Here is a 136,389-nt window from a genome sequence, read left to right on the forward strand (position 1 = left end):
GGTTGGTCGGTGATCACTTTGATCATATGGGCTTGAAAGTATGGCTGCAACTTTCGGGCCGTCTTGATAAGAGCGAGAGCTAGCTTCTCGATCGGGGAGTATCGCACCTCGGGCCCCCCGAGGATATGGCTGATGTAATGTACAGGTAGCTACACTGGTGGTACCTCCCGAACTAGCACTAAGCTGACGGCTTGTGCCGAGGTCGCCAAGTAGAGACCGAGGGTTTCGCCCGGCTTGGGCAAGGCGAGTCGGGGCAAGCGGGCGAGGCATGCCTTCAACTTTTCAAAGGCTTCCTCGCACTCCGAGGTCCAGGTAAAGTTGTCAGCCCATCATTGAGCGCTGCTAGCCTCCCAAGTTGCTGCACCTCTTTGGCCAAGCGGGGGGAGCGTATCTCGGTAACAGCCCGTACCTTTTCCGGGTTGGCGTCTATCCCTTGTTGGTGAATGACAAAGCTGAGGAACCTCCCTGAGCTAACCCCGAAGATGCACTTCGCAGGGTTCAGACGCATGTTGAACCGCCCGAGCATTTGGAATGTTTCCGCCAAGTCCGCCAGGTCGGCTAGGTGTGTTCTTGTGACCTTGCTCTTCACAATCATGTCGTCTACATACACCTCCATATTCCTCCCGAGCTGGTGTTTGAAAAGTTTGTCGACCATCCTTTGGTAAGTCGCCCCAGCGTTCTTTAGGCCGAAGGGCATCACCTTGTAACAATATGCCCCTCGGTTGGTGACGAAGGCAGTGTCTTCTTGGTCCGGGGTCGCCATCCGAATTTGGTTGTAGCCCGAGAATGCATCCATGAACATAAGGCGTTCATGACCCATGGTGGCGTCGACTAACTGGTCTATCCTAGGAGCGGATAGCAGTCCTTGGGGCATGCCCGGTTGAGATTGGTGTAATCAACATACATCCTCCAGCTTCCATTAGGTTTTTTAATGAGGACTACATTCGATAGCCACCGAGGGTATTTAACCTCAGTAATGAATCCGACCTTTATAAGGCGATCGACCTCGTCCCCGATCACCTTCTGTCGGTCAGGGGCGAACCTCCTTAGTCTTTATTTTATCGGTCGTGCCTCGGGGTCGATGTTGAGCCACCTCTGAGTTGATCCCGGGCATCTCCTCGGGGGACCACGTGAATATGACGACGTTCTTCCTTAGGAAGTCAATGAGGTGGAGTTGGTCCACTTCGGAGAGCGTGGCTCCGACCTTGATGGTCTGGTCGAGGCGGCTCCTCTTCAGAGGTACCTCAATGAGTGGCTCGGGAGGCTCCAGCGACATTTGTGGTACGGGTTCTTCCCGGGGATCGAGAACCGGAGTTGGGTGCGGCTTTCTTGGGAGAGTAACCGTGGCAAGGTAGTATCACTTTGACTCCCCTGGGTCACTTTGAGCCTCCTCGATTCCTGCAAAGGTCCGAAACTTGATGGTCCTATGATAGGTAGAGATCACCGCCTTTATCTTGTTGAGCGTTGGGCGGCCGAGGATGACGTTGTAGGCTGAGGGCAGGTCGACTACCATGAAGGTGATCATTATCGTCTTCGCCCTCACCTCCTCCCCAATGGTAATGGGGAGGACCGTGGTCCCGAGCGGGGAAACGGAGTCCCATGTGAATCCTGTGAGGGTTGACGTCATAGGTGCTAGTCATAGGTGCCCAGCAAGCCAATCACGTGAGTGATGGCACGTGTGACTTGATACATAATCTTTTTGCTTATTATATTTTGGCGTATATCACTTTATAACAATTGCATATATGCATATATATATTGTGATGTCCTTGGATTTGTGCAATGGGAATCGGATCGTGATGAGATCACGATAATGAGATCGATTCACCTTTAACATATATCCTAAATAATCCCGGTCATAGGTTACTCGAGAGGGACATCGTGATAACCGGATAGACTGGTGTGCTGTATACCCGTCCATATGATGGATGCAGCTGGTCTCATAGCTGCTCGTGTAGGGACACTAGGGATACAGTACAGGTGCTCATTGGAGAATGAGTTCACTGATTGATCCGCTTACGGAATGTTGGATGGTTGATGATGCCTTATTATCAGACAGCGATTCTGTAGTCCTAGTGGTGTATCTGGTCCTTAGACTTGAGACACCAAGGATGTCCTGTATGAGTGCTCCACTCTTTGATACCAGACTTATAGGTTTGGCTGTCCCCAGATCTAGTACAGCTGGTCATTGGGAGTGGTAGTCGACCTTACGAGGGCTATTGAGTGTCAATAGAGGATCATCCACTCTCGGCGTTATGAGAGGAATATCCTATGTGTTCTTGCTCAGACAAATCCCTGGCCAGGGTCATTCGGGTTGAGAGAGAAAGAGTTCTCCGGGAGAATCCGATTAGAGCGAGACTCGAGTAGAAACCGTATGGGTCTGACAGCACCATGCTCGATATACGGTCTCTGGGATATTAGATGGATGAGGGACTATAGGTACATGGTAACTGAGGACAGACAGGTCCAATGGGTTGGATTCCCCTGTATCGTCTGGGGAATACGGCGTAGTGGCCTAGTACGTCCGTAGTCGATGAGTCGAGTGAATTATTATAGAGATAATAATTCACTGAGTTAGAAGGAGTTCTGACAGGTATGACTCACGGCCAGCTCGATATTGGGCCTAGAGGGTCACACACATATGGTAGGCATTGCGATGAGTAGAGGTTCGGATATGAGATATCCGACGGACCCCTTGTCTTATTGGATGCAGATCCAATACCCACTAGGGAAGGACCCATTAGGGTTTGACATGGGATCTCTATAAATAGGAGGGATTCACAGCCTCATAGGCTAGAGTCTTTGCTTGCCTTTCCTATTCTCCTCTCCCTCTCCACCTCAGAGTAGGCCTGGAGTCTTGAGGAGCGTCGTCGCAACCCTACTGTGTGGATCACCGCTAGAGAGGAGGACGCTTGACCTCCTTCACCCTCTCCTTAGGATCTGCAAGGAAACAGGGATATACGATCTCCCTAGGTAACACAATCTCTATACACAGTTTTGTGTTTTGCGGATTTTTTGCGCACCAATCTTCGCACGACGACGAACATCTTTTTGGGAATCGGGGATTTTTGTTTTCTTGTTCTTCCGCTGCGCATATGATGTCGCCCCCTAATGATTTCCCAACAGTGGTATCAGAGCCAGGTTGTTCGTGCGAATGATTGGTTTTGAACTGCGTGTGTTGTGTTTAGGAAGAATATTGACGTCAAAATCGTTGACGCAAAAGCGAGAGAGGGCAGCAACAGTTGCTGCCCTCGATCTGCGTGCGTGCAGCGCAGCCGAAGGCGGGCAGCGCAGGGGCTGCGTCTGCAGCAGCCGGCCGGCGGCCTGCTTGCAGCAGGCTTGCTGCCGGCGGGGCTGGCAGCCCACGGGCAACGGCGCCTGCCGCCGCTGCTCTCGCGGGCGAAACCCCCCCCACAGGGGCGGCCTCCCGGCGGGACAGCACCGCCTGCGGAGGCAGCGACGCCCGAAGGGGGAGCCCACCTGCAACGGCAGCGCCGCCAACGGGAATGCCGCCTGCAAGCGAGGGCAGCGCCCTCGCCCCGCCGCACAGGCCGCCGCCAGCAGGGTGGCGGCGGCGGCAACGGCAGCAGTAAGAGAGCATTAGGGTTTTCTGGAAAAAAGACAGTTTTACCCCTTGAAATTTGAGAAATTCTAGTTTCTGTTTTTTATCCAAATTACGAAAATACCCTTAGGAATTGAGAAATTCCCTACATGTCCTTGATTTCAGAAAATATTAATTAATTAAAAGGTTTAGTTGATTATTATTTTTATTATTATCTAGTAGTCCTACATGATGATGATTATTTATACATGTGATGTATGATGTGTGGACGGATGATCATGGACCGTGTGATGTGTGTACTTGTGATTATTATTATTGAGGTCTGCGAACCTCCATTATATTTCTTGTTTATTGTCGGGTCTGCGTGCCTATGATTAAGTTGTAATCACATGAGGAGGCGCAACGGGAGCGTGGATGCGATAGCGGGACCCACGAGACGGACGATCGTGATGCATGGAGATGCATCAAGATGTCGACGAAACCGACGAGGACGAGATGGACGATCACAGGGCATGGAGATGCACCGTTGCACACATAGATCTTGATGTGAGTGATTAGGCCTACTGGCTCGGGCCTAATCATATAAGGTTGTGGTCCATGATCATCTGGTGTGATTGCTTATACACATACTAGATATGTATATATATTTGCATGCGATGTAGATATATATTAAATATGTATATGTGTGACATGTCATATTAGGAGACCAAATTATAGAAACATCTCTCGATAATATTAAGTCGGTAAACGTGAGGCAATTAGATTGACCCACGTGGCCTTCCATCGTTATGAGTAGGAACCGATTCCCGGTGTAGATTGAGTTGGTCGAGTCCCTCGAGACTCACCTATATCGCGATTCGCTATCTTGCTTACGATATAGAGATGTCACCGGTGACCTGAGGGCATGGTATGCTTGGTCGAGTCCCTCGAGGGTATATTATCAAATCAGACTCATCTTGTAACGAAGGTGTTGACTTAACCGAGCATCATGGTTGGTCGAGTCCCTCGAGGCCATGGTGATTCGGAGGCCGAACAGGACGGGAATCACAAGGAGTTGTGATCGGCAAGAGTTGCCTACCTTTTAGGCTTAGTGTGATTGGTCGAGTCCCTCGAGGTTACACTAAGATGCTGATTGGATCCTGATCCCCACTAGAAGTCTACCGGAGACTTCCGTTTTACGTGCTGAGGGTGTCGCGTGACTCGATAGTAAAATAGTGGGAGCATATTAAGATAGAAGTCCATATCTTGATAGTTTATTTCTTGCAAAATCTGCATGTTATTCATTTCTGCTACATCTTTATTTTCAGAAAATGTCGCTTTCAAATCCCTTACGTGGCATACTTGATGTCAACCGCCTCACTGGTCCAAATTATACGGATTGGTTCCGTAACTTGAGAATTGTTCTCACAGCGGAGAAAATCGTGTACGTCCTTGATACAGTGATGCCTACGCCCGAAGAAGGGGCAAGCGAGGATGAGATCGCTCGCTACGTGAAGTACATTGATGACTCCACTCTTGCTCAGTGCTATATGTTGGGCTCTATGACTCCAGAATTACAGAGACAACATGAAAAGATGGATGCCAGATCCATTCTCCTACATGTCCGTAAATTGTTTGAGGAACATGGAAGGACTCAACGATATGAGATATCCAAGAGCCTTTTCCGCGCTAGGATGACTGAGGGGACACCGGTTCAGAACCATGTCCTAAAGATGATTGAGTGGATAGAGAAACTCACAGGTCTAGGAATGGTCCTAGAGGATAACTTGTGTGTGGACATTGTGCTTCAGTCCCTACCAGATTCCTTTTCATAGTTCATAATGAATTTTAATATGAACAAGCTTGAGGTGACTCTCCCAGAGCTCCTCAATATGTTGAGGGAGGCAGAGAGTACTATTAAGAAAGAGAAGCCAGTTCTCTACACTGGTGAGACCAGAAAGAAAAGGAAAGCAGAAAGGTCCCTTAAGAAGGGAAAGGGCAAGGGCAAACAAGGTAAAGCAAAGGTTGCTAAGAAAGACCCAACAAAGGACAAAGGCCAGTGCTTCCACTGTGGTAAAGATGGGCACTGGAAGAGAAACTGCAAAGAGTACCTTGCAGAAAGGGCGAAACAAAAGCTTGATGAAGCTTCAGGTACATTCATGATCAGTCTCCATTTGTCAGACTCTTATGATAACACATGGTTATTGGATACCGGTAGTGCTTATCATATATGCAATTCGTTGCAGGTTCTGGCAAGGCCTAGGAGACTAGAGAGAGGCAAGATGGACCTCAAGATGGGTAATGGAGCAAAAGTTACTGTATTAGCTGTTGGCGAGGTCGCCCTACATCTGCCTAGTGGAGCTTTTATTGCATTAGATGCATGTTATTTTGTTCCTTCTATTATCAAAAACATTATCTCCATTTCATGTTTAACAGTTAGTGGATATAAATTTGTTTTTGAGAACAATGGTTGTTCGATATTATTAGATGATAAGATCATCACGAAAGGAACATTGCATAATGGTTTATTTATGTTAGACACTACTCCACATATCATGAATGTAAATGTGTCTAAAGAGGAAACGAGATGAGGTGAACAGTGCATACCTGTGGCATTGTAGGCTAGGTCACATCCATGAAAGAAGGATTCAAAAGTTGCTAAATAATGGATATCTAGATCCATTCGACTATGTGTCTTATGCAACTTATGAGCCTTGTATTCGTGGAAAATTGACCAACTCTCCATTTAGTGGAACTGGAGAGAGAGCCACTGAGTTGTTGGAACTCATACATAATGATGTATGTGGATCCATGTCAACTCATGCCATTGGAGGTTACTCCTACTTCATTACATTTACTGATGATTTCTCAAGGTATGGATATGTGTACTTAATGAAGTACAAGTCCGAGGCCTTTGAGAAATTCAGAGAGTATAAGAATGAGGTGGAGAACCAGACTGGAAAGAGTATCAAAACTCTTCGATCAAATCGAGGAGGTGAATACTTAAGTACAGAGTTTACTCAGTTCCTCAAGGACCATGGGATATTATCCCAATGGACACCTCCTTACACACCTCAGCTCAATGGTGTCTCTAAAAGGAGAAATCGTACGTTATTAGATATGGTACGATCCATGATGAGTTTCGCTGACCTACCCATCTTATTCTAGGGATATGCCCTAGAGACCGTAGCTTACCTTCTGAACAGAGTTCCAACTAAGTCGGTAGTGTCTACACCATATGAGATATGGAAAGGGAAGAAGCCTGATCTTAAGGTTGTTAAGATTTGGGGCTGCCCAGCCCACGTTAAAAGACACAACCCCGATAAGTTAGAATCAAGGACAGAGCGATGCATATTTGTGGGATACCCCAAGGAAACTTGTGGGTATTATTTCCATCATCTCGAGGACCAAAAGGTCTTTGTAGCTAAGAGAGCAGTGTTCCTTGAGAAGGAACACATTCTTGGCGGAGACAGTGGGAGAATGATAGAGTTGAGCGAAGTTAGAGAACCAAGCTCAAGTACCACTCTACAGCCCGAGTCTGTTCAGGTACCTAATACACAAGTTTCAACTTTACGCAGGTCTGATAGAGTATCTCATCCTCCTGAGAGATATGTGGGACATATTAGAGGAGAGGATGCTGAGGATATTGATCCTCAGACCTACGAGGAGGCTATTATGAGTATAGACTCCGGGAAGTGGCAAGAAGCCATAAATTCTGAGATGGATTCTATGTACTCCAATAAGGTTTGGAACCTAGTTGATGCGCCCGAAGGTATTGTACCCATCGGTTGCAAATGGATCTTTAAGAAAAAGATCGGAGTAGATGGAAAGGTAGAGACCTATAAAACAAGGCTAGTGGCTAAAGGGTATCGTCAAAGGCAAGGTGTTGACTACGACGAAACCTTCTCACCCGTAGCAATGCTAAAATCCATCAGAATTCTATTGGCTTTTGCAGCACACTATAATTATGAGATCTGGCAGATGGATGTGAAAACCGCATTCCTCAATGGGAACCTCGAGGAGGAGGTGTATATGATGCAACCTGAGGGATTCGTGTCCAAGAACTGCCCAGATAAGGTGTGTAGGTTGCTTAAATCCATTTATGGACTAAAGCAAGCTTCCCGAAGTTGGAACATAAGATTTGATGAGGCAATCAGATCTTATGACTTCGTTAAGGACGAAGATGAGCCTTGTGTATACAGAAAGGTAAGTGGGAGCGCTATCACCTTTTTGGTGTTATATGTGGATGACATCCTCATCATTGGGAATGACGTAGGAATGCTATCCACTGTAAAGACTTGGTTGTCTAAACACTTCTCCATAAAGGACTTAGGGGAAGCATCCTATATCTTAGGGATTAGAATCTATAGAGATAGATCCAAGAGGATGCTTAGCTTGTCCCAGTCCAGGTACATAGAAACCATTGTCAAAATGTTTGGCATTGAAAATTCTAAGAAAGGGCGAACATGGATATGATACCTTATGCCTCAGCAATATGGTATATCATGTATGTCATGCTATGTACTAGGCTTGATATAGCGCATGCTCTGAGTGTCATGAGCAGGTATCAGGCGGATCCAGGCTTGGAGCACTGGAAAGCAGTAAAGTGTATCCTTAAGTAGGACTAAGGATCTTTTACTAGTATATGGAGGTAATAGCCTTAAGGTTGAAGACTTCACTGACTCAAGTTTTCAGTCTGATGTCGATGATAGCAAGTCGAATTCAGGGTATGTGTACACCTTGAATGGAGGAGCAGTGTGCTGGAAGAGTTCCAAACAAAATACCACTGCTGACTCGACCACAGAGGCGGAGTACATTGCTGCATTAGATGCAGCAAAGGAGGGAGTCTGGATGAAGAAGTTCATCACATATTTGGGAGTCGTGCCGAGTAACGAGGAGCCGACTTCCTTATATTGCGACAACTACGGGGCGATTACTCAAATAAGGGAACCCGGGTCTCATCAGAAGTGTTCTGAGGAGGTTCCAACTTATCAGAGAGATCGTAACCCGAGGAGATGTAGTAGTGGAAAGAGTTCCATCCGAAGATAACATTGCAGATCCACTGACAAAGCCGTTGTCTCAGATTGTCTATGAGCGTCACAGGATTCTGATGGGGATCAGACACATAGGTGATTGACTTTAGGTCAAGTGGGAGATTACTAGTCATAGGTGCCCAGCAAGTCAATCACGTGAGTGATGGCACGTGTGACTTGATACATAATCTTTTTGCTTATTATATTTTGGCGTATATCACTTTATAACAATTGCATATATGCATATATATATTGTGATGTCCTTGGATTTGTGCAATGGGAATCGGATCGTGATGAGATCACGATAATGAGATCGATTCACCTTTAACACATATCCTAAATAATCCCGGTCATAGGTTACTCGAGAGGGACATCGTGATAACCGGATAGACTGGTGTGCTGTATACCCGTCCATATGATGGATGCAGCTAGTCTCATAGCTGCTCGTGTAGGGACACTAGGGATACAGTACAGGTGCTCATTGGAGAATGAGTTCACTGATTGATCCGCTTACGGAATGCTGGATGGTTGATGATGCCTTATTGTCAGACAGCGATTCCGTAGTCCTAGTGGTGTATCTGGTCCTTAGACTTGAGACACCAAGGATGTCCTGTATAAGTGCTCCACTCTTTGATACCAGACTTATAGGTTTGGCTGTCCCCAGATCTAGTACAGTTGGTCATTGGGAGTGGTAGTCGACCTTACGAGGGCTATTGAGTGTCAATAAAGGATCATCCACTCTCGGCGTCATGAGAGGAATATCCTATGTGTTCTTGCTCAGACAAATCCCTAGCTAGGGTCATTCGGGTTGAGAGAGAAAGAGTTCTCCAAGAGAATCTGATTAGAGCGAGACTCGAGTAGAAACCGTATGGGTCTGATAGCACCATGCTCGATATACGGTCTCTGGGATATTAGATGGATGAGGGACTATAGGTACATGGTAACTGAGGACAGACAGGTCCAATGGATTGGATTCCCCTGTATCGTCTGGGGACTACGGCGTAGTGGCCTAGTACGTCCGTAGTCGATGAGTCGAGTGAATTATTACAGAGATAATAATTCACTGAGTTAGAAGGAGTTCTGACAGGTATGACTCACGGCCAGCTCGATATTGGGCCTAGAGGGTCACACACATATGGTAGGCATTGCGATGAGTAGAGGTTCGGATATGAGATATCCGACGGACCCCTTGTCTTATTGGATGCAGATCCAATACCCACTAGGGAAGGACCCATTAGGGTTTGACACGGGATCTCTATAAATAGGAGGGATTCACATCCTCATAGGCTAGAGTCTTTGCTTGCCTTTCCTATTCTCCTCTCCCTCTCCACCTCAGAGTAGGCCTGGAGTCTTGAGGAGCGTCGTCGTAACCCTACTGTGTGGATCACCGCTAGAGAGGAGGACGCTTGACCTCCTTCACCCTCTCCTTAGGATCTGCAAGGAAACAGGGATATACGATCTCCCTAGGTAACACAATCTCTATACGCAGTTTTGTGTTTTGCGGATTTTTTGCGCACCAATCTTCGCACGACGACGAACATCTTTTTGGGAATCGGGGATTTTTGTTTTCTTGTTCTTCCGCTGCGCATATGATGTCGCCCCCCAATGATTTCCCAACAATAGGGGTAAGGTCTCCCTTGGTCAAGCCGAGCTTCTCGAAGGCGTCGAAGTAAAGAAGAACGTTGACGGAGCTCCCGGTGTCAACCATCAACCTCTTAACTCGGGCATTGGCGATCTGGATGGAGATCACCAGAGTGTTGTCATGGTGGGAGCACTCGGCCTCCCCGGCCCCGAAGGTGATTTCGGGCTCAAGCTCAGGCCAGGGACGTTTCTCGACAGTGCTGCGGGCGTAGGCCTTTCTCGCTGTAGAGCTGCTGCCACTAGCCGTTGGTCCCTCGGAGATGACGTCGATTTGTCTCTCGACGGGTCCCTTGGGGCGTGGAGTCACCTCCGGGGATTTGAGGTAATGTCCGAGGTGGCCTCTTCGGATCAACGCCTCTATTTGATTCTGGAGGTCACGATAGTCCTTCGTGTTGTCATGACTGTAGCCCCGATGGAACCTGCAATATTTAGACCGATCTTTGTGAGTGGCCTTCATAGGGCGAGGTTGTTGCAAGAGACCTGTCTCCTTGATTTGGATGAAGATCTCGGTGTGGGATGTATTTAGGGGGAGAGGCGGGGGCCTCGGGAGCGGTAGCTCTTGCCGGCCGAGCCCGCGGCGGGGTGTCGCCAAGGCTGCTTAGGTCATTCCCCGGGATAGTTCCGCCATTGGCCTCTTGCCTTCCACACGCCTCCCCGCCACCAGCACCTTGGCGGCGATGTACTGGTTGGCGCATTGCAGCATTTCGGAGATGGTCGTTGGCGGCTTGTCGATCAGCGACCAGAAGAACCTCGAAGGCTTCAAACCCATTAGAAAGGCCTGCAAGATTAGAGAGGGGTGAACGTCCGGAAACCCCCAGATCTTGGTGGCAAAACGTGCCACGGACTGAGAGACCGGCTCATCCTCGTGTTGGGATAGTACGAGCAGGATGGTCATGGAAGGCTTGGGTCGCGTGCTGACGAGGAAGTTTTGCTCGAACTCCCCGGCAAGCTGGTCGAAGGATGAGACTGAGGATTGACGTAGCCGGCTGAACCACGTTCGTGTCAGCCCCCTCAGAGTGGTTGGAAATGCCTGGCATATCAATGCATCAAAGGTGCCGTAGAGGGCCATTTGGGCTCGGAATGCGAAGACGTGCTCCATGGGATTGGAGTTGCCATCATATGTCTCCAATGTTGGCAGCCTGAAGTTGAGGGGTACTGGCTTGTCCTATACTTCCTGAGTGAAAGGGGACCTGCCCGAGCTGCCTTCACTGGACTCATTCCGTGATTTTCGAAACTCGCACTGGAACGCGTCCAAGCGTTGGTTGACACGGGACAGTTGGGCCCTAAGTGAGTTGCCCGCCGAGTCGGGCGATATGGTGTCAGGCTCAAGATAAGGTAGCGCGGCATAGCAAGGTGTGGGTATGTTCTGCCCGGGAGGACCTCTCGGGTCCATCGCTTGCTCACGGGCTTCTCCGATCCCGACTTGCTCCCCGCTCGGGAGCTGTCGGGTCGGGTCAGTAAGGGGCATCGCTAGCCACATGATTTGGGGAATAATTGGAGTGAGCGTCTGCATCATGCTTGCCATGGCCTGCACTTGCTTGGTTAGGCTAAGGAATGCCTCGGGTGTCACAACCGAGGTCCTTATGGTGAGCCCTAGGGGCGACAATCTCGGGTTATTGAACAGATGCCAGTAGCGATCTAGCGTCGAAGCCGGGATCCCCTCGTCTCCGAGGGCGGGGAGGGCCTGACTTTCTGACTCGACGGAAGGGAGGTCGGTTGGTAGTCCCCTCTTGGGGAGAACTCCTGTCGGCTGCTCCTGCGACATGGCCCTCCTTTTAGCGCTAAAATGTTAGTGAACAAAAGTACCGTGGCTGATGAGTTAGCACGGTTAGGTTTGCTGATCGATATCGGGAGCTTCTTGCGGGGTGAGTAGGATGATGAGGTGGTCATGCCCTCGAGAAGGAATGTTGGCTGACGTTGATCGGGATCCGGGCCGGCTCACTACTCTCCTTTGTGCGATGGTAGGAGCCTCCTGGGTCGAGACGTTCGCCGGTTGGGAGTGACCGTTTTGGAGTAACTCGGACAAGAGTCGGGCTAGCGGGGTCGACTAGGCCCTTGTGAGAGGATGTTGATCCGAGTTTCTCGGTTTGCCGACTCGGGCGCTGTTTGTGGTGGAATGCGTCTCTCCGACTCCGGGATGAATGGCAGCGCGTCCTTATGTACTGGATGGCAATTCCCGGATTGAGGCATTCGCTGCTCGGGGTGTCCGCCTTCCTGCAAAATGGCCTTCGTCGGGTGCTTCCCGACTTTGGCCCCTCCGACGAGTAAGTCAGTGGAGTATTTGATATTTAGTTTTTTCTCTCCCCTTGGTCGGGCGTCGGTCGGGGTTTTTGTACTATTGTGTGAGGATTGGTTGCGCATAGGTTCGATGTGGTCGTTGACCCTTGTGGGATGTGATGGCTTTTCTGACGAGTTAGCGTCTTGGGGGATGCTTGAGCGACGTCAGACGATACCGCCCCGAGCCCTCGGGACAATCGTGTCGCATAGTATCTTGGTACGGAACCTGGCTTGACATGCGTCATGGGGTTCCGATGACGTGCGGCATTGGATTCTAATATTAGTTGGGACATGACGTGTGACATCGATGATGACTCATCTGCGGGCCACTATATTCATTTGATAAACTCAAGTCAACTACCGTTTGAACGATACATAATTATCGATTTAAGTTTCAACATATTAATTTTCGAGTTTGACAAGAATACATGTTGTACATCATTAACTTTGTAGGTATGTATGTATACACATATGTATAATTACAACATGTAATATATAAAATTTTATAATGACTAATTTAAGTCATTCTAGTTAGGGTGAACATACTACATTAAATACACTAAAAAATAAATTTAAACTATGTCAAGATACCAATGCAACCTAAAAACTTTAACTTGTAGGTTACAAGTTAAACCTATTATATATAACCTAATTCTTTTAATGATATTTTTTTTCATATATATATATGTATGTATATATATATATATATGTATGTATATATATATATATATATATATATATATATATATATATATGTATGTATATATGTATGTTATCGTAATTAAATTCCTGATAATTTTTATTAATAAAAAAAAGAAACTATACATTAGTTACAAACACCGAATCCAAGTAGTCCTCGTAACGCGTACAACATCCAAAATCTCTGTTGACGAAACATCATCGTATGCATGCATCAATGGATCTAATAAAATTCATTTATCGCTCTATTTCCTTCGTATGCATCGTATCGTATGATTACTGCTGAAGTGGGTGGCCAAAACTGATGTCACACTTTATTCCCTCTCACTATCTAAAGAAGACATTCGCATTACAGAAAACTTAACATGAGGTCAGTCAGATTCTAAAACATAAAAAAGGAAATTACCGTTGACTAAGTTCAGAATAAACCTAAAGATTTAAAACGTCCCATGAGGTCGGAATTCCGCAGCCCCCTTCGGTACGGTATGGCTGGCTGGCTGGCTACTGCCTCGGAGCAGATCAATTCCTTAGGGTACCTGCAACCAAACGTACGGCCAAAATAATTTACATCGATTGTTTGTTTGGTGATCATATCCACTACCAGTTCGTTAGTTAATTTTGATCCACCCATGCCAACAATAATTGACCTCAGCAAACAGATTCCATATTCCACCTTTTTCAATAAAGGCAAATAAAACCTTCCCTTGGATGGATGTGAAACAAACCGTCATTTCCGGCCTGCCATTCCAATGACGATACCGCTCTTAGATTATTATTATTATTATTATTATTATTATTATTATTATTATTATTATTATTATTATTATTATTATTATTATTATTATATTCTTTTTAAAATTATTATATATATATATATATATATATATATATATAGGAGTCCCCAAGTCATATCTTCCGTCAGGGTTCATCGGCACCCGGCGCACGACTTGTAAAGCACGCGTGTCGTTCACAGTTTGTACCCAATGGCAGAAGCTGACGCCACCCCTCCCACCCAAAGCCTTGAACCTCTCTCGGCCTCTGCTGCCGCTGCGACACAAGCTCTGGACCCTGTGATGGAGGGGGAGATGAAGGCAGCGGCGGGGGCGCGGGCGACGCCGTGGTCGCGGCTGAGCTGCGACCTCGTCGAGCTCATCTTTTCCTACCTGCCACTACGGTCGGTCGTGGTTGCCGGAGCCGTCTGTAGGCAGTGGCGCGCCTTGGTCTCGGACCCCGGCTTCGCCGCTGGCGCCGCAGCGTACCGTCGGAGGAGGCCCTGGTTCTTCCTCTACGGCCAGAACAACGTCGTCCTCAGCAAGAACCAGGCGTTCGGCTTCGACCCGGACGACGGTGAGTGGATCGCCCTCCCGTCGTCGCCCTCCGCCCTCCACGTGGACTGCTTCGCTGGCGCCGGCGGGTTCTTCTTCGCCACCACCTCCTCCACCCGCTTCTGCTACGCGCCGCTCCTCCGCGGGCCCTGGCGCGAGACCTCCCCGCTCTTCTTCTCCCGCTGCAACCCCCTCGTCGGCGTCTTCTTCGCCGCCGGAGGCCACCGGCGGTTCGTCGTCGTCGGGGGAGCGCGATTCATCGGTGGGCTTGTTGACATCGAGGACCCCCTCGCCGTGGAGATCTACGACCTGGAGACCGACTCGTGGGAGCTCTGCCCCCCTCTCCCGCCGGAGTTCCGCATCGGAAACTCGTCGCAGTGGCTCTCCGCGGCGCTCCTGGGTGGCCGCTTCTTCTTCGTGTTCGGAATCTACTCCTGCTCCATCGCGGCCTTCGATCTAAGTCGCCGCGCCTGGACGGGAGTCCGGGTCCTGCGGCCGCCGGGGGTGCTCTTCTCCTTCCTCCTCGCTTGCGGCGACAGGCTCATCCTCGCCGGGCTCTGCAACACCCCCGTGGGGCCCCCCTGTTTCGCCCTGTGGGCCGTCGACCACTGCTCCATGGACTTCGCGGAGATCGGCGTGATGCCAAGGGACCTCCTTTCGTGCCTCTTCGACACCGACGACGACGACAACAAGTTCGCCAGCCTCAAGTGCGTCGGCCTCGACGGCCTCGTCTATGTATTCAACGAAGACCACCACAAGGCCTACCCGGCCTGCGTCTGCGAGATCTCCGACGGCTCCGCCGCGAAGCGTGCCGACTCCACCTCGGGGCTGAACCTGAGCTGTTCTTGGAGAAAGGTGCCACCTTTACCTGGTCCCGTGGATCGATTCCACAAGGTGATAGCTTTCAGCTCCCCTGTTCCGGCAGACTCTGTGCTCGGCGGCGGTGTGGATAGAGAGCCGTGACGCTTCATACGCAGGTTGTTTGGGATAGTTCTCTGTTGTCGTCTCTCTCAAAGCAGCAGGATTGTTCTGTGTCGATGGATAATCTTGCTGTAGTCTCGAGCAATTCCAGTTGTTGATTGGAAGTGTGATTTCTGCGGTCGTCTGCTCCGACGGGATTGTAACCGATCGATAGTTCCTTTTGGAACAGATAAGATGTCTATTTCACATACATACCGATGTTGCTACTGAGTAGTTCAAAGAATGGGGTGGCAGAGACTTACGTCTTCCTTGCACGAATCTTGTCATCTTCCATGGCATCTACTATTCCTCTTCTCCTCCTTTGCTCGAGTCCATCAGACTCCGCCGCGATTTCTTTTTTTATCGCTTGTCTATGGAGAAAGCTTAAAGCTTTGCAACCGCTCATAATCGTCAATCCAAAAAATGTATCCGTCTGAAATCCTCCATATGTCTGATTCTGACATGTTCCATTGGGAATGCATCCATCCCCTGAGCAAAAAGCATTCGAGCAGCAGCAGAAGGTAAATCAATGGCCGTGTACATCGATCACCAGAGTCGGCATCCTTCTTCCATGCCGGTACGGGCAGCAGTCGAGATGCAGGGTAAAGATGAGTTGACCTGCCTTGCCATTCTTCCAGATAAATCCATCCTCATCGTGTCACTTCCCATCGTCCGTATGATCTTTGGAGATGGAAAGTAACTTCTACCCTCTCGCATTAAAACTCGGATATGTTCTCACGTCAGATGGTGGATTACTGCCAACCATGTGATTCAGCATCCAACTGTGCGCTTTGACTGCAAATTCTACCATCGAATGGTCCAAGAAACATTACTCTGTAGATGGAAACTGGCAACCGGCCATGTCGCTGGCATATAAAGCACAACCTTCTTGACTGCTGGCAACCACCAGCAAAGAGCTGCAAGAGCAAATATCAAGAAGATGAAGCTTGATAGTGGCGAAAATGAAGAAACCTGCGAGTCCCAATGCCTCCTTCAAACTTACAAGTCAACTGAGAACCCGCAGCAGATGGTGATCCCATGTACGTATGTAATACCTGAGGAGATGAATCCGTGCATAACATTCTTACTTGATGAAAGCCGTGGAACTGTAGCACATCATGCAGCGCAAATGTCTTCTATCAGTTATGGGCTTGCAGTGGTCCTCGGTTCTTTGTGAACCATACACAAAGAACAAGATAAGGCTGTGGCTCTGATACGAGAGAGACGTCGATCATGTGCATCCACAAGGAATCTGGGCCCTTCGCCACCTCCGTTCCCAGCTCATCTCCTGCCGAGCCAATCTGTAACAGAGCAGCAATGAGAACAATTGTGACAGCACAACCTCTCGCTGTAGTCTTCTGCATCGTGGCAACTCCATCCTGTGCAGGTATCAGAAATCAGCGGCACCAGATGCTGCAACAATGGTACCATTGCTTTGTGCCAGTGACTAGGCAGATTCCACGGCAAATCTCAGACTCATAACTCGTAAGAGCCGTCCACGTCCTGCTTAATGATATTTTCAGAAATGAATGGTTTAGAAAGCAGCATCAGCTATTTATTATGGAAGTAACAGTTCTGAATCAGCAATTAATATATATATATATATATATATATAAAGTTGAATTCTAGAAGAAATAGTGTTCATGGCTGCCTTGTTTTGTTCTAGACATTTGAAGTGGAGCCAAGAAAACATTATTAGAACCTAATTCAAACAATGTAGCTGAGATTTATTTACACATGATTGCATGACACTCGCTTCCAGCTTCTGTCCAATATACAATTATTTGAAGTAGAAAGAGCAACAGTTGCATGCAATCATGTCTCTGATCTTTTCCTGGAACTTGGGTCAACTTGTGGAAGTTCTTATCAAGCATAGATGGCTTGAACTCTTAGAAACATCTTGAAGAACAGCAACACAGCTAGTTCGGTAAGAGAGAGAAGAGGAAGAGAGACGATTGAAAATAAAGCAAACACAAGACTTCAACACAGCCAAGAAGCTGCAAAGAAATGAGAACTACACAAGAATGGTGTTGCCGACCATCTCGAGTACTCTGGGGTTTGAGTGAAAACAAGAAACAACAAGTATAGATTCCAAGGATTAAATCATCTGTAAAGAGAATAAACTCCACAACTAAGTGATAATAGGAAGTTCAAAGTTTCTAATTTTATGTCTAGGCATGGGCATGGGCATGAACCATATATAATGACTCCTGTAGCACAAGAATGAGCCAAATGCAATAAAGAACTATATCCTTTCCTATTTCCAGAACTATACTTGGGAACAAATAACAATACATGAAAATATAAAGAAAACATAAATTTTAGACATCCTAGTGGTTAATTCATTTTTGCAAATATGACAGATGTCATGTTTAAGTATCTTTGTATGTCGTTCAATCAGCGGATGAGTTGTGGTTAGGGGTGAAATGCCACTCGAACCCAGAGCTAGCTGGTTCTCCCCGAAATGCGTTGAGGCGCAGCAGTTGACTGGACATCTAGGGGTAAAGCACTGTTTCGGTGCGGGCCGCGAGAGCGGTACCAAATCGAGGCAAACTCTGAATACTAGATATGACCCAAAAATAAGAGGGATCAAGGTCGGCCAGTGAGACGATAGGGGATAAGCAAACCTAAATTTTAGCCTCTGGGCTACCAATGCTTTTGACTTCCCAGTTTTTTTTTTTTGGATCCTCAATGATGAATTCATCTCTTTCATTGTTGAAATTTCTTGTAATCCACCTGCAAGATTGACCCACCAATAATTGGCAAGGGCATTATCATCCTCGAGACACAGACCTTTCTGCATATTTCATAGATATCATAAATATAAGAACAGGTAAAGGTAGAGAGCTTTACTTTGGAATTTGCGCATGCCGAGGAGGGGAATGATGCACCGTCCAAGCGCCACACTGCTGCTTCTGAAGTGTGACGGTAACAATGAGGACGAGGAGATTAGGATAAAATGGCAGTGGAATAATAATGACCATTTTAATCTTCAGATCATCCCTTACAATAAATAGAAACATTTAAATCACTCCGTATCACCAGGTGGTAGAGCCAGAAAAGAACAATAGAGACAATAATACTATGCCGAATTTGATCTTTTTCTCGTATGACAAACGACATGGGGATCAATAAATCAACAAATTATCTGTACACGTAAAAAGGACACCATGACATGACCTCAGGCACCCATAATCACAACAGTTACAGGGGGGGGAAACACTTGTCGCCCGTGCTTCCAACACGACCACAGATTTCTCGGAATTCCTACCCAATCTGGTTTTCCGGTGGAGTTGAAGACCAGGTGGAACCCGTCTACTAACATGGCGATGCATCAGAGTTCAACCTCGTGCAGGTCGTCGTCCCCCAGGGAACTACCATTCCGCTGCAGGGATGAGCTGCTGAATGCACCAGCTTGTGTGGTGGTGGTGCTGCCCATGGGATTCATCCCAGTCATCTTTTGATTGACTGATTCTGGGTAACCACCACTCCAAGATGCTGCTCTCGTTCTGGACAAGGGACCATTGCCAGTCCATGATGCTGCTGCAGACCCTTTGTTTCCAACAGGGGCTGCTATGTGATCCATGCTTGGGAACCGTTGCATGGATGATGAAGATGGTGATGGCGATGAAAAGGATGCTCCTCTGATCACTGATTTAGGTGGTTCTTCACCAGTGGAGACATCTTGGTTGTTCTTCCCTGCTGCATCAGTTTCCCGTTCGTCCACTGTTGCAGGTGTGTTGGGCACAAAAAATTTTGCTCCAACCAGTGGCTTCACAGATGGAACTGCAGGTGACTGGAAAGTGTTTGTCAAAGAGCCACCGCCCTTGTTGAATGTATCAACATATCTGAAAGGTGACAATGGAATATTAACATCCCTGCAAACCAGATTTATATTGAGAAGAAAGACCAATGGTAAATGATGAGAAGGTCTACCTTGAACGAACTCCCATTCTACCACGAGCAGAAAACTGGTTTTGACTGGGTGGAATGGGTGGAATTCCAGAATTATGTTCCAATGGAACTGAAGGTGTTGTCACTGGCCCCAACTTATCTGTGTGGCTTTCACGCTGGAAAGCATCTTTGATGTTGTTCTCGCTCTTAAAAGCATTACTTGCATTGTAATCAGGCATACCATTCTGAAATGGTATTGTTGTTGGAGGTGGTGGTATGGCAGGTTCCTCAGCAGGAGGATCAGCACCTTCCTCCACCCATCTCTTAAGTTTTTCATCATAATAGAACTTGTTGCTTTCACCCAGTTTTGCCTTCGCATTACCAGGAACATGATATATATATATATATATATATATGTAAGTAAAATAGGGAGGATGTAGGGGTTGAGAAACCTAAAAGTTGCACAAACCAATTATGTCAGACAGTACCTGGCGATGCGACCTTGACACCCACCCCATGGTCTTCTGAAGAAGTTGTGAGCCAATACGTCCAAAGCGTGACCCACCAGATACTGTTGCTTTGCTTTGTGCACCATCTGAGCTTGAATCCTTCCATAATATTTTGTTGAAGTCAGTAAACAACCATAAAGGTTTTCTTTTTCTCATAAACTCAAAATTCACTGAATCTATATAGCTCATCGTGGTCGATGGAAAAAGCAAAATGAAAAAAGATAAAAGAGAACCAAAATATGGTAAACAAGTTGAACTGGATGAATTCAAATTTTATCTAAAAGAAGAGAAAAATCCACCTGCTTTGGGCTTCGACCAAAATCAGGCTCTGAAACGCTTCTGTTGTGCCTACTCTTTCTACTATTATCACCAGTCCACTCAGAAATGGTTTCTCCTGATGTTGATGGAACTAAAGAGGACATGGCCATTGTAGATTGACTATTTGCCACTCTTGGGAAAATAGTGTGGGTTTCTTTATCAGTAACACTCCTCTGAGGCATCGGCGGCAGAGGTGCTGGTGGTGCACCAATCATGCGATGAATGGATCTGTCAAAGGAGGTGAACAATTTTCCAACTAGATTTGCAGGAGCCAAGCTTGTACCATAGCCACCCTGGATAAATACAGTCGAAAAAGATCAGAACACTTCAAGAGTCTATGCAGCAATGATACAAGACAATCATAGGCACCTCCTACTGAATTACCTGCTGGTGGGCACGCAGTCTCTCCTCAAGGGATGATAACATTGATCTCCACATTTCAACCTCAGAAGTACGACCAGAGTTCTTCAGCAACTTTGAAGATGCTTGACAGTACCTATATTAGATCTGATATATAAGTCAAGAGACAGGGCAAAAACAATTAGAAAGAAAACTCTACTGCTCACTTCAGCGAATCTGAGATCTTCCCCACTTCAGCCAGCATGTGGGCATAAATTAGCTTGTATGGCTGGAAAGGCAGTAGGATGAACTGAGAATTTCCAAGCACCTTTGAATATTCATATAGCTCTGTTCGCTGTACAGAGTTTGCACAAAATCAGCTTTGGTTGGCTTTTCAACATATATAGGCCTTGAGCACCAAGATTTTCCAAAACAAAGAACAAATAATGTTGACATTTAAGTCAACAAAAATGTCTTTCATCAAAAGGTTATAAAAGAAATTGATGACAACTATCTACAGGTGAATCTATTTTCCCATTCTTCAACTATATGCTTTCTTTTTAGCTTCAAATGATTTGAAGATTCATCATCACTACAAAATCAAAAGTCGATTCCACCACATCAAAAGTGCAATATTCACTAGTAAAAGACACAAAGCGGAAACTCCTTTGATTAACAAAGGCAAAAACATTAAAAGATTGATCCCAATTCCTTTAAAACCACTGTAAGTGATCTTTAAATGAAAGTGAGCAACATCCTAGCAAGGCTTGCAGCCAAAACAATAAGAACCAGAATATAACAGAGGGAACCACAATATAATAAACAAGAAGATGGGCATTTGAAAGCATCTAATGTGTTTTCCCTATGTACATGTCACGTGGTGATATTGTATGCAGCACCACTTCCAAAATATAAACTAAAACAACAGCAAACAGTGAAAACACATGAAATTTTTTATACAATCGTATAATTTTGTATCAAGAGTTTGAAAGATCATATACTTGTTCCCTTGATGATTTTACCACAAGTGGAAAAAATATAAACAAACTACTGTGGGGTCTTTGAATATGTCTCTAGTAGGCAGGGCAATAGGTAGGCATCCACATGCAGAAGTACGCAAGTATACAAACAAATGCAACCGGACAAGGTTGGACAATCATCACACAGAAACACAAATGTGTCAGCCAACATGTTTCAACAGAATAAGCACACATCCATGCTTGAGTATATGCATGTTGTTGACTCGTAGGATTATCTACATGGGAAAAAAACATGACAACTATTCAACGGACGCCACAGTAAGGTTGCTTCATGATTGAGTTCAGATGGCCAAAATATTCTTTCCGCAAGCATGGGCCTTCCGCTGGACTGCCCTCTTTTAGAGGGTGGGCCTTGGCACAACTTTATGATGGCTTCAATTTGACCTAAGCATCAAGCAGGTTTTTATGTCAATAGTAAAAGACATCTGACACCACAAGCCTGTAATGACATAAAAAGGTAATCATAAAAACCTGCTTGTTAATGACATAAAAAGGTTTTTATGTCAATAGTAAAAGACATAAACTATTGACAATAGTAGTTGATCTTCTTACTATTGACATAAAAACCTGCTTGTTAATCAAAAGTCTGGATTTTTGATCTTCTTACTATTGACATAAAAACCTGCTTGTTAATCAGAAATATTTTGGATCCCGCTTCCCGCCGGTTTCTTATGGGACAATCTTGGCACTTTCTAAATTGTACAGTGATAAAAGCCCCGTACATGGGGCTGTCTTTATGATAACTAATCAACATATTAGAACAACTTAACGGACAAAAGCCTGTAATATTTTTTTAGCACAGCAGTTGGAAGGAGCATTCTCAAAATGTGACCCTATTCATATTTCAGAACAAACAGATACAAAATCAAAACCAGCAAGCAACTAAAATGACAACTAACTTTTTTATCAATATCTTTCTGAATTTGTAAAGCAACTCTAACCAACAAAACAAGATCAATAATTAGCGTAAAAATTCTGTTATGTTAACATAAAAGGTGTCAAATTAAAGGACAAAACCTGAATAGAATCAGGTGTGGCATATGTTCTGGGATATTTCCAGTGGTCCGCACCAATAAGACAGAGTCTTGCACTGTCAGAATATGGCTCAATATTGGCTTCAGCAATCAAGTAGCATGTGTGTGCAGCAATTATCTGCAGAATATGACATAGAGACAATGTAGCATAAAGTATAACAAGGAAAATAACATAAATGATAAGGTAAAAGGATGAATACAACACAAAGTGTCAAAAAAACCTCTTCTCTCTCTTTCCATAGGCAATCTCCAAGATGAGTCATTACAAGTTCATCATCCTTTGTTCTGTTTGCAGTTATAATGGCCAAATTCTCTTCCCACTCATCCAACATCCCACTGGCGTGGATCTGCCAGTCATTAGAAAAGGCAAATAAGCCTATAAGTATGAGGCACATACTAAAGATTAGATTCCAGAAGAACCATGAACTGAGTTTCTAGAACTAGTAAGTTAATGATGTCAGACGAGCATGATGGGATTCTGGCAGTATTTTTTTTCTAGAATTAGTAATATGGTGAGGAAAGAGAATAATATTGGGACCCAGTTTGATTTCTAGATGTCATGCTTTGGTGTTTGATCTCACATTTATCGAATGCATTGATGATTGAAACACACCATTGGATGATGACTACCGAACTCACTCTATAATAAATCACTCATAGGGATGAAAGCCTTAAACCTCACACAATGTTAAAAAGAGAAATTTCATTCGTCTTGTGATGTTCTAAACTTTGACCATTACATTTCTTATAGACCCTGAAATATGACAATTTATTATATTTGCAGAAGAACATCTTTCATATAGATTTATCAAGCCCGCGGCCTAAATTAGTAAAATTATATCGAGACAGACAAATGAAAATGTTTCCACAACTCGAACTCTGGTCATATAATGCACAGAGCAAACTTATCAAATACACCAAAGCCCACCCTCTACTCCACAAGTAACTATCAATTGTTTTGTAACTTAAAATAGAAAATAACAAATGTACTATTCCAAAGCGGCAGAATTAACAGGTGCCCTTTCCTACATCAACAGACATTAGCCTTCAGAAAGACTAATAGAAATATAAATGAAAAAGACAACCTCATACATTGAGCACAAGGGATGAGTAACTGAGAACATCCAACTGAAAGTCTAATTAACAAGTGATTATATAGAAGCAACTAGCACGTGTTTAAATCACCTCTGCAGAAATTGATTATCTAGAAGTATCGAGTGTTTAAATCACCTCTGCAGGCTGTTTAGATGAAGCTATGTTGTCCATAGAGAATATATCTGCAGGTTGCCCAGCAATAAGTAGGCACAGTGTTCGTAAAGGTGATCCAAATCTAAACTGATGGCGTGCCATCTTCTTCACCGTGTCAACATAAAACTGTACTCAAAGTAATGAAAGACATATCAGAGCTAGTGAAGAATCAACCAGTTCTAATCAATCAAATGAATTGTCGATCCTGTAATAGTCTATGACCACATCAAAATCATCCAAATGTTTTTGTAACTGCATAAATAAGCAAAAAGTTGCACGAACCTTGTCGCCGAGCTGTGCAGCAAGAACAAGTGCAGGACCCCACAACTGACCTTCCTGTGCACATTGGAGAGCCTCTTTCCTTCTACCAGAAACAAGAAGGCTTTGTACCTTGGCAGCAATAGCCTGAAATAACCGCCACACAGTATAGACATCTAAAGGCCATTCATCAGTCTATTTGTGTTAAGCTTAGATGATTGAAAATACCTGTAGTTGTCCTTCTGATGGAATATTATTCAAACAATGAGTATACCAACCATATTCTCCTAAAGGAGCATTGATCTCTTTAGATGAAGCGAACAGCTTAGTTACTGCCATTTCTGGGCCATTTACATCCTGCCAAGAGAAAAATACTATCAAAATCAAAAGGACACATGCTAAAAATTAAGCAGTCCAAGAGCAAAGTTAATGTATGTTTGACCCTAAAGATCAAGTAGTCTTTTTCTGAAGCTACTATTTACTTTTTAAACACCAAGATGAACAATGGCAAGGTTAGCAGCTGTGTTTGCTAGTTTCAATGTGTTAACATACTTTTTGATCATAAGCTTGATTAGAAGTGACTCCTGTGGTGGAAATAAAGACCTCAAAACAGTTAACCTTGGAAGTTAGCCATCAGGGGATAACTCACTCAAAAAATTAGGCAAGCAGTACCAAAGAATCTGGAGATACTGACTTAAACCACTAAGAACATAACTACCCAAGGCTGTATCCATTAGCCCACTCCAAGGAATATGCATATTATGAGACAAGAATCTCATAATTTTTTTCAAGCATCATATAACTTGTGGAAAGCTTTCTATTTTTTTTCATATTAGAAATATTAAGAGGAATGGTGTATTTACCTGACCAGGGTTATCCAATTTCGCCTCAGCTTATAGAAACAAATGGGCCATCGAATATTTATTCAAGATAGAACTAGACTTGCAAAGATCAGCAATAGTACCCACTATTATAGCACCATAAAGACTGCAATTGTATGCCAGTAGAGCCTTAATCTGCAAATGCTACCCCTCACACATGACAGGTTTCCTGAATAAATTTTTCATATATTTAATACATCTTACAAGAAGACAACAAAGAAACCTAAGTCGGTGACCAAAGATGGTCTTGCTTCAAATTGACTCACAAGAAGACAACAAAGAAAATTAAAATCTCCTCAAAAATCTCCTCCAGAAATCTTTATTATGGATATAAATGCTTATCCATCCTAAATATAAATGCTCCCATTATTTGATTTCCTCCAATTATTTGATTTCTGGTCATATTTTCTTTCAAGTCTCTTGATCCAAAAAATTTCATTGGTAATTTAGCTAGTCTTCAAATATATATTGGTAACATGTCATCCATATCAACATTCAAACAATTCTGATCTTTAACTACTGACAACTTATTAAAAGCTATATATAATTGCAAGATTCACCATATCCAAATTCAATGAGTTCAAACAGAATATAGTTAGTGCCTACGGAGAAAAATAATAATAATAAGGTTTATAGTTGAATAAATAAATGGAGTCTAGTAAGTTATCACAAGTCAAGTTCCCTCGAATATAAGATGTTCAAAACAAACCATCAAAGAATCAAAATGGTAAGACCTACAGGTATATATGCAAGTTCCATAAGAGGTTCTGAATCTTATAAACTTAAACTTTATTTATAACCTAAAGAGAATGATCCCTTTGAAAAGCAATTCAATGCTCCTTTATGTTATAGCCACCATCACCACCATCACACCACCATGATTATAACCCTCAAACCAACACCGCCTTCAGATATGGTTATCATTTGCCACAATCTCATCCTATTTAGTGAACAGATACATGCTATAGTAAATGTCGCACAAGATTTGCAATACTTTGAGATTGTGACTCAACAAGACAATGGGGAAAAAAAAATCTAAGGATGTGGGAACAGCCTGTGAACCAAGATTACTAAGGTATGAAAAAAGAGTAGTTGCATTATTTGAGAATAGCAAGTCCAATAACAGCCAGATACAGTAATATGAAATCCCAAGGTTAAGAGACTTCAGCACATGTTCATAACATTAAACAGGAAAGTAAAGTGTTAGCAGGTAAAATATTTCAGACAAGGACTGTAAAGAATTAAAAGTTAGAAAACTGCAACAAGCAAAAAGAACATAGAAATAGTTAGTTACTATGAAACAAATGTTATAAAACCTCTAATGATGGGTCAGATCCAAAAGGAGATCGGAGTTTTCCATAATGTTGCAATGATATTTTGAGCAATGAAAGAAGCAGCTTCAAAAGTTTTCCTTTCTGAAACTCCATGACAGGAGACTCGTAGCTCAAGATTCTCTCATCTATCCATTTGTTTATTTCCTTTGTAGCAGCACTCCCACCAACAAGTGGACCAGGAAAACTTTGACGACACAGGGAACGGAAGTAATCCAAGACACTGCCAGAAACAGTGCTAGATGCATCAACTTTGTTCATCACAACTTCCGATAAGCTAAGGATTGAGATTGCACCATCAACAGTTCCCTTACAGATGAAAGCCAATTTTAGTCGCGAAACAATTGAAATACAACCAAAACAAGATGTCAAGTACTCTCTTTGTTAAAATAAAGTTAGAAAATTTTGAACCCACCTGGCTTCCATAGTCCAAAATTGTTCCAGAAGTGCTGGAATTTTTCATGACTATGAGTTTTCCACCAAATCCAAAACTAACCAAAGCATGTACAGGACGCCCAGCTGATGATCTTCCTTCATGAGAAACGTAAGAGAACTGAGTATAAGAAGCATTTGTATCTTGATACAAATGCTGAGAGTAGTCAACTGAGTTCTGAATCTGATTGCCTGTGTAGCTGCTGGATAAATTATCGTGTGCATTTGGGGCCATCTTTTGATGATTCATCTGATACATGCTTTCCCCCTGGATAGAGTTCTGAGGCCTAATGGTGTCATTATTGCTCCCAAAATTATGACTCACAACAGGTTGAAATGTCCTGAAACCTACATTTTGATCTGTATAACTTCCACCGGGGATGGTTGAACTGTAAAAGCTCCCTATCTGCTGGTTTCCAGATAAAACTCCAGACTGCCTACTTTCGTCCATTTGTTCAGCCTGGAGCATGTTCTTCTGAGCATAGCTATTTGTTGTATGATTCCAACACTCTCCAGACACTTGGCCGGCTAGGACACCATCAGTGCTTTGTTCAGATTGGCCAACATCATCACATATGTGGTAGTTCCCTTTGGAGTAGTCAGCCAAAGCACCCACCTCATTCTGAGCTACAGTTGGCACCATCTCTTTAGTCTGAGTGTATGACTCAACAGTGTACCACTGTTGGGTGTTTGTGTCATAGTACCATCCTGGATATTGAGGATCAAATATCATATTAGGTGGGTAATCCATGCTACCCTGATAACCAAGATTCCAACTAGAAGTAGTATTTAATGTACTTTCCTCTGCTATGGTCTCCAAGACTGATGGTGAAGTCTGCTGCAAAAATAACACATCTGAACTCCCCAAATTGGAATCCAAATCAGCATCTTGAGCACTGTCCATGAAATCCCCCTGTGAATTCACAATAGCCGTTTCATAGCTATTTAACTGTGTATTTGTGGTTGCATCATAACCACCCAGTTGATACCACTGCCCAGTGGTTGCATCATACTTCCAACCAGGGTAGAGACTTTCCCAGTATTGTGCATCAACTCCATCCCAATTCTGCTCAGTGGCTGAACCAACAAGTTGCACACCCTGGTCATTTGAGGAATCTGTATATGGTTCGATATTTGCATTTTGGTTTTCTAGAGGAACAAAATTAAGGTCAGCATCAGATTTCAGTTTATCAGCCAATGAATCAGCATTCTGAGCAAAGAAATCAGAAGAGGTTTCCAACCCAGCATTGTCAAACTGCTGTGAGCCAACACTGAATGCACTCCACTGGACCTCCTTTACACTTGTTCCCTTTGATCCATCGTTCTTACCAGTTGACAAACCTTGTGGTTCAATCCCAACAGTGCGCATAGATGAACTTTCTAATGGGACTACCTGATCCACAGAAGATATAGAAGGCATGCTGTGCTTTGAGACCAAAACACCCCTATCTGAAAACTCAGACGACTCTAATGACCCACTTTGCTGCTGACCATTTGATTCAGAAATCAATCCAGCATTGTCGGGATCCTCCAGTGAGGTACCAACATCATCAAGGCTGAGGTTAGATAAATCTCTAGCAATTTTTTCGGAATGAGGAGTGGATCCCTCCACTCCAAAATCATCATCCACGAGCTTATCAAAGAAATCCTCATCGGTTTGGTCTTCCACCTGGAGAGGAGACGGAGATCCCATTCGATCACCAACAAAGCGACTCTATCGATACAAAATTCGCCTTCTTTCCCCAAAGGCAAGAACTGCAAAATTTTCTTAATCCACCAGGTGACCTACCTAATAATGGCCAAACCCTCCTTGCGAGATCAAAATTACAAAAGATCCAGCGGCCCAAGCTCGTAATCTCAGCTTAAACTCGACCAAGATTATCCAAAACCCTAGCAGATCTCTAACCTTATCCACAGATTATGGGTCCTCGCTGGGAAAACAGAGTCGCGGGAAGCCGCAGATACAAGGATCCGGGGATTCTTCCGATATATGCCTATCTGAAACTAAACAAAGATGCAAACGAAGGCAAGCTCGCGGGGATTCCGACAGGGAAGATGAATCGATCTCTAGAAATTAGGACTTACGGAACGGACCACTAGACCCGAAGAGCAGACGAGGATCGGAGCGATCAGAGAGGAGGGGGAACCTTCGCTTGCGATCCAGCTAACATGTCACCACCTTCCTTGAAACCTTCGCGTTTTCTTCCCTCTTTTTTTTTCCCTTATTTTTCTTCCTCTTTTTCACCCTAATTTTCGGTTTTTCCCCCTCGTTTTAAGTTGGATCACTTGAAACGGGAACCGAAAAATGGGAAACGGGAACTGAAGCGCCAGACGGGGGTCTTATCTCTAAATTGTCAGTCACAGCCAGGAGAAACGCTAAGCGCACTCGTGCGCCCGTGCAGAACTACTACACGCTTTCTGAACCACTCGTCAGGTGGGCCCTGCAATTCTAAGAAACTTGACGACGCGGGCTAATTTGTCCGGCGTCCGCACGCCAGCCGTCGGGTGGGGCCGGACCGAAGTGACGTTATCGTACACTCAATCAGGCGGACTCTCTTGCTGTGTTGGCCGTGGAGGATTGCATTTCCGGTTTCTTTCTTCATGAGATCAGGTGACTCACATCCCATCTCTTTCCCTTTTGTCTTCTCCGACAGCTCAACATTTTCGATTGGGGATGGTCTTGATCACGTGTCCTCGCCCGAGTGATGTGTCCTCCCTCACTCCTCACTGACATCTCACTCTTGTGATCGATTCGTTTGATCGCTGATGGTGCGCTGTATTGCACGTTCGCATGTGCCATTTACGTCACGAAATTAAGCACGCCGTGTCACGGAGAACAAAAGAGTCATGCATCCATGTGCCATGCAAGTCACGGAAGCCTGACGTGTCATAGACAAGTCACGAGTTAAGACAGAGTTGGTGTGATGCATCCCTGCACGCCAACGATTCAAGTGGTGCATCCACCATGCATGACCGTTTCGTCTAAGAAAAGGGGCACCTGCATGTGCGTGCTTACTACCAAGTAATAGTATGCGACCACAGTGAATCTTACTTGTCTCGCACACAAAGCTTGCATACAAGCGATTTAGCTAAACGTTACGTAACATTTGCTGAGCTCGCGTTGCAGTCAGGCCTCACATTACGCAACAGGTGTCGTTGGAATGTTCTCTGTTCTTAGCGGCACGGCCACCATCCTCGTGTTACTCCGCCAGTCGGCCCTTGTTGGCTGCATGCATGCATGCATGCATGCCTTCCGTCTGTTTCGTGTGCCCCCACGTTACACTCTTACTATTGTGTCGGATATTTATCCTTTTTATATGTCCTCTGGCCTTGACATGTCGAAATATTGGAGGAAGCTTGTCATGCATTGTGTCGCAGAGACAAACTAATCGGAGACCAACAGATTTTATATACCGCGGCGCGTGCGACCAGCTTGTCGACCAATGGGAAACTCTCGTTCCCTGGCCGGTGACTCAGCCGACACGGCGTGAGACGGACGCTTGAACCGGTGAAGCCACTGATATCACGATCGCGACCGTCAGATGCCCGCAGAAGATCACGGCCGTCGATCTCGGATCTGACGTACGTCTGGGGACCACCACTGAGAACGAGGCGGGTGGCCCTCCGTTCCGGGAGGTCCAGTTGGCGTGCGACCAGTTCCCGGTGCGGAGAACGTGGACGAGTCCGGTCACCGCGCACCAGCGCACTAACTTATCGCCGCCCTTGCCTGCGAAAGATTCTCGGTTGCTGCAGTGAACGAACGGCCTTAACAAGCCAATCGAACGATCCGCAGATTAAAGTGATTCGTTCTTTTAATTCCATGCTAAATATCACGAAGCTTAGTAGAGCATCGCGAGACAAATAGTAGAGCATTTATTGCAGAATTACCAGGACAATCTAGCTTTATTTTATCTGGATGACCTTTTCTGGTTCGGTAAGGCGAAAATGTATTCACTAAACTCCACGAACCGGTGAGCAGAACCCCGCTGCATGTTTATCTCACATCAGAGCATCTCGCCGGAGAAAAACAGCTCATCCGTGCGGCACTCGCCTCGAACACCCGAGTGGCGGTTTCCGAGGAGGCCTGGGGTCCACACCTGTTCCTCAGGTAGCTGAGCGGGTACGAAGAATGCCGTTACAAGCATAGCCGAAACCGACTCGTTTGGCGCAAATGATAGCGCTGTGAGAATGGAGGTCGCGCGAGTCCAAAACAGAGGCGCAAATGGAAGGGAGATTATAAGGGAAGAAACAAAAGTGTCATAATGAGGGACAACAGATGCAGCAAGTGGAGGAAAGAAGAGGAAAGAAGACTAGATAGCTAACAACAGCTGGAAGCATCGCTCTTCCTCTTCCTTCAGCCTCGCACGCTGCTGATCCCACTTCCGGTTCTTCTGTTCTTCTTCGTCAGTGACAGAGAAACCAGCTTTTCTTCAAAGATTGGCCTTTAACTCACATAATTACAGTACAAAGAAGTAGAACAAAGAAGGAAGTTCTTTTTACATTCTTTTCCTCACTCTATGATTCATATCATTCGACTCTAACTGATGACCCAAATCCGACTCGCACAGAACACAATGAAAAATCGATAAGGATGAGGCTCGGATTGCGTTTTCTTCCAGTCTAACCACTGAAAGATTAGATTTTTCGTTATTTATAGCGTCTCCTCTGGATAATTTACCTCGAATTGCCTCCAAAATGGCGTCTTTGAGAAAGGGGATCACTTTGACGCGAACTCCGTTGCGACGGAGAGCGCCGAGAGTTCCGCCTCCTCCTCCAACTGAGCTGGCAGGTTGAGATCTATGAAACCGTCGTTGACCGCGAAGGGATAGTGCGGCGGTGGCGGCGGCGGCGGCGGCAGCGGCTGCGGCTGCGGCGCAGGGCGAGCAGGGGTGGTGGTGGAAAAATGGGATCTTTTGTGCCCGCCGAGAGCCTGGCCGGAGGAGAAGACCCTGTAGCAGTATGGGCACTCGAATACCTTGGGATCGCGATCGGCGGCATTGGCATCAGAGGGATCCTTGCCGCGGTTTCGGATCCCGGCGATCGGAAAGCATTCTACCCCCACCCTCTTGTGGCTCGCGCGGTGGCCGCCGAGAGCTTGATACGATCGGAAGTATTTCTTGCACGTACCGCACTGGTACCTCGTCCTCTTCCGCCACGATCTAGCGGTGGCCTGCGGCTGCGTCTCCTCCTCCTCCTCCTCGTAATAGAGTTCGTCCTCTTCGTCCTCGTTGGCGTTGTCACAGCCGTTGGATTGGCGTCCTTCTGCTTCGCACCTGGACCAGGCGTCGCGGGAGAGCAGCATGAGGCAGCGGGCGACGTCCTCGTCGGGGGATGCGTCAGAGACGGAGCTGAGTGGCTCGGCGTCGGCGGACGGATCCTCTCGGCGGCGAGGGCGGGTGAGCCGCCGTCGGAAGGACGACTCCGTGTCGCTCTCTCCGTCCTGGACGACAGGAAAAGCTCCGCTGCCGGCTCCCTTCGCTGTGGCGATGGAAGAGGAGAACTCCGGATCGACAAGGCCGGATCTTCTCCTGGATTTCTCGCGGAGGCCGTAAGTCGTCGCCGGCGCCACACTGTCCTCATCCGCCGCCGGGAAGGAGGACGAGGATGCGCACGGCGAAGGGAGGTGCTGCTGGGCCTTCATGGGACGAGGGGCAGGGGCGACGTGGGAGCGCATGTGGCCGCCGAGGGCGCGGCCATTGGAGAAGCGGCGGTGGCAGAGCTTGCATCTGTGCCTCTCCATGGCTTCAGAACTGGGATCTTTGGTTCTCCAAGCCTCGGAGCTTGCACTCTCTGCTACTGTTCCATCACTTCTCGTCTTCTCCTCTCCAGCTTTAATTCGGTTTCAGGAACTAAAGAAAGAAAGAGGGCAGTGACAGTCGTCATTCCTCTCACTCTAATTCCAACAAGAGAGAGAGAGAGAGCGAGAGCGAGAGCGAGAGAGGAGGTACAGATGGCGATCACAAGGTTAATAGTCCAAAAGGAAGGCAATTAACCGAAGCCATAAAGGAGCAGATACTGTATCGACTAATGACATTAGTACTCAGTCCGAGGCTCCATTTAATTTTGGACCGGGCCAAAAAATTAAGATGCCGGTCCGTTTTCGATCTTTCGACCTCTCTCTCAGGACTTTTGTTTTAGACCGGCCCAACAAGTAAGAATCCGGTCCGGTTCGCCTTCTTTTGGCATCTGTCGCTCGCTCGATCGCGCCGCGCCCGGGTTCGGTGACACTTCTGGTCGCTTTGTTTCCCCTCGTTTCCTGCGAAATAGGCATGGCGGCGATCGCCGACTCTGGCAGCGGCTCCGACACCGCGATTGCGAGATCGCCAGCGAAGGGAGCGGGTGGCCTAGCCGGGGAGACGCGGTGGGTCGAGGACGCCCTCCGTGGAGCTGAGGATCTCAAGCAAACGGTCACCGCCGCCGCTGAATCCGCCTTCCAGGCCGCTGGATCCTCCGCTGAGGATCTCAAGAGATCCGTCACCGCTGCCGCAGACTCGGCTTTCCAGTCCGTCGGCTCCGTCCTGTCGCGGATCGTCTCGGACTCGTCGGAAAGCCTCGAGGAAGCCAAAGTACGTCTAGGTTATCCACCATTTGTGCCTCCTTTTCCTTCCGGTCTGCTTCTTCTTCATTGATGTTGAATCCGCGAATTTTAGGTTAAGATAGCATGGGCAAAGGATCACTATGCGGCTGCCGAAGAAGTGGCACTGGCAAAGATGAAAGGCGTGATTTTATCCCGTCCTACTGCTTATCTTTTTACGTTTCTACTATGAGTTGTGATGTTTGTATAGGTTCCCCTGTTATTGTTTACAGACGGGATTGTCGATGCGGCACTACATCCAGCCTTGTCTTGTGGAATTGCTGCTGGCTTGGGACTTGTCCTTTTAAAAGGTAGGTTTTGATCTTTTCGATCTAGATTTTATGTCCCTTTTATGATAGTGCTATTGATTTATGGACAATGGCAGTATTAGAATATATGGTGTTGCTTGACCATGAATAAGTGAAATGGAGAAAATTTATCGCCATTTCCTTCATAAATTATCTTTCTCCATTTTTTTTTGCAATAATTGAGAAATACTTGAGGACTAGATATGTTTTGGAATCACGCTAGCACATGGTGATTTTTTTTTTAATGCTGATTTGAATCAAGACTAACACGTCTTCTCGTCGTTCCAATTTCTAGGACCTAGACGTTTTCTGATCCGCAATACTAGGCGTATTTTTGTGAGCGAAGAGGTTGGTTGCTCTGTTATGTTTATTTCACACTTAATAGCTGCATTTACCCTTTTGCATTACATTCTATTAAAATCTTTCATAAGCTTTGTTAGAAAAGTTTCTTTTGCTTGGCCTTAAATTTTGTGTTCTTTGCAAATGTTATAAAAGCGGCAGTTGATTGCTTGACAATTTCCATTATGACGGAACAAATTCAAATAATTGATTAAACGTTTGGCTCATGGAACTACAAGAGTTACTCAAAGTCAATTGCTAAGCTGTATTTTTTACACTGGCATTCAAGTGCATATGAAGGGCATATCACTCATGATGGTTTATTCATGCATTATTGATAACCTGCTAGTTCAAGCACAAACTAAGGGCCATCCTAGGGCATCGGACTTCTGCTGATATGTTGTTTAAGGAGGATAAAGTGTGTTTCATGAATTGAACATGTGATGAATGAAATTGGGGCAAACTTACTGTGATAGCAAGGTTCACCAATTTAATTACTTAAATGGCTGTCTTAGGAATCTTTATCATTCAACTCTTCTTGGTTGTTTGCCAAGATATTTTCTATGCAGGAGCTTTTACTGCATTGAGATTTCTGTAGACACAAACATCAGTTGGTGCTTTTTGAGGAGTCCTTAAGGCGAGCTATTTATTGTTCATTTTCTAAAGAAAAAAACTCCTTGATATAGTTGGATTCTTTTGTGCCACTCTCTGAATGGATGCTTAGCTGCTTGAAATAAGATGGAAGAAAATTAATTGATGAAGTATGTCTGCTTCACGCCCCTATTGTCTCCTCTATGATTTTCTTCTTGTCTCATTCTTTCTGTATCTTTTTTGTTGTATTTATACTATTTATTTCTTTGCAAAAGTATACCTTTGCTGTTCCTTATTAATGTTCAATTTCCCCTAAACTAACTGGAGGAGGCAACCCTTTGGTCACATGTAATCCTTTCAGCAATTAGGTTGTACCAACATGGTATTTTTACTGGGTGGGATAATAGATAAGAATTTGAAGGAAATAGAATTCTGAAGTGCATTATCCTTCTAGGAAATTAATGAAAACCAATTATATATGTAGTTTGCGATGTGTTGCATTAAAGTAACATTAACACTTGTCATATTATAAAGATTCAACATTCTTTCATCTTGGAGCTCCTTGGAAAAGCACCAGATAAATTTTTGTTTTCAACAAAACATCTGATCAAGTTATGTCCAGCTGCATTTAACATTTGATAGTGCTAGTGACTTCATGATTGCAAAATTGTTGTACAGGCTTAGCATAAAAAAGATGTGTACAACTTACTTTTAAAGCATGTTTTGTACTTCCATTTCTATAATTTAGTTTGATGTATGCTATAAATGGATGAAAGTATGATATAATTCCCCAAAAAGTAGATTTTTATATAGTCTTTGCTCTCAAATGTTTAAGTCAAAGTTGTTTGGTTTTTTTTAGTCTATGCTCTCCAGTGCTCAAGTCAAAGTTAAGGAGCTGCAGCAATCAGTAAATCTTGTGACGAACGAAAGCAAGAAGTTGGAGGTGATTTCTCTTGCACAGCTTGTTGTGACAGGCTCTCTATTTAGCCAATTGGAGCCTCAAAGCCTGCCTTTTTCATTTTCATAAGCATACAAGTAATGAGAATTGATGTTTCAGAAATTTGTTCCTATTTAGGATCGGTTCTTCTGGTAGACTTCTGCACTGTTCGATCATAATTTTGCTTTAAATCTTATAGTGGATATATAAATGCTTTCAGATGAAATGCCTGTTTCCAATCAGTTTTGTTGGATACATTTGCACTGATTCACTGAGCATTTCGAGTTAATAGTTGGGATGTTTCTTCAAAATCATTTTTTAGTGTACATCAAAATGTTTGTTGTCACTGTCATTGTTATTATATAATTTGGTTTAATTGTGTGTTAAATTGTATTAAATAGATTTTAAGGGTTCAAATTGTAGAAGTTCATGTTTTTTATTCCTCACTTTGCAAATGTTAGGTTTGGCTCTGATGAACCCACCTTAACACATTTGGAAATGGCCATATGTCTCCACCTTGCACTAGGATTAGTGCAACCTGTTATAGCATGGAAGAGGTAGACATGTGAGTGCTTAAGAGGAAGTACGTCCTCCTGTCTCCTGCTGATGTCCGCCCGCATCCTCTGTGTTGCTTAAACTCCTTCAAGAGCAGATTCTTCATTTGGTGGGCTATATAGACTATATAGGAAGACTCTCTTCAGCTAAAAGAACTAGCTTGGCATTTCCATTTTTATCCCTTAAGATAATTATGCATACATTATTCTCATTCTTGGCTTGCCTCTTCTCCACTCTCAATGTGCCCCATCTACCTCCTAAGGTTCTTTTTTGTTGGTTCTTATTGATATGCAAATAATGACCCTTTGAAAAATCTCAGTGGGGCTTACTTTTCATGGCATTGTGTTGGAATATTTAGAAAGAAGGAACAAAAACTTTCTTCCTAGTGCTCTTGTGTTTTCCTCTGCCGGCCCCCCTTCTTTCCTTTTCACTCTTCCTTGCCAACTTTTCTTAAAAATGGTTCTATAATTTGGTTGATTTCATCCCATAATGAAATAGAGTAGGCAGGCACAACATAAAAGGTACACACATATCATTGGTATATACTTCCAGAAACTACATATTTGAACTTTCATTTATTTTCTTGTAGTTGCATTCTTAGCAATTACGCTTGTTGTCAAAATTGCAAAAAGTTGCATCATATCTGATAGTGATATGCCGTGGTTCTCTGTACCAGTAGGTTCTTGGCACTTTATCCTGAACTGATTATTATTTCATGTTATTGACTGGGTGATAAACACTATTTACAACAAATTGTTGTTTATGTACACATAATCTGAATGACTGTGGTACTTTTATGCTTTGAAATGAGTCAGTCATGAAGATATACTTAGCATTCAATAAACGGACTGGACAATTTTTTCTGCTGCTACTTTGGGTTGGCCCGATAACACCTGTAATTAATATAAATTTTTGAGCTAACATGAAATGCTAGTGATTTCAGTCTGGAGTGGTTTCCCAATGTGATTCTCATATTTTTTTTTTTTGAAATAATTTGAAATTGGAACATTTGAGATTCATAAACTGAACATTCTGTTCCTCATTCAGGATAGGGCTACACGAGCGGTAGAGGATATGAAGAGAGGGCAGAAGAGACTTATGTAAGGCATACAGTTTCTGCCAAGGTTGCTGATTTTCAATTGCATCACTTCTTTTTTCTTTTTGGTTTAATTTATGGTTATTCTTTGGCAGAGAGGAAGGACATCAAATTCAAAACCAATTAAACTTTGCTGCTGGTATCGAAAGACAAATCATGTGTAAGTGATTCTTATCTTTGCCTCGAGTGGTCAGTCGATTGAACCAACATAACTCTTTACCTATGTACTGATACAAGTTGGCTTCTTGTTTCATCAGCCCTGAAAGGTCGCCTTAATGAACTTCCCAAGGCAGATGCTTCTCGGTACCAGTCACAGGTTTGTACTAACGATATAACCTTGTGGTTCTTCAAGTAGTTATTGAATTGTTTTAGAAAACTTCAACTTGCATTCTACACCGAGTTCTATCACTCATCAAGTTTGAGAAGTTTACATGAGAGAGGTGATTCATGCAGCCAACTTTGGTCGGTCCAATTAAGTGTTTTCTAATACACTGTTGTAAGATCATGGTGTCAGTCATAGGGAGTCATTCTTATGGGAGTGGCAATCTAAGGTTACATAACTGGGTTAAAAGTTTTCTGGAATAATAAATACCACACCAAGTGCCAGGTGAGATGAACATAGAGATTTTGGCATAAAACACAATTTCACATGCTAGTATAAATTTAATGAAACAAAATTGGACTTTGACATGTACTCTCTGGATCTAGAGAATGGAAGTGCACTGCACACTTATAGACTATTAATAAGCTAAATTTATACATTGACATAAATCGGATTTCTGCAACGGTAACACCGAACACCTTATGACCAACCTTTATTTGAACACCAAAACAGTTGTGCTTGAGTTCCTGTTGAATGTTTCTGATGAGAACTACTTGTATTCTGCATGTAGGTTTCCACCGTTTCTTCTCAGATCAAGCAAGAAAAGAAGGCTCTTAATGGTGCCCTATCGAGGATCATCAATCATGGAATACCCATGTGACGTTCCTCTCTCTCCATTTCAATTTTGTTTTTTTAATGTATACGAGTGATTTCTTGCACTTCTATTACTACAAGCTGTAGGGGAAAATAATGCTAACTTGTTTCCTTGGAATATGCCATGGCTTACATGCAGCATGATTTGATTTAATTTTTTTTTTCCTTTTGAATATTGGTAAAACCATATTTGAATATGTGTTAAATAAGATTAGTCTTCATCGAGGGCATAGCGAAGCCTATCATGAGTTATTTTGTCACCATGACTGCATTATAGACATCTTAGAGATGACCTAAACAGGTGGTGATGATGATGATCGAGGGAAAATGCAACAGTTAGCCAAAATAAAATTAATCATATAATACGAGAATGCTGACTTGATGTTTGTATCCTCTGAGATATTATGGCAGAACATATTGATGTTAGTCCACTAACTCTCTTTTATAGTCTATTTCGTTCCTAATTGCTTCTCGTTAGAAAAATATTTTGTGTAATAAGAAAAATATTCGAAGAATATTTTTCAGGTTTTGCTTACACGATGGAATCGTTGATTAAGACTTTTTTTTGTTATCATCTTCTGATAATGTAATTATCAATATTCTCATATCACATATCAAACTAATTTTTATTGTAGAATATGCTCTTTACCAATGATAATTTTTATTGATAAACATTTTTGTTTTGCTATTTACAAACTAATTTTAAGAATTTTTAATATTTCTAACATATTTCTTTATAAAATGAATGGAAATGTCCTCAACTTTCTTCCTATTCTTCTTCTCATGTAAAATGATTGGAAAAAGAGGTGAAATATATTTTGAATGTTTATGTAACAGTTTGAAAGATATCATTTTATAGGTCAATCCGTACTAACCTCTAAATGAAATATGAAAGTATTATTTAGTAAAATCATATTTTATAAAAAAAAGAAAGAAAGAAAAGGTTGTCAATAGCAATCTCCTAACCTAATAATAGATTAGATTCTAAATCTTGAGAAAAGAAGTGCATTTATCCCTCCCTATACATCCTTTGATGTGCATAAAATACATTCACTTGAGCAACAATCGGATGTTATTGGATACAGATGATCGATCGAGGAGGATTCGAAGGGAATGGTAGAATAAGATGATATGCAGCACCTAAATGACATTTATTTGATGAGATTTCAAACCCTTAATGTTTGGTAAGCGGATCTTATATATCATCACCATCATCAAATGAATATTCTAATTATAAAAATAATACCCAATAATGACTAAATTTGATGTACCTACTTACTACAAAGGATTACAATAATGGCTTTGGATCAATGTTCTAAACCAACAAACTTGTCCATGTCAAGACCCTCCCTAATCTTCAGCCTGGCTGGACATGTGGTGGGATCGAGTCATATAAATTATGTTGGCATCACCTCGATCTGGTTACTTTTATGTCAAATATGAACTAGCATTAGCATATCTGTCGGAATCTAAGCTTAATAATAATACCAATGAGCTAATAATAATTGCAGAAGAAACAAGCTTTTGGTCCCCAACCTACTTAACTGCAGATATCCCAAAACATGGGTGACCATACGAACCACTCACGCTGCTCTGCTTCTACCAACACACACAGAGGAAGAATCTACCCTCAGATTTCCGCAACCAAGATTAATATGCAGTCACTGACAGAATACGATTAGTTTCCCTACCGAAAAGAATTAAGAGAGAGAGAGAGAGAGAGAGGGCTGTGGATGCGTGTTTGGATTCCCTTCCACCCAACCAAGCAGCACAGCAACCTTCGTTGCACTGCACGTCAATGGCAACTCTGGGATGTGTACAGGATAACGAATCCATTACCCACCACACAGAATCGAGAGAAGAGGGCGTCCCATTTCCGTCCAAGTTTCCGACAACTGCATACGGACGTGTGTATATCCATCTCGCTTACTCCACCACAAGAAAACCCTTTCTCCATCACATGCTACAGTCTGCAACACCTACCAAGCCATCAGCCCAATACAAAACCGTGCATGCCTGGAGCAGCAGCAGCTGTCCGCACTAGCTATACTGCGTGTTTTGGATCCACATTGCAGGTGAGGCCCACGTCCATCTCATGGCACCGATGACAGGCTTCAATCATCCCCGATATAGGACAAAGAGTCGCCTGCCATGATCCAGTGAACGCGTTTGTTCTTGTTCCACACGATAGAGGAAATCAAAGAAGGAAATGATACAGTACACCTATAATTTCCGCTTGATAGGTCGAATATACAAGCATGGTTTATTGGATTCAACTACTAGAACTAATCTATACGACCTGATTGGATGTGAGCCCAGAGGGAGGATGTGGAGGAGAGAGGAGGAGGAGGAGAGCGCATCACATGTCTGCAACTTTAGGATTGGAGGCGTTGGAAGAAGACGCTGGAATCATGCAGCTCGTCCTCGTCTTGATCGAGCGGAAGCCTTGGTCTGCAGAGGTTTTCTTGGCCTTGGCCTTGGCCTTCCCCCCCTTCTTCTTCTTCTTCTTCTTCTTCATCTTCTTCTTCTTCTTCGTACTGTTCCCCACCGCCACCGCCACCGCCACCCCCACCCTGGTCGTCGTCATCTTCTTCTTCTCCATCATCGTGCTCCGGATGAGACACGAGAGAGCCCTTCGCAGCAGTAGCCTGATCGCTCTCGTCGCCTTTGCTGCTGAAATCGAATCCTAAAGTGGCCATATCAGAGAACTTGAAGCTGTGGCCATCGTTAGGTGCCATGATCGCGTCGAGTAGATCGGAGTTGTCTTTCCGTCGGTCATCACTGCCTCGAGAAGCAATGGCGGTGGCTACATCTGCATTAGGGGAAGAGGTGGAAGGATTAGGCGTGTGGTTGTGAGACTTGGAGTAGAGTTGGTCCAGCTGGTGGAAGTAAGGGCAGGTCTTGGAGTGCTGCGGCCGCTTCTTCCCTCTTTCTTTCGTCTTCCGGAAGTACTTGTTGATGTTCTCCCACTTCTCCTTGCACCGCTTGGCGCTCCGGTGGTAGCCCATCGTCGCCATCGCCGCGCTAACCTCCTCCCACAGTGGCCCCTTCAGCCCCGGCTCCTGGAACCTCGACTCGAGCCCGCTTCGGACGCGGATCAGTGCCTGGACCTCCGGTTTCGGCCATCGACGTGTACTCGGAAACACCTTGTTGCTATCTGGATCGCCATTGTTGAAGGTGTCGGAGCACGGCTCAATTTGGCGGTTGTCGGTGTCGGTGGTGTTGTCCTCCTTGTTGGCGTCGTCGGCGTCGGGTGTGAGAGATGGGAATTGGAGCTTGGAAGGGAGATTCAGGCTCTCACCGGTGATCTTCTCGATGAAGGAGATGATCGCGGCCTCGCGGGAGGAGGCGAGAGCCCGCTCTTGCGCTCTCGCTGCAGCCTCACGGCTGGACTTCGCCGCCTCCTGCTTCCTCCGCGCGTCCTCGCGGCTGGTCCTCTCCTTCTCTCTCCTCTCCATCACCTCCAAGAACTTCCCGTGGAGGCCCTCCTGGTGGTCCATGAGCTGCTTCACAAGGCTCTCGAAGAAGGTGGCCACCGAGCTCAGCTGTCGCTGCCACCGCTTCCTCCTCCGCCTCCCGTTTCCCTTAGAGAACTCCTGGGCCGTTGCCTCTTCTCCTGCCGACGTCTCCGATCCGCCGACGCGATCGGCCGCAGGCAGTCCCAGGGGAGCCGTTGGGGTGACATGCAAGAGAGGGGTCTCATCGCCGGTGAGAGCAGAGCCTGAGCCAGTCCTATTGGTACCACCACCGCGGTTCGTGCTGCTGCCTCCGGGCTTGCAGATAGCTTCGAGTTCGCTGAAAATCTTGTAGTTGCTGCTGCCACCGCCGCCGGCGACTTGCACATGATCGGATCCGGCTACCTCTTTGCTCTTCTTGGTGTAGCGGCCATTTGAGGCGGCGTGCTCCTCGTCCTTGCATCTCTTGTTGTTCCTGCTGATGTAGTCTATATCCAGTGGCCTCCTGCAGTGGTTCAAACACGAGTCGAGTTAGAGCAGCAGAACATCCAAGAACTGTAAAGAGACTCGAATCCAAATGATATGATGAAGACTTTTTAGTTGCTCTTTTAGTCTTCTTTTCTGGAAAGATCAAGACTCATGAGCATTAGCACATGAAACATATTTGAAGATAGATTGCATGCATTAGTGGGAATACTAGACAAAAATCTATTTCGGATCTTGTTGCAGACACACATGAAACAAAATCGAAGCTAAGATTGCATGGATTAGTGGGAATACTTGACAAAAATCTACTTCAGATCTCGTTGCAGATTCTAGGTGCATGTCAATGATTACCATGACAGCTCTTTGATGGCAGACTCATCATCTTCTCTCTGCCAGTGGTGGAGGCGACTCTCCGACGCATCATCTCCTTGCAAAATGCCGTCATCGTCATTCATCCCCTGTGGGCTGCCGCCACCGCTGCTCTCGTTCACCGCCAGCTTAAAGCTCATGGAGGCCGACAAGAACGACGGCCCTCCGCCGCCGCTGCTACCGGGGATGATTCGTGTTGGCGAGGGGGAGGTCTCGGGAGCCGACTCCTGGTCGAGGCCGAGGTGGTGCTGCGGAATGAACCTCCTGGGTTCAAGATAGTGTTGCTGAGGGTGGAAGAGCTGGAACGGGTGGGTGGTCTGATGGAAGAGCTGCTGGGTGATGGGGATGGAGTGGAAGTGGGAGAAGTGGGGAGGCAGCGGCGGCGGCGGCAGGGGTTGCGGGTGGTGAGGTTGAGGGAGGGGATGGTACTTGAGGGGGTGAAGGGCCGCGGAGTGGATGTTGGTGGGGGTGGCCGCGGCCGCCCCAGCTGCTGCTGCAGGGTTTGGGTTCGCCGTAGACATGGAGAAGAGGGAAGAGCCGCAGCTATCCACCATGAATTGTTGGATCTCAGACACTCCTCCATATCCCGACTGCATCTTCTCTCTCTTCTTGTCGGTCCTCTGTCTCCAAGTCTTGCTTTGCTTCTGTGAGTCAATAGGGAACGCTTCTCCTTTTGTCGCTGCGATAGAAGTGGAAGGAGACCTTCAAGATCCGCTCCCCCTTCTCTACCTCTCTCAATTGAACGCTTCTCCTTTTGTCGCTGCGATAGTAGCGGAAGGAAACCTTCAAGATCCGCTTCCCCTTCTCTACCTCTCTTTTAATTCCGCTGCCGAGTCTACGAGACCGAGAAGGTCACAGATGGGAAGGTTAAACAAATGGTACAGGGGTGACGCCAGCTAGGAGAAAAACGATGAGCATCTCGTTCCAGGCGGCATGAATCCCACACGCGCCATACACGTGCGAAAGGACACTGCCGTGAATTATGTGCTTTGCTTTCCGGGGCATCCACGTGTATATATATATATATATATATATATATATATATATATATATATATATATATATATATATATATATATATATATATATATACCTTCATTTTTTGTCATCTACGCGGAGAAGACATGTGCTACTTGCATGGAATGGAGATGTACAGTATGTGCATGGGAACATATCGTCATCATCACATGTGGATAATAATAAAGAGAAAGCTGGATGTCAGATCAAAGGCGGTATCGATGGGTGGCCAACACAAGCAAGACTAACTTGTTACGTCAATCGTGATCTATTTCCCTATTTGACAGACAGAATTCATGTGCCAGAGTTTGATCACAATATAACTCGAATTTTAAGTCTTTCGAGCTCGTCCCCGTCGATGTTAGAAGAAACATTTCGGGAATGGATCGGTGAGAGGGCAAGTCACGGAAACAAATGGACCAGGTACAATACACGGGTGGATGATGACCTGCGTGGCAATTGGTTGACGATGATACGGTAGACGGAGGAGCCTACGAAAAGACGAGAATTGGGGAGACCAAATGATGACCAGATATATTAAGAAGCCGTGGCGCAGGGGATGAGCCACGCGTTAGCAAGCCATGCGGGCCACGAAGAAGCGGTGAGGACTGCGGAAACAGGAGAAAATAGAATATTCTACCTACACGCTGAAAGGAGTGATGGGGGAAGAAAATGATGTGATGTGAGATGTAGGTGAAAAATAATTGAGATATTTTTGGAAGAAAGAAATTGTTTTCGAGAGCAATTTGATATTTAACGTGATGATCGATAATTTGATATTCTTCGCAGAAGGAACAAAACATACTTATCACATCAGGAAGGACCTTCTTGAACTAAAGCCACCTATCTTATCCTCCACTAAAGACCATGCATCATTTAGGTTTTAAATGTTGAGTTTAAACATATCAAATAGAAAAAGGAGGCAACTTTTTGATTCAACAAACACAACACTGATGAAGCCTCTACACAAGACCATCGCCTAAAGGAATCCAAGGAAAGCATCATATCTTTTTGGCATGTTGAGTCAGGCAACCAGCCCCTAATCAAATCATGTCTTTGTGTCAGAAGCATTTTGCATGCATGCAATGCACGTGCACGGATTCATCGAGTAGAGTAGCCCACGGAAGAACAAGGTTGGTGGGGTGTCAGTCTAGGGTTTCGCAAGGTCTTGTGTACAGGGCAGTTGTGAACTAGCAACATGCAAAAGAAAAAGTTAACCAAGGGAAATGACACCATCAAACTGCAACTTGGTGTTGCATTTGTTCCTTGAACAGTGATGCCACGTAATACTAGGTCATTTGTCTTGTAGGGATACCCTTTTCGATAACCTTAAGTATTAATACATGTAGTCCTTGCAGGTGTCTTGGTAGCAAACTTCCTAAGCCATAGGAGTAATACAGAAGCAAACAAGAGACATGACTATCGAGCTAATTAATCTGCAGGTACAGTCCTTGGAGTTTGCTCGTCTCCTATGTACTGCACGAGGCACAGGCAGAGAGGACGGGAGGTACTACTAATTTTGCCCTCTAAACGTGCAAATTCCCACTTGGCCAGTGAAGATAGGCTACCAAGAACTATGTGCTTCAACTCTTCAATGTTCTTTGAACTCTGAGTTGCAGTTCTTCAAACATTACAGGTGGGGAAGTGTTGGCAAACACTTGCAAATCTATCATCAGGTGGCGATCAAGATTACTGCATATGCCAGGCAATTAAATCGTAGTTGCAGAAACCAAAGCATGTTGGTGTGCAAGAATCTCATGCACGACAAGGCCCCAGCTGCGACAGCAGCAAGAGTTCGTGTCCATGTTTTGCACTCCCTCCATCCCTCTGTCCATCCATGGGCACGTCACGGGCCAGCAAAACAAAAGAACAAAACCTACAAGGAGAGAGAGAGAGAGAGAGGGTTGCAATGACGGTGAGGGAGAGGGAGGTGGGGAGAAGAAGCCAACGATGGCCCCCCATCGAGAGAGAGAGAGAGAGAGTGAGGGTTGCAATGACGGTGGGGGAGAAGAAGCCAACGATGGCCCCCCATCTCGTCCTCTCTCTCTGACTCGCACATGAGGAGGACGGGCACAGAAAAGGAATGGGGACACACCTGTCAAGTCCTGCGTGCTCCTGTCGTCTGATCTCGAATGTGGTTAGATCCCAACCACGAGCATCTCCTCGCCCACCACCGTAACTGTCGGCTGTGGCGTTACTTCCTTTTGCAGCAATTGGCGCTCGTCTCCCTCCGCGTCCGCGCGTGTGCGCGCACGAGCCTGCGCATTAATCTCTTCGCTGAAACTGCGTTCCTGTCGAGGCAATGTTATCATATATCCTCGAGTTGATCATTTTAGAGAGAGAGAGAGAGAGAGAGAGAGAGAAAAAATATTGTTGTTGTTAATGATCTGATAAATGCTAACGAAGCACATACGGTCGAATATTCCGTGCCGGAGTCTCGTCAACACTGACCTTCTATGAGCCAAAGTAAGATAAAAAAAGACCAGTTTCTTGGGACCAAAATTGCAGAGGATTGCAGCATTTGTCACTTCAAACAAAACAGGTCTTATGATTCTCATCAAAAGAATATCCTTCAGATCTGGCAGTCCAAATAATTTCCCGACATCCAACATTATTAGTTATTATCCAATCTGTCATTTTAATTTTTTTTCCAAAAAACAAAAAGGTTTATATTACTTAACAGTATATTAGAACGTTCGTCACGCTCCTAGCAGTACAAAATAGAATTTAATTCAGAGACTAATCACACATCCACGATGGACGAGTTCTGTTGTTTTTGGTATATATTGTAGGCCAGTGATCACTTCTGTTTATAGGAAAATTATACAAGACACAAAATAGAGACCTGATATTTTTCACTTAACTTCTTGAATAATGCAAGACAAAGTTGATCTATAATCGTATTTGTACCCAAGTCTTTTCAATCGGTGAAAAAGATTTACCTCTAATAAAGAAAGATAACAGGGTTTAAGGTGTAATGGTCTTATCAAGAATGTTCACTCGATGCATGTAACTTGAAGAGGATACTAGTCCAGCTTCCACATTAACCTTGATGAAGGGCTTGCAACAAGTCTTCCGGCTAGTCAACAACAGAAAAGCAGGACACCTGTTGGAACGTTCAGCTTCCGCTCTAAAATTTGTTTCTCTTAATAACAGGGTTGTGCAACATGGATGACAAAGCAGAAAAGCTCTGCCAAGATGATCATAAGGTTGACTATCCATGCGGTAGCTACATAAAATCCACCAAAAGAAAAGGAACAGTTCGCGATGTAATGTCTATGAGATCTCTTTTCTTTGGCAGATAAAACCTTCTTCAGCAACAGAGAATTGGAGGTTGATTCATGTGCATTACTTAAAAGCTAATGGGGCCAACAGCAACGATCATTGTGTGAGGTCTGAGTTAATTGTAGCAGTGGAGAGGATCCGAAACAGGCCGGTGACACTGAATGTCAGGAAGAAAACGAGGAACACGACAGGTAAGGAATACAACACAACATGGGGCTGCTGCGTTTTCTTCCAACCCCCACATGTCCTCTAATGTGTTTCCCATGGGTCGCATGGAGGGAGGATTGCACCAGTATATTATGATGATGATGATGACGACCATGGCTAGGGTTGACATGCAGACGACACAGCGACGGGTGGACCGATGGGCAACGCGCAAGACGACAGTCACCAGGACCGCCCGCGGTCGACCCGTTGCTGTCAACACCCAATGGGGAGCCGTACGACGCGCCATGGCCAACAGCCGCATTGATTTCTCCATTAAGAGCCAAAAACTACTGCTGCAGCGGCTGCTGCACCTGCTCCCTTCTCTAGCTATTGTCCAGATACATGCATACTTGATCCTTTCTTGGAGTTATCTTCTGGGGATATGGGGTGAAGGACTGGAGAGGTCTCGGCTCGGCCCTTGCGTCGTTGCCACTATCAATTCTCCTTGCCCTAGCATTCATTGCGTGGCCCATCAGCACATTCATGTGGGACGATGACCGGGACAGCATATCGTGCTGTTGGCGGGGGAGGCATATGGCTGGTTTCCTGCCACCTCCCATACGCAGACCAGCCTTCGGTGACAAATATTTGATTATGAGAAAATGGACGTCTTAGTGTGAAGTGATATCGGATGATCTCATAATCATCCATCTGGCAGTGTAGGACCAGCATGTGTGGCTTAACAGTCTACCGATAAATTGAATTAAATAAAAAAGACTTCTGATTAACGGGTGCAAAGTTTCTGTCCCTATATAGAACTTTGTTCGTAGCTTTCAGGATTTCTTTTTCTTGTTTCTTCTCAAAGAAGATTTGGACCCAACTCTACCGACCAAAAATGGATTCAGTCGCTAATCACTTACGATGCCGCTCTTATAGCTTCAATCACGCATCTTATGGCATGGCTTTTTCTCTCTCAACTACTTATGACCAGACTTTTCACCAATCAACCAATCTTCACTCCTGAGGCAAACTCTTAAAAGGCTGGTTCATGACTTCTAATAAAGAAACATGTCATAGACTACAATCTTATACTTGACTTCATATTCATAAGCCTAGCAACTTATAGTTTTATGTGTGTTGCTGATTGGGTTCATCTAGAATCCGGATCGGACATGAAGAATTATAGGATCCAAATGGGGATGGATCCCAGTAAGAAAGTTTTGGGTTAGGTATCATTTCAGACAGATATCGGATTTACACGTCATCCGATTTATGCTCTAACCCGATAGTTTACTGGATCCAAATAATAGTAAATTTGATGACATCCATACTAGCCATGTTTTCAGATTCTTGGGCTCAATCGGCACCCCTAAAAGTGTGGCATGTGGCAGACCAAGGATTCTTAATGTTGTGCAAGCTTACTGTTGATTGATTATATTCCGCAACTATATTCAAGGATAAATATGATAAGCACAACAAAATAAAAAGGATAAATATGATATTATGACAGATAATAGATCATTTATTTAGGATGAAGAAATGCTAATAACAAGAACTCATGCAGATGACTTCCTGACAACAAAATCATGCTGCAAGTAAGAGAACGTTATTTTGCTTAGAATGAGAAAACAGTATGAGAGACCGGGTAAAAAGCACCTACTCAGAAGCATTAGATCTGTGAAAGTTATGAGACTGCTGAGTTGTAGAGTCGCACTTACATGAAGGTCCAATGTGGCTTACCGTTTGCCTCTCCAATGAACCTTGCTGCTCTTCTCCATCTTACTTCCTGGAGTAGTATCACTGCATTCAGTCAGATGCCAATCAAAGGTGAAAAGATTGCTCAAGAAGTAGCATGAAGATCTACAAGGAGACTTTAGTTGAAAATGAAGGTACCATTAAATGTAATCAGCCTGTACAATCTTCTTTGCTATATATTTTCCCAAGAAATCAAATCCATGACAGTACAGAGCTTCAATTTCTGCACGATGGCCCCTCTCAACCATCAGTGACAACTCAGCCTGGTACCTCTCCTGCAAATGTAAAATACTTGTCAATCTTTCCCACAACACTATAAAAATTTGGTAGCTAGTAAACCTTATTTATTACTAGATCAATTGGCTATTATCCTCTTTTTCTGGAGGCAATACACGAGGGCATGTTTATGGAAAGTAGTTGAAGTAGCAGCATAAAACCTCAATAGTCTAATATCAATGGAAAAAAAAATAGTTTCCACAATCCTAAGAGCTGAGAATCAAGGATGGAGCTCAATACTATCTCAACTAAAATTCACTTAACCGGACTCCTACGCTGTTGACTGCCCACACTCTGACTTAACTACCAAAATATCTCTCTGGAGATAATATCCTTCATGTTACATGTTGAGATTACATGAAAATTTTGCCGTATGACTTGAATAGCTCTTTGAGATAATCTTATCAAGTTGGTACTATGCGATTCATAAATAATCACATGATGTACTTGCAAAAGTAAATAATATCTGCTATCAAGGAGATTTCCAGTGGATAGGTAAATGTCAGAGGTATTTCAGTAAAATAGCTCTCCAATTGGCGAAGTCAAAAAATTTAAGGCTAATCTATAATGTTGATCCATAGCCAAATGTCTTTTGGGGTTTAAAGTTTTCAATCTATCTACTTTAGTTTTTCGCTAATTTCTTTATGCATGGCAAAATTAACCATGAACAATGCATTTCTTTTACCTCCCGTCTCCAAGTTATGAATCATTTTTCTGTATTTAGGCATTTTTACATTGCATATGGCCATCTAATACAAATTATTATACAGAATATGACCAAATTTCATAAAACTGGCAAATTAATCTTGCATACCTGCAACAACTTGGAAGACATTAGGCTTTTAGCTGTTTTTATCTCATGTGGCTTCAACTGCATCATCACTTGTTGAGGTATAATCTGCAGATCATCTGCTCGCAGTCCAAGCCATTTAACATTGCAAGCTGTAATTGTAATCAGATAGACACATTTTATTAACTAATGTCTGCATACTCTCCAGCATGAGTTGTTAAAAGAAGTACCATATCTGTATGACTCTAAACCAGTAGTTATGCTTCCAAACTTGTAGGTACATAGTATTGCCAATCCAGCTGGGTTCCTGCAAAAACTTTGCAATTAAATACACATGAGTAAATAATCTAAAGAATGACATAATAAGAGGACTTAGAAGGATCCACCAATCCATTAAAGCCAAGATTGTCATGTCTGGAAAAGTCTGGCTTATCCGATGCAGTAAAAACCTGTTTAGAGATAAAATTAGTCATAAAGAATCAACCAGATTATTAGTGTCAACATTGTGATGGCAACAAAAGACTTACAAGACACTAGAAACAAAATGTCTGACATTTTGCATGGACCTTGATTTTGCATTTAGTTCCAGTATAAAGAAGGTCAACTAGCAAGGTACAAATAAAAGTATCTAACAGGAACTTCTATAAGGCTGCTTTCACTCTTATGATGTCCCTCTCTGTTTTCCAGAGATGATTAAAAGCTTCTGCTCCCAAGGTCAGCAATAGTCAGGATGGCTTAGGCAGACTTGTTTTGTAACTTGTATATAGTGTGTCCACCACTGTTAAACATGGGTTAAACTTCCTGTTTGTAACACTGATCTAGCAAAAATTCAACTGTATGAGACAAGAAAGGGTAAAAAAAAAAGAAAAAATAATAGCTAATTTAATATGTGCATAATACAATAGACTAAATGGTCACAAGGACTAATTATTAATTAGAAACAGTATGTCATAATGCGGCCTGATAGGATAACTAACCTATTAACTTCATTGAGACTAAACCATTAGTCCAAAATGCTTAACAAAAGTTAATAGTAATACACCCATCGAACCCTTATAACTCAATCTTAGTTTTCGTCCACTTCCGATCAGTGATTTAAAAAGCTTAGACGCCAAATGACACTAAGGTCCGAAAATGCCTGAGGCACTAGGCGTTCGCTCAAGCAAAGCGAGGCGCTCTGAAATATTAACATATAAAAATATGAAAAATAATTAATATAGAGATTAGCAATGCTAAAATTTAAATAGGGATTATTATATGATAATAATATTTAACAATCTACTGTTAACAATAGTTAGAGGAGAGAAAAGAGTCATTGATGGTGGAAAGTAGGGAAGGAGAGGGCAACAAGAACTTTCAGATGACGGTGGTAGCGACGGAGGAAGTTGCGGATGGTAACAGCAATGACGACGAAGGAAGCTACGAACGACAACAATAGGGATGAATAAAGCTTCAAACGATGATAGCAACGATGGTGGAAGTTGTGGATTGACACGGGAGTGTCTAATTTGCTACAATCTGTTCATATGGACCATGTTGATAATATGATATATTTTTTTTCAGCCAATAATATTGCCACATAATCTTCAACTCAGCCTACTCAGATAAGACAGCTCATCAGCATATTCCCTGTACAAAGGAATACATTAATGGAGTTGGTTGGCAGCTGTAAAGCTGTATCATGGTGCTTTTCTTCATGGCTAAGGAATACATTAATGGAGTTGGTTGGCAGCTGTAAAGCACTTAATCTCGAAATTCCCTATGCATGAAGGGTTGTTTCATACACTAGTATTTATTTTGGGGTTTAGGTCTTAGAAAGGACTTTAGAAAACTGAGGATATTGGCAGAAGCTCTCTTGGAGTGCTCTTTTGAACTCTGTATCTCTTGGATGTGTCCTTGAGTGGTGAGTCTTTTGCTTTCAGTTCTGTATCCTTGTTTATTATCATTAGGGTGGTGATCTTCTGTATCCCTTTTGATTTTTAAACTTGGTGGTGAGCTATATTTCGTTTTACCGAAGTTTCTTCAAGAGTTTGTTCCTTGCCTTCTGTGACATTTTCTATCTGAACAACTGTTCTATTGGTGTTCTTTCGAAATCTATTCTGCATTTTTACCCTCCCCGGTATCAGTTTGGTATCAGAGCTAAATGCTAGAAATCATGGCAAGGCGGAATGGAAAAGATGTAGTTGGTGAAGGTAGCGACCACGAAGATGAAGCTGAGTCGTTGAGGCTGCAGCTACAAAAATTACTGCATAGCCTACAAAAATAAAATAAAATAATCGACGAACTTCAAAATAGATATAACCAACATGAAAATGACGATCGAGAATTTACTTCTGATGATGATACACCTCTTCCAAGGGAGTCGAGAAGATGTCGAAGAAGAAATGGAGTCCAAGATGAGTGGCAGAATAAATATAACCCCAGATTAGATATTCCAGAATTTGAAGGTAAAATAGATGTTGATGACTTTATCGATTGGCTTAATACAGTAGAAAGAATTTTCGATTTTTATGAACCACCAGAACAAAAGAAGGTCAAACTTGTGGCACTCAAACTCAGGTGGAATGCATCTTTTTGGTGGGAAAATCTGAAGAAACAAAGAGAACGTGAGAGGAAGAGTAAGATCGTTACATGGGAGAAAATGAAAATGGAGCTAAAGAGAAAATATTTACCTCATAATTATAGACAAGAGATCTTTCTCAAAATACATGATTTCAAGCAAAAAGATCTTAGTGTGGAGGAGTACACTGTAGAATTCGATAATTTGATGTTAAAAGGAGAACTTGTGGAACCGGAAGAGCAAACAATTGCAAGATACTTATGAGGTCTGAAGTATGAGATTACTAAAGTTGTTCAGCTACAGCCATATTGGTTTTTAAATGATGTGAGCAAGCTGGCATTAAAAGTTGAAAAGCAACAGAAGTTTGAAAAGAGTTTTCAGTATAGCTCAAAAGAAGGCTACAACAAAGGAGGAAGTTCTAAGCCTACTGTCCAAAGCAAGGTGATATCGAAGGTGCAAGAAAAGGGTGAAGAGTCTGCTGGTAGTAAAAAAACACCTAATTCTTCTACCCTAAGTGGCCGAAAATGCTTCAAATGTCATGGTTTTGGGCATATTGCTTCGGATTGTCCAAATAAGAGGATTGTAACTTTGGTTGAAGATTATAGTGATGGAGGAGAAGATGAAGCTAAGGACGAACCAAAATACGATGATGATGAGGAAGAGATTACTTATGCTGATCATGGTTTGTCTATTGTATTGCAACGTAGTTTACAAGTGTCCTATGTGGCCGACGATGAAAGTTGGGTGAGAAAAAATGTGTTTCACACTAAATGCACTTCTCTTGGCAAGGTGTGCTTGGTGATCATCGACAGCGATAGCTTTGAGAATGTGGTATCTTTGGAGATGGTACAGAAGCTAAAGTTGAATACCATCCCTCATCCACATCCATACCAATTATGTTGGCTGCAAAAAGGAAATGACATCAATGTAACTAAAAGATGTTTAGTTTCATTTTCTATTGGCAAGTATTATAAAGATGAAGTATGATGTGATGTTGCTCCTATGGATGCTTGTCATTTGCTGTTGGGAAGACCTTGGCATTATGATAGAAGGGTGTTGTATGACGGCTTCAAACAAACTTATTCTTTTAAGGTGAATGAAAAGAAGATTATTTTAGCTCCATTACAACCATCCGAAATCACTGCACGAAAGAAGAAAGTTAACGCTTTTATGTCGTATGGTGAATGCAAAGGTGAATTAGACAAGGGTGGTCATGTTATGGCTTTACTAGTAGTAGAAGAAAATGAACAACACAAGGAGACACCAGTAATCATGAAACAAATGTTGGAAGAGTTTGAAGATGTTATACCGGAAGAGATTCCACATGGCCTTCCACCCTTAAGAGATATCCAGCATCACATTGATCTGATCTTATTTTGGGGGCTGTTTTACCTAATAAGGCAGCATATAGAATGAGTCCCAAGGAGCATGAAGAATTTCAAAGGCAAGTTGATGAATTGGTGAAAAAAGGGTTAATTCGGGAGAGCATGAGTCCTTGTGCGGTTCCAGCCTTTTTGGTGCCAAAGAAGGATGGTTCTTGGAGAATGTGCATGGTGCCATGGACAGTCGCACCATCAACAAAATCACAGTGGACTATCGCTTTCCTATTCCAAGGTTAGATGATTTACTTGATCAATTGTGTGGTGCTTATATTTTCTCAAAAATTGATTTGAGGAGTGGCTATCACCAAATAAGAATGAGGCCCGGAGATGAGTGGAAAACAACATTTAAAACTAGAGAAGGCTTATATGAATGGTTGGTTATGCCATTTGGGCTATCTAATGCTCCTAGCACCTTCATGAGATTTATGAATCACATACTTAAGCCATGCATTGGAATATTTGTTGTAGTTTATTTTGACGATATATTGGTGTATAGCAAGAGCGAAGAGGAACATATGAATCATCTGAAAGAGATCTTTCTTATTTTAAGGCAGCAGAAGCTTTATGCTAATCTAAAGAAGTGTGATTTCTTTACTTCTAGTGTGATGTTTCTGGGGTATGTTGTTTCAAAAGATGGAATCATGATGGATCAAAGTAAGGTAGAGGCTATTCTCAGTTGGCCAACACCTGCTTCATTGTATGATGTGAGGAGTTTCCATGGCTTAACTTCGTTTTACAGAAGATTTATCAAGGGTTTCAGCTCTATTATCGCTCCAATCACCGAATGTCTGAAATGTGATAAATTCAAATGGACTAGTGAAGCTAATGATGCTTTTGAGCTTTTGAAAAGAAAGGTGATCGAAGCTCCTATATTAGTTCTACCAAATTTTGATAATGTGTTTGAAGTTGAATGTGATGCATCTAATGTGGGAATTGGTGCTGTTTTGAGCCAAGACGGAAAGCCCATTGCATTTTTTAGTGAAAAGCTGAATGATACGAGAAAGAAATACTCTACTTATGATAAGGAGTTTTATGCAATTTATCGCGCTTTGTCTTATTAGAGTCAATACCTTCTTGCCAAGCCATCTGTTCTATATTCTGATCATGAGGCATTAAAGTTTATTAATCACCAGCACAAGATAAACAAGAGGCATGCAGCTTGGGTGGAGTTTTTACAATCTTACAACTTTACAATCAAGCACAAATCTGGTGTTTAAAATGTAGTTGCTGACGCATTGAGCAGAAAGCATTCTTTATTATCAGCAATGGAAGTCAAAGTAGTTGGATTTGAAACATTCAAAGATCTATATGAGAACGATGTGGATTTCGGCTCGATATGGCAGAATTGTAAATCAGGTTCCTTTCAACAATTTTTTATCTTTGATGGTTTTCTTTTTTGAGCTAATGCTTTGTGTGTTCCATCATGTTCTTTGAGACAAGTAATTCTAGCTGAAGCTCATGGTGGTGTTTTGGGAGGACATTTCGGTAGGGACAAGACTCTAGTTCTTGTTCAATCAAATTTCTACTGGCCTAAAATGTTCAGAGATATGGATAGACATGTGAAGCAATGCCGATTGTGTCACTTGGCAAAAACAAGAAGTCAAAATTCTGGTTTGTACACTCCATTGCCAGTGCCAAATGCTCCATGGGAGGATGTGAGTCTTGATTTCGTTTTGGGACTGCCAAGAACTCAAAGGAACAAGGATTCTATCATGGTTGTTGTTGACAGATTTTAAAAAATGTCTCACTTTGTTCCATGCAATAAATCAAATGATGCATCTCATATTGCTGATTTATATTTTAAGGAGATTGTTAGATTGCATGGTATTCCAAGAACTATGGTGTCTGATAACGATTCAAAATTTGTTAGTCATTTTTGGAGAACTCTTTGGAGGAAGCTGGGCACTTCTTTGAATTTCAGCAGCTCGCATCATCCACAAACCGATGGGCAAACTGAGGTAACAAATAGAAGCTTGGGAAATTTGCTTAGAAGATCTGTTAGCAAGAATATTAAGCAGTGGGATGTCATTCTTCCACAAATTGAGTTTGCCTATAATCGTTATATGCATCATAGTATTGGTAAGAATCCTTTTGAGGTAGTTTATGGTACTAATCCTGTTGGTCCTTTGGACTTAATCCCTCATTCTACAACAAAGCAATTTAGTGGAGATGCTGATGAAAGAGCTAAGCAGATAAGGAAGCTGCATGAGGGTGTGAAAGCAACCATTGAGAAACAAAATGAGAGGTACATGAAAGCTGCTAACAAACACAGAAAACATGTGGAGTTTAATGCAGGTGATTTGGTCTGGATTCATTTCAGGAAGGAGAGGTTTCCGCCGGGCAAATTTGGAAAACTAAAACCAAAGGCTGATGGTCCATTCAAGCTGCTTAAGAAAATTGGCAAAAATGCTTATGAGATTGAGCTACCTAAAGATTACGGAGTATCCCCAACATTTAATGTGGCTGATTTAAGTCCTTTTTATAATCATGATGACGAAACAAACACGGACTTGAGGACAAGTCTTTTTCAACCAGGGGAGATTGACACGGGAGTGTCTAATTTGCTACAATCTGTTCATATGGACCATACTGATAATATGATATATTTTTTTTCAGCCAATAATATTGCCACATAATCTTCAACTCAGCCTACTCAGATAAGACAGCTCATCAGCATATTCCCTGCACAAAGGAATACATTAATGGAGTTGGTTGGCAACTGTAAAGCTGTATCATAGTGCTTTTCTTCGTGGCTAAGGAATACATTAATAAAGTTGGTTGGCAGCTGTAAAGCACTTAATCTCGATATTCCCTATGCATGAAGGGTTGTTTCATGCACTAGTATTTATTTTGGGGTTTAGGTCTCAGAAAGGACTTTAGAAAACTGAGGATATTGACAGATTCTCTCTTGAAGTGCTCTTTTGAACTCTGTATCTCTTGGATGCGTCCTTGAGTGGTGAGTCTTTTGCTTTCAGTTCTGTATCCTTGTTTATTATCATTAGGGTGGTGATCTTCTGTATCCCTTTTGATTTTTAAACTTGGTGGTGAGCTATATTTCGTTTTACCGAAGTTTCTTCAAGAGTTCGTTCCTTGCCTTCTGTGACATTTTCTATCTGAACAACTGTTCTATCAGTATTCTTTCGAAATCCATTCTGTATTTTTACCCTCCCCGGTATCATGGATGGTGATATCGTGGGCGGAAGAAGCTTTAGATGTATCGGTCAGTAGTAGTGGAAGCTGCGGTCCTCTCCCTCGATAGTGGAAGGAGCTGCACACGAAAGCAACAAAGGTGGAGGGAACTATAGATGAAAGCTAGACCTTTAGGCTCGTCAGTTAACGACATAGGAAGCATTGATCTTGTGCGTTGACGGCGAATGTAGCGGTAGAGGAAGCGATGACGACGAAGGCAGTAGCTACGCATGAAGTAGGGTTTGTGGCTTAAGGTCACACTGGAGGCGGGTTTTGCATGCACAGATTTAGTAACATTATATAATTTAGCTGGTTCAATCGAACCACCTAAGCTACTATTCAACCAACCAAACTTAATAGTCTGGTTCGGTTGATTTGTTTTAATCGAACGCTCTCCCGAGGCACCTAGTGCCTGGGTTCAGGCAAGCGCCCAGGTGCGTGCCGCCTGGTTGAGGCTTGAGGCGCTTAGGCCTCACCTCGTCTCGCCCGAGCACCTAGGTGAGTGCCCGAACACCTATTTAAACCCCTGCTTCTGATGTAGGACTAAATCGGGTGTTACAAATCTCCAATTTAAGGGACTGATGTCTTCGTCATGGCCCAACATAACTCAGAATAAGAAGTTAGTATAATGCATATGAGACATAGTCCAATGCTGGTTCGACATCAATGTGCTCTTAAGCCCTGTTCAGAGGTAGTCATTTCCTACTCGAGTCTCTTACCATGGCCTATATTGGATCGACTCTTATGCCAATTGTTACGATCCGACCTGACAGGATAACTAGCTTGTTAACTTTGTTAAGCCTGAACCGCAGGTCCAAAATATTTAAATGGAGGTTAATAGTAGAATGTCCATTAGACCAAATTAATCTTAGTCTTAGCCAACTTCAAATGTGGGACTAAACCGGGATGTTACATAATAAATATAGTTTAAATAAATTGATGGTATTTTATCAAGAAATCATAAAAAGGAATAGCTAGTTTATGGGCTCCTAAAGGTGTGGGGTATGGGAAGGCCACTATAACCCATCTTACCTTAGAATTGGTGAGGTTATCTCCATGACCCATATCATGATCCAATCATAAAAAAAATTAAGAAGTGAAACCGACCAAGCTATGATGAAAGGTTCATGACGGGGCAAAAGCTAAACAAAATTGCTAGAGCATGTAATAGCATGTGGTAACATCCAAAGATGCAGTTTTCACTACATATATAGATACAAAGCATTTGTATTTCCATGTCTATGAATCATCACACTAAAATCAAGAAGCAACCAAATTAAAAATATGGCTCTAAACAGCAAAAAAGAAAACACATGCATATGCTTGTTTCTTCTATTCACTAAATTCGTAATTATCTTTGATCAATATGGCTCTGAATCAATAATCCTTTAAAAGAAAGAAAGAAACTATCGGTTTTTCACCAAACCAATAATCCCAACCCAGGTTTATCTAATATCTGATAAATGACATAAATTTGTTCCTAAACTTTGATAATAACTTTCACCTCATAAAAGGCTTTCATCTTTGATATACAATATACATGGGCATGTGAAACAGAGATAGCTATCTATTGGTACTCTCTACCAGAATGCAAGACGCCCTCCACACTCAAGCATCCACACACTTGTATGAGCTCAACCAAATAGCACAGAAAGGCTTGCACAACAACACCAGCCAAATGAAAAGTTATGATTATGTGATGTTCCAAAAATGCATTTCCACATTTCTGTCCTTAGCAAGACCTTTTGTACCTGATCCTACACACTATTTTCAACCTCAACATTTCCCATGTAGGTGTCCCCATATATAAGAAAGAACAAACTGATGTACTAGAATAACACTTGCTTCTACCTTGTGGCAATATCAGGATATCCTTTGGAAGTGATTAATATGCATGGTATTTGATTGAAGAAGTGATCTTCTGCCAACCGCTGAAATATAGCATCCTACTCGAATTATAAAAATAAATTAATCAGACTGAAAAGAAATTGTCAACATAAGTAAATCACGGGAGACCTGAATGTACCTTCTCTATTATAATGATATATCGAGCATCAGAATGTAGAACAAGTTTGCTCAACGTACAAAGGTCCCCAGTTATAGCATAGCCAGCATGTCCAATCATGGAACAATCAACAATCTGTTCACCAGGCTCCTAAGATCAAGTAACACTTTAAATCAACCATCAAATATCTAATGTAATTCTAAGAAAGGGGAAATAACATTACAGTTGATATGTTTTCAAAATCTTTGGTTGTTCTGTAGGTTGACTCCCATGGCAGTAATATCTACAAACATGAATCCTACATGTCACATCTGCAAAATACAACCTTAACATAAGTTAGGAGAGTGCACCTCTAACACCATGCGTCCAATAACTGCACCTCTGCTGGATGCCATGATGCCTAGACTATGCCGAGTGCAACGGAGCAATGCCACAACATCTGCAATGGATATACAGCAAACTTAAGCAATAAGACATAAACGACACTATTTTGAGTAGAAAGGGAAAAATGACCTTGTACTGTTCTGTTGACCTGACGCTGTGACCTGAAATATTCCGGTGCGTCACAAAGCAGCTTATAGAAAAGCTCCCTCTGGGTAGCAAGCTTCCCTTGGACAAGAATCCGAAAGCACATTGCCATAACCATCCACACTACAATAGCAACCCAACAAACATAAGAACAACATGAACTTGCAAGATGCGAACATAGCAAACGAGGAACATGTCCTGGCTTCAGATTTCTCACCTCTAACAAACGCCTTCGCATCATTTGCTCTCATGAGAGACCTTGTGCAGACAGAGTGAGAGAGAAAGACCGAAGAAACATCACTCAAAAGCCCATGACGTAACCCACTGTTATCGTACTTCCTACTGATCTACCACATCAAAATGGTGCTATCAGAAATGGCAATAAGATGACTACATCGGCAAACACCATGGAAACCCTAAATCATGTTATGAATCGTAAAATCGAAACAAATCAGGAAGAGAGTTAATGTCCACGATTCCAGTAGAACTATTTCTAACCGATCGTCCAATTATAGGCACGAAGAGCCCAAAAGGCAACTCGCCTTACCAACCCATTTGTAGCACAGATTAGAAGCAAAGCCACTACAAGGAGAGAAACAGAGAGGAGAGAGACAGACCAAGGGGAGATCGGATATGGCGGGGTTGGAAGCAGTGAGGTTCTTAAGGAAATTGAGGACGGCGACTTCGATTCTTGCCCGCACCTGGAGACCATTGCAAGAGAAACTTCGAGCCAACAAAGCATATAACGATGAAGAAGACGAGGAGGAGAGAAGATCGTGATCTGCAAACCTGCGAAGGAGGAAGGATTTCGGCGGAGCAGAGCCGCTGATCGGCGTGGAAAAGCGATGATTTGAGGAGATCCGGCTCCATTTCCACGCGAACGGTGGTAGTATCCGAACAGATGCCGATTTTATAGTGGCTCGGGGGAGGCAAACACCCACTCGCTCGAATCCACACGGATCCGGATCTTCCATCCTCCAACCCGAATAATAGAACCCGAACCCGAACCCGATTAAGGCATTACCAGGATCCATTTTGTCATTATAAAGAACGTTACAATTTGATAGATATTACTTAATAATCAGCACATTATTTTCATTAAGCTTAATTGTTAGCTCCAATAAAGACTCCAAAGCTATAATCCAGGCTTCTACACATTCTGTACCATTTGAATTCTAAGAAGATCTTCACATAAACTCGACTGCCATTACCAACTGCTGTTTCTCTGCCCTTCCCCTCGGCAGCAGCTGAGTTCTGCACAGCGGACAGGTGACCCGACCCATGTCGACCCACTTATCTATGCACAGGCGATGGAATGCATGACAACAGTTTCCGAGCTCCCTCACCTCATCTCCTTCCTCCAGCGTCCCCAAGCAAACCGCGCAAACGGCTTCGTCGCCTTCGAGCGGCACCGGACTCCTCCTCGGGGTCGAGAATTCAACGATGGGGAGGCTCCTCTTGATCACAGAAGGGTGGACTGCACTCGCCGGCGAAGGATAAGCGGAGTCTTCTTGCGGTGGGCACAGCCCAAGGCAGGAGATGGTGAAGGAGACGACGAGGTCGACGAGCTGGACGACGAGCAGTAGAGGCTTGGGGAGGATGACGCAGTAGCAAACAGAAGGAAAGCCCATGATGCAGTTGGAGGTGGGTGAGTCAGGGAATGTGGAAGAAGAAGAAGAAGGGAGGATTGGTATGGGTAGTGTAACGAAGTTGACATGAGGGACGAATAAATAGGAGAGGAGTAGAGAGATCACAGGTGAAGGTGGTTGTGAGACACCATGTGCTGTCTCTGCCGTCCGTTCTCACAAATTGAGAATCTCGGGTAGTATTGCCATGGGCCAAAGTGAACACTAGAATGTCATAACAATTGAGTATAAACATCGCAAATCTATTGCATATGTTTCATGAGCTTGTATCAATGGAAAATATGAAAATGCAAAGTGTACGAGGGCAATAATGAGCAAGCCAAACCAAAGCAGGAGAAGCTTCCTTTGACACCCCCTTTAGGACGTATCAAGTGAAAGAAAGAGTACCTGTTGTTGCCTGTACACTTGGAAGAAGAGATGGTCCAGAGACGGTGCTCCGCGGATGTCAAACCACTAGCAGCCATGTTCTTGCACTTGTGCCGACAATGGATGGTGGAAACTGGAGAGAAATCTCGAGTCAGTCTCGAATCCAGAATGGCGATCTGTGTGCTACGTACTGAGAAATAGGAATTCAAAAAGAGTCATGAGTGCTGCTCCTCCCTGCAATTACAATATTTTGTAGGATTAGCTACGTGACCACCGTCCAACACATTAATCATACAGCATTAAAAGAATTACAACCAAGAAAGCTAATTGAATAATCATCCACCACATGACGGCCTTCTTTATTCTATTAATCCATTAATAGAAGAGTATTGAGATGACTCTGATACATGCTTTTGACTTCACACGGTTGTCAGGTCAGCAAACCAGTGTTAGCTCAATTACGTTACTCCAAACAATAGACTAGTAAAGATGTAGCTATAGCATTGAACAGCTGAACTGATATGATTCTTCAGCAGAACTAATTGCATTTATCTTGGCAGAGTTTACAATGTCAAGAAATTTAAATATTTTTGATAGATGTACCTTTCACCAACATATACCTTAAATTCATCGGGACGATAAATTACTAATTGTAATTCACCAAAATCCAGAAGATATATGAAAACTAAATACAAATGATGTACAAACAAGTAAAATAAATATCTTCATGCTGTAAATGAATAAAGAAAATTCAACTAAGAGATTGGGAACATATGAAATACTGAATTATCTTTACAACAGAAGCTTCAAGAGTAGACAACATTGAAAAAAAAAATGTTTCCTAATGTGGGATCAAAAATAGCATAGAGGTACAAGAAAGCTAGTATTCAAGTGCATTCAACAAGATCTACAATGCTTCCTTGAAGACAAAATGTTGAGGTGCTTGGCCTTAATTATGAACACCTCAAACCTGAATTGAGGTTCTCTGAACTTATTACTTACATCCTAAAGATACAGATCACTGCAGCTTAGAGGACAAACCTTTAATCAATATTGACCGACAAGAAAAGGTAGTGAACAAAATAAAGACATCAAAAAGCCATTGGCACCGGTAGATAACATGATTGGAAGAGTCATGATCAGTAAATTGCCAAGGTAAAGGATATAAGCCCACTCAAGCTCCTAACTTAAAATCCAAGTAGTTCATGGAGTAGAGGAATAGATAAAGGGCAGCTGATTCAGAAGAAAAGAAAGGTTTCCACCGCCACCGCCAGTCCTCTACACAGAGATGCATATAAGTTAGAACAATTACCAACAATGGAATAACAATCAAGAGGAATCTAAAAACACTGTAGAACCTACCAAGCCAAACACTGGAAAGGATAAAGAAGAGCTCAATAAAGAGGGTCCCAAATGGTAGAGTTCTGGCAGCAAGGACAAGGAGCCATGAAGGGTTCTCGCAGGAATTTCTATTGAGCTCTGATTTATTAGAACATGATACTATATAGGTTCCGCTTGAGTGCCCAAGCAATAACCCAAAGGGTTAGAGGAACCAAGATGCAGAACCACAAAGGCTCTGCTCGTGTGCTTTTCTTCCCCAGCTACAAGAAGTTCATAATGCTGAGGAACGATGACTACAATCCCTGGGAAGAGAAACACAATCGACCAGGAAAGAGATCTCGATCCCTGTGAACCACCTTCTATTGTCCTCCATAGCCTTACTCCAACATACCCAGCAGCATCCCAGGAAAAGATATAGAACGATCATTCCTGTCAAGAGCATGCCTCTTGAAGCAGGAGAGATCAATCCAAGAGCAGCAAACACAATTGTTACAACCACCATGGTTGCAATCTGTATGCCATCTCCAACCATGACGCAGAGCAGCTTCGAGCAATTTGGCTACCCGAAGACGTCATTCACGACAAGTTTCCATCCAGACAGCTCCTCTTTCAGCTGAGTTTGGGCCTTTTTGCCCAACCCCTCATATCTTCTCAGGTCTCTTCGCACAGTCCACTGGATGGTGATGCCATTCCGTTTGGTGAACCTCCTCACAGGCAAATTGTCGAGTATCATGTTGACCTGATAGAGATCGGGTGTTCTCTGCTTCAGGAGCTTCACCTTGTCCTCATTTACTGGGTTTGTGGTGCACAAGTAAAAAGGATTCATCGACGTTGACATGGAAGATCTCAAATGAGAAGCTCTACCAAATTCTCGGCGCTCTTCTTGATCCCACCCTGTGGTTGACAGTCGGGAAGACTTGGTAGCTGAAAGGGAGCTCCGTCTCAATCGACGCGAGGGAATTCACCTTAAACGATATGCTTTCACAGACAAAAGCCATCAATTGGGCACACAATTTGAGGCAAAACCAAGAGAGCGATTAATATGAGGCAAACACAGACCGTGGCACCATGGACGTGCAGATATCTTCTCAAAACCTAATTGTTCCAACGTGTCACCGACTATCAATCTTTGTTTCGACAGATCTATCACAACACTGACAATTACTGCTGCTAAGCATCTAAGAACAGACAATGTAGCTCAATTCGCCCCCAGACGACGAGAAAGAAATTTGATCAAACGTTTTCCCTAAACCGATCAAGAAAAGAGGAAGAAGAACAGATTGCTGCAAGAATTATTAACATCAAAACGTTAAACTCCATGGACTGCCACGAAACGCAAACGAAAATTAATCGGAAGTGATTCCGCGTTGTGAAGACTCATCTTAACCACGGAAAGAAGGTGAGAGCGCTTGGTTCGGATCTCCTCGGTCTCTCTGTGAAGCCCCAAAAAGGAAGGACTGTTTTGTGTGGGAACGAGCCGATCCAAGAGAGAACGGTGGATTCCGCGATGGCGATTCGTGGCTTTATTCCACGTCCCTTCGATGCGTTACCAATCAAATTTACCCGCCTCATGACTGGAGAGAAACCCATGTCGGTCCCACGCGGTCGTTAACAGCACTCTCCGGTATCCATTCGCCTCCCATCATCAGAGTGAACAAGTAGTTAAAGATGGGGCCCAAATTTTCCACCCAGGACCAACAATAACAAGTTCACTATCACTTTACGTCAGAACCAAGATATCCATTTCACAGAATAAAATTCCTATCCAGATAAGAAAAAGCACTATTCGATGTAGATAAAATTGGCCGAATCTAATGCAAGAAATGTTCAAGAATTATAGTCCAAACTGGCATATCAAAGTAGGTAAAATCTGTTTATAATCATCAAGGCATCTCTTCATCATTTTCATCATCTCTTCTAGTAACTCAGAACTCGAGTCCCGGAAACTAGTGGGGGGAGCTGAACAGAGATCGGCTTATTATTCCAGTAGCTTCAATGTATCGATCGATGCACCTAGAGATGCAACTGCTTTCACTCCCGCTGATGCTCGTACCCGGTTTTGTTATGCACTTTGCAAAACACTTGCTTCCCACAGTCTGCATAACCGAAAAGAGTGGAACATGTAAGCAGCAAGAAGGTAACCAAGTACCATCAGTAACATTGACCAATAACATAGGTATCAAACATTGACCCTATCACATGAACAAGTGCAAAAAGAATGGAGAACCATGAATGAAAATTTTAAACCATCGCCACTGTCATCTATTTCATTTTCCATTAATATGACACTGCATATGGCACAATTCTCAAAATTGAGGAAGTTCCTGAAGTCAAAATGGAGTTTACATCAGTAAATATATACCACAGGCATAATCAAGAAGGCCACCGATTGAGTCATAAACATGCAACAGCAACGAAAAAAAATCCAAAGTTCCATCAACAGGTCAACCACATTTCCACCTATCCTGTGAGGTGGTTTTAATTATTGCACTGAAGACAGTAGCTTAGATCTGCCAACAAGCATGTGTTCAGCGTACAGAGATGAAAAGATGACAAGACGTGTGCAGAATATGACTTCATTTATGAACAAAAAATACATGGGACAGGATGACATTTTCTCCCTTTTTTTAAAGAGAGAGGTGTGCATATCTTAAAAAAGACAAGGCCAATGTGTTTAGCAGAGAGGTTCAACGAAGTGCCATTGCTAATTAATTAGCAAACCAGTCAGCTAATTCTTAATTCATTTCTCCTAGTTCCATTAAAATACCTGAAAATCATAATTAAAACTCTGAACTCCGGAAGTGGATAAATTACTTCAACAGGACCTATCAGATGATGCTACTTGTAGTAGCCACCATAATGCGGTTAACAACAAGTTAAACAGTGTCTTACAAAACATAATATTTCTGCATCAAATCATGATAAATTCAGCAGAGTGACCAAAAAATTCAGCAGGTTCATTCCACACCTTCAACATCTGATATTACATATCTACAACCTGACTGCTATTTTCTGCTCACTTATATATAAGACATTACCAGTACAGAATTTCGCAGCATATAAAATTTGAAATGATAGCAATCAGTACATAAGTCATGACATCAATAAGCAAGAAACTTGCAAATTTGCAATGCCCAAGAAGAAGAAGAAAACCTTAACAAAATATAATAGTTATTGGTTCGAGGAAGAAGATGCAACTTAATTCTTGCAAGCTGGATCTAACAAATTTGAAGCTCTACCTAATTTTTTCTAGGGATTTATAGTGAATTCTGGTGATGGTTCTTTAACCTGCACCACAATTGGGCAACTAAACCATTCTTTGGAAAATCAGACTGAAATTCTTTAAATATGTTGCAACAAACAACTTCATTTGGGATCAGCATATCCAATCCAAGCAATTCTGACTAATTCAGTTGATCTCAGTCAATATGTTTGATCCTGGGCTAATTAATAGATACTATGCAGTTATAATCGATTTTAGTAACCTCCGAAGGATATTGATTGATTCAGGCACATTCTTAACCAAGCCCAATAACTCCTAATCAATCCAGCAGACTGAGGCAACCTTACCCATTATCATAAATTGTCACTAATTCTCATCTACTGATCCACGAAAACCAACCCTCCAAATTCTGTATCACTCATGAATCTGTCATAATCTTTTGAACCTTGATCCAGAAACATCAAGCAGGTTCCGTCATTTGCATCACAAAAGCAAGGTAATTAATCTGTCAACTGTTCCCTATTCTGTTTGTAATGCTTTCATTACCAGCAAATGTGACTTATGCCAACCCTTTGTTAATTATGATTGTCAAAAAATGTGTTGGGGTTCTCAAATTGTTCTTATGCTAGTGGACGATTCATGCCGCACACAAGTTGTTTTATATTTTAAATAAATTTCTTTTATTATGTGTTCCTGTGCAACTTACTAAAACATTGTTATTAAAATGTCACAGCTTAAAAATACAGAATTATTGCCTGTTTAATTCAAATGACATGTGACAATTGACAACATCAAAACATAGTAGTTGAAGAACATGTGGCAACTTTACAATAAAATGACCAAAGGATGTATAGAAACTTCACAATATAGTAAAAATGCATACTGACCTCTGAAAGTGCTCTACATCAAGTTCATGTCAAAGCATGTCAACTTTGCAATAAATTTATCTTGCACGTTTTCACATAGTTTAATTCAATCTAGAAACAAAAAAGTAAAAGTTTTGTCTGGCCCTGATCGAAAGAGGCATAAAGCCTTGTTTTTCTGAACATAGGCATCCCTATTAACAAATAATGCCATTATTTCTAATTCATTCTTGAGCTTTCTTGGGCATTCAAGTAATATTGAGACCTTAGACACAGAAGGCATATGTGACATCAATCTGTATGCAGCAAAATTTGTTTTGAGTCATTATCAAGCAATTGAGGAACTGTTAATAAACTATATTCTTTCAGTAATCCCTTTGGAATCATGTATCTCCAAGTTAAATCTTGGTCCATCAGATGATTATAGTCCAAGGAATGTCTTGTAACTTTGATTCCATTGGGTTAAATGATTTACGATAAAAAATTTGAACACATTGTTTAGTTGTATATCCATTTGCTTTTCTGCAACCCCAAGGAGCAGAATCATCCTCAATTCCTAATAATTTTTGGTGATTGAAGAAAAACAATATGTCTATCTCTTGATTGACTCAAATTAACAATACATGTGCATTATATTCAAGAGGTCAACTATTCCAGCACTAGACATCTAAATGACTTTCTAGAAATCCTGCTGAGATCGGATTGAAACATATTAATATCAAAGATTATTACAAGATTCAAGAAACACTAACAATCAGATCACACAAAAATGCGATATCAAAACTTTCACATAGATCACACAAAAATGTGATATCAACACTTTCACAGCCACTACAGAACAGAACAGTTAACTCCACACACTGGAGAAGGCACCCCACTTCAATTCCAGAATGCTATTTTTTCCCTCATGTATGCAATTGTTTATAAGCAAACTAAAGTCAAATGCAAGCAAATTCAACTCTTTCATGATTCTTTGCTGATCCCACCAAATACATCTTAAACTCAACCCATCCACAAAAATCATCGTCCAACAAGATTTTTGGTACAGTAATTTCTACCAATTAATAGTTCACATAACAATTTCTCAAGAAACGATGCATCCAAACATTCAAGAAAAGCAGGAGACAAAAAATAGGGACCTCGAGGAACTCCTTGGCGTAGGCCTGAGCAAGCTGGGTCTTGATCTGCTCCATCATGGCCTCAGCAGACGGACCCGACGACGCCCCGCTCGACGGTGCGGAGGACCCAAAAGGATCCATTCCTATACAATCCTTCCTCCACCTGGTAATGGCCGAAGCAGAGGCGGGTAAGAGGAGTAGAGCAATCGAAATGGAAACCCTAACCCCCCAAATAAAGACCGCATCGTCGGCACTTTACGGTACGTATTCTTGCGGAATACGTATACGGCTACCTCACGAGACTACGAGCCATAGGGTGAGACGGCCCATATAGACCCAACATGTAGGCCCAACTCATCAGCTCAAGTCCCATATCGGCCCAAAATAGAAGCCCAATTTATGAAGCTGAAGCCCAATATCTTATTATAATTCACGAGGAAAACTTTGAGTATATGTCTCGTAATATTTTGAAACCGAAAATCAAAAGGAATAATATAGAAAGTAGATAAGACTAATATTGATTTATAAGAGTTTGGTAAATATATTATTATTAATTTTAGATTAAATATTTTGAATAATAATTTATGTCAAACGAAGTGAATATGTTAATTAATCCATCGGCTCATGCATTTGGTATCGATGGAATCAAATGACTCATCACGATGCATTAAGATTTGGCCTAAGCTATGCTTATCTTCAAAAGATAAGATCAAGGACTCATACACATCGCAGTGCTTGAGTCAAAAGTATTAGTTGAGGAAAGAAAACAAGACACAGAAATATATGATATGGAAATCCAAAGTGTAATACAGTGACAGGCTATCTTATACACATTCTTTACTCATTACCCTAATGATTACTCCAATTCGTACAAAAGTAGTTCAGGTCTCTCATTCACTGATGAACAGCCAACAGTAGTACATTTCTACGGCTTTCACATCGGTAAAGATCACAACGCCTTCTTGTCTGAGCCCTTGCATTGCCTCTGAGAGCAGTCACTGTAGGTTGTGAAGCTTAACATGGCTTGGTTTCTGTCGTTCTAATGTGTAAGAAGGGAAGAAACGAGCGGCGCAACAAACTGGAACAAGCCAAGGGAGGGGGGACTACAGTGGTCCAAGGTCTAATATCGTCCAAAGATAAGTGATGACAGAGATCAAGACAAGTGAGAGAGGGTAGGCAAGGTCTCTCTCTCTCTCTCTCAACCTCTCTCTCTCTCTCTCTTCAAGCTTCATGGCCATCCCCCACCTGGTTCATAGGGTTCACAAGTCTTGGCACTACAATGATCTTTCTCTTTCATGGCAGAAACGAGGAGGTGTATGAGATGGAAGGGACAAACTATGAGCTTTGTCATGGACATGCCTATCAGCTGGGAAGACTGAGATAACAAAGAGGTGTTTGTTTAATGGGGACATGTGGATTATTGATCATTGTACAGATTGTATGGACATGTGGATTACACCAAGAACTCGACATGAAGAAGTTTGAGCAGCATCTTCAAGTGAAGTTTCAAGAAGAAGTTGGGGTTGGGGAAAAAGGAATGGACATTAAATGAGAGGTTTATGGGTTTTGTGCTCCAACTGTGGAGAAGCCTTAAACGATGGAGAAAGAAACGATAAATATTCGTAATATCTGCAATTAAGATTTGTGGTCTATCACATTTCTTCCATTATTTTTTCATTTGCGCTTTTTATTTTTATTTTTTACTCTTTCAATAATCTAAGAAAGTATATTAGAATTATTATACAAGTTGATAAGCATCAACTTATGATATCATTACGTACATGATTTCTTTTTCTCTTTTCTTTCGATTACATAATGCCTGTAAGAATTGCATGTCCTATTATTGCGTGTTCTTCTCCACTCCACTTCTTATCTTGGATAGAGGGTCACAGTACCAAACCCCATGCGCCCAAAAAGTCAAAAGGCACCCCCGAAAAACCACAGCAAAGCTACAAGAGACCACTGCTGCTGCTCCGTATCTATTCCTGCCTGCTCCGGATCTATTCCTGCCACCATAACTAATCTCTCTCTCTCTCTCTGATCTATCTTATCATCTGCTGATCAGACTCTGCTGTTCTCTCTGCTGAGCGTCCTCTGAGTTTACATGTGATGGTAGATAAGACATCCTTGTAGACACCATATAAACAAGACCATATGGTCATGTCCTGCTACTTAAACTAGTTTTGCGTGGCCTCCCCATTTGTCTTGCTTTGCCGGATGAACCCCGAGCTGATGCTGTCACCATCCAAAGAGACCTGCATATGGTGATGAGTATGCCCTCGGATGATGAGACTATGCAGGGTTGTTCATGGTCCCCTTTTCTTCTCTCTCCCTCTCTCTCTTTCTTATCATCTCAGATGCTCTTGGCCTTCTTCTTTTCTCACCGTTTTCCTCTTCTTTCTTTTTCCTCAGCCTCTTTCCATCTTGACCAGGCTGATGCTGCTAAATTCACCCACCTTCTTTAGGCAGGCTGCTAGGGTAGCATGTTAGGCAGATCGAGGAAGCCTCTCTCTCTCTCTCTCTCTCTCTTTAGGGGTCAGTAGCACACAGATTCATCTCTGAGCCTCCGCTGATCTATCTTTTTTGGAGTCAGCCCTATCATATCAGGAAACAAAAGGAAAGAGAAGGCTCAGCATATAGGAGATCAGGCCTAGCTAGTTTTGTGGTTCTTTCAAAGAAGGTCAGCTAGCTAATGGAGGGATTTGGAGTAGAGACTCCCTCTTCTTCCTCTTTCTTGTGGATCCCATCGGTGGCGGAGCTTGTACGACGAGCGCCGGCCCGACTTCTGGACCGTGAGCACATGTTTGACAAGGTGGTAACGCCCAGCGACGTCGGCAAGCTGAACCGCCTTGTGATCCCGAAGCAGCACGCGGAGAGGTTCTTCCCCTTGGAGCCGGCTTTTGCGGACAAGGGCCTCGTGCTGTTCTTCGAGGACGGCGCCGGCAAGCAATGGTGCTTCCGCTACTCCTACTGGAGCAGCAGCCAGAGCTACGTCATAACCAAGGGGTGGTGCCGCTTCGTCAAGGAGAAGCAGCTCGATGCCGGCGACACCGTGTCGTTCTTCCGCGCTCGCTCCGGAGAGGCCGGCCAGCGTCGACGCCTCTTCATTGACCTGCAGCGCCGCAGGCACCGCCCTCGGCCAGTAGGACATCAGGGCGTCCTCATAGCTTCCACGGCGCCGCCCCTGCGCGGGAGCTGGCTGCCGCACTTCTACTACGGATCGGTGGTGCCCCCGCAGCATGTTGGAGCGCAAGCTGCCGCAGGTAGAGCCGACATGGGGTCCATGCCCGCGGTTTTGGACTCGGTGCCGGTGGTCCTCGCCGCTGCTGAGCCAAAGCGGATCAGGCTGTTCGGAGTAAACCTAGAGTGCCCAGAGACGGAGGACAGAAAGAACTCTCCATTGCTGCCTCCTTGTCAGTGGAGGACTGAAAGTGATGAGTCCACCGACATCTCCACAGAGAGGAGGCAGACCTCCATGCACTCCCACTTCGGGTGCAGTGACAGGGAAGAAGGAAGAAGATGAAGAGACCCTGATCATATCCTTTCTACTTCTCATCTGCCACCATCACATCTTCCTCAGTAGAAATAAGCCTCAGTATTTGGCCAGTCTTTTGATTTCCTGAAACATGGCTACTAAATTGAAGACCTCGTGATGTGTTAGATGAGAGAGAGAAGAAGGGAGGGATGTCATTTCTGTATTTGATTTGTTCATCTGAAACTTTTTGATTCAATTGTACATGATGATGCATCTTCTGCTTCACTCTCCAACTTACCACCTTCCTCTATAATTCTTCCTCCCTAAACCTCAATTCTTGTGTGATTCTGCGATCTGTTTTCTTGTTCTTGGCAGGTTTCTTGCAGCCTGATTGCCTTACAGACCATTGCCCAAGGAGTACTATCAGTGGCATGCCAGGTTAGATCTCTCATAGAGAAACCCTCAGGCCTTGTGAAAATTTGGATCCATTGGGAAGCCTTAATTGTTATAAACATGTTGCATTATTTATGCACCAACATGCATGGTCAAATATCTTGATTTCTTTTTACTATGTTAGATATGGATTGTAAAGATAATGGATATATATACAGTACAATTTTTCTCCTTTCCTTTTTTTTTTGTTTATATTGCTGCAATTGGCAACTCCTAAAGATTTCTTGTAGAATATTAGACTCTTTCCTTTATCTGTGTAGTGCTTTCTTGCAAAAGAGACTAGCATTTAATGTTTAATGCATTTCAAACAATAACTGGTTTGCTGTTGTGAGATATGAATTAAACATACATAATACACTTAATACTGCATATGAATGCAATCTTACATAGGCTCATATGCACATGTTTGAATATCTCAATTATGCATGTTGATATTGTAGGAACAAGGAATATGCTTACCAATTGCTACCATATTTGAGTATACATTTAAGCATGTCAGAGACTCATTCATTATTATCCTCCAATTTTTTATGAGAGCATAATTTGATTCCCTATCTTTTCCATATAATGTAATTGGCATATTTATCAGCAAATAAGTTTCTTTGATCTATAACTAGTAATACTTTTCAATTATCATGAACTAACTCAAGCAAATGAACATATATATATATACACACACACACACACACACAAATATACATGTATATATACTTGGAAGAATTACATTACAAAGAATAATTTACACTAATTTAGAGCCATCTATGATAGGAAAAATAGCCCCAAGCACTTTCACTTGTTATTTTGGTAGCAGGAAAAACTGTAGTAGTACTTTTAGTGAGGCTTACTAATATGTTTTATTGAGTATTAGACAAGACTCTTTCTTTGGACAACTGGAAAGAACCTTATATATCCCTTTTGTGATTATTCAGTTCATTTTCTATATTTGATATTTTGCCTGCATCAGGTAATTATTTGCAATTGGATCAACCCCTATGAATTATGACAGGTTTAGGAGCTTTTGCAAGCAAGTGTAAGCTACTTTGCTTTTGTTTGCCTTAAAGCTACTTAATTATCTGATTATTATTTGTATGTAGCTTCTACTAACCTATATGCTTAATGCAATTATAAACATATTATATCTAAGGCCTATGGAAACTATGATATCATGCAAAATCATAGTCTTAAATACTGCAACTTTCTTAGATCTAATAAGCATTGCTAGGTATTCCATCAATCCAACTCTACTTAAATGAGAGAAAACACCAAATTTATTGAACCATATAGGATAGATACAATATCTCTATGTGATTTCTTGAGATGATAACTGAAACTTCTTGAGATGTGAGGCAAAGTCTGCATTTTTTGGACAATTGATTAGGCCACAAAGAATGTGAATGTGCCACTGAATGTTCTTTCATGTTGTTGGAGAAAATGGAGTCATTAGCATGTATAGGGTGGAAGAATGAACTACAGTATTCATCACAGCATGATCCTCCTGATCCATGGAGATCCACTATGCATCTTGAAGATTGTTCTTTGCTTATCTAGCAGTATCAAAAATCCATATGTTGATCAACATCTCAATCTCTCAAACTAATGTCAAGGTTTAGGCCATACAAATTTAGGAGGTCAAAGAGCACTAACTGTAGATTTAATCTTATAGACCCTCAGCTTTTTGCTTGCTATGTGGTGCATCAGATCATAGCAACAATCGTCATATCATGTTAATACTTGCATCCATGTCAACTATGACCACTACTGCTGGTCTCATCATGTTATACTTACTAATCCCCAGTCATGCCATCTGAGAAAGTTCTGGTGCTGCATACTCTTGTCATCTGAATTGTCTTTGATGCATATGAGGATGGAGAAAATGGAAGATTGGAATTGGTTTCTGTAGAGAGAGAGAGAGAGAGAGAGAGAGAGAGAGAGAGAGAGAGACATTGGCTTTGTTGCTCATCACTAACTCTGTGGTGCAATGGCTACAACGCACAAGTGAAATTGACATGCATGGTCATTGATTATTTTCTGCATATGTTTTCTGCAGGAGGAAGAAGAAGATGCAAGGGTGGCTTTCATCCTTGTCACTGTGCAGTGGCCAAAAAGAAGGTAGGCAGAGAGTTAGGGCATCTCAGGAACAAAGGAAAGGATTGTTTCTGTGCAGTGAGTCCGCCTTTATATCGCATGCTTGCATGAGCTCCATGAACGCGGCTATAGCAGCTGTAGCTCTCCTTGAATCTAAATTGTCATCATATATCTTCTCATAATATCGTACGAAGATTAGTCGACCAGCATAGTATGCACAGAAAGAACAATAACATCCGTGATGAGTTAGGCCTGAAAGTTCTTTTACTGAATCATAAAGCTTGAAGAATGTTGGAGAACATTCTGTGCTTACTGTGGTTTGTTGTGATGGCTTAATGTTTAGGATTTGATGAGGAAACTTATTGGTTCAGATTTAACCAAATTATTAGGTTATAATTATTTCATCAAGTAAGGTGGATACTAAATTAGTATTGGGGGACACATAAATCATTATTGAAATATGTCTCAATATTTCAAGTTAACAATAATATACACATCAAACCCTTATAAATCAATCTAAATCTTTGTCCATCTTTAATGTGAGATTGATTAGGGTTTTTGGTGCTAGAGGATGCAAATGAAGATTTAATAATACTTTATCAAAAAATAAAAAAAGAATATTTGAATGATTTTTGTGTAACTAAAGATATTGCATTATACAAAATACTTACTCTAAATAATCGAAGAACATTCATGGATTCAAAACACAAAACAAAACAAAAACAAAGCATTGTTTCTTATCACGGGCTGGAAATACTACTTATGTGTGCATGCATTTGCGCTATTGGCTTCTGGAGGAGTTGTTGCATGTCAACAGCAAGGCTGCTGCTGAAGGGCGAGCCATCGGCAGTGGAAAGCATATGATGGAGAAAGAGTTGCTCGCGCCACCTCAGAGTCTCCAACAACGTGATTTCTTTCTTTCTTTCTTTTCCTGCATGCGACCTCCGTCGAGAGGAGAAGAGAGACACCGGGCATTCTTGCACTGAATCATCCGGTGGCGTGGCTATCTGCTCCACCGGTAACTAATAAAAGTGTGTTAGGAATCAGTCGCCATCTATTACGACCTCCCATTTAACCCCACGTTGGAAATAAAAGATGACTTGATATGGATGCTTCAGGATCCTCGATGAACCTAATAATCTCGAGGAAGGGAAATAGGAAATTTTGGTGAGAATGAGATGCCGTACGTGGTAAGGACCATCAGGTAGGTCGGGATAATAACATATGCACCTCGAAACAACAAGAGGCATCAGTTTCAGAGAGCTGCTACACTCGCTGCCCAAGTCTTGCTAGAGGCACGGCACTCGCAAGAGGTAGGAGGCATTTTGAAGCCATTCATAATAGAAGGATCAGAATGGTTGCCGAGTTTATCCATTTAACTTGGATCTACTCGAGCAATACTATCTCCAACCGTGTAGCATTTGATTAGCCAGCGAGGGAATACAACACTGTGATGAACAAGCTAGAAAAAGGTTAGCATAAACAAACTAGGATGATACAAACTGAACACCACAAGGGTGCAATTTTACATGACCAGACCAAGCAAAACCTATGTAATAACAACTATGCAGCTGCTGCCTTATAGCTGAACACTAAGAGGGCTCATGCACCTCCGTATTCCAAAACACAGCAGCAAAAGTACCACTGAGAGAACCAAATACATCATATAAACTATGACCGAATGGCCTCTAGATGCTTTTGGACATGAGGGCGAGTGTTTATGCATATTCTCACTGTCGCTTGTCGATTTTGTTCTCAACCTGAGCACAGAGTCCGGCATTTGGTACTCACTTGAACCACTTGGTTTTTCATCTGTATCTAATACCAAAAAAAAGAAAAAAAAAATATATATATATATATAGTTAGCAGGAGTCTATCAACTGAACCGGAATGCAATAAGAAGAAAGCATCAATTCTGATCTTCTTTACCAAGTATGGATGATTGGTCCAGCTTGTCTGGTAAGGCAGGCACAGCACTCTCCTCTCCTTCAGAAATGTTGTCGCCCACGTGTTCTTCCACCTGCAGATAATAGTGTTTGGATTGTAATTAAAGACGGATAAGCCAGCCATTTCCTTATGCATAATGACAAAGATTCCTCACCTCTGTTCTGCCTGATCTGATCCCATAGTCACTACTGATACTTGGTTCATGATCAAAACCTGATTGAAGTTCATAACACCAAGTGACATTTGTTGATGTTTCGCCCTGCTGTGCGAATAACTCATTTGGAGATTGCTGATCCCTGATCTTAAGTCCAGTCTCCACAGGACCATCTCTGTTTCTCATGGTATTCTTCTTGGAAGTTGCTTCCTCCATGGTACCCAAGATATCTCCTTTTGCTTTTGTCGTTGATGCTTCGTCTTCATCATTACTCCTACTGAGAGGTTCAGCAAACGGCACCTTCAAAATTGAGGATTGCAAACGAATCCTTCTCGCTGCAGTGCCCTGAACAAAGAAATTGTCTGAATTTGGCTGAACAGGCTGCATTTGATGACTCACAATCTTGATTCCAGTCCCCTCAGAATCATCCTTACTATCTGATACTGTTTTCTGGTTATTCAATTCCCACATTCCATTAAACAAATCTTGCAACAAGTCTGCACCAGAATCAATGGAATACATATCTGTTCCAGTAATGTCATAAGGTAGCAGAGTTGCATTTTCGTATAGAGTGCTCAATTGGGTTGGCAGAAGAGATGAATCGGTTGGCAGAAGAGATGATCCGCAGAACCACTCGGAAGCTTCCAAACCTGCACCACCCTGAATTACAAAAGGAAATGACAAATTAGGGATTATACTGGTTCTTTGATACAGGTCACAGATTATGATGTAAGCATCCTTACCTGCGGTAAACCTGGTTCAGTTTCTATATCACTGCTTGTGCCGCTATCCTTGCATGATGCTGAGTCCCACAAACTGGGTTTTAGCAAATTTCCAGCAACTGAATCTTTTGAAAAGATTGATGCACCAGAAGAAAGATCGTCAGGATTGAGTGCTGAAATTAAGAATTCGTTCAGAAGGTCTTCATCACCATTATCAACCGGAAGGGATCCTATCTGAAATTCCTGGTTTTCATTGCCCATGCAAGTATAGTTTGTGTCCGGTAGTTCTATGGAACTGATGTTGGGAAAAACATCACGATCTATTTGCTCATTCCCTGGGTCAAAAAACTTGGCTAAGGCATCCTGTAGAGGATCAGCCTGCAATTTTGTGTATTACCTTGAGCGACGAGAAAATAAGACAAGAAAAAGTAAAACTTACAAATAGTCATTTCAACCGCACCTTTTCTCCCACTTCAATCTCTTCATCAGGTGAATCCAGTTTGCAATAACTCCTCCCAGGTTTTACGGATGAACAGTCAACTTTATCAACCATTCGTCTCTTGATACCAGCGGGCTGCTTATGAACAGAATCAGACGAGGATTTTGGCTCTTCCTTCAAGTCTGACTTTGGAGAGTCATTCAACAGAGTCTCAGTGTCATCCATCACATCTGCTTCATGCTGTGTATCACCAGGAGAGGACTTAATTGGGCTCGGAGAGAAACCATTTGTCTCCATTTCATCTGCCTTCGAGGTTGAAATCCTCTCTTCTGGCTTTCTGAATAAGCGATAAATAACATAACCACCCTGCACAAATGAAAATACTGTAAATACACAGAAAAAAAAGGCACTAATGATAGATCAGGAACAACCTAATAAATTCGAACTTGAGCTATGTCCAAATGGACTATTAAGTCCAACATATCACTCGCAATAAACTTCCCAATATTTTTTGTTGATAGCACCTTCTCGCTGCCACTGATGAACCCGTATACCGTAGATCCCTCAAAAAGGAACTACGTTACAGCTGCAGCAATTTGCCTAATAGAAATCAAGCATATTTACATAGCACCTCAATGGCAGCTCAAGAAAAAGACTCTTTTTCTCGACATAAGAATCAATCTTGCTCTATCTCATAGCGTAAAAAAGATGGCAACGACTCTCTGATCAGGCACGGTCTATGTAGGAGCAAGGGAATCCCTACCTGATCGCCAGACTCGAACTCGGGCTCAGTAGTTCGGTACTCGTGCATAATCCAGTGGGTTCGGACGCCCTTGGGAGCTCGCCCGCGATGAAAAACCAGCGTCTTCTTCATGCCGATAATGGTACTCTTCGCCGCGGAAGACTTGGACCGTATGATCCGGTCCTTCCCCGTGGCCTTCCAGTAACCAGCCTCAGTAGCTCGGTTGGACCGATGGCCGTTCGGGTACTTGCGATCCTTGGGCGCAAAGAAGAACCACTCAGGATCGTCCGACTTAATAACGGATTTATCTGCATCGGAACGCCCACCAAACTCGATCATAAACCACACCAAGATCTCCACTTGTACCACAAATGTTCCCACCACAAACAAACGAACGAACAAGAACCGGGAGAAAGAGGGTAGTACCAGGAAGATCCCACGGTTCACACTTGCAGACATCGATCTCGGGGATGACCTCCATCTGGGACCTGATCCGGCCAGTGATCTTGGGCTTGAGGTAGTAATTAACCAGCTCCTCATCCGTGGGCTGGAATCGGAACCCCAAGGGGAGCGAATCCAGGGCAATTAACGTCATCGCGTCAATCTCTTTTTTTGTTTCCCTCGGTACCTACCCAAAGATTACCACCGTTGTAGATGGAATTAAGATCTCTTTGGCGTCAAATCTCGCATGAGTGAAGGAGGAATCGATGGATCTCCAAGAACCCTACACGAGTTAGGGCGATTGATCACTCCAATCCCTCTAGGGTTGGGGGTTTGGCCAAAAAGAAGCTTCTTTGGTGGAGCGGCCGAGAGCGAGATAGAGATACGGTCAGAGGCGTAGAGAGAGAAAGACACAGAGAGCAGCCGTTGGCCTCACGTTCCACTTAAATCCTCAGGATATACCTGTCCCCGATATCTTGAGAAAATTACGATATATGCCAGTATATCCTCTCTTTCACGAAAATACCCTTTCCTCCTCGTGCAAATAACCCCGGCAGCGAAGAATCGTGGTGGGCGTTCTGGTAAATTCAATCGGAAAAGGCTCTGTGAGGACGCGGTGTCCTCTTACGACCAACCGAGTCGCGACACGTAAGATGGTCGGCGCCGCGGGCCCACAGCTTGCAGGACCTGTATTCGATTGAGGGGCTACGCGGGACGCACAACCGTCCGATGAAGAGCCGACGATCAATAAGGTGTCCACGATTCGAAACACCATATATGTATTTACTTTCCCTGCTCGATATCGCTCATCCAATCGCGTGCCTTCCTCGTGAGGTTGGTGCGCCCCGGGCAACTGGAGGTGTTCCGGGCAGCTGTTCGAAGGCACCAAAGGTTTCTCCAGTTGGCGAAGCCAATTAGGTCCTTCCTTCCTTAAAGCTCATCACAGTGCAGTGCTCGGAAACAGAGAGAATAATGAGGGGGGCTGGGAAAAAGAAGGCAGTGTGGTGGGGAGGGGTTACGTGAATGGAAAAGATGGCAGAGACGCCACCAATCTCTCACGATGGGGAGAAAAAGAAAGCCTCGGTTGGCTCGAGGCTGCTTTTCACTCCACCATTTGCAGATCTGAGGCTGCAAACACAGAGGGTAAAAGGAAGCATTTCGGTGCACCTCTTCGATTTTGCTTGCAACTCCAATTTCGGGTAAATCGACATATGTATTGTTTATTAAAGGACCTATTTCTGGTGATTTATCGTGTGGTTATGAACAACTGAGATGCCCTGAGGGGAAGAACAGATGTTTCTGGTTGGTGTGTTTGCCGTGCTAAGGAGTTGGAGTTACTGACTTAAAGACCGGCTTTTGGTAAAGCATTCTGCTGCCATGGGATTCTGTCCTCGTCTGTGTCGGAAGACACACACCACCTTTAGCATCCATTGCAGCAGGAAAAGATGCCACCATGTTTCCTTCGTTTTCCATCATGGAAATGCATATAGCTTCCAGTTTTCAAAACATAGAAGACACAAGACAATGGAGTGATCAATAATTCCAAAAACTTAATCTTAAAGAAAAACATTTAATATATTTGTAAACTTTAACAGTGAATATAACAACGACAAATTCCTCATCAAAGAAATAATGAGACGGCACGCATCACAAAACACGCATGTTGTCAATCAACACAACCTCATCTCCCTCCTAAGAAGCCGATCGTTGCAGACATCGTTTATTATCACCGACAAAGAGCAATTCCGAAACCCAACGAGAGGAAACACCGAGCTACAGTGGAGTTGTAGCTTTCATTTCTTGACGACGCGGCAAGACTTCCGGATCTGTCCCTGCGTCCCGGTGAGCACCTGGATGGCGCCCATCTTCACCATGGCCCTGCCGAAGAGGCTGGGGAAGCTGGATCCGCCGTTGGCCAGCGACCTGACGGTGGCGTTGGTGGCACCGTCCATGGCTATGTTCTGGTCGACCTTGAGAACCCCCCGCTTCGCTAGGATCTGCTTGTAGTAGCCGTTGTCCACCGTGCTGGGCGTAGAGTGGTCGAGGAAGACCGTGTTGTCCACCGTCGAACTCTGCGGGCACCTCGACCGAAGCAAGTTGACGAGAGCGGGATCCATGGTCGGATCAGGTTTTCCGGACCCGTTGTAGTTGTACAGACGATTGCGGATGAAGGAGCAATGCGTGACGCCAACAGTGTGACCTCCTGCGGATCACAAAAGGAGTTGCTAACGATCCACTACAGTTGATCTAGATGTGGTCGAGCATCCGTGGAAGAGTAGGTTACCAAGCAGCAAAACCATGTCGGAAGCGCCAAGCCCCTTCGCCCCGAACGCGGCGATAGCTTGCGACGCGGAGAAGGAAGCGCCGGGGAGATTGCTAATCGCCTCGGAAGCCAGCGAGACGACGCCATCCCTCCTCCCCGTTTGAACCGCGTACGTGTATTGACTCCCACCACCCTGCGATGACCGAAGAGAGAACATAAGATCGTTGAAACTGTGAAGAACAGCTTGTGCAGACGGACGCTTACCAGCACGACAGCATCTCTTGTGGCCACGGCAATGATATCGGCGCAGGAGACGACGCCCGGGCATCGACTCTCCAGTGCAGTCTTCGCCTGATCGATGAGGTCGTAGCCTCTCACGCTCAAGTTGGGGGGTGCAGTCTTCTCGGTTCCGCTCCCATCCAACAGTATCGAAGCGTCGCATCCCTTTGACACAGAAGCAGTCGATTACTACGATATCAAACGAGGAAGATTATATGGTAAGTCGAGAACTCGAGATTACCCTGACGAAGCAATCATGGAAGTGCAAGCGGAGGAGGGCGGGGACGATACTACTGTCCCGACCAAAGCGCGCAGCGACGACACTTCTGATGGCCGCCTCCACATCGGTGCCGTTGCATTTCCCACTGTAGAACCCAACTTGCAGCGCCCCGTGGCTGGGGACGAAGGCAATGCACAACAGAGCAAGGAGGAGCACGGAGGCACCGAGGACCACAGCCATCTTGTGTTGGGTGATGGTGGAGGGTGGTGAAGACCGGAGCCGCGGCGCTGCCTATTATATAGGAAGGAACTCGCGATTGCACTGCCTAGTTTAAGACGGACGTGCTGCCCAGTAATCTTGCATGAAGAGGGTTGCTTCCTTTGTTTTCTGCAAGTTGCATGTCATTGTGTCGAACACTTGGGATCCGTCGTGGTTTCACTTCCGGAGACTGATTCAAACAAATCATAAGCTCAGATTAAAAAAGAATGAAGTCAGATTTATAAAGCCTTCAAAACTAGCAGAAATGTGGACTGGAAAAAAGCAATTAAATAAGGAAAGTCAACTTATGAAAACACAAGGATACTTTTTGCAACTCTTAAGTTCTAATCACACATTATGATGCCAAAGCACACCCAAAATTACATGAACAAATGATAAATGTTAATAAGGGAAATTGGGCATTAGTTAAAATAAAAAAATTGGTAGAACTAATCATTTGACGACTCGTATAAAAAGATATTTTTAGTATCCTTATCAGTTCAATATGGTTCTAACCCATATGTGCTAGAATATTTAAGGTATCTTCAAGATGAAAATGATAAGTTCGTAAGATGCCACCTATACGAAGACTAAGGTCGAGAGAGGTTTTTCGATCTGATTCTTCTAATTCCTAAGTTACTAATATGATAAAGGTGAATGTAGTGATTAATAGTAAAAGGTAAACCTTGCTTGGTAATTACACTAAAAATAAACTTTTATATCCAATCAAAATATTTTATGAAACATTGAACGGGGAGACAACCCTTAATCGCCTCCAACAACTTTTATTTGGCATTTTCTCTATGTGAGGTATAGGAGTAAAGATAGTCTGCAACTGCTAACCTTAGACCCTTATTCACATGGACAAACCAATGAGAGACATCATATGTCTTCTTCTTCTTCCAACCTAGATGCCATGCAAAGGCCTAGATGATGATCGATAAAAAATATTCTTTGCATCATTTGTCCTATTCAAAGGTGTGCCTTGGGAACTCTTCTAGAGAGGTCTCGAAGTATAATTGTCATCTTATTCGACACCTGCATCATATAGAGGTGGGGGAAGGAGCCATTGTGATCCTAAAGTATTGCTCAATTTATTGAGAGACCAACTTCAAGCAAAGGATGCTTGCTCTCGATCAACTTTTGTTAGGAGCCAAGGCATGCCCCTCGATTGCCTGCGGGCTATGGTGGGCTCCTTTTTTACTTATTGTTGGGGTGAGTTCCTCTCCCACTTGTTGCTAAGGCTAATCATGGGAGGAGTTGAGGTGGGCTCCTCTTTTGCTCATCGTTGAGGTGAGCTGTGGGAGGGACCTATGCTTCAACCTTGGCATGGCTGTGACAAGCTGAGGTGGATTGTTGTTTCTTGACCTTGGCACCTTAGTAGCAAGAGGGGATCAAGTTTCCCTACCTCCGCATCTTGATGATAAGGGAGGTTAGGGTACTTGACTTCTGTGCCTTGGTAGGTGGGACGGGCTTTCTTAACTAATATGTCTTGAGCACTTCTTGTTAGGATCAAGAGCACTAAGAGAGGGGGGGGGGGGGGGGGGGTGAATTAGTGCAGTGAAAAACTTTCAACGATTAAAACTGCATTTGTACGTTGAAATCCGATTCCGACGTAAAAGTCGTTTCGTGCAGATAATAACTTTGAAAGCTTACGGAAATGTATTTGAAGTAAAGTAAGGCAGGAAGTTTGCAGTTAAGATAGAAATCGGAATGTAAGCGCAAACTGAAATATGATATTCGTATGATAAAATCGATTTTTGACGTAAATCCATTTTCGGAAACTTAACTTGAAAGTGAGTTCGTAAAAGAGCAGAAGGTAGTAAACTATTGAGGAGGTTTGTAGTAAAAATAAAATGCTCAAAGTAAATACAAACCGAGATTTAGAGTGGTTCGGTTAATCTTGACCTACATCCACTTTTGACTTCCTCCACTAACGAGGTCACCGATGTATACTAGAGACCTTCCTTCAATAGGCGAAGGCCAACCACCCTTTTATAGTTTCACTCCTTTTGACGGGCTTAGGAGACAACTCTTACAAACTTTTCTCTCCTCTCTTGAAAGATCAAAACTTAGAAAAAGAGGGAGGAGAACTTCTAGCCTTTACAACACTTTTGAGCTCTAAAAATTACAGAGTAAGATTGGATTTTCGGTGCCCTTTCATGCAGGAAAGGGTGGGGTATATATAGGCCCCAAACTAGTTTGAATTTGGAGTTCAAAAATGTCTTTTCCCGGATTTTCGGGGTCCTGGCGGTACCATCTCCTGACTGGGGCGGTACAACCGCCTGGCAGCTCGGAGACTAAGCTTCTGGGCGGTGCCACCGCCTGATAGGGGCAGTTGCACCGCCCAATCTCGCTCGGAGACTGAGCTCTAGCAGTGCCACCGCCTGTCAGGGGCGGTTGCACCGCCTAGTCTCGCTCGGAGACTGAGCCCAGGCAGTGCCACCGCCTGCCTGGGGCGGTTGCACCGCCCAGCTTTCCTGGGAGACCCTCTCCTAGGCGGTGCCATAGCCGACCCTGGCGGTGCCACGGCCTAGTAGGAATTTTGGTCCGAATGGGTTGATCCATTCGGCCCAATTTGGGTCTGTCAAGGGTCCAATTGCCCCCAGATCAATTTAATGGGATCACCTCCCATTCCTAACTTAATCTACATGCTAACTACGACAATTCTTAAGACATTTACTACAACTTGCTCCGGTGCGTCAATCGCTTCTTCCAGCGAACATCCGACGAACCTCCGGCGATGCTCCGACGGACTTCCGGCAAACTCCTGGACTTGCGACAATCCACTTGGCGAATTCCGATGAGCTTCTTTTGACAAGCTCCTGGACTTCTCGGATTTGTTCCCGTAGAACCTCCGACGACCGTCCGGACTTCCGTCGAGCTTTCAAACTCCCAACGTGATCATAGTCTTTGACTCCGGCTCAACTCCTACTGTATGTCTTACTTTCATCGTAGTTAATCTTACACACTTATCTCAACATATGAATTAGATAACAAATGACAATTGACTTTATCATCAAAATCCAAGATATAATAATCTCCCCCTTTTTGATGATGATAATCAATTAATAACGGAGTTAACCTTAACTCCCCCTATCTATATGCCATACTTGAGATAAGTCATTCTTGAATTCAAGGCCTTTGAAATCAATAGACTTATTGATAAGTTAAGAACTCTTAACCTTATCAATTACTCCCATCATGATTCCTATCATGATGTATCTTACTGAAAATGATGTCAAGACTTGACATCCATTCTCAAGTTTTACATTTCAAATATGAATGATTGTAGCAGTTCAACATAAGATATCAACATGTAAAATTACGATGCAAGTTCTTGATATCTTAATATGATGCAAACATGGCATAATGCAAATATGGCAATCATAGTTATCATCGATTCATATATTTTCGATGATGCAAGCATGGTATAATCATAGCATCAATTCATATATCTCTCCCTCTTTGTCATCAACAAAAAGAAAAATGATATAAATAATTTTTAAGCATAAGTGTGGTTTTATTCATGCCAGGTTCATGTCATTTTCCAAAAGTGAGTGATAGGATACCAATTATGCAAACATCTCAAGGAAAACATGACATGGAGATAGCTTTTAATACTTCTTTCTTTTCATTTGTTATTATCTTTTTGCATGAAGGAGGAAGGCTATTTATGATATCAGCTATTTGTGAGTTTACTTTGAATAAAGTTAAAATCGATGAGAGATTAAATCATATTCGATTTTTACAAGGATCAAGATATGTATGTGAAACAAATCCTTGCAAGTAAAAACACTATCATCCATATTTCAAAAAGGAATTTACACGCAGGAATTATTTTATCAAATTTATTTCTCAAAAAATATTTTTCACATGATAAGTGTATGAGAGATGTTTTTGCTAGTTGATTCCATATGTCAAAAATCAATGATGAGAATCAAACTCGATATACATATGCTTATTAAGTTCGGAAAAGGATAATGTATCGAGAAAATCCGATTGTTAGGATACCACTAGTTAAGAGAATCTAAAAATGAAATTAACACTTTCATGTATTCGGACAAGACTATACTATAGATTTTCAAATACAATCATGAAGACAAAACATGCTCATTGTTATGAAAATTTTTGTATCCAAAAAACATAATTTCCAACATATAATTTTAGGCATGTAATGACAATTAAGTGATTTGATCATTCAATCAATAAAGTCCGAAAATGATTTTAACATGTTTATGCATTTGGACACATTAACATTCCTAATTCTCTTCTAATGAAATCAAATTGTTCTCTTAGAGTTTTTGTAAAAATATCAGCTAGTTGATGTTTAGTATTATGGCAATATATCAACATCATGGCAATATTATGTCACATTAACATCATGGAAATGACACATCAATTTCATGGCTATATTATTTTCTCAAATCACATTTATCATGGAAACCAAGACACAAGTTTTTCAAAGTAGGCATTATAGAAACATTTAATTTCAACATGAAATCCGACAATGAGTAACGAGATTACCAACGTAACCCTGCATATTCTCACCAATTAATACATCAAGTAACCATATCAAAGATTAGTAGTCATTAAGGCATTGTGATCAAGGTGAGTAATATAAAGAGTTTACAACAACGTAATTGTTACAACAAGAGGTGATTATGTCCACATATACAAGCTTATTCAGGAGGTGGAAAATTAAAGTGCCTAAATAAAGAGTCAAATTGTCGATGAATTTGTTGCAGTTCAGATAGGATTTGATCTTGTCGATGTTCAAGCCAATCTTGTCTTTATTCAAATTGATCCATCCGAATTCCAATGTCTTCGATAGATGATGCAGGAGCTTGCTCAAATAGATGTATTTCCTCAAAGGGATAGATCAGAGGAGATTGGGTACCCCTAAAGACTGGCGTTTCGAGTTCTGGTTCAGGTTGAGGGGGATTGATCCTTTTAGGCATTCTAACCTAATTACCGTTTCTACAAAAATATCTCAATCGGTGAAGTAGATTTTTATTTATTATGCTAAACCTGTCTACTTTCATCACTTCTTCGTCGGGTGGTATTGGAATATCATAGGCTTTAAGTATTCTAGTGACTATACCACCATATGGAAGCATCATGTTTTTCTTAGATAGTTCTATCATGTTTTGTTGGATAAGGTAACCAAAACAGATGTTATGTCCTTTCATGATCCAATACATGTTCCTAATTCCATTTGACTTACTTTATCATGATGGTATTGTTTAGGGAGAATGATGCTAGTTATGATATGATGAAGTACCTTAGTGTTTAGTGGTAGTAGATGTTCACAGCTTTTAGGAACTATCATTAAGTTGGGATTACCGAAAATTGTTTCTAAGGCTTCAACATATGTTGTCCCAAGTGTTTCATTATCCCACGATCCTCTAAAATAAAGACCTCTATTTTTTACGGGAATACCTATCATGTCGCAAATGAATCTATTCGTAATGAAGATGTGTTGTCCTAGGAGATAGGTAGACATTCTTTCTTCTTCATCTACTTGTAGATTGTTGTAAAACAATCTAACAAGTCTTGGATAGATGAGTTCACTAATTTATAAAATTGGGAGTAGATCTAAGTTTGCAAACCATTGGATTGTCTCTAAGTCTCTTAGTTCATCTAGATCTACATGTTTTCCCTTATTGACACTTCTAAATTCGAAGGAAGAAAATTTTTCAACATGATATTGTGAATCGAAAAGGGTAAGATCAAAGTCTTCTTCTAATCTCCTCTTCCCTTTGTCCCTAGAGGATCTTCTAGAGCCCATAACTACTGCTATTTAAGAAGATAGTAATGAGCAAGAGTAAATAACTCAAAAATAGAATTTAAAGGGTTCTTAGAGAACACCTTAAGTGAGATCCTTAAGAGAAAAAGAGATTGTTGATCTTTTGCTTTGAAATGAGGAGTATTTGGGAGAAATGAAGGTGGAGAAGCTTTGGTGGTGTAAAGAGGGGAAGGGAGTAAGTTGGGGTCGGTTCCACCGTCGGCCCTAGCTCGGTTTAAAAGGGGCAAGATTGCGGGCGGTTGCACCACTGGCTGGGGTGGTGCAACCGCTTGCAACCCGTGACAGCCGGCGGTGCTACCGCCAGCTGGGTGGTGCCACTGCCTACAGGCGGCGAGCACTTATTTGGGGGCTGTATGGACTGATTTGGATGTTTTCAACTTGAGGAGAGGTTTCATTTATGGAGCAATCAACTTTACTTTCATAATTACGTAAGAGTTTCCATTTCAAGATGAGAAATCTTGTATGTTCAAAATAGATCTTGTGACGCGCATATTCTACTTTAAATGTCGTACACAATTTTAGACATGTTCATGACTTATTATCCAAGTTGGTAAGCTTTGCAAGTTTATGACAAACTTTGCTTGTAAGATGTAAGTTAAGGATATAGTTAGATCCGAAGAAGAAATCAATTCGATGAGTTTAGAAATCCGGAGGGTATGTGAAGGGAGAATTATGAGTTTCAAAATCTGAGGGATTAAACAGGATTGTATTAGTATCACTCTGCAATATTAATTTTCTAATCCTCTTTTTACTATTTAGGCTAGAGAGCATTACGTGTTCTTTTAGATCTCGAGTCATGAATATCGAGTACCCAAAAAGCAAGATATTATTTCTTGCTCCTAGCTTTTGATGGTGTATGTTTCTACAAGAAGGGGTGATTTTTAGGTACCCATTTACTTTTGGGTGCCTCAAAAACTGATCTACATTGTTTATTATGTTGCATAGAGTTTATCATGGTTCCTTTAGGAACCCAAATCAGTTTGTTCAGACTAATTTTCTTGAATGGACAATGATACATTTTATGTCCATGTTTGCAACAAAAGTTGTATTTGCTTTAGTGTTGAACATGTAAGATAAGGCCTTTTACGAAGGTGGTTGGATTTTGGCGAGGACTTCTCACAAGTCCGATTTCACTTCTTTTGGGAACGTGACCCTTGTTTGCAAGGATCATATTCAAAGACTTGCTACCAACCTCGAATTTCTTCAAGGTATCCTTAAGTAGCAAGTTTTCCTTTTGGAGAGTTTCTAGATCATGACATTTTTCACATTGAGCTAAACTATCATGATATTCAGTTTTTAATTTATCAAAATTGCTAACAAGACTATCATGCTTATTTTTCAACAATTTATATTTTCTATTAATTGTTTTGCATTCATCAAATAAGTCATGGAAGACATTTAATAACTCATCAAATGATAAATCTGCATCAATTAAATTTGTTATCTCTTCTCCGATGGCCATTAAGGCGTAATGAGCAACTTGCTCGGTGTTGGACTCCTCTTCTTCGGACGCGCTCGAGTCATCTCACGTTGCTTTGAGCGCTTTTTTCTTTGATGTTCTCTTCTTGGCTTGGGGACAATCACTTTTGTAGTGTCTCGGCTTTTTGCATTCGTAACAAATAACTTGGTCCTTTTTGGGTTCAAGTTTATTTTTTGTGTTACTTTCAAATTTGTCTCTTTTAATGAGTTTTTTGAATTTCCTTGTTAGAAGTGTCAAGTCATCGTCACAGTTCTCATCACTTGAGTTTTCTCTCAAGTGGTCATCTAAAGTTCTAAGTGTCATATCCTTCCTGTTCTTTGGAAGGATGTCTTCTTACTCTTCATGAGCCTTGCAAGTCATTTCATAGGTCATTAATGACCCGATTAGTTCTTCAAGAGGGAAGTTGTTTAAATCTTTAGTCTCTTGAATAGCAGTGACTTTAGGGTCCCAACTCTTAAGAAGGGATCTTAGAATCTTATTTACGAGCTCAAAATCCGAAAAAGTTTTGCCGAGTCCTTTTAGACCATTGACGACATCCGTGAAACGGGTGTACATGTCGCCAATAGTCTCGCTCGGTTTCATTCGAAAAAGTTCAAAAGAATGTATCAAAAGATTGATTTTTGATTCTTTCACTCTACTTGTGCTTTTGTGAGTCACTTCGAGTGTATGCCAAATATCAAACGCGGTTTCACAAACTGAAACACGATTGAACTCATTTTTATCAAGCGCACAAAATAAGGCATTCATAGCCTTTGCATTAAGAGCGAAAGTCTTCTTCTCCAATTTATTCCAATTGATCATTGGAAGAGAAGACTTCGAAAATCCATTTTCGACAAGATTCCAAAGTTCAAAAATCTATTGAAATAAGGAAGATCCTCATTCGGGTCTTCCAATAGGTGTAGTCCGTCCCATTGAACATAGGTGGACGTGTAATAGAGTGACCCCCTTGGTTTCTGACATATGCCATCTCTCTTGGGTTTTAATCCGTTTGAGAGTTAACCCCGCTCAGATACCAATTGTTAGAATCAAGAGCACTAAGAGGGGGGGGGGGGTTGAATTAGTGCAGCAGAAAACTTTCGATGATTAAAACTACGTTTGTACGTTGAAATCCGATTCTGACGTAAGTCGTTTCGTGCAGATAATAACTTTGAAACCTTACAAAAATGTATTTGAAGTAAAGTAAGGCAGGAAGTTTGCAGTTAAGTTAGAAATCGGAATGTAAGCACAAACTGAAATATGATGTTCGTACGATAAAATCGATTTCCGACGTAAAACCGTTTTTGGAAACTTAACTTAAAAGTGAGTTCGTAAAAGAGCAGAAGGCAGTAAGCTATTGAGGAGGTTTGCAGTAAAGATAAAATGCTCAAAGTAAATACAAACTGAGATTTACAGTGGTTCAGTCAATCTTGACCTACATCCACTTTTGGCTTCCTCCACCAACGAGGTCACTGACGTCCACTAGAAGCCTTCCTTCAATAGGTGAAGGCCAACCACCCTTTTACAGTTTCACTCCTTTTGACGGGCTTAGGAGACAACCCTTACAAACTTTTCTCTCCTTTCTTAAAAGATCAAAACTTGGAAAAAGAGGGAGGAGAACTTCTAGCCTTTACAACACTTTTGAGCTCTAAAAATCACAAAGTAAGATTGGATTTTCGGTGCCCTTTCATGCAGGAAAGGGTGGGGTATATATAGGCCCCAAACTAGTTTGAATTTGGAGCTCAAAAATGTCTTTTCCTAGATTTCCGGGGTCTTGACGGTACCACCTCCTGACTAGGGCGGTACAACCGCTTGGCAGCTCGGAGACTGAGCTTCTGGGCGGTGCCACTGCCTGATAGGGGCGGTTGCACCACCTAGTCTAGCTCGGAGACTGAGCCCTAGCGGTGCCACCACTTGTCAGGTGCGGTTGCACCGCCCAGTCTCGCTCGGAGATTGAGCCCAAGCGGTGCCACCGCTTGCTTGGGGCGGTTGCACCGCCCAGCTTTCCTGGGAGACCCTCTCCTGGGCGGTGCCACCGTCGACCCTGGAGGTGCCACCGCCTAGTAGGAATTCTGGTCCGAATGGGTTGATCCATTCAGCCCAATTTGGGTATGTCAAGGGCCCAGTTGCCCCCAGATTAAGTTAATGGGATCACCTCCCATTCTTAACTTAATCTACATTCTAACTACGATAATTCTTAAGACATTTACTACAGCTTACTCTAGTGTGTCAATCGCTTCTTCCGGCGAGCTTTCAGCGAACTTCCGGCGAACATCCAATGAACCTCCGGTGATGCTCCGATGGACTTCCGGAAAACTCCTAGACTTGCGATGATCCACTTGGCGAGTTCTGACGAGCTTCTTTTGGCAAGCTCCTGGACTTCTCAGATTTATTCCCGTAGAACCTCCGACAACCGTCCGGACTTCCGTCGAGCTCTCAAACTCCCAACGTGATCATAGTCTTGACTCCAGCTCAACTCTTGCTGCATGTCTTACTTTCATCGTAGTTAATCTTGCGCACTTATCTCAACATATGGATTAGATAACAAATGACAATTGACTTCATCATCAAAATCCGAGATACAATACTTCTCCCTTTACATCACTCACCGTGGCCAACTTCATCTTACGCGAGTCAGGTTTTCCTAACTAATACGTCTCGGGCACATTTGTCTTATGCCTCTCACCATGGTAGACTTCTTCTCATATAGATTGATTTTCCTGACTCACGTGCCTTAGACATATTTTCCTTTATGCTTCCTACCATGACAAATTTCTTCCTATGTAATTCAGGTTTTTTTTTTTATTCTCGTGCCTCAAACACATTTTATCTTGTGCCTCCCTGACCGTGATCGATTTCTTCTCATGCGATTGGGTTTTCTTGACATAGAGCATCATATATATAGTAAAAAATAAAAACAAAAATTGGTTTCCTAAAAATAGATTTATGAAATTATCATGCAAAGATCGGGAGCGAAAAACTCGAAAGCAATAAAAATCGCATAACTGCATATAGTAGTTGAGACGTTCTCACATAGGGGAGATCGTATATCTCCAAATATGTAGATCCCAATCTATGAATGAAGGTGATCTTGTAAACTCCTCTCTAGCGGTGATCTATATAGTTGATGTGGTGATGACGCACCTCCTTGTATAGCACGTTCTTTCCTCACGTTCGTGCATCACCACACCACATCAACCAAGGAGGGATCGATCCCTCTTGCTATCCTCTCACACTAGAGAGGGGGCAGTCGGTTGGAAGAAGGGGTATAGAGGAGATATAGGAGGTGACGACAGCAGGGGTCTAGCCTATGATCCGTTTTAGTCCCAACTCCTTTAACGAACTCTAATGTATCATTTTTTTTGGGTATTGGATCTCATGAATATTAGATTTTCATCCAATAACCATCTTAAGCTCTATTTGGTCTCTCCTAAGGATCTATTAAAATAGGGGCTTATCGGATATACCATATCTAATCATCTATTCATCATGTTGTCTACCATATGTGTGTGATATTAGGAAACCTTGGAGAGACATCACATGCATAGCGGACATAAAACAAAAGTAGTTTTCCAAAGAACAATATCTGGTCGTCGTGTGATGGTTGGTGCGTGAAAAACCGTAAAACCAAAAAATCATGTTGCACATGTAAAATGTATTACCTAGGGGAGATCGTATATCCTCGAAGACACATATCTAAATGTGTAGATAAAGGAGGTCAGATGTCATCCTCTATAGTGGTGATTCACATGGTAGATGAAGTAGCAACACTCTTTTTGTAGCACAAATCCTTGTAGTCTTCACGCACCACCTTATAGTAGTGATCAAGAAGGGTAGTCGCCTTCTTGTTGTCCTCTTGCACCACCAAGAGAGCTTTCGGCTAAGGAGGAGAGGGAGGGAAGAGAATATGAGGTGGCAGCTAATTAGATCTAGCCTATGACCCCTTTGGTCCCCTCTTATTTAGAGAGGTCCCTATCAACTTAACCCTAATGAATCATACTCTATTAAGTATTGGATCTCTATATAACTACCATAGCCTCTTGGATTAATGGATCTCTATCCAATAATCACTATTTGGTCTTATTAGGTCTCACCCAAAAGATCCAATAATACAAGGGCTTATTGGATATTCAATAAAATGAGGGCTCAATGGATATCTCATATCCAAACCTCTACTCGTCATAATATTGACCATATGTGTGTGACCCTTTAGGCCCAATACCGAGCTGACCGTGAGTCACACCTATCAGAATTCCTTCTAAGTCAGTAAATTATTATCTCTATAATAATTCACTCGACTCATCGACTATGGACGTAATAAGCCACTACGCCATAGTCCCTAGATGATACGAGGGAATCCAATCCATTAGACATGTCTGCGCTCAGTTACTATGTATCTATAGTTTTTCATCCATATAATATCCCAAAGACCATATATCGGGTTATCAGGCCTATATAGAATCTACTCGAGTCTCGTTCTAATCGGATTCTTTTGGAGAACTTCTTATCTATTAATCCAAATGACTCTAGCTAGGGATTTGCTTGAGTGAGAACATATAAGACATTCCTTTTATGACACCGAGAGTGGATGATCCTCTATCGATACTCAATCACCCTTATAAGGTTGGCTACCACTCTTGACAACCGGTTATGCTAGATCCAGAACTTCCAAACTTATAAGTTTGGTATCAAAGAGTGGAGTACTCATACGGGGTATCCTTGGTATCTTAAGTTTAAGGACTAGACACATAATTGAGACCATGAAACCATTGTCTAATGATGAGGTATCATTGACCATCCAACATTCCATTAGCGAATCATTTAATGAACTTGTTCTTTAATGAGCACTGCACTATATCCCTAGTGTCCCCATACAAGCAGCTACGAGACCAATTGCCTCGATCATATGGACGGGTATATATTACACTAGTCTATCTAGTTATCTCAATATCCTCCTTGAATAACTTATGACCGGGAACCTTTAGGATCTGTGTTTAAAGGTGAATTGGTCTCATTATCATAATCTCATCATGATCAAATTCTCATTGCACAAATCCAAATATATCATAATATATGCAACAGACAACATAAAGTGAGAAAATACCAATAATAATAAGCAAAAAAATTATATAATATGTCACCCGTGCCATCACTAATGTGATTGGCTTGTAAGGCACATATAACTAGCATGTGACCCTCTATGCCCAATACCGAGCTGATCGTGAGTTATACCTATCAAAACTCCTTCTAACTCAGCGAAGTATTATCCTTATAATAATTCACTCAACTCATCGACTACAAATGTACTAGGCCACTATGCCATAGTCCCTAGATGATATAGGGGGGATCAAATCCATTGGACATGTCTGCCCTCAGTTACCATGTATCTATAATCCATAATCCATCTAATATCCTAAAGATTGTATACCGAGTATGGCGCTATCAAGCCTATATGAAATCTATATGAATCTTATTTTAATCAGATTCTCCTTAAGCGCTCATTCTCTCTTAATCTGAATTTTATGCTTATCAGATTCATTACAATTTGATTGACCCTAGCTAGTGATTTGCTTGAGCGAGAGCATATAGGATATTCCTCTCATGATACCAAGAGTGGATGATCCTCTATTGATACCTAATTACCTTTGTAAGGTTGACTACCATTCATGATGACCAATTGTACTAAATCTGAAACTTCCAGACCTATAAGTCTAGTATCAAAGAATATAGAACTCATACGAGACATCCTTGGTGTCTTAAGTCTAAGGACCAGATACACAACTAGAACCACGAAATCACTGTTCAATGATGAGGTATGATTAACCATCCAACATTATGTAAGTAGATTATTCAGTTAACTCATTCTCCAATGAGCATCTGCACCATATCCTTAGTGTGTCCCTACACAAGCAGTTATGAGACCAATTGCCTCTAGCATATGGACAGGTATTTAGCACATTGGTTTGTCCAGCTATCTCGATGTCCCTCTTAAGTAACCTATGACCGAAAACATTTAGTGATATGTGTTTATAGGTGAATTGGTCTCACTATTATAATCTTATCATAATCCAATTCTCATTGCACATATCCAAGGACATCAAAATATATATATTATACATCATCCAATATAAAGTAATAAGATACCATAATAATAATAATAAAAAAGATTACACAACATATCACATATGTTATCATCTACGTGATTGGCTTGCAAGACATATATAACCAGTAATCTCCCACTTGACCTAAAGCCAATCACCTATATGCCTAATCCCTATCAGACCCCTATGATGCTAAAAAATATTATGAGACAATGACTTGGTTAGTCAATATGCAATGTTATCTTTGGATGGAACTCTTTGTATTACAATATCAACTATAATCTCTCTAATAAAGTGGAACATCCTCAAAATATGCTTAGACTACTAATGAGACTTGGGTTTCTTCGCTTAAGCAATCACCCCATTATTGTTACAATATAAGGGAATCGACTCTTTGCTGCTCAGTACAACTCCCAATTTACGATGAACTTCTTTATCAAACTCCCTCCTTTGCTGCTTCTACCATAGTAATATACTCTGCCTCAATGGTCGAGTCAGTAATAGTATCTTACTTGGAATTCTTCCGGTTTACTGCTCCTCTATTCAGGGTGAACATATACCCTGAGTTTGACTTGCTATCATTAACATTGGATTAAAAACTTGAATTTGTGTAGTTCTCAATCTTGAGGCTACCTCCTTCGTATGCCAATAAAAGATCCTTAGTTCTTCTCAAATACGTAAGGATATACTTTATTGTTATCCAATGTTCCAAACCTAGATATGCTTGATATCTTCTTGTAACACTTAGAGCAAGCGCTATATCGGGCCAAGTACATAGCATAAAATACATGATAGATTCTATCGTAGAGGTATAGGGTATCCTATCAATGTTTAACCTTTCTATAGGAGTCTTTGAGGATATATTCCTAGAAAGTGATATTCCATGTCTAATCGGTATGAGATGTCTATTGGTATTTTACAAATCAAATCTTTTGACAATAGTGTCCATGTACCTAGATTGGGACAACCAAGCATCCTCTTGGATATATCTTTATATATCCGAATCTCCAAAATATAGGATTCTTCCCTTAAGTCCTTCATAGAGAAATGTCTGGATAACTAAACCTTAACATTGGAGAGCATTCCTAAATTATTCCCAATAATTAAGATATCATCCACATATAGCACCAAGAAGGTGATATCACTCATACTTGTTTTTCTATACGTACAAGGCTCATCTTCATTCTTAACGAAGTCATAAGTGTTGAATCTTAGATTTTGATGATGGCATCAATTGGTGAATTAATGATCTAATCTATATGTTGAGATAAGTGATGTAGTACTAACTACGATTGTAAGAAAAGCAAAGTGATTAAAGAAGAATCGAAGTTGGGTCGGAGTCAACGATTAAGCATCGGGCCGGATGAATAGGGGGATACATCAAAGGATCGGACGATGCAGCGACGGAAGATCAGGAGATTTTTGGAAGATCGACGGGGTTCGCTAGAAGATTACCGGAAGTTCACTGAAAGTCTCATCGGGAGTTCAGATGAACAATTGACATGACAAACATTGAAGATTGCTTATGTTTTAATTGTATATACCTTTAATTGTCGTAGTTAGGAGTTCAATTTGAGTTAGGTTTATAAGAAATCTCACTAACTCAGTTAGGGGTCAATTTGGCCTGATTTAGAGCTAAATTGGGATGGATGGAAGGCCCACTCGACCACTTGGATCCTTGCCAAGCGATGGCACTGCCTAGGGTGGGTGGTGGAACCGCTTAAGGCTTAGCCTCCCAGGTGGTCTATGCGGTGGTACCGCCCAAACTGGGCGGTGGTACCACCGATAATTAATGCTATCAAGCGGTGGTACTGTCTTGTCAAATGGTGGTATCGCCAGAGCCCAATCTCCGAGGCTCTGTCAGGCAATAGTTGTTGGGAAATCATGGGGAGCGACATCATATGCGCAGCGGAAGAACAAGAAAACAAAAATCCCCGATTCCCAAAAAGATGTTCGTCGTCGTGCGAAGATTGGTGCGCAAAATCCGCAAAACACAAAACTGCGTATAGAGATTGTGTTACCTAGGGAGATCGTATATCCCTGTTTCCTTGCAGATCCTCAGGAGAGGGTGAAGGAGGTCAAGCGTCCTCCTCTCTAGCGGTGATCCACACAGCAGGGTTGCGACGACGCTCCTCAAAACTCCAGGCCTACTCTGAGGTGGAGAGGGAGAGGAGAATAGGAAGGGCAAGCAAAGACTCTAGCCTATGAGGCTGTGAATCCCTCCTATTTATAGAGATCCCGTGTCAAAACCCTAATGGGTCCTTTCCCTAGTGGGTATTGGATCTGCATCCAATAAGACAAGGGCTCCGTCGGATATCTCATATCCGAACCTCTACTCATCGCAATGCCTACCATATGTGTATGACCCTCTAGGCCCAATATCGAGCTGGCCGTGAGTCATACCTGTCAGAACTCCTTCTAACTAAGTGAATTATTATCTCTGTAATAATTCACTCGACTCATCGACTACGGAAGTACTAGGCCACTACGCCGTAGTCCCCAGACGATACAGGGGAATCCAATCCATTGGACCTGTCTGTCCTCAGTTACCATGTACCTATAGTCCCTCATCCATCTAATATCCCAGAGACCGTATATCGAGCATGGTGCTGTCAGACCCATACGGTTTCTACTTGAGTCTCGCTCTAATCGGATTCTCCCGGAGAACTCTTTCTCTCTCAACCCGAATGACCCTGGCCAGGGATTTGTCTGAGCAAGAACACATGGGATATTCCTCTCATGATACCGAGAGTGGATGATCCTCTATCGACACTCAATAGCCCTCGTAAGGTCGACTACCACTCCCAATGACCAACTGTACTAGATCTGGGAACAGCCAAACCTATAAGTCTGGTATCAAAGAGTGGAGCACTCATACAGGACATCCTTGGTGTCTCAAGTCTAAGAACCAGATACACCACTAGGACTACGGAATCGTTGTCTGACAATAAGGCATCATCAACCATCCAGCATTCCGTAAGCGGATCAATCAGTGAACTCATTCTCCAATGAGCACCTGTACTGTATCCCTAGTGTCCCTACACGAGCAGCTATGAGACTAGCTGCATCCATCATATGGACGGGTATACAGCACACCAGTCTATCCGGTTATCACGATGTCCCTCTCGAGTAACCTATGACCGGGATTATTTAGGATATGTGTTTAAAGGTGAATCGATCTCATTATCGTGATCTCATCACGATCCGATTCCCATTGCACAAATCCAAGGACATCACAATACATATGCATTTATGCAATAGTTATAAAGTGATATACGCCAAAAATATAATAAGCAAAAAGATTCTGTATCAAGTCACACGTGCCATCACTCACGTGATTGGCTTGCTGGGCACTTATGACTAGCAATCTCCCACTTGACCTAAAGCCAATCACCTATGTGTCTGATCCCCATCAGACTCCTGTGACGCTCATAGACAATCTGAGATAACGGCTTTGTCAGTGGATCTACAATGTTATCTTCGGATGGAACTCTTTCCACTACTACATCTCCTCGGGTTACGATCTCTCTGATAAGTTGTAACCTCCTCAGAACACTTCTGATGAGACCCGGGTTCCCTTATTTGAGTAATCGCCCCGTAGTTGTCGCAATATAAGGAAGTCAGCTCCTCGTTACTTGGCACGACTCCCAAATCTGTGATGAACTTCTTCACCCAGACTCCCTCCTTTGCTGCATCTGATGCAGCAATGTACTCCGCCTCTGTGGTCGAGTCAGCAGTGGTATCTTGCTTGGAACTCTTCCAGCACACTGCTCCTCCATTCAAGGTGTACACATACCCTGAATTCGACTTGCTATCATCGACATCAGACTGAAAACTTGAGTCAGTGTAGCCTTCAACCTTAAGGCTATTACCTCCATATACTAGTAAAAGATCCTTAGTCCTTCTCAAGTACTTAAGGATACACTTTACTGCTTTCCAGTGCTCCAAGCCTGGATCCGCCTGATACCTGCTCGTGACACTCAGAGCATGCGCTATATCAGGCCTAGTACATAGCATGGCATACATGATAGACCCTATTGCTGAGGCATAAGGTATCATATCCATGTTCGCCCTTTCTTCTGGAGTCTTTGGGGACATACTCGTAGAAAGCGATATCCCATGTCTCATCGGTATGAGACCTCTTTTGGAATTTTCCATGCCAAACCTTTTGACAATAGTTTCTATGTACCTAGACTGGGACAAGCCAAGCATCCTTTTGGATCTATCTCTATAGATTCTAATCCCCAAGATATAAGATGCTTCTCCTAAGTCCTTCATGGAGAAGTGTCTAGATAACCAAGCCTTTATTGTGGATAGCATTCCTATGTCATTCCCAATGATGAGGATGTCATCCACATATAACACCAAAAAGCTAATAGCGCTCCCACTTACCTTTCTGTATACACAAGGCTCATCTTCGTTCTTAATGAAGTCATAAGATCTGATTGCCTCATCAAATCTTATGTTCCAACTTCGGGAAGCTTGCTTTAGTCCATAAATGGATCTAAGCAACCTACACACCTTATCTGGGCAGTTCTTGGACACGAATCCCTCAGGTTGCATCATATACACCTCCTCCTCCAGGTTTCCGTTGAGGAATGCGGTTTTCACATCCATCTGCCAGATCTCATAATCATAGTGTGCTGCAATAGCCAATAGAATTCTGATGGATTTTAGCATTGCTATGGGTGAGAAAGTTTCGTCGTAGTCAACACCTTGCCTTTGACGATACCCCTTAGCCACTAGCCTTGCTTTATAGGTCTCTACCTTTCCATCTACTCCGATCTTTTTCTTAAAGATCCACTTGCAACCGATGGGTACAATACCTTCGGGTGCATCAACTAGGTTCCAAACCTTATAGAATCCATCTCAGAATTCATGGCTTCTTTCCACTTCCCGGAGTCTATACTCATAATAGCCTCCTCGTAGGTCTGAGGATCAATATTCTCTACATCCTCTGCTCTAATATGTCCCACATATCTCTCAGGAGGATGGGATACTCTATCAGACCTGCGTAAAGTTGAAACTTGTGTATTAGATACCTGAACAGACTCGGGCTGTAGAGTGGTGCTTGAGCTTGGTTCTCCAACCTCGCTCAATTCTATCATTCTCCCACTGTCTCCGTCAAGAATGTGTTCCTTCTCAAGGAACACTGCTCTCTTAGCTACAAAGACCTTTTGGTCCTCGAGATGATAGAAGTAATACCCACAAGTTTCCTTGGGGTATCCCACAAATTTACATCGCCCTGTCCTTGATTCTAACTTATCGGGGTTGTGTCTTTTAACATGGGCAGAGCAGCCCCAAATCTTAACTACTTTAAGATCAGGCTTCTTCCCTTTCCATATCTCATATGGTGTAGACACCACCGACTTAGTTGGAACTCTGTTCAGAAGGTAAGCTGCGGTTTCTAGGGCATATCCCCAGAATGAGATGGGTAGGTCAGCGAAACTCATCATGGACCGTACCATATCTAATAATGTACGATTTCTCCTTTCAGAGACACCATTGAGCTGAGGTGTATAAGGAGGTGTCCATTGGGATAATATCCCATGGTCCTTGAGGAAGTGAGTAAACTCTGTACTTAAGTACTCACCTCCTCGATCTGATCGAAGAGTTTTGATACTCTTTCCAGTCTGGTTCTCCACCTCATTCTTATACTCTCTGAATTTCTCAAAGGCCTCGGACTTGTACTTCATTAAGTACACATATCCATACCTTGAGAAATCATCAGTAAATGTAATGAAGTAGGAGTAACCTCCAATGGCATGAGTTGACATGGGTCCACATACATCACTATGTATGAGTTCCAACAACTCAGTGGCTCTCTCTCCAGTTCCACTAAATGGAGAGTTGGTCAGTTTTCCACGAATGCAAGGCTCACAAGTTGCATATGACACATAGTCGAATGGATCTAGATATCCATCATTTAGCAACTTTTGAATCCTTCTTTCATGGATGTGACCTAGCCTACAATGCCACAGGTATGCACTGTTCAACTCATCTCGTTTCCTTTTGGACATATTTATATTCATGATATGTGGAGTGGTGTCTAACATAAATAAACCATTATGCAATGTTCCTTTCGTGATGATCTTATCATCTAATAATATCGAACAACCATTGTTCTCAAAAACAAATTTATATCCACTAACTGTTAAACATGAAATGGAGATAATGTTTTTGATAATAGAAGGAACAAAATAACATGCATCTAATGCAATAAAAGCTCCACTAGGCAGATGTAGGGCGACCTCGCCAACAGCTAAAACAGCAACTTTTGCTCCATTACCCATCTTGAGGTCCATCTCGCCTCTCTCTAGTCTCCTAGGCCTTGCCAGAACCTGCAACGAATTACATATATGATAAGCACTACCGGTATCTAATACCCATGTGTTATCATAAGAGTCTGACAAATGGAGACCGATCATGAATGTACCTGAAGCTTCATCAAGCTTTTGTTTCGCCCTTTCTGCAAGGTACTCTTTGCAGTTTCTCTTCCAGTGCCCATCTTTACCACAGTGGAAGCACTGGCCTTTGTCCTTTGTTGGGTCTTTCTTAGCAACCTTTGCTTTACCTTGTTTGCCCTTGCCCTTTCCCTTCTTAAGGGACCTTTCTGCTTTCCTTTTCTTTCTGGTCTCACCAGTGTAGAGAACTGGCTTCTCTTTCTTAATAGTACTCTCTGCCTCCCTCAACATATTGAGGAGCTCTGGGAGAGTCACCTCAAGCTTGTTCATATTAAAGTTCATTATGAACTGTGAAAAGGAATCTGGTAGGGACTGAAGCACAATGTCCACACACAAGTTATCCTCTAGGACCATTCCTAGACCTGTGAGTTTCTCTATCCACTCAATCATCTTTAGGACATGGTTCTGAACCGGTGTCCCCTCAGTCATCCTAGCGCGGAAAAGGCTCTTGGATATCTCATATCGTTGAGTCCTTCCCTGTTCCTCAAACAATTTACGGACATGTAGGAGAATGGATCTGGCATCCATCTTTTCATGTTGTCTCTGTAACTCTGGAGTCATAGAGCCCAACATATAGCATTGAGCAAGAGTGGAGTCATCAATGTTCTTCACGTAGCGAGCGATCTCATCCTCGCTTGCCCCTTCTTCGGGCGTAGGCATCACTGTATCAAGGACGTACACGATTTTCTCCGCTGTGAGAACAATTCTCAAGTTACGGAGCCAATCCGTATAATTTGGACCAGTGAGGCGGTTGACATCAAGTATGCCACGTAAGGGATTTGAAAGCGACATTTTCTGAAAATAAAGATGTAGCAAAAATGAATAACATGCAGATTTTGCAAGAAATAAACTATCAAGATATGGACTTCTATCTTAATATGCTCCCACTATTTTACTAACGAGTCACGCGACACCCTCAGCACGTGAAACGGAAGTCTCCGGCAGACTTCTAGTGGGGATCAGGATCCAATCAGCGTCTTAGTGTAACCTCGAGGGACTCGACCAATCACACTAAGCCTAAAAGGTAGACAACTCTTGCCGATCACAACTCCTTGTGATTCCCGTCCTGTTCGGCCTCCGAATCACCATGGCCTCGAGGGACTCGACCAACCATGATGCTCGGTTAAGTCAACACCTTCGTTACAAGATGAGTCTGATTTGATGATATACCCTCGAGGGACTCGACCAAGCATATCCTGCCCTCAGGTCACCGGTGACATCTCTATGTCGTAAGCAAGATAGCGAATCGCGATATAGGTGAGTCTCGAGGGACTCGACCAACTCAACCTACACCGGGATTCGGTTCCTACTCATAACGATGGAAGGCCACGTGGGTCAATCTAATTGCCTCACGTTTACCGACTTAATATTATCGAGAGATGTTTCTATGATTTGGTCTCCTATTATGACATGTCACACATGTACATATTTAATATATATCTACATCGCATGCAAATATATATACATATCTAGTATGTGTATAAGCAATCACACCAGATGATCATGGACCACAACCTAATATGATTAGGCCCGAGCCAGTAGGCCTAATCACTCACATCAAGATCTATGTGTGCAACGGTGCATCTCCATGCCTTGTGATCGTCCATCTCGTCCTCGTTGGTTCCGTCGACATCTTGATGCATCTTCATGCATCACGATCGTCCGTCTCGTGGGTCCCGCTATGGCTTCCACGCTCCCGCTGCGCCTCCTCATGTGATTACAACTTAATCATAGGCACGCAGGCCCGACAATAAATGAGAAATATAATGGAGGTTCGCAGACCTCAATAATAATAATCACAAGTACACACATCACACGGTCCATGATCATCCGTCCACTCATCATACATCACATGTATAAATAATCGTCATTATGTAGGACTACTAGATAATAAAAATAATAATCAACTAAACCTTTTAATTAATATTTTCTGAAATCAGGGATATATAGGGAATTTCTCAATTCCTAAGGGTATTTTCGTAATTTGGACAAAAGACAGAAACTGGAATTTCTCAAATTCCGAGGGGCAAAACTATCTTTTGCGCAGAAAACCCTAATACCCTTTCCCCTTTTCGCTGCTGCGCCGCCGCCGCCGCCACCCTGTTGGCGGCGGCCTGTACGGCGAGGGCGAGGGCACTGCCCTCGCTTGCAGGTGGTACGCCCGCTGGGGTCGCTGCTGCTGCAGGTGGGCGCCCCCGCGGGCGCCGCTGCCTTCGCGGGCGGATCTGCCCGCGAGTCAGCGCCCGCAGGTGGTGCTGTCTCGCTGGCGGCCGCCCCTGCGGGGTTTTTGCCCGTGGGAGCAGCGGCCACAGGCGCCGCTGCCCTGCGGTGCCTCAGCCCGCGCTGCTGCCCCGCGGCGCCTCTGCCCGCGGGCTCAGTGGCCGCAGGCGCTTCTACCGAGCGGGCTCCCAGCCCCGCCGGCCGCAAGCCTGCTGCAAGCAGATCGCCGGCCGGCTACTACAGGCACAGCACTTGCGCATGCGCCGGCGCTGTGCTGCCTGGCTGCGGCTGCGGCTGGCAGCAGGCATGCAGATCGAGGGCAGCAACTGTTGCTGCCCTTCCTTGCTTTTGCGTCAACGATTTTGACGTCAATATTCTTCCTAAACACAACACACGCAGTTCAAAAACCAATCATTCGCATGAACAACCTGGCTCTGATACCACTGTTGGGAAATCATGGGGAGCGACATCATATGCGCAGCGGAAGAACAAGAAAACAAAAATCCCCGATTCCCAAAAAGATGTTCGTCGTCGTGCGAAGATTGGTGCGCAAAATCCGCAAAACACAAAACTGCGTATAGAGATTGTGTTACCTAGGGAGATCGTATATCCCTGTTTCCTTGCAGATCCTCAGGAGAGGGTGAAGGAGGTCAAGCGTCCTCCTCTCTAGCGGTGATCCACACAGCAGGGTTGCGACGACGCTCCTCAAAACTCCAGGCCTACTCTGAGGTGGAGAGGGAGAGGAGAATAGGAAGGGCAAGCAAAGACTCTAGCCTATGAGGCTGTTAATCCCTCCTATTTATAGAGATCCCGTGTCAAAACCCTAATGGGTCCTTTCCCTAGTGGGTATTGGATCTGCATCCAATAAGACAAGGGCTCCGTCGGATATCTCATATCCGAACCTCTACTCATCGCAATGCCTACCATATGTGTGTGACCCTCTAGGCCCAATATCGAGCTGGCCGTGAGTCATACCTGTCAGAACTCCTTCTAACTAAGTGAATTATTATCTCTGTAATAATTCACTCGACTCATCGACTACGGAAGTACTAGGCCACTACGCCGTAGTCCCCAGACGATACAGGGGAATCCAATCCATTGGACCTGTCTGTCCTCAGTTACCATGTACCTATAGTCCCTCATCCATCTAATATCCCAGAGACTGTATATCGAGCATGGTGCTGTCAGACCCATACGGTTTCTACTTGAGTCTCGCTCTAATCGGATTCTCCCGGAGAACTCTTTCTCTCTCAACCCGAATGACCCTGGCCAGGGATTTGTCTGAGCAAGAACACATGGGATATTCCTCTCATGATACCGAGAGTGGATGATCCTCTATCGACACTCAATAGCCCTCGTAAGGTCGACTACCACTCCCAATGACCAGCTGTACTAGATCTGGGAACAGCCAAACCTATAAGTCTGGTATCAAAGAGTGGAGCACTCATACAGGACATCCTTGGTGTCTCAAGTCTAAGAACCAGATACACCACTAGGACTACGGAATTGTTGTCTGACAATAAGGCATCATCAACCATCCAGCATTCCGTAAGCGGATCAATCAGTGAACTCATTCTCCAATGAGCACCTGTACTGTATCCCTAGTGTCCCTACACGAGCAGCTATGAGACCAGCTGCATCCATCATATGGACGGGTATACAGCACACCAGTCTATCCGGTTATCACGATGTCCCTCTCGAGTAACCTATGACCGGGATTATTTAGGATATGTGTTTAAAGGTGAATCGATCTCATTATCGTGATCTCATCACGATCCGATTCCCATTGCACAAATCCAAGGACATCACAATACATATGCATTTATGCAATAGTTATAAAGTGATATACGCCAAAAATATAATAAGCAAAAAGATTCTGTATCAAGTCACACGTGCCATCACTCACGTGATTGGCTTGCTGGGCACTTATGACTAGCAATAGTACTGTCAGACTATGTAGTAGTACTGCTCAGTGTTAGAGTATCAGGCAGTGGTATCGCCTAATAATGGCGGTGGTACCACCGGTACCTCATAAATCTAGGAAGAGATACTTTTTGGCTCCAATTCTAAAACCTTTGGGGCCTATAAATGCCCCACTCCTTTCTGCATGAAAGGGTAACAAAAAGAGCAAAAAAGTATGAAAAAATCTTGAAGTGTTGGGTGTAAAAATGTTGTAAAAGTGCTAAGAGTCCCCCTCTTTCTTCAGCTTTGTAATCATTAGAGAAGAGGTGTGAGGCTTGTAAGGGTTGTCTCCTAAACCCATGAAAAGGTGAAAGCTTTGTAAGAAGGTGGTTGGCCTTCACTTATTGAAAGAAGACCAATAGTGGATGCCGATGACCTTGATGAGGAGGAATCGAAAGTGGACGTAGGTCACAACGACCGAACCACTATAAATCCAGTGTGTTCTTTCCTTACTACTTTCTTTTATTACTTAGCTGCACTTGTACATTTACTCTAAGTCATTACTTTCATTACTTTATGATATAGGTTTTAATGAAACGATTTTGTCGAATGAAACTTTCCAAATCAACGTAATTTTTATCGCTGTACTAATTCACCCTCCTCTCTTAGTGTCGTATTAATCATAACAATTGGTATTAGAGCAAGGTTAACTATCAATTTGGTTTAAAACCAAAGAGAGATGACTTTTGCCGTCAATCATAAGAGTCGTTCTATCACACGTCCTCTCATGTTCAATGGAACAAACTATACTTATTGAAAAACTAGAATGAGGATTTTCTTGATTTCTATGAATTTTGAGTTATGAAATATCATCGAAATCAGATTTCAAAAGTATTCTCTTCCAATGAATGATTGGAATGATTTGAAGAAGAAGACTTTCTCTTTGAACGCCAAAGCTATGAGTGCTTTATTTTGTGCTTTGGATAAAAATGAATTCAATCGAGTTTCTATTTGTGAAATGACTTATGACATTTGGCATACACTTGAAATCACACACGAAAGTACAAGTAGTGTTAATGAGTCAAAAATTAATCTTTTAGTTTATAATTATGAATTATTTTGCATGAAATCAAGAGATACCATTGCAGACATGTACACTCGGTTTATGGATGTCATCAATGGTCTAAAAGCACTTGGTAAAATTTTTTCTAATTTTGAACTTGTTAACAAGATATTAAGATCCCTTCCAAAGAGTTAGGATCCTAAAACAACTACAATTCAAGAAGTCAATGACTTAAACAACTTTCCACTCGAAGAACTTATTGAGTCTTTGATGACATACGAAATGACATGCAATGCGCATGAAGAACTTGAGAATAACCTTCTAAAGAATAGAAAGGATTTGACACTTAGAACTCAAGAAGACCACTTGAGAGAAAACTCAAGTGATGATGATGATGATGATGACTTGACATTGTTAACAAAAAAATTTAAAAAATTCATAAAAATGAACAAAACTAAATATGACATTAAATACAAAAATGAACCTAAAAAGGACTAAATGATTTGTTAGGAATGCAAGAAGCCGAGACAATTCAAAAGTGAACATCCCTAAGTGAAGAAAAAGCTACCAAAGAAGAAGAAAGCGTTAAAAGCTACTTGGGACGAGTCGAATGCATTCGAAGATGAGGAGCCAACCAACAAAGAAGTCATGAATTATGCTCTAATGGCACTCAATAACGAGGTAAGTGACCTAAGTGAATCTCATTTATCTTATGATAACTTACTTAATGCTTTTAATGATTTGTTTGATGATTTTAAATTAGTTGGCAAAAAAAATAAGTTATTAAAAAAGAATTATGCTTCTCTTTCTAGTGAACTTGAACAATTAAAAAGTTAGCATGATAAGTGTATATTAACTGTTTGTACTCAATGTGTAGAATTAAAGTCATTTAAAAAGGAAAATTTATTATTACAAGAAACATTAGAAAAATTTAAAATAGGAAGCAAATCCAAAAAAGGGATCATGTTCATAGACAAGATTGAATAGACTTTATGAGTAACACTCACTAAAAACTAACCATTTTTGTTAAAGGCGCAACCTTATATGTTTCATCCTGAAACAAATATAATTTTTGTTTCAAATTTGGACATTATGTTCATAAATGTCCATTTAAGAGGTATAGTCTACATGAGTTAATTTGGGTCCCTAAAGGAACCTTAAATTACACAATGATATAGATCTATTTATAAGGAACCAAAGGTAAAATGGGTACCTAAAAGAAAACTTTTTTCTTGTAGATATGTTTACAATCACAAGCTAGGAGCAAGATATGGTACCTTGATAGTAGATGCTTAAGAAATATGACCAGAAATCCAACATATTTCTCTAAGCTCACTAGCCAAGATGAAGGATTTATCACATTTGGAGACAATAACAAAGGAAAAATTATTGGAAAAGGAAATATATGTAACAAATCAAACATTTTGATTAAAAATATTTTATTAATAGATGGTTTAAAGCATAACTTGTAAGCATTAGTCAATTATGTGATACAGGTTACAACATCAAGTTTGAATCTAATGCTTGCATTATATAAATACCACACATGAATAGATCTTTGATTGCCTTAAGGACCAATAATGTCTATACCATTAATCTTGATGAGTTTTGTAATGAAACATACTTTTCGGTTTTAAATGATGATGCTTGACTTTGGTATAAGAGGTTGGGTCATGCGAGCATGAAACTAATCCCCCAAATTTAATCTAGAGAACTTGTAAGAGGAATCCTTAGCATTAAGTTTGTCAAAGACAAAGTGTATGATGCATGTCAACTAGGAAAACAAATAAAAGGTAGTTTTAAGTCAAAGAATCAAATAAGCATATCTGAACCATTGCAATTGATTCATATGGATTTATTTGGAACAATTGATACAACAAGCCTAGGAGGTAGCAAATACGCCTTTGTAATTATTGATGATTATAGCAGATACACTTGGACATATTTCTTGACACACAAAAGTTATTGTTTTAAGTATTTTTTAAAATTTTGTAAACTTATTCAAAATGAAAAAGGCTTTACGATTAGATTTATACGTAGTGATTACGGTGGTGAGTTTCAAAACCATGATTTCCAAAACTTTTGTGAATCAAATGGGTATAACCATAATTTCTCTACTCTAAGGAACCCACAACAAAATAGAGTAGTTAAAAGAAAAAAATATGAACTTATAAGAAATGGCAAGAATCATGTTAAACGAGCATAGCCTACCCAAATATTTTTGGGCCGAAACCGTTAACACAACATGTTATGTCATGAATAAGATTTTACCTTTCAAAACTCCTTATGAGTTATGGAATAATAAAAAACCTAATGTTTCATATTTTAAAGTTTTCGGTTATAAATATTTTATTTTAAATGAAAAAGATACCTTAGGAAAATTTGATGCAAAATTAGATAAAGGCATTTTTCTTGGCTATTCTTCTACTTCTAAAGCATTTAATGTGTTTAATAAAAGAACTTTAGTTATCGAAGAATCTATTCGTGTTGTTTTTAATGAGGTTTCCGAATGTAAGAAAAATGATTTTGATGATGATTTTGATTTTGATAGTTTAAATTTGAATGAACCCTCTCCTCCCACTAGCAACTTAGATGCATCTTCTTCTAAAAAACCTTTACCTAAGGATTGGAAGTATGTACATGTTGGGAAATCTTAGGGGTGACATCACATGCGTAGTGAAAGAACATAAAAAAATAAAATCCCCAATTTCTCAAAGATATATTCATCGTAATGCGAATATTGGTGTGCAAAACACTACGAAACTTAAAACTGTGTATAAGATAGATTGTATTACCAAGGGAGATCATATATCCCTGTATCCCTGCAGATCTTTAGGAGAGGGTGAAGGAGGTCAAGTGCCCTCCTCTCTAACAGTGATCCACACAACAGGGCTATGACGACGCTCTTCAAAACTCTAGGCCTGTTATTTGAGGTAGAGAGGGGGAGGAGAATAGGAGAGGCAACCAAAAAGCTCTAGCCTATGAACCACTAGTTCTCTCTTATTTATAGAGGTCCCCTGTTAACTTAACTATAATGGATCCTACCATATTGGGTATTGGATCTCCATCTAACTACCCAAGCCTCTTAGATTAGCGGATCTATATCTAATAATATCTCATGTGGCTTTTATTGGATCTCATCCATAGGATTAAATAATTTAGGGGCTTATTAGATATCCAAAAAGATAGGGGCTTTGGCGGATATCTCATATCCGAACCTCTACTCATCGTAAGGCCTACCATATATGTATGACCCTCAGGCCCAATATCAAGCTGGCTATAAGTCATACATATCAGAACTCCTTCTGGCTCAATGAATTATTATCTCCATAATATCATCGACTACAGACGTACTATGTCACTACGCCATAGTCCCCAGACGATACAGGGGAATCCAATTCATTAGACATATTTATCCTAAGTCACCGTGTACTTATAATCCCTCATCTATATAATATTCCAGAGACCATATACTAAGTATGGTGCTATCAGACCCATACGTTTTCTACTCAAGTCTCGCTCTAATCGGATTCTCCCGGAGAACTCTTTCTCTCTCAATCCAAATAACCCTGACTAGGGATTTGTCAGAGTAAGAATATATGAGATATTCCTCTCATGACATCAAGAGTGGATGATCTTCTATTGACACTCAATAGTCCTCGTAAGGTTGGCTACCACTCCCAATGATCGATTGTGCTAGATCTGGAACCTCCAGACCTATAAATCTAATATCAAAGAGTGAAGTACTCATATAGGATATCCTTGGTGTCTCAAGTCTAAGGACCAGATACACCACTAGGACTATAGAATCGCTATATGATAATAAAGCATCATCAACAATCCAGCATTCCATAAGCGGATCAATCAATGAACTCATTCTTTAATGAGCACCTATACTGTATCCCTAATATCTCCACACAAGTAGCTATGAGACCAACTACATCCATCATATGGATGGGTTTACCGTACACTAACTTGTCCGGTTATCTCGATGTCCCTCTCGAGTAACTTATGATCGGGATTATTTAGGATTTGTGTTTAAAGGCGAATCAGTCTAATTATCATAATCTCATCACCATCTGATTCCCATTACATAGATCCATGGACATCACAATATATTTACATGTGTATATGCAATAATTAATATAAAGTGAGAAAATGTCAAAATATAATAAGCAAAGAGACTATGTATCAAGTCACACGTGCCATCACTCACGTGATTGGCTTGTAGGGTACCTATGGCTAGCAATCTCCCACTTGACCTAAAGCCAATCACTTATTTGTCTGATCCCTATCAGACCTCTGTTACACTCAAAGACGATATGAGATAATGGCTTTTTTAGTGGATCTACAATGTTATCTTCGGATGGAACTCTTTCCACTACTATATCTCCTCGGGTCACGATATCTCTAACAAGCTGGAACCTCCTTAAAACACTTCTGATGAGACCCGAGTTCCCTTATTTGAGCAATCGCCCCATTGTTGTCATAATATAAGGGAATTAGCTCCTCACTACCCGACATGACTCCCAGATCTGTGATGAACTTCTTCATCCAGACTCCCTCATTTACTGTCTTTGCTACAGCAATGTACTTTGCCTCTATGATCGAGTTAGCAATAGTATTTTGCTTGGAACTCTTCCAGCATACTGCCCCTCTATTCAGGGTGTATACATACCCTGAATTCGACTTACTATCATCGACATCGGATTGGAAACTCAAGTCTATATAGCCTTCAACCTTGAGGCTACTACCTCCGTATACTAGTAAAAGATCTTTAGTCCTTCTCAAGTACTTAAGGACATACTTTACTGCTTTCTAGTGCTCCAAGCCTGGATCTGCTTGATACTTGCTCATGACACTCAGAGTATGTGCTATATTAGGCCTGGTACATAGCATGACATATATATGAAAGACTCAATCGCTGAGGCATAGGGTATCCTATCTATGTTCGTCATTTCTTCAGGAGTCTTTGAGGACATACTCTTAGAAAGTGATATCTCATGTCTCATCGGTATAAGACCTCTCTTAGAATTTTTCATATCTAACCTTTTGACAATGGTGTCTATGTACTTGGAATGAGACAAGCCAAGCATCCTTTTGGATATATCTTTATAGATATAAATCCACAAGATATAGGATGCTTCCCTTAAGTCCTTCATGGAGAAGTGTCTATATAACAAAGCATTTACTATGGATAACATTCATATATCATTCTCAATTATCATGATGTCATCCACATATAATACCAAGAAGGTGATAGTGCTCTCACTTACTTCCTGTATACATAAGGCTCATCTTTGTCCTTAACGAATTCATAAGATTTGATTATATCATTAAATCTTATGTTCCAACTTTGGAAAGCTTGCTTTAGTCCATAAATGGACCTAAGCAGCCTATACACTTTTTTTTATAGTCCTTGGACACGAATCCCTCAAGTTGTATTGTATAAACCTCCTTCTCGAGGTTGTCATTGAGGAATGTGATTTTCACGTCCATCTGTCAGATCTCATAATCATAGTATGCTGCAATAGCCAATAGAATTCGGATAGATTTTAGCATGGCTATGAGTGAGAAGGTTTCATCATAGTCAACATATTGCCTTTGACGATACCCCTTAGTCACTAGCCTTGCATTATAGGTCTCTACCTTTCCATTTACTTCGATCTTCTTTTTGAAGATCTACTTGCAACCGATGGATACAATACCCTCGGATGCATCAACTATGTTTCAAATCTTGTTAGAGTACATGGAATCCATCTCAGAATTCATGGCTTCTTGCTACTTCCGGGAGTCTATACCCATAATAGCCTCCTCGTAGGTCTGAGGATTAATATCCTCAACATCCTCTCCTCTAATATGTCCCATATATCTCTTAAGAGAATGAGATACTCTGCCGGACCTATGTAAAGTTAGAACTTGTGTGCTAGATACCTGAACAAACTTGGATTGTGGATTGGTACTTGAGCTAGGTTCTCCAACCTCACTTAACTCTATCATGCTCCCACTATATTCACCAAGAATGTGTTCCTTCTCAATAAGCATCGCTCTCTTGGCTACAAAGACCTTTTGGTCCTCGGGATGATAGAAATAATACCAATAAGTTCCCTTGGGGTATCCCACGAACTTCCATCGCTCCATCCTCGATTCCAACTTATCGGGGTTGTGTCTTTTAACGCGGGTAGGATAGCCCCAAATCTTAACAACCTTAAGATTGAACTTTTTTTCCCATTCTATATCTTATATAATGTAGATACTACCGATTTAGTTAGAACTCTGTTCAAAATATAAGCTGCGATATTTAGGGCGTATCCCTAGAATGAGATGGGTAGGTCAGTGAAACTCATCATGGACCGCACTATGTCTAACAGTGTACGATTCCTCCTTTTAGATAACCATTGAGCTGAGGTGTATAAGGAGGTGTCTATTGGGATAGAATCTCATGGTCCTTGAGGAATTGGGTAAACTCTATACTCAAGTACTCACCTCCTCGATCTGATCGAAGAGTCTTAATACTCTTTTTAGCCTGGCTCTTCACTTCATTCTTATACTTTTTGAATTTCTTAAAGGCCTCGGACTTGTACTTCATTAAGTACACATGTCTATACCTTGAGAAATCATTGGTAAATGTAATGAAGTAGGAGTAACCACCAATGACATGAGTTGACATGGGTCCACACTCATCACTATGTATGAGCTCCAACAGCTCAGTGACTCTCTCTCTAATTCCACTAACTGGAGAGTTGGTTAGTTTTCTATGAAGGCAATGCTCACAAGTTATATATGACTCATAGTTGAATGGATCTAGATATCCATCCTTTAGCAACTTTTGGTTCCTTCCCTCATGAATATGACCTAGCCTATAATGTCACAGGTATGCACTATTCATTTCATCTCGTCTCCTCTTAGACACACTTATATTCATGATACGTAGAATAATGTCTAGCATAAACAAACCATTATGCAATGTTTCTCTCGTGATGATCTCGTCATCTAATAATATTGAACAACCATTATTCTCAAAAACTAATTTATATCCACTAACTATCAAATATGAAATGGAAATAATGTTTTTGATAATATAAGGAACAAAATAGCATGCATCCAATACAATATGGACAGAATATGGAACGTAAGCCTAATTCTCGTGTAATTTAAACAAAGGACAGAATATGGAATTTCTAAAATTTTGAGGGGTAAAACTATTTTTTACCTAGAAAACCCTAATTGCCCTCCACCCCTTGCTTGCTATGGCCGTCACCACATTACCGGCAGCGGCCCTTTGCGGTAGGGGGGCGGGCGCTATGCATGCAGGCGGCACTGCTCCTACGAGCACTATCGCCCTCGCTTGTGGTTGTGCTCACGAGCGTAGCACCCGTATGCACTACTGCGGGCAAAATGCCCGTAAGCGACGTAGCACCAACGGGCTAGCGCTGCCCGTCGGGGCTCGCTACCGTTGCTACTGGCGGCTCGCACTCAAGCCCAACAGCGATAGGCGTTGCTTGCGCTCACGGGTCCAGCAACCGTAGGCATCGCCCTTACACACGGGGGTAATGCCCGTACGCAGTCGGCCGCCACTATAGGCTGCTTTGCTTGTGGGCACCTAACCCACAAGTGGTGCCTACTATAGGCAGGCTGCCGCTGACCACAAACCGCCGGTAGCAGCCCGCTGGTCACCACCCCCTTGCACGTAGATGGCAGCTAAGGCTACCATATGCGAGGGCAGCAACTATTGTTGCCCTTTCTCGCTTTTACGTCAATGATTTTGACGTCAAAAGCTTCTCCAAAATACAACATACGCAGTTCAAAACTAATCTTTCGCACGAACTTATCTTTGATACCACAGTTGGGAAATCTTTGGGGCAATATCACATGTGTAGCAGAAGAATATATGAAAACAAAAATCCCCGATTCCCAAAAAGATGTTCGTCGTCGTGCGAAGATTGGTGCGCAAAATCCGCAAAACACAAAACTGCGTATAGAGATTTTGTTACCTAGGGAGATCGTATATCCCTGTTTCCTTGCAGATCCTCAGGAGAGGGTGAAGGAGGTCAAGCATCCTCCTCTCTAGCGGTGATCCACACAGCAGGGTTGCGACGACGCTCCTCAAAACTCCAGGCCTACTCTGAGGTGGAGAGGGAGAGGAGAATAGGAAGGGCAAGCAAAGACTCTAGCCTATGAGGCTGTGAATCCCTCCTATTTATAGAGATCCCGTGTCAAAACCCTAATGGGTCCTTTCCCTAGTGGGTATTGGATCTGCATCCAATAAGACAAGGGCTCCGTCGGATATCTCATATCCGAACCTCTACTCATCGCAATGCCTACCATATGTGTGTGACCCTCTAGGCCCAATATCGAGCTGGCCGTGAGTCATACCTGTCAGAACTCCTTCTAACTAAGTGAATTATTATCTCTGTAATAATTCACTCGACTCATCGACTACGGAAGTACTAGGCCACTACGCCGTAGTCCCCAGACGATACAGGGGAATCCAATCCATTGGACCTGTCTGTCCTCAGTTACCATGTACCTATAGTCCCTCATCCATCTAATATCCCAGAGACCGTATATCGAGCATGGTGCTGTCAGACCCATACGGTTTCTACTTGAGTCTCGCTCTAATTGGATTCTCCCGGAGAACTCTTTCTCTCTCAACCCGAATGACCCTGGCCAGGGATTTGTCTGAGCAAGAACACATGGGATATTCCTCTCATGATACCGAGAGTGGATGATCCTCTATCGACACTCAATAGCCCTCGTAAGGTCGACTACCACTCCCAATGACCAGCTGTACTAGATCTGGGAACAGCCAAACCTATAAGTCTGGTATCAAAGAGTGGAGCACTCATACAGGACATCCTTGGTGTCTCAAGTCTAAGAACCAGATACACCACTAGGACTACGGAATCGTTGTCTGACAATAAGGCATCATCAACCATCCAGCATTCCATAAGCGGATCAATCAGTGAACTCATTCTCCAATGAGCACCTGTACTGTATCCCTAGTGTCCCTACACGAGCAGCTATGAGACCAGCTGCATCCATCATATGGACGGGTATACAGCACACCAGTCTATCCGGTTATCACGATGTCCCTCTCGAGTAACCTATGACCGGGATTATTTAGGATATGTGTTTAAAGGTGAATCGATCTCATTATCGTGATCTCATCACGATCCGATTCCCATTGCACAAATCCAAAGACATCACTATACATATGCATTTATGCAATAGTTATAAAGTGATATACGCCAAAAATATAATAAGCAAAAAGATTCTGTATCAAGTCACACGTGCCATCACTCACGTGATTGGCTTGCTGGGCACTTATGACTAGCAATCTCCCACTTGACCTAAAGCCAATCACCTATGTGTCTGATCCCCATCAGACCCCTGTGACGCTCAAAGACAATCTGAGACAATGGCTTTGTTAGTGGATCTGCAATGTTATCTTCGGATGGAACTCTTTCCACTGCTACATCTCCTCGGGTCACGATCTCTCTGATAAGGTGGAACCTCCTCAGAACATGCTTAGATTTCTGATGAGACCTAGGTTCCTTCGCTTGAGCAATTGCCCCGTTGTTGTCGCAATATAGGGAAATCGGCTCCTCACTATCCGGCACGACTCCCAAATCTGTGATGAACTTCTTCAACCAGACTCCCTCCTTTGCTGCATCTGATGCAGCAATGTACTCCGCCTCTGTGGTCGAGTCAGCAGTGGTATCTTGCTTGGAACTCTTCCAGCACACTGCTCCTCCATTCAAGGTGTACACATACCCTGAATTCGACTTGCTATCATCGACATCAGACTGAAAACTTGAGTCAGTGTAGCCTTCAACCTTAAGGCTATTACCTCCATATACTAGTAAAAGATCCTTAGTCCTTCTCAAGTACTTAAGGATACACTTTACTGCTTTCCAGTGCTCCAAGCCTGGATCCGCCTGATACCTGCTCGTGACACTCAGAGCATGCGCTATATCAGGCCTAGTACATAGCATGGCATACATGATAGACCCTATTGCTGAGGCATAAGGTATCATATCCATGTTCGCCCTTTCTTCTGGAGTCTTTGGGGACATACTCGTAGAAAGCGATATCCCATGTCTCATCGGTATGAGACCTCTTTTGGAATTTTCCATGCCAAACCTTTTGACAATAGTTTCTATGTACCTGGACTGGGACAAGCCAAGCATCCTTTTGGATCTATCTCTATAGATTCTAATCCCCAAGATATAAGATGCTTCTCCTAAGTCCTTCATGGAGAAGTGTCTAGATAACCAAGCCTTTATTGTGGATAGCATTCCTATGTCATTCCCAATGATGAGGATGTCATCCACATATAACACCAAAAAGCTAATAGCGCTCCCACTTACCTTTCTGTATACACAAGGCTCATCTTCGTTCTTAACGAAGTCATAAGATCTGATTGCCTCATCAAATCTTATGTTCCAACTTCGGGAAGCTTGCTTTAGTCCATAAATGGATCTAAGCAACCTACACACCTTATCTGGGCAGTTCTTGGACACGAATCCCTCAGGTTGCATCATATACACCTCCTCCTCCAGGTTCCCGTTGAGGAATGCGGTTTTCACATCCATCTGCCAGATCTCATAATCATAGTGTGCTGCAATAGCCAATAGAATTCTGATAGATTTTAGCATTGCTACGGGTGAGAAAGTTTCGTCGTAGTCAACACCTTGCCTTTGACGATACCCCTTAGCCACTAGCCTTGCTTTATAGGTCTCTACCTTTCCATCTACTCCGATCTTTTTCTTAAAGATCCACTTGCAACCGATGGGTACAATACCTTCGGGTGCATCAACTAGGTTCCAAACCTTATTGGAGTACATAGAATCCATCTCAGAATTCATGGCTTCTTTCCACTTCCCGGAGTCTATACTCATAATAGCCTCCTCGTAGGTCTGAGGATCAATATCCTCTACATCCTCTGCTCTAATATGTCCCACATATCTCTCAGGAGGATGGGATACTCTATCAGACCTGCGTAAAGTTGAAACTTGTGTATTAGATACCTGAACAGACTCGGGCTGTAGAGTGGTGCTTGAGCTTGGTTCTCCAACCTCGCTCAATTCTATCATTCTCCCACTGTCTCCGTCAAGAATGTGTTCCTTCTCAAGGAACACTGCTCTCTTAGCTACAAAGACCTTTTGGTCCTCGAGATGATAGAAGTAATACCCACAAGTTTCCTTGGGGTATCCCACAAATTTACATCGCCCTGTCCTTGATTCTAACTTATCGGGGTTGTGTCTTTTAACATGGGCAGAGCAGCCCCAAATCTTAACTACTTTAAGATCAGGCTTCTTCCCTTTCCATATCTCATATGGTGTAGACACCACCAACTTAGTTGGAACTCTGTTCAGAAGGTAAGCTGCGGTTTCTAGGGCATATCCCCAGAATGAGATGGGTAGGTCAGCGAAACTCATCATGGACCGTACCATATCTAATAATGTACGATTTCTCCTTTCAGAGACACCATTGAGCTGAGGTGTATAAGGAGGTGTCCATTGGGATAATATCCCATGGTCCTTGAGGAAGTGAGTAAACTCTGTACTTAAGTACTCACCTCCTCGATCTGATCGAAGAGTTTTGATACTCTTTCCAATCTGGTTCTCCACCTCATTCTTATACTCTCTGAATTTCTCAAAGGCCTCGGACTTGTACTTCATTAAGTACACATATCCATACCTTGAGAAATCATCAGTAAATGTAATGAAGTAGGAGTAACCTCCAATGGCATGAGTTGACATGGGTCCACATACATCACTATGTATGAGTTCCAACAACTCAATGGCTCTCTCTCTAGTTCCACTAAATGGAGAGTTGGTCAGTTTTCCACGAATGCAAGGCTCACAAGTTGCATATGACACATAGTCGAATGGATCTAGATATCCATCATTTAGCAACTTTTGAATCCTTCTTTCATGGATGTGACCTAGCCTACAATGCCACAGGTATGCACTGTTCAACTCATCTCGTTTCCTTTTGGACATATTTATATTCATGATATGTGGAGTGGTGTCTAACATAAATAAACCATTATGCAATGTTCCTTTCGTGATGATCTTATCATCTAATAATATCGAACAACCATTGTTCTCAAAAACAAATTTATATCCACTAACTGTTAAACATGAAATGGAGATAATGTTTTTGATAATAGAAGGAACAAAATAACATGCATCTAATGCAATAAAAGCTCCACTAGGCAGATGTAGGGCGACCTCGCCAACAGCTAATACAGCAACTTTTGCTCCATTACCCATCTTGAGGTCCATCTCGCCTCTCTCTAGTCTCCTAGGCCTTGCCAGAACCTGCAACGAATTACATATATGATAAGCACTACCGGTATCTAATACCCATGTGTTATCATAAGAGTCTGACAAATGGAGACTGATCATGAATGTACCTGAAGCTTCATCAAGCTTTTGTTTCGCCCTTTCTGCAAGGTACTCTTTGCAGTTTCTCTTCCAGTGCCCATCTTTACCACAGTGGAAGCACTGGCCTTTATCCTTTGTTGGGTCTTTCTTAGCAACCTTTGCTTTACCTTGTTTGCCCTTACCCTTTCCCTTCTTAAGGGACCTTTCTGCTTTCCTTTTCTTTCTGGTCTCACCAGTGTAGAGAACTGGCTTCTCTTTCTTAATAGTACTCTCTGCCTCCCTCAACATATTGAGGAGCTCTGGGAGAGTCACCTCAAGCTTGTTCATATTAAAGTTCATTATGAACTGTGAAAAGGAATCTGGTAGGGACTGAAGCACAATGTCCACACACAAGTTATCCTCTAGGACCATTCCTAGACCTGTGAGTTTCTCTATCCACTCAATCATCTTTAGGACATGGTTCTGAACCGGTGTCCCCTCAGTCATCCTAGCGCGGAAAAGGCTCTTGAATATCTCATATCGTTGAATCCTTCCCTGTTCCTCAAACAATTTACGGACATGTAGGAGAATGGATCTGGCATCCATCTTTTCATGTTGTCTCTGTAACTCTGGAGTCATAGAGCCCAACATATAGCACTGAGCAAGAGTGGAGTCATCAATGTACTTCACGTAGCGAGCGATCTCATCCTCGCTTGCCCCTTCTTCGGGCGTAGGCATCACTGTATCAAGGACGTACACGATTTTCTCCGCTGTGAGAACAATTCTCAAGTTACGGAGCCAATCCGTATAATTTGGACCAGTGAGGCGGTTGACATCAAGTATGCCACGTAAGGGATTTGAAAGCGACATTTTCTGAAAATAAAGATGTAGCAAAAATGAATAACATGCAGATTTTGCAAGAAATAAACTATCAAGATATGGACTTCTATCTTAATATGCTCCCACTATTTTACTAACGAGTCACGCGACACCCTCAGCACGTGAAACGGAAGTCTCCGGCAGACTTCTAGTGGGGATCAGGATCCAATCAGCGTCTTAGTGTAACCTCGAGGGACTCGACCAATCACACTAAGCCTAAAAGGTAGACAACTCTTGCCGATCACAACTCCTTGTGATTCCCGTCCTGTTCGGCCTCCGAATCACCATGGCCTCGAGGGACTCGACCAACCATGATGCTCGGTTAAATCAACACCTTCGTTACAAGATGAGTCTGATTTGATGATATACCCTCGAGGGACTCGACCAAGCATACCATGTCCTCAGGTCACCGGTGACATCTCTATGTCGTAAGCAAGATAGTGAATCGCGATATAGGTGAGTCTCGAGGGACTCGACCAACTCAACCTACACCGGGAATCGGTTCCTACTCATAACGATGGAAGGCCACGTGGGTCAATCTAATTGCCTCACGTTTACCGACTTAATATTATCGAGAGATGTTTCTATAATTTGGTCTCCTAATATGACATGTCACACATATACATATTTAATATATATCTACATCGCATGCAAATATATATATATATCTAGTATATGTATAAGCAATCACACCAGATGATCATGGACCACAACCTAATATGATTAGGCCCGAGCCAGTAGGCCTAATCACTCACATCAAGATCTATGTGTGCAACGGTGCATCTCCATGCCTTGTGATCGTCCATCTCGTCCTCGTTGGTTCCGTCGACATCTTGATGCATCTTCATGCATCACGATCGTCCGTCTCGTGGGTCCCGCTATGGCTTCCACGCTCCCGCTGCGCCTCCTCATGTGATTACAACTTAATCATAGGCACGCAGGCCCGACAATAAACGAGAAATATAATGGAGGTTCGCAGACCTCAATAATAATAATCACAAGTACACACATCACACGGTCCATGATCATCCGTCCACTCATCATACATCACATGTATAAATAATCGTCATTATGTAGGACTACTAGATAATAAAAATAATAGTCAACTAAACCTTTTAATTAATATTTTCTGAAATCAGGGATATATAGGGAATTTCTCAATTCCTAAGGGTATTTTCGTAATTTGGACAAAAGACAGAAACTGGAATTTCTCAAATTCCGAGGGGCAAAACTGTCTTTTACGCAGAAAACCCTAATACCCTTTCCCCTTTTCGCTGCTGCGCCGCCGCCGCCGCCACCCTGCTGGCGGCGGCCTGTGCGGCGAGGGCGAGGGCACTGCCCTCGCCTGCAGGTGGCACGCCCGCTGGGGTCGCTGCCGCTGCAGGTGGGCGCCCCCGCGGGCGCCGCCGCCTTCACGGGCGGTTCTGCCCGCGAGTCAGCGCCCGCAGGTGGTGCTGTCTCGCTGGCGGCCGCCCCTGCGGGGTTTTTGCCCGTGGGAGCAGCGGCCACAGGCGCCGCTGCCCTGCGGTGCCTCAGCCCGCGCTGCTGCCCCGCGGCGCCTCTGCCCGCGGGCTCAGTGGCCGCAGGCGCTTCTACCGAGCGGGCTCCCAGCCCCGCCGGCCGCAAGCCTGCTGCAAGCAGATCGCCGGCCGGCTACTGCAGGCATAGCGCTTGCGTATGCGCCGGCGCTGTGCTGCCTGGCTGCGGCTGCGGCTGGCTGCAGGCATGCAGATCGAGGGCAGCAACTTTTGCTGCCCTTCCTTGCTTTTGCGTCAACGATTTTGACGTCAATATTCTTCCTAAACACAACACACGCAGTTCAAAAACCAATCATTCGCACGAACAACCTGGCTCTGATACCACTGTTGGGAAATCATGGGGGGCGACATCATATGCGCAGCGGAAGAACAAGAAAACAAAAATCCCCGATTCCCAAAAAGATGTTCGTCGTCGTGCGAAGATTGGTGCGCAAAATCCGCAAAACACAAAACTGCGTATAGAGATTTTGTTACCTAGGGAGATCGTATATCCCTGTTTCCTTGCAGATCCTCAGGAGAGGGTGAAGGAGGTCAAGCGTCCTCCTCTCTAGCGGTGATCCACACAGCAGGGTTGCGACGACGCTCCTCAAAACTCCAGGCCTACTCTGAGGTGGAGAGGGAGAGGAGAATAAGAAGGGCAAGCAAAGACTCTAGCCTATGAGGCTGTGAATCCCTCCTATTTATAGAGATCCCGTGTCAAAACCCTAATGGGTCCTTTCCCTAGTGGGTATTGGATCTGCATCCAATAAGACAAGGGCTCCGTCGGATATCTCATATCCGAACCTCTACTCATCGCAATGCCTACCATATGTGTGTGACCCTCTAGGCCCAATATCGAGCTGGCCGTGAGTCATACCTGTCAGAACTCCTTCTAACTAAGTGAATTATTATCTCTGTAATAATTCACTCGACTCATCGACTACGGAAGTACTAGGCCACTACGCCGTAGTCCCCAGACGATACAGGGGAATCCAATCCATTGGACCTGTCTGTCCTCAGTTACCATGTACCTATAGTCCCTCATCCATCTAATATCCCAGAGACCGTATATCGAGCATGGTGCTGTCAGACCCATACGGTTTCTACTTGAGTCTCGCTCTAATCGGATTCTCCCGGAGAACTCTTTCTCTCTCAACCCGAATGACCCTGGCCAGGGATTTGTCTGAGCAAGAACACATGGGATATTCCTCTCATGATACCGAGAGTGGATGATCCTCTATCGACACTCAATAGCCCTCGTAAGGTCGACTACCACTCCCAATGACCAGCTGTACTAGATCTGGGAACAGCCAAACCTATAAGTCTGGTATCAAAGAGTGGAGCACTCATACAGGACATCCTTGGTGTCTCAAGTCTAAGAACCAGATACACCACTAGGACTACGGAATCGTTGTCTGACAATAAGGCATCATCAACCATCCAGCATTCCGTAAGCGGATCAATCAGTGAACTCATTCTCCAATGAGCACCTGTACTGTATCCCTAGTGTCCCTACACGAGCAGCTATGAGACCAACTGCATCCATCATATGGACGGGTATACAGCACACCAGTCTATCCGGTTATCACGATGTCCCTCTCGAGTAACCTATGACCGGGATTATTTAGGATATGTGTTTAAAGGTGAATCGATCTCATTATCGTGATCTCATCACGATCCGATTCCCATTGCACAAATCCAAGGACATCACTATACATATGCATTTATGCAATAGTTATAAAGTGATATACGCCAAAAATATAATAAGCAAAAAGATTCTGTATCAAGTCACACGTGCCATCACTCACGTGATTGGCTTGCTGGGCACTTATGACTAGCAGTTCAAAACTAATCTTTCGCACGAACTTATCTTTGATACCACAGTTGGGAAATCTTTGGGGCAATATCACATGTGTAGCAGAAGAATATATGAAAACAAAATTTCCAATTTCGCAAAGATATGTTTACCGTCGTGCGAAGATTAGTGCGCAAAACACTACGAAACTTAAAAATGCGTATAAGATAGATTGTGTTACCTAGGGAGATTGTATATCCTTGAATCCCTGTAGATCTCTAGGAGGGGGTGATGGAGGTAAAGTGCCCTCCTCTATAGCGGTGATTGACACAACAGGGTTGCGACGACGCTCCTTAAAACTTCAGGCCTACTATCTAAGGTGGAGAGATGGAGGAGAATAGGAGATGAACGCTCCTTAAAACTCCACTAGTTCTCTCCTATTTATAGAGGTTCCCTATTAACTTAACCCTAATGGATCCTACCCTATTGGGTATTGGATCTCCATCTAACTACCCAAGCCTCTTAGATTAATGGATCTCTATCAAATAATCTCTCATGTGACTCTTATTGGATCTCATCCATATGATCCAATAATTCAATGGCTTATTGTATATCAAAAAAGATAGGGGCTCCAGCGGATATCTCATATCTAAACTTCTACTCATCGCAATGCCTACCATATGTGTATGACCCTCTATGCCTAATATCGAGCTGGCTGTGAGTCATACCTGTCAGAACTCCTTCTAGCTTAGTGAATTATTATCTCCATAATAATTTACTTGACTCATCGATTATGGACATACTAGGCCATTACACTACAATCCCCAGACGATATAGGAGAATCCAATCATTGGACCTGTCTGTCCTCAATCATCATGTACCTATAGTGCTAGTCATAGGTGCCCAACAAGCTAATCACGTGAGTGATGGCACGTATGACTTGATACAGAATCTTTTTACTTATTATATTTTGGTATTTATCACTTTATATTGACTATTGCATATATGCATGTATATATTGTGATGTCTTTGGATCTGTGAAATTGGAATCGGATCGTGATGAGATCACGATAATGATATCGATTCACCTTTAAACACAGATCATAAATAATCCCGGTCATAGATTACTCGAGAGGGATATCGTGATAACCGGATAGACTGGTGTGCTGTATACCTGTTCATATGATGGATACAACTAGTCTCATAACTGCTCATGTGAGGACACTAGGGATACAGTACAGGTGCTTATTGGAGAATGAGTTCACTGATTGATCCGCTTATGGAATGCTGGATGGTTGATGATGTCTTGTTGTCAAACAACGATTCCATAGTCCTAGTGGTGTATCTAGTCCTTAGACTTGAGACACTAAGGATGTCCTGTATGACTATTCCACTCTTTGATACCAGACTTATAGGTTTGGCTATCCCAGATCTAGTACAACTGGTCATTGGGAGTGGTAGTCGACCTTACGAGGACTATTGAGTGTCAATAGAGGATTAACCACTCTCGGTGTCATGAGAGGAATATCCCATATGTTCTTGCTTAGACAAATTTCTGGCCAGGGTCATTCGGGTTGAGAGAGAAAGAGCTCTCCGGGAGAATCCGATTAGAGCGAGACTCGAAAAGAAATCGTATGGGTCTGACAGCACCAAGCCCGATATACGGTCTCTAGGATATTAGATGGATGAGGGACTATAGGTATACGGTAACTAAGGATAGACATGTCCAATAGATTGGATTTCCCTATATTGTTTGGGGACTACGGCGTAGTGGCCTAGTACGTCCGTAGTCGATGAGTCGAGTGAATTATTATAAAGATAATAATTCACTAAGTTAGAAGGAGTTCTGAGAGATATGACTCACGACCAGCTCGATATTGGGCCTAGAGGGTCACACACATATGGTAGGCATTGCGATAAGTAGGAGTTCGGATATAAGATATCCGCTGGAGCCCATATCTTATAGGATATCCAATAAGCCTCTGAATTATTGGATCCCATGGACGAGATCCAATAAGAGCCAATGAGAGATTATTGGATAGAGATCCACTAATCTAAAAGGCTTGGGTAATTGGATGTAGATCCAATACCCACTAGGGGAGGGTCCATTAGGGTTTGATGGGGGACCTCTATAAATAGAAAGGATTCAGAGCCTCATAGGCTAGAGCTTTTGCTTGCCTCTCCTATTCTCCTCCCCCTCTCCACCTCAAAGCAGGCCTAGAGTTTTGAGGAGCATCGTCGTAGCTCTATTGTGTGGATCACCGCTAGAGAGGAGGACGCTTGACCTCTTTTACCCTCTCCTAGAGATATGCAAGGAAACAAGGATATACGATTTCCCTAGGTAACATAATATATTCTATACGTAGTTTGTTTCACAAATTTTTTGCGCTCCTATCTTCGCACGACGACGAACATCTTTTTCGAAAATTGAGGATTATGTTTTCTTGTTCTTCCGCTGCGTATAAGATGTCACTCCCAAGATTTCCCAACGTATAGTTCCTCATCCATCTAATATCCTAAAGACCATATACCAGGTATGGTGCTATCAGACCCATATGGTTTCTACTCGAGTTTCGCTCTAATCGGATTCTCCCGGAGAACTCTTTCTCTCTCAATCCGAATGACCCTGGCTAAGGATTTGTTTGAGCAAGAATACATGAGATATTCCTCTCATGACACCGAGAGTGGATGATCCTCTATCAACACTCAATAGTCCTCAAAAGGTTGGCTACCACTCCCAATGACTGACTGTGCTAGATCTGGAACCTCCAAACCTATAAATTGCTAGTCATAAGTGCCCAGCAAGCCAATCACGTGAGTGATGGCACGTGTGACTTAATACAGAATCCTTTTGCTTATTATATTTTGGCATATATCACTTTATAACTATTGCATATGTGTATATATATATTGTGATGTCCTTGAATTTATGCAATGGGAATCGGATCGTGATGAGATCACGAAAATAAGATCGATTCACCTTTGAACACATATCTTAAATAATCTCGGTCATAGGTTACTCGAGAGAGACATCGTGATAACCGGACAGACTGGTGTGCTGTATACCCGTCCATATGATGGATGCAGCTAGTCTCATAGCTGATCATGTAGGGACACTAGGGATACAGTACAGGTGCTCATTGGAGAATGAGTTCACTGATTGATCCGCTTATGGAATGCTGGATGGTTGATGATGCCTTATTGTTAGACAGCGATTCCGTAGTCCTAGTGGTATATCTGGTCCTTAGACTTAAGACACTAAGGATGTCCTGTATGAGTGATCCACTCTTTGATACCAGACTTATAGGTTTGGCTCTCCCAGATCTAGTACAACTGGTCATTGGGAGTGGTAGTCGACCTTACAAGGACTATTGAGTATCAATAGAGGATCATCCACTCTTGGTGTCATGAGAGAAATATCCCATATGTTCTTGCTCAGACAAATTCCAAGCCAGGGTCATTCGGGTTGAGAGAGAAAGAGCTCTCCAGGAGAATCCGATTAGAGCGAGACTTGAAAAGAAACTGTATGGGTCTGACAGCACCATGCCCGATATACAGTCTTTAGGATATTAGATGGATGAGGGACTATAGGTATACGGTAACTAAGGATAGACATGTCCAATGGATTGGATTCCCCTGTATCGTTTGGGGACTACGGCGTAGTGGCCTAGTACGTCCGTAGTCGATGAGTCGAGTGAATTATTATAAAGATAATAATTCACTAAGTTAGAAGGAGTTCTGACAGGTATGACTCACGACCAGCTCGATATTGGGCCTAGAGGGTCACATACATATGGTAGGCATTGTGATAAGTAGAGGTTTGGATATAAGATATCCGTCGGAGCTCATATCTTATAGGATATCCAATAAGCCTCTGAATTATTGGATCCCATGGACGAGATCCACTAAGAGCCCATGAGAGATTATTGGATAAAGATCCATTAATCTAAAAGGCTTAGGTAATTGGATGCAGATCCAATACCCACTAGGGGAGGGTCCATTAGGGTTTGACAGGGGACCTCTATAAATAGGAAGGATTCAGAGCTTCATAGGCTAGAGCCTTTGCTTGCTTCTCCTATTCTCCTCCCCCTCTCTACCTCAAAGCAGGCTTGGAGTTTTGAGGAGCATCGTCGTAGCTCTATTATGTAGATCACCACTAGAGTGGAGGACGCTTGACCTCCTTTACCCTCTCCTAGAGATCTGCAAGGAAACAAGGATATACGATTTCCCTAGGTAACATAATATATTCTGTATGCAGTTTGTTTCACAGATTTTTTGCGCTCCTATCTTCGCACGACGACAAACATCTTTTTCGAAAATTGAGGATTTTATTTTCTTGTTCTTCCGCTGCGTATATGATGTCGCCCCCAAGATTTCCTAAAGTATAGTTCCTCATCCATCTAATATCCTAAAGACCATATACCGGGTATGGTGCTATCAGACCTATATGATTTCTACTCGAGTCTCGCTCTAATCGGATTCTCCTGCATAACTCTTTCTCTCTGAATCCGAATGACCCTGGCTAGAGATTTGTTAGAGCAAGAATACATGAGATATTCCTCTCATGACACCGAGAGTGGATGATCCTCTATCAACACTCAATAGTCCTCATAAGGTTGACTACCACTCCCAATGACTGACTGTGCTAGATCTGGAACTTCAAAACCTATAAATTGCTAGTCATAGGTGCCCAGCAAGCCAATCACGTGAGTGATGGCACGTGTGACTTAATACAGAATCCTTTTGCTTATTATATTTTGGCATATATCACTTTATAACTATTGCATATGTGTATATATATATTGTGATGTCCTTGAATTTGTGCAATGGGAATCGGAACGTGATGAGATCACGAAAATAAGATCGATTCACCTTTAAACACATATCTTAAATAATCTCGGTCATAGGTTACTCAAGAGAGACATCATGATAACCGGACAGACTAGTGTGCTGTATACCCGTCCATATGATGGATGTAGCTGGTCTCATAGCTGATCATATAGGGACACTAGGGATACAGTACAGGTGCTCATTGGAGAATGAGTTCACTGATTGATCCGCTTATAGAATGCTGGATGATTGATGATGCCTTATTGTTAGATAGCGATTCCGTAGTCCTAGTGGTATATCTGGTCTTTAGACTTAAGACACCAAGGATGTCCTGTATGAGTGCTCCACTCTTTGATACCAGACTTATAGGTTTGGCTATCCCAGATCTAGTACAACTGGTCATTGGGAGTGGTAGTCGACCTTACGAGGACTATTGAGTGTCAACAGAGGATCATCCACTCTCGGCGTCATGAGAAGAATATCCCATATGTTCTTGCTCAGACAAATTCTTGGCCAGGGTTATTCGGGTTGAGAGAGAAAGAGCTCTCCGGGAGAATCCGATTAGAGCGAGACTTGAAAAGAAACCGTATGGGTCTGACAGCACCATGCCCGATATACGGTCTCTAGGATATTAGATGGATGAGGGACTATAGGTATACGGTAACTATGGATAGACAGGTCCAATGGATTGGATTCCCCTGTATCGTTTGGGGACTACGGCGTAGTGGCCTAGTACGTCCGTAGTCGATGAGTCGAGTGAATTATTATAAAGATAATAATTCAATAAGTTAGAAGGAGTTCTGACAGGTATGACTCATGACCAGCTCGATATTAGGCCTAGAGGGTCACACACATATAGTAGGCATTACGATAAGTAAAGGTTCGGATATGAGATAGCTTCCTTTTCTTTTAGTTGATCCATTAGCTCCCAAGTTCCATTCTTTTCAATTGACTTAATTTTCTCTTTCATTGCTTTTCACCATTCCTCTTTTTCAACTTATTCCTCAAAAGTTATAGGATCTGAAATAAATAAAGCAAATATTGAGTCATAAATTTCTATTATTGATGAAATTTCCTAGAGGGGTTTTATCCGAGGAATCAGAATTTGAACTGCTACTAGGTGAGGTTGATGATGTTGAATCTCTTATTTTGATGATGAAACCACTTAATATATGTTTATGATTTAATCTATGTTTTGAGTGACGAAGGATGCTTCGATCAGGATAAGACAATTAAAGCAGAAAAATCATGTTGTGCCGGAGGAACATGTCAGAAGATTGGACGTCGGGCCGGTGAATCGGTCGACGTATCGACAGAAGGCTTCGGGTCGTGGACTCGGGCATCGGGCCAAGAAGAGTGGGTATTGTGCTAAGGATATTGGAGTTGTGGAGTCAACTAGCCGATTGGGCAATAGGCCGCAGGAGAGGACGATGCGCCGAATAATCGGACGAAGCGTCGAGGGACCAATGAAATGCCGGACAACTTGTTTAATTGCTTAGGATTAATTGTCTCAATCGAAGTTTTATTTTACATGTGCAGGATTAACTATGATGGAAGCAAGACATGCAATAGGAGTTACTCTGGAGTCAAGACTATGATTACGTTGGGAGTTCGAGAGTTCGACGGAAGTCCGGACGGTCATCGGAAGTTCTGCGGGAATAAATCTGAGAAGTCCAGGAGCTTGCCAAAGAAGCTCATCAGAACTTGCCAAGTGGATCGTTGCAAGTCCAGGAGTTGGCCGGAAGTCCGCCGGAGCATCACCGAAGGTTCGTCGGATGTTCGCCGGAAGTTTTTCCGGAAGCTCGCCGGAAGAAGCGATTGATGCACCGGAGCAAGTTGCAGTAAATGTCTTAAGAAATATCGTAGTTAGCATATAGATTAAGTTAGGAATGGGAGGTGATCCCATTAACTTAATCTGGGGGCAATTGGGCCCTTGATAGACCTAAATTAGGCCGAATTGATCAACCCATTCAGACCAAAATTCCTGCTAGGTGGTGGCACCGCCAAGGTTGGCAGTGGCACCACCTAGGAGATGGTCTCCCAGGAAAGCTGGACGGTGCAACCGCCCAGGTCAGGCGGTGGCACCGCCTGGGCTTAGTCTTCGAGCAAGACTGGGCGGTGCAACCACCCCAATCAGGTAGTGGCACCACCTAGGCTCAGTCTCCGAGCAAGACTGGGTGGTGCAACCGCCCCTGTCAGGCGGTGGCACCACCAGAGCTCGGTCTCCGAGCTCTGTTAGGTGGTTGTACCGCCCCAGTTAGGAGGTAGTACCGCCAGGACCCCGAAAATTCGGGAGGTGACATTTTTTAGCTCCAAATTCAAACCAGTTTGGGGCCTATATATACCCCACCCTTTCCTGCATGAAAGGGCACTGAAAGCTTGATCTTACTCTGTGATTTTAGAGCTCAAAAGTGTTGTAAAGGCTAGAAGTTCTCCTCCCTCTTTTCTTCCAAGTTTTGATCTTTCAAGAGAGGAGAGAAAAGTTTGTAAGGGTTATCTCCTAAGCCTGTCAAAAGGAGTAAAACTGTAAAAAGGTGATTGGCCTTCGCCTATTGAAGGAAGGCCTCTAGTGGACGTCGGTGACCTCATCGGAGGAGGAAGCCAAAAGTGGATGTAGGTTAAGAATGACCGAACCACTCTAAATCTCAGTTTGCATTTACTTTCTGTTCTCTATCTTAACTGCAAACTACCTCCATAGCTTTACTTTAACTACACTTCGCCTAATCTAAGTTAAAGCAACTTCCGAATCGGCTTTCATACCGAAATCGCTTTTATCGTATGAACGTCGTATTTCGGTTTGCAATTATATTCTGTTCTCTATCTTAACTACAAACTGCCTCTATATCTTTACTTTAACTGCATCTTGCTTGATCACAAGTTAAAGTGATTTTCGAATTGGCTTTCTTACTGAAATCGTTTTTATCGTACGAATGTCGTTTTAAATCGTCGAAAATTTTCCGCTGCACTAATTCACCCCCCTCCCCCCCTCTTAGTACTCTTGATCCTAACAATTAGTATCAGAGCCCGGTATTTCTCATTTTGGATTTACACCCGAGAGAAATGGCTCTTCATGGCTTTTAAGAGGGCTTATCGGTTGTTCGTCCATCGTTGTTTAACGGATTGGATTACACTTATTGGAAAACTCGAATGAGAGTTTTCTTGATTTCTATAAAATTGGATTTATGGAATATTATTGAAAATGATTTTCAACTTCCCTCTAAACCGATAAACGAATGGTCGGATTTAGAGAAGAAGTATTTTTCTTTAAACGCAAAGGCTATGAATGCCTTATTTTGCGCTTTGGACAAAAATGAGTTCAATCGAATTTCTACGTGCGAAACGGCTTTTGATATTTGGCGAACACTTAAAATCATGCACGGGGGAACTAGTAGAGTCAAAGACTCGAAAGTTAACATTTTATTGCATGATTTTGAGCTTTTTCGAATGCAACCAATGTTAGGATCAAGAGCACTAAGAGGGGGGGGGGGGGGGGGGGTGAATTAGTGCAGCGGAAATCTTTCTGCGATTAAAACGAAACTGCGTTCGTTTGATAAAAACGATTTCGATGTAAAAGCCGATTCTAAGATTACTTTAACTTAAGATTAAGTGAGATGACGTTAAAGTAAATTTACGAAGGCAGTTTGCAGTTTATGATGAAAATCAGAATGCAAGCGCAAACTGAAATGCGACGTTCGTACGATAAAACCGGTTTAAGTCTAAATGCCAATTTTGAAGATACTGAACTTTGAGATATATTTTATAAATGCGCAGAAGGCAGTTTGCAGTTATGATTGAAATCAAAACGTAAATGTAAACTGAAATGTAATGATCATACGAAAAAGCCGATTTACGTCTAAACGCAGATTCGGAAAGCTCTGAACTTAGAAACTCGTTCGTAAAAGCACAGAAGGCAGTAGCTATTTAGGAGGTTTGCAGTAAAGATAAAATGCTCAAAGTAAATGCAAACCGAGATTTAGAGTGGTTCGGTCAATCTTGACCTACTCCACTTTTGGCTTCCTCCACCGACGAGGTCACCGACGTCAACTAGAGGCCTTCCTTCAATAGGCGAAGGCCAACTACCCTTTTACAGTTTCACTCCTTTTGACGGGCTTAGGAGACAACCCTTACAGAAATTTTCTCTCCTTTCTTTACAACTCAAAACTTTGAAGAACAGAGGGAGGAGAACTTTTGGCCTTTATAACAATTTTGAGCTCTAAGAATCACAGAAAAGGATCAAGATTTCAGTGTATGTCTGTGCTCTTTTAGTGCTGAATGGGTTGGGTATTTATAGACCCCAACCCAGTTCAAATTTGGAGCTCAAAACTGTCAATTCCTGGAATTCCGGGATCAGGCGGTTGCACCTCCTGACTGGAGCGGTTGCACCGCCTGGCAGAGCTCGAAGATTGAGCCTCTGGGTGGTGCCACCTCCTGTCAGGGGCGGTTGCACCTCTCTGCCAGAGCTCGAAGACTGAGCTCAGGCGGTTGCACCTCCTGACTGGGGCGGTTGCACCGCTTGGCTGAGCTCGAAAACTGAGCTCAGGCGGTGCCACCTCCTATCAAGAGAGGTTGCACCGCCCAGTCTCGCTTGGAGACTGAGCCCAGGCGGTGCCACCTCCTAGCTGGGGCGGTTTCACCGCCCAGTCTCCCTGGGAGACTTAGCCCAGGCGGTGCTACCTCCTGGCTTGGGCGATTGCACCTCCCACAGCAATCAGGGTCCGAATAGGTAGATCCATTCGGCCCAAATTGGGTTTTTCAGGGGCCCAATTGCCCCAAGATTAAGCTAATGGGATCACCTCCCATTTCCTACTTAATCATTGTGCTAACTACGATAAATCCTAAGACAATTTCTGTAGCTTGCTCCGGTGCGTCAATCGCTTCTTCTGGCGAGTTTCCGGCGAACTTCCATCGATCATCCGATGAACCCTCGGTGATGCTCCTGCGGACTTCCGGCAAACTCCTGGACTTGCGACGATACACTTGGCGAGTTCCGACGAGCTTCTTTGGCAAGCTTATGGACTTCTCGGATTTGTTCCCGTAGAACCTCCGACGACTGTCTGAACTTCCGTCGAGCTCTCGAACTCCCAACGTGATCATTGTCATGACTCCGGCATAACTCCTACTGCATGTCTTACTTCCATCATATTTAATCCTGTACATGTAAAACAAAACTTCGATCGAGACAATTAATCCTAAGCAATTAACCAAGTTGTCCGGCATGTCATTGGTCCCTCGACGCTTCGTCCGATTCTTCGGCGCATCATCCTTTCCTGCAGCCTATTGCCCAATCGGCCAGTTGACTCCGCAACTCCGATATCCTAGGCACAATACCCGCTCTTCTTGGCCCGATGCCCGAGTCCATGGCTCGAAGCCTTCTGTCGATACGTCGACAGTTCCACCGGCCCGACGTCCAATCTTCTGACATGTTCCTCTGGCACAACATGATTTTCCTGCTTTAATTGTCTCATCCTGATCGAAGCATCCTACGTCACTCAAAACGCAGATTAAATCATAAACATATATCAAGTGGTTTCATCATCAAAATACGAGATTCAACAATCTCCCCCTTTTTGATGTTGACAACTACTCGATGACGGAGTTAAACTTAACTCCCGGAGTTTAAACAAACTCCCCCTATCAATATGCCATATTGATAGAATCTTGAATTCAAACTGAATTCTAGTCATTGCAATATTCATCATGAATACTTGCAACACGTCATCATGAACTTATGCATAAACTTATGCATAACATGTCATGTCATCAACATACTTCTCCCCCTTTGTCATCAACAAAAAGGAGAAGTATCACAATCAAGTGTTTGTGATTTTGGTTCAACTCATTGCATGAAAAACATAATATCAAGTTTTATCATCATGCAGTTTTGAAGCCAGAAAATTTAGCAATGTGTTACATCATGCTTAGAACATTCAAGCTATCAAGTTTTAGATATGCAATTTTTACAGCATACAAGATAGCACTTTTAGAACATGCAAGCTAGCAATTTAGAGATGTTCAAGAAGGCAACTCTTGCTTCTTGAAATATGCAAGTTGCAAGCTAGCAAATTTTTACTTCCTTTGCAATGTTTGAGCTTGCAATTTTGCTTCCATTGCAAGGTGTAAGTTTAGCATGTTTAATTTTCTTGAGATAGCAACTATTTGCTTCTCTTTATACTAAAAGCTAGCAAATTTTACGATATGCAAGTTTTACTACATACAAGCTTGCAAAAATTTTGAAAGCAAATGCAAGATAGCTTTCTTGTGTAAGCTTATGATTCTTGCTTCCTATTGCAATGTGCAAGTTGCAAGTTTTGCTTCTTGAGATAGGCAAGATAGCACTTTTGCAATTTTTGTTTGGCAAGCTTGTGATGTTCAAGATAACAAGCTCTTTCTTCTCTTTTGAGAAGTGTCATTTTTGCTTTCTTTGCAAAGTGCAAGCTAGCAAAATGCCAAACTAGCAAGAGATAATGTTTTACATGAGGCAAGCCAACAATTTGGCAAGTGTTACATTTGCATCTTCTCTTTAGATGTGCAAAAAGGTAAACAAGTTTTTACATTTTCTTGACATTTCAAGCTAGCAATTATCGGTGATGTTCAAGATAGCAATTTCTTCTCTTTTGAGAAGTGTAATTTTTTACCTTTTTCTTGAATTGTGCTAGCAATCTATCTCCCCCTTTGTCATTGTCAAAAAGAAGGGAAAAACCCTTTACATCAATTTCTAAATCATGACAAAGGTAAGTAATCATTCTTATTTGTGCATCATTATAGTTTCAATGCACAAATTCATTAACATTACAATTCATTTTTTTTTTTATGCACGATACCGAAAAATCAATCATCATCATGAGCATATCAAACATGATATTCAAGCATTCATGATATATTATTTTGGCAACATGATCATATATATTCAAACGATGGTATCTAAATGTCAGAATTCATTACATCCTATTATGCATGATCATTAACTCCTCATTTGTATTTCATGCATTATTTCATTTCATCTCATAAGGAATATCAAGAAGAGTTATTGGATGATGAGATAAATATTTTATGAATACACGGAATTGTATAAAAATCATATCATAAGTGTTTCATGTATTCATATTATTACATCAAGCATATTATCATTTTTAAGATTCATAACATGAATAATGTTATTACTATTTCATCAAAATCAATTTCGAGATTCACACAATATCATGAAATCATTAATCTCGATAAGATGGGAAAAGCATTTTCTTTTTAAGTGATTCTTTTAACACATCATAAAAAACTCATTCATAATTCAAGTGATTTACAAGATATCATAAATGAATTTATCACTTGTATTTCATCAAAATCGAGAACTCTAGAGATAGAAAATGATTGAAGCATTTAATATGATTGAAGCATGATTCATATTTAAAGTGTATCTTATGTCGTAAATACGAATCAAGCATTTGTCAAATTTGAAATCATCATCAAAATTACATTCAATAAATTCATATATGACAAGCATAGATTTATTGAAAAATCAATAAGATAGAGGATTACATTTCAAGTGTTCATCAATTGTAGTATTTCATCACATGGTAAGATATCAATGCGTAAAATTACGATACAAGTTCTTGATATCTTAACGCATGATGCAAACATGGCATAATGCAAATTTGGCAATCATAGCATCAATTCATATAAGCATTGCAAATATGGCAATCATATCAATTCATATATCTCTTGATGATGCAAGCATGGGATAATCATAGCATAGTATTTATAGCATCAATTCATATATTTCTCCCCTTTTTTAAGTGTTTCATCTTAAGTGATCGATTTCATGTTAGCATGCCTTTTCATTTATGTCAAATAAAAACATGCATCAATTTTTAAAGCCACTGTTATTATCATGAAAATCGATAATCCATCAAGAATCATCATACATAATTTCAAAAATATATACTCATAACTTCAAATTAAACATGATTTAATATACTCAAAATCGAGAAATAACAATGGACATCAACATGACACACATTATTACTTCTTAACCATGATTTCATATTTTCAATCAAAATCATTTTGTTTGTTTATCATAAAATATGTAATATTATCATTTTCAAAATTACTAGCATGATAATAATATATATATTTTTTTAAAACATTAATTCTAAACTAAAAAAGAAAATATATCATGAAAGCATCAAGTAATTTCAAAATAAATTAGGGGGATTTCGATTACCTCATCATTGAAAGTGGTTAAGGCGTAGTTTGCCACCTCACCTTTGTTGATTTTCTCCTTGTCTTCGGAGGAGCTCGATTCATCCCACTTTGTGTTCTTCTTCTTTGGCCTCTTCCTTCGTTCAAGTTTATTATTTATTTTAAATTTTTGTTTAATAAACTTATTAAGATTTAGTGTTCGAAGTTCAAGTTCATCATTGTCCTCATCACTTGAGTCATCGCTCAAGTGGTATTCATTTGTCCGGAGTTCCAAATCCTTCCTGTTCTTTGGAAGGTGATTTTGTTCATCTTGTGCATTGTGCACCATTTCATATGTCATCAACGAACCAATTAGTTCTTCAAGT

The 136,389-nt window shown here is 42.5% G+C and overlaps 11 protein-coding genes and 1 pseudogene across 32 annotated transcripts; 3 read left to right on the forward strand and 9 right to left on the reverse strand.

Annotated features, from left to right (window-relative positions):
* Positions 1–1,357: 1,357 nt before the first annotated feature.
* Positions 1,358–10,672, reverse strand: LOC135607527 (uncharacterized). The gene is made up of 2 exons (XM_065099466.1): positions 10,174–10,672; positions 1,358–1,608 (listed from the first exon to the last, which is right to left on the reverse strand). Exons 1-2 carry the CDS (start codon positions 10,670–10,672, stop codon positions 1,358–1,360), a joined length of 750 nt encoding a protein of 249 aa, XP_064955538.1.
* Positions 10,673–14,068: 3,396 nt separating this feature from the next.
* LOC103973104 (F-box/kelch-repeat protein At3g24760-like) lies at positions 14,069–15,687 on the forward strand. Its single transcript, XM_009387580.3, has one exon. The coding sequence runs from the start codon at positions 14,175–14,177 to the stop codon at positions 15,477–15,479; it is 1,305 nt and encodes a 434-aa protein (XP_009385855.2). The 5' UTR covers positions 14,069–14,174; the 3' UTR covers positions 15,480–15,687.
* A 2,857-nt stretch (positions 15,688–18,544) lies between these two features.
* LOC135607401 (protein transport protein SEC16A homolog) lies at positions 18,545–29,032 on the reverse strand. 2 transcript variants are annotated; one of them, XM_065099190.1, is made up of 14 exons: positions 28,855–29,032; positions 26,744–28,758; positions 26,314–26,637; positions 24,345–24,473; positions 24,141–24,263; positions 23,841–23,984; positions 22,832–22,957; positions 22,594–22,728; positions 20,764–20,891; positions 20,582–20,693; positions 20,179–20,490; positions 19,859–19,978; positions 19,413–19,741; positions 18,545–19,324 (listed from the first exon to the last, which is right to left on the reverse strand). In XM_065099190.1, exons 2-14 carry the CDS (start codon positions 28,451–28,453, stop codon positions 18,811–18,813), a joined length of 4,206 nt encoding a protein of 1,401 aa, XP_064955262.1. In that variant the 5' UTR covers positions 28,454–28,758; positions 28,855–29,032; the 3' UTR covers positions 18,545–18,810. The 2 variants fall into 2 exon arrangements, with proteins under 2 accessions (XP_064955262.1, XP_064955263.1); XM_065099191.1 differs by having other exon boundaries at positions 28,846–29,032.
* Positions 29,033–31,197: 2,165 nt separating this feature from the next.
* LOC135607402 (zinc finger protein ZAT1-like) lies at positions 31,198–32,711 on the reverse strand. Its single transcript, XM_065099192.1, has one exon. The coding sequence runs from the start codon at positions 32,498–32,500 to the stop codon at positions 31,478–31,480; it is 1,023 nt and encodes a 340-aa protein (XP_064955264.1). The 5' UTR covers positions 32,501–32,711; the 3' UTR covers positions 31,198–31,477.
* Positions 32,712–32,950: 239 nt separating this feature from the next.
* Positions 32,951–38,361, forward strand: LOC103973101 (RGS1-HXK1-interacting protein 1). Its single transcript, XM_009387574.3, has 9 exons — positions 32,951–33,326; positions 33,411–33,477; positions 33,568–33,645; positions 33,938–33,990; positions 35,432–35,515; positions 37,112–37,164; positions 37,256–37,320; positions 37,418–37,476; positions 38,054–38,361. Exons 1-9 carry the CDS (start codon positions 33,030–33,032, stop codon positions 38,141–38,143), a joined length of 846 nt encoding a protein of 281 aa, XP_009385849.2. The 5' UTR covers positions 32,951–33,029; the 3' UTR covers positions 38,144–38,361.
* Positions 38,362–40,346: 1,985 nt separating this feature from the next.
* On the reverse strand, positions 40,347–43,321 carry LOC135607403 (trihelix transcription factor DF1-like). The gene is made up of 2 exons (XM_065099193.1): positions 42,429–43,321; positions 40,347–42,096 (listed from the first exon to the last, which is right to left on the reverse strand). The coding sequence occupies exons 1-2, from the start codon at positions 43,040–43,042 to the stop codon at positions 40,512–40,514; spliced, it is 2,199 nt and encodes a 732-aa protein (XP_064955265.1). The 5' UTR covers positions 43,043–43,321; the 3' UTR covers positions 40,347–40,511.
* Positions 43,322–44,718: 1,397 nt separating this feature from the next.
* On the reverse strand, positions 44,719–62,895 carry LOC103973097 (meiotic recombination protein SPO11-2). Of its 20 annotated transcripts, none has more exons than XR_010485171.1 (14): positions 59,998–60,546; positions 59,598–59,727; positions 59,366–59,503; positions 59,203–59,291; positions 59,076–59,135; positions 58,874–59,002; positions 58,699–58,793; positions 50,103–50,165; positions 49,947–50,023; positions 49,741–49,868; positions 48,789–48,925; positions 48,636–48,681; positions 45,559–45,754; positions 44,719–45,339 (listed from the first exon to the last, which is right to left on the reverse strand). XR_010485171.1 is itself a non-coding variant. In XM_018821301.2 (14 exons), the coding sequence occupies exons 3-13, from the start codon at positions 61,488–61,490 to the stop codon at positions 48,791–48,793; spliced, it is 1,116 nt and encodes a 371-aa protein (XP_018676846.2). In that variant the 5' UTR covers positions 61,491–61,626; positions 62,434–62,670; positions 62,755–62,895; the 3' UTR covers positions 48,377–48,695; positions 48,789–48,790. The 20 variants fall into 20 exon arrangements, 13 of the variants coding, with proteins under 13 accessions (XP_018676846.2, XP_064955274.1, XP_064955271.1 ...); XR_010485172.1 differs by having other exon boundaries at positions 45,559–45,746; positions 48,614–48,681; XR_010485170.1 differs by having other exon boundaries at positions 48,614–48,681.
* LOC135607528 (transmembrane 9 superfamily member 12-like) lies at positions 62,567–63,571 on the reverse strand (annotated as a pseudogene).
* Positions 63,572–64,503: 932 nt separating this feature from the next.
* On the reverse strand, positions 64,504–68,149 carry LOC135607406 (mitochondrial import inner membrane translocase subunit Tim13-like). Its single transcript, XM_065099203.1, has 2 exons — positions 67,959–68,149; positions 64,504–64,829 (listed from the first exon to the last, which is right to left on the reverse strand). Exons 1-2 carry the CDS (start codon positions 68,076–68,078, stop codon positions 64,680–64,682), a joined length of 270 nt encoding a protein of 89 aa, XP_064955275.1. The 5' UTR covers positions 68,079–68,149; the 3' UTR covers positions 64,504–64,679.
* A 2,480-nt stretch (positions 68,150–70,629) lies between these two features.
* Positions 70,630–71,460, forward strand: LOC135607529 (B3 domain-containing transcription factor NGA1-like). Its single transcript, XM_065099467.1, has one exon. The coding sequence runs from the start codon at positions 70,630–70,632 to the stop codon at positions 71,458–71,460; it is 831 nt and encodes a 276-aa protein (XP_064955539.1).
* Positions 71,461–75,401: 3,941 nt separating this feature from the next.
* Positions 75,402–78,814, reverse strand: LOC103973093 (protein NTM1-like 9). Of its 2 annotated transcripts, none has more exons than XM_009387564.3 (7): positions 78,381–78,814; positions 77,976–78,262; positions 77,234–77,578; positions 76,795–77,151; positions 76,052–76,711; positions 75,880–75,970; positions 75,402–75,762 (listed from the first exon to the last, which is right to left on the reverse strand). In XM_009387564.3, the coding sequence occupies exons 1-7, from the start codon at positions 78,547–78,549 to the stop codon at positions 75,530–75,532; spliced, it is 2,142 nt and encodes a 713-aa protein (XP_009385839.2). In that variant the 5' UTR covers positions 78,550–78,814; the 3' UTR covers positions 75,402–75,529. The 2 variants fall into 2 exon arrangements, with proteins under 2 accessions (XP_009385839.2, XP_009385838.2); XM_009387563.3 differs by having other exon boundaries at positions 75,402–75,768; positions 78,381–78,813.
* Positions 78,815–79,951: 1,137 nt separating this feature from the next.
* LOC103973092 (peroxidase 60) lies at positions 79,952–81,437 on the reverse strand. The gene is made up of 4 exons (XM_009387562.3): positions 81,179–81,437; positions 80,923–81,102; positions 80,680–80,851; positions 79,952–80,598 (listed from the first exon to the last, which is right to left on the reverse strand). Exons 1-4 carry the CDS (start codon positions 81,395–81,397, stop codon positions 80,189–80,191), a joined length of 981 nt encoding a protein of 326 aa, XP_009385837.2. The 5' UTR covers positions 81,398–81,437; the 3' UTR covers positions 79,952–80,188.
* Between the last annotated feature and the right edge of the window lie 54,952 nt (positions 81,438–136,389).

Source organism: Musa acuminata, chromosome BXJ2-3, assembly GCF_036884655.1.
Source record: "Musa acuminata AAA Group cultivar baxijiao chromosome BXJ2-3, Cavendish_Baxijiao_AAA, whole genome shotgun sequence".
Taxonomy (NCBI): domain Eukaryota; kingdom Viridiplantae; phylum Streptophyta; class Magnoliopsida; order Zingiberales; family Musaceae; genus Musa; species Musa acuminata.

Bases quoted from the DNA above. Each gene is read 5' to 3' on its own strand.
- LOC135607403 (XM_065099193.1), bottom strand. From the start codon at position 43,042: ATGCAGTCGGGATATGGAGGAGTGTCTGAGATCCAACAATTCATGGTG. The intron at 42,097-42,428 runs GTAATCATTGAC...GAACCACTGCAG, and splicing joins GCCATCAAAGAGCTGTCATG to GAGGCCACTGGATATAGACT.
- LOC135607529 (XM_065099467.1), top strand. From the start codon at position 70,630: ATGGAGGGATTTGGAGTAGAGACTCCCTCTTCTTCCTCTTTCTTGTGG.
- LOC135607401 (XM_065099190.1), bottom strand. From the start codon at position 28,453: ATGGGATCTCCGTCTCCTCTCCAGGTGGAAGACCAAACCGATGAGGAT. The intron at 24,474-26,313 runs GTTTTATAACAT...TTCTCTTGGCAG, and splicing joins GATCTGACCCATCATTAGAG to GATGTAAATGGCCCAGAAAT. The intron at 20,694-20,763 runs GTGAGCAGTAGA...GATCTAATATAG, and splicing joins AAGATCTCAGATTCGCTGAA to GTACTGTCAAGCATCTTCAA.
- LOC103973093 (XM_009387563.3), bottom strand. From the start codon at position 78,549: ATGACGTTAATTGCCCTGGATTCGCTCCCCTTGGGGTTCCGATTCCAG. The intron at 77,152-77,233 runs GTGCGGTTGAAA...ACAAAATTGCAG, and splicing joins AGATTGAAGTGGGAGAAAAG to GCTGATCCTCTACAGGATGC. The intron at 75,971-76,051 runs GTGAGGAATCTT...TATTATCTGCAG, and splicing joins TCAGATCAGGCAGAACAGAG to GTGGAAGAACACGTGGGCGA.
- LOC103973104 (XM_009387580.3), top strand. From the start codon at position 14,175: ATGGCAGAAGCTGACGCCACCCCTCCCACCCAAAGCCTTGAACCTCTC.
- LOC103973097 (XM_065099196.1), bottom strand. From the start codon at position 60,414: ATGGATCCTGGTAATGCCTTAATCGGGTTCGGGTTCGGGTTCTATTAT. The intron at 50,166-58,698 runs GTAGAAGCAAGT...ATCTCTAAACAG, and splicing joins TATCCTGATATTGCCACAAG to GTTTTTACTGCATCGGATAA. The intron at 49,869-49,946 runs GTACTTCTTTTA...TTACAATTACAG, and splicing joins TTTAGAGTCATACAGATATG to CTTGCAATGTTAAATGGCTT.
- LOC135607527 (XM_065099466.1), bottom strand. From the start codon at position 10,672: ATGAAGGCCACTCACAAAGATCGGTCTAAATATTGCAGGTTCCATCGG. The intron at 1,609-10,173 runs GCGACATCATAT...CAACCCTCACAG, and splicing joins TGTTGGGAAATCATTGGGGG to GATTCACATGGGACTCCGTT.
- LOC103973101 (XM_009387574.3), top strand. From the start codon at position 33,030: ATGGCGGCGATCGCCGACTCTGGCAGCGGCTCCGACACCGCGATTGCG. The intron at 33,478-33,567 runs GCGTGATTTTAT...TATTGTTTACAG, and splicing joins GGCACTGGCAAAGATGAAAG to ACGGGATTGTCGATGCGGCA. The intron at 33,991-35,431 runs GTTGGTTGCTCT...GGTTTTTTTTAG, and splicing joins GTATTTTTGTGAGCGAAGAG to TCTATGCTCTCCAGTGCTCA.
- LOC135607406 (XM_065099203.1), bottom strand. From the start codon at position 68,078: ATGGATCCTTTTGGGTCCTCCGCACCGTCGAGCGGGGCGTCGTCGGGT. The intron at 64,830-67,958 runs GTCCCTATTTTT...TCGGTTATGCAG, and splicing joins ACGCCAAGGAGTTCCTCGAG to ACTGTGGGAAGCAAGTGTTT.
- LOC103973092 (XM_009387562.3), bottom strand. From the start codon at position 81,397: ATGGCTGTGGTCCTCGGTGCCTCCGTGCTCCTCCTTGCTCTGTTGTGC. The intron at 81,103-81,178 runs GTAATCTCGAGT...TCTGTGTCAAAG, and splicing joins TCCATGATTGCTTCGTCAGG to GGATGCGACGCTTCGATACT. The intron at 80,852-80,922 runs GTAAGCGTCCGT...CGGTCATCGCAG, and splicing joins CAAGAGATGCTGTCGTGCTG to GGTGGTGGGAGTCAATACAC.
- LOC135607402 (XM_065099192.1), bottom strand. From the start codon at position 32,500: ATGGAGAGGCACAGATGCAAGCTCTGCCACCGCCGCTTCTCCAATGGC.